Genomic DNA, 133,318 nt, shown 5'->3' with positions numbered 1-133,318 from the left:
CAAAGGAGCCCCCCCCCACTCCAACCACGCCCACGTCAACTACCGAAGCCATCCTCCGCTGGCATCAATGCCCATGCCAGCCGCCTCAGCCTCTCCCCACTAGTCCAGTCTATAACGTCCATAAGCAAGGGGAGAGCAACTGGGATTGTACCACGGCGTGGGCAAAGAGTCCCGCCGCCGCCCACACCCACGCCAGTAGCTGAAGACGCTCTCCATTCTCCGCCAATCCACCCTGTTCCACTCACAACATTCCGGCTACAGGGCAGGAAATCGCAGCACAAGGGTACCCCCGAGGACCCAGGAGGTTTCAATAGCTGGACCTGGGACCGATGATGAAGTAGGGTACCCCCTGCATACCCCGAGGAAGGAAAAAACCATCTCCCCAAAGTTCTCCTCAAACACGGCAGGACACCATCTTGAGCACGTGCAAAACACCAAGAAGATTACACATGGTGAACACATCATGAGGCACTTGGCAACAGGCCATTATTGCAGGTTGCCAAGCACCCAGATTGTAATTAGGTGACCACAGGAGCTTTGCAACAGCCCTAAGTTCAAACACCGGGATAATTTCAAATGGTCGCTGAAGGAATGGTCACTAAGCAAGAGCTACTTATATGAGAAACAAGCATCATGCATGGAGATTCTCAATCATCCAGGACATGGCTGTCCCAAAGGTGCTTTTTTCCAAAAGACAACTGGACTTGCCTGGTTTTTTTCTATGAAAACATTTCGCTTCTCATCCAAAAACCTGAATAACAACTGAAGAAGCTTCTTGGATAAGAAGTGAAACAATTTCAAAGAAAAAAACCAAGAAAGTTTAGTTGCCTTTTGGAACAGCATCTTTGGGATAAGCATCAGAGCAGACGTTTCTTAGGCAACATTTGGCTTTCGTTGGGATATCTGTTTGAAGCCTGATGTTCTCTTAATCAATTCGACAAATTGGTTTTTAAATAATTAATTTATTGAAACTTAATTGATAAGCACACGGATATGGAGTGTGTCAGTAGCATTTTCACTCCTAATGTGGAGAAATGCATCTTTTAAGAGGCCTTATTACACCATATAAAGAAAGACATTTCTTCAGACTTGTATTATTCATATGCCAATTAATATAAACTAGTAGCTTAATTGGTTGAATCAAAAAGTTTATTCTTTTTAAAATGAGGTATATAGGCCTTGATCTAGTGTTATTTCAACTAAACGCTGGGTATTTAATAATTTTTTTCAAGTTAAAATGTTTGGAATTATTGGTGTGTGGTTCTCTGAACAATTTTAGGTTTGTCAGTATTAATTGATTTCCAAACTGTTCTATAATTTCTTCATAGAAAGAATTTTAAATCAGAGGAAATAGTCTTCAGAAATATTAATATATATTAGCATAACTTTTATCTTCTGTTAGTGGAAAATGGGGAAAAAAGACTTGGTATACAAAATGGGGAAAAACATGGAAAAATGATCTGGTATACAATAGTAATTTTTTGCACAACCTAAATCTGTGATTCTTCAAAAACAAACATAAGCACGGTTAGATGTTAATTATATTTTTGCCTTAAGTATAGTAGCTTTGAAAGCATTAATGCAGCCTCTTTTTCACCCTCTGATATCATTCAAAACTTGACTTACACTACGAAAAACAGACTGTATTTGTTATTCAATCTTCAAAACAGTAGAGTCTTTCACCCTCTTGCAGAGACCAAAAAAATCCAAACAACAGAAGTGAATTATCATCTTCGTTTAAAGTTTAGCTTTTCAATTATATTGGAACATTTCTTTCTAATGCGCTATATAATAAAATATGGAGTATGCTCTTGCGAAGGGTTTTCGTAAAGTATATTACTTAACATATGATTACAATTTTTGGTTTAAGAAATAATAGTTTTATTCAACCCCCAGGTCAGAGTACAGGCCTAATGTTTGTCTGTCTGTCTGTCTGTCTCTCTCTCTCTGTCTCTCTCTGTCTCTCTCTCTGTCTCTCTCTCTCTCTCTCAGTCACTTCATTCTCCCCCCCCCCCGTGAGTGCATCCTCCCCAATTTAGTAACTACTCTGTAAGATAAGAGAAGTGTGCAAATAAAACATCGAGCAATAAGCTTTGTAGTGCAAACCATTCAGACTGAATCTGCATTGCTTTAGATCTGTATCCAAGATTCCATTGCATCATAGTGCCTCTTTCTTAATATTTGTTTTTTAACCCATTATGAATGTCTTTTTAAATAAAAGGAGTGGTAGAGAAAGTCTAATCATTATGAGAATTCTTTTTTTTTTAAAGCTGTTCTAACATTATCGTGGTTGCCATCAAGAGGCATTTGTCTTTATCAACTTTCCTTTCCTTCCATTCAGTTGTGTCTGATTCTTGGAGTCTGCCCGGACTGCCGGCCCTGTAGTTTTCTTAGGAAAGTTCTCAGAAGTGGTTGGTCATTGCCTCCTTCCTAGGGCTGAGAGAGAAGGACTGGCCCAAGGTCACTCAGTTGGCTTCCTACTAAAAGCGGGACTAGGATTCACAGTCCCCTCGTTTCTAACCTGATGCCTTCACCACTACACCAAACTGGGTCTCTTCCCAATTATATAAGATCATTAAAGAGATCAGGAAAATTTTGTGATCTAAAATTGTACACCTACATATAAAATGTAGCTGGAGTGGTGAACCATGTTAAGTCAACTATAAGGGCTGATTTAAGGGCATTTAATCCATGAAAACACCCCCCCCCCTTTTTTTTTTTTTTACAATTAACACCAATAATTGTTGGCTGGGGTGGAAAGGCTGATGGGAGCTAAAGCAGAGTAGCCATGAGTTATGACACCGGGTAATACGCCGTAGCTTCCCTCGTTTTTCTTTTCTTTTGTTGAAGTTTTGTAGTGACTTCCACATTCAGGCACAGGCGACGCTTTGGAGCTTCTCAGTAAGGATCATCTTTCTCAGTTCCGAACATCTGTTTTGCAGTGAAACTAATAATGATGTTGGCTTCTGAACACTTAAAACCACAGAAGGTGCCAAGTGAAGAGCTAGCGTAATGTGTGTTCTGTTCCAAAGGGTATTAGTAATCACTTCAAAAGCAAATGTGGGCACCTCACCCTTTGTGGTTCTTCCAGTCCGTTACTATGGGAGACGTTTTGGTTATTCAAGGAAAAGGACGTTGCTTGAGAAGCTGAAGAATGAACACAGCCAATGCATTGTATCCCAACAATATGAAGAGCCCATAGAGCACCCCTTAGCCAGAGAGAATTACGGATCTGGCTATCCATATTGTTCTGAGCTAGGCTTCCCCAGCAGCACAAAGCCGGGTCCCCATCCCGGATCTGGCTATCCATATTGTTCTGAGCTAGGCTTCCCCAGCAGCACAAAGCTGGGTCCCCATCCCGATAAACCCCTTTTATTTAATTTACAGTGAATTCCTCTCCAGCAAAGTCCCGGCCCACAGTCTTTCACAATTACTGACCTTTATCAGACGTGGAGAGTAGCCAGGCCGATATCTTTCAGACGCCGCAATACTTGGCAAGAATGCAGGAATGAACTCATTGTCTCCTACAAACTCCACTCCCTTTTTGCTCCCCCTTTATTCCCTATGGGAGGGGCCATTTACCATCCACCTGTGGCCTTACTCCCAAGTCGATCCTTGTTTCTTAGCTATTCCCTTCATCTGGCAACTCTGCATACTCACACTGGGAACAGGCTCCAGCTGTTCATCTGCCTCACTGATGTCTGACTCCGAAGGCAGCTGATAACTGTCAGACGGCCCTGACCCCATCTCTGCCTCCGCTGCAGAGCCCTCATCAGAGCCTTCCCCAGACTCCAGGACTGACCCATGCTCTTTCCCAACTTCCTCACTGTCTGCATCTGCTGGCAGGCCACAACACATATTGTAAAATTAGGTGCTAAAATTCGAGGCATTAGCAAAGTATATTTGAGAGTGGGAAATGAAGGGAGAACAGTGAAAAGTACAGGTAGCACAGATGAAGCCAGAATTTCCATTGCTAAGTCAAGTTCTTAAGTGTTGCTAAGTGAGTTGGGTCTGGTTTTATGATATATATTTTTTGCCATGGTTGTTAAGCAAACTGTTCCAGGTGTTGAATGAATCATGCCATTGGAGCAGAACTGTTTCCCCCATTATCCTTGCTTGTTAGAAATTGGCTAGGAAGGTTGAAATGGCAGTCGCATGACCGAGGGACATTGCAGTCATCGTACATACATGCAGGTTGCCAAGAGCCAAAGTTTGATCACGTGACCATCGGGATGCTGTGATATTTATAAGTGCGGTGTCATAAATCACTTTTTCTAGTGCCGTTGTAACTTTGAACAGTGGGTGGTTGTAAATCAAGGACTATCTGTAGCCAAGAAGTTTGTTCCCCTTTATCATGGGTGCGATTGGTTTAACAGTGATTACCGCTCTGATGCTAACTCAGTCTTCACCAGAACAATCACATTTATATTACTGGGACCATACTTTCAGAATCCCAGTAATTAAGTTCAAATATTAGAAGAAGGGTAAAAGGTCCCTGCCTTAAAGATTAACTCTTATTTGTTCCAAACCCTAAATTTGCTTGCCAGCAAATTTTCAAAGCTAGCATTTATCACTATTAACTAAAATAATAATTACTAATGCCTCATTTAAATGAGGTTGCCTGTTATTCTATTCTATTCTACATACTGTTATTGTATTTCTACTATTTTCCTCTCTTTTATTATATTTCATAGCAAGGTCACAAAAATAAACTGAATACAAGCATACAGGTAAACAAGTGAAACAAACAATGAAATTCTGGAAACAGTTCATGAACTACCAAACACCCAGAGCTAAAAAGAACATACATGGAGAGTTAGTTTTAGTAGTGGTATCTGGAAAAAAAAATCTGCTGGCAAGTGAATTCAGGATCTGGAATTAATAAGAGAGTTTGTGTGTTTTATAGCAACTGCCTTTCATCTTCCTTTCTAATATTTGTGTTGAGCTTAATGAAATTGCAGAGATACTACTTGAGCATTTCTGATTTCTCATAACTTGGTGGGCATAAGACGTTTAGGCATGTGAGGATTTTAATTCCATGCTTTTGATTTTGAAACTTTGCCTATTTTCTTTTTCCTGAGGTAACCCCCCCCCCCCAAATCTCAGAAATTTATCTTCTAATAGATATAGAAGATGTTTATGGTTCTGTTTTTAGGCCTATATTTTGTTTAAGTTTGTTTGCGGATATAGGCAGGCTTTCTTTGAATAAATCTATGTATTCACAGTAGCAACCTTTTTTTTTTTAAATGCACAAGATATTTCTGAGAGGCAAAAGAAAAAGGGACTGCAAATATTTCTCCGACAACTTGAATTTCAGCTAAAAAATTTAACAGACCTTTGAGCATTTGACATTGTATATCTACTTGGTTTTTCCTTTCTGGTATACTCCATTACATTCCTGTTTGGACAGCCTGAAAAAATTCATTTTGTACTTTTGTATCTGGTTCTATACTTGTGTTTTGCAACGAGCCTAAAATCTGGTATGGTTTATCGTGCCTCAGATGTGTGCACCCAAATCACCAGTGAGGACAGCTTTGTAATTAAAACGTAAGCCTGTAATGTAGAAGCTGTAATTATGTGGTCAGAGGCTTGACTGGGAATAGAACAAGGCAAGAAATTCCGCACATTATAGAAACGGCAACATGAAGAAACAATATCCATGGGATGCCCAGGGAGAATTGCTAATCTAATCTACGCTAACCCCATAGCAAAAACATTACCATCCCTGGTCACCGTGGAGCAAAATCTTGCTGCAAAGGTCCCCGTACTTATCAGAAATGAGAGCAAATTCTGAAATCTAGAGAGGGGTGGCAAAAGAGGAATACAATGATGGAAAAGGCCCCAAATTGCATGCCTTCTTCAAAAGCCTTGGAGGACATTCCTGGAGCCCTCCAGAAGTTGTTACCAAAGTTTCGATGTAATAGAAAAAAAGAAACTGATTTGGTATTTAAGTATATTAAATACAGCTTGGCTTGTAGTCAAGAAGTGTAGTGGTAGAGATAAGCATATTCAGGAGTCGGCTCTTAAATCTTTCCAGGTTGAAGTTTAAGAACATCTTATCCCCATAATCCCTGCTGCAACTGACCTTTATATTACTAGGCGATAATAATAGTCCAAAGTTTTAGGATTTGGGATACAATTGAATCATTGCAGAGTTTACCAAATAACTCAGTTATCTCTTTCTGTAGACTGCAACTTTATGGAGTATAAGAAATAGCAGCTGTATATATCTTTCTCTCCACAGCCTCTTCCCCCATTCATGTTTTACACTCCAAGGAGCAAAGTAACATTAATATTGAGACTTCTATCCCATCTCCTTTTTACATGTTACAGTAGACACGTAACATGTTATATAGTAGAAATGATTTGTTACTCATCTATTCATCTTGTGTGTTTTGGGTGTTCCTTTCTATGCTGGCTATTCAGTTACTGCATCATGTTTATTACTTTAATTTAATTTATCCAGCGAATCTTGGTGGTGTGGGTACATATCCTTGCAGAACTTGAATGCTTTTGCTTCAGGTTGCGAGAGAGTTGGTGTGATATCATAGTGAACTGTATAGTCTGGATTTATTGGAATTGTAATTTTTCAGGAAAAAAAACCAAGTTTGTTGCTATTTCTCTTGACACTTCCTATGAGAGGAACTCAGTGAATAAGCCAGGAGGCCTTCATTTGTGGTTTGTTTAGCGCTAAATTAACATCCTTGTTTCTCTTAAGAGGCTAGACTGGCAAATTAGGTTTTGTTTATGACTTATTGAATCGGTCTTCTTCAGGGAGAAAAAGGACAGGGATTCTGATGCAATGGTGAAGAAGCTGCTGACAAAAGTTTATCTAGTTCTTCCTCCAGTTTGGTGGCTTGGACCTGATGGGCACCTTTTACCAGATCGTAAAATGCTTGCTTATTCCCAGTTACAAATAGTGCCAAATTATGGCTTCCTATCATGTTGAAATGGAGACATTATGTTATATTTGGGCTCTTACTGTTTAGTAACTATAGAAAGAACTAGGGGTGAAATTCAGCAGGTTCTGACAGCAGAACCTGTAGTGGAAATTTTGAGTAGTTTGGAGAACCGGCAAATACCACTTCTGGCTGGCCCCAGAGTTCAGTGGGAATGGAGATTTTGCAATATCCCTCCCCCAGACGTGGGGAGGGAATGGAGATTTTGCAGTATCCTTCCCCTGCCACACCCACCAAGCCAGGCCCACAGAACCAGTAGTAAAAAACAAATTGAATTTCACCACTGGAAAGAGCACTGCTAAGAGGGCTTCTATTTGGATGGGGAGACCACCAGGAAGTCTCTACTAGGAGAAACTACCAGGTTTACAAGGTAGATTAGGAAGTCAAGAAGGCAACCCAGAAGAAAACGTTGCTCTTATTGCCAAAAAGCCTAATGACTATACACAAGAATCAAGCTGTGCCTTCCCCATGACATGTCTGTCTCTTGATTAGGCATGTTTTAGAGATAGTTTTAATAACTCTATAATGATGTTTGTATAAATCGATTTTTAAAAATCATTATAAAAATCGATAGAGTGCATTGCAGCAAAAGGTTTGTAATAGTAAAACCATGGATATAAATAAATCTATAGTAAAGATGTTGTTAAAGCTATTGTTGTAGCAGGGAGGGCAGAACTTCCATCTTTTCAATCTTTTCAGTGGTTTTTTTTTTAATGAACCTATCTTCCTTTTTTAACTTCAGGTAAAGAACAGTCTTCCTTGGAGGCGAACATGTTGCCAGCACCTCTGCCTTCTCTGGCTAGTTTTGCTAAAGAGTCCGGCTCTTCCAGGCATGGTGAGCACCATCATCACCACCACCATGAACACAAGAAGAAGAAGAAGAAGCACAAGCACAAACACAAGCACAAACACAAGCACGACAACAAGGAGAAAGAGAAGGAGCCTTTCACTTTCTCCAATAGCCCAGCCAGTGGACGGTCCATTCACTCGCCGTCTTTGTCAGACTGATGCGAAAGATCCTAGGATGGAGGGAGCCTTGGTGGATCTTCAGGATCAAAACCAAGATGCCACAGGAGATCAGAGCTTAGACGAGATCCCAAGTTGCTCTTCTGTTGGTCAAAGGCACAGTGATCACACTCAGGGGGAAAGGAATGAAGGTTTAGGATCTTATCAAAATGTTCCTCCAGCTGCTTGCCTTATATTCTCGTTAATACCTATGTATGTTGAACTTCAAATGGCTGTCATGATGCGAAATAGGAATTAAACGAAAGCCAGACACCCAACCTTCTCAAAAAGCTCTTAATGCTTGGTACAACATTGTAGGACGTAATTTGAGCTTCCTGAAATGTTTATAGAATCCCACCCCCCTTTATTCCTTTATTCCTTAACTGTTTCAACTGCCCCACCGCTTTTTAAACTCTTTGAATGGTTGCTTACTCAAAATATTTCTGTTTTTAATGTTAAGCCTTTTTTAAAAAATGAATTTAACTTGTTTGAACATGGCAACCTTTGACAAGCAAGTCTGTTGGATTGTTTACTTTGGCAGGAAAAAAATTGCTATCTTTACTGCGCTCCCTAATCAGACTCATAACTGAGCAACGGCGTTTAAACAAAAATGACAAAACTGAGAACAGAAGCTCTACCTTAGAATACCGATTAAGGCAGGAGTCTCCAACCTTGGTAACTTTAAGCCTAGCGGACTTCAACTCCCAGAATTCCCCAGCCAGCTTTGCTTTAAGTCAGGGGTGTCCAAACTTGGGAACTTTAAGACTTGTGGACTTCAACTCCCAGAATTCCCCAGCCAGCATGGCTGGCTGGGGAATTCTGGGAGTTGAAGTCCACAGGTCTTAAAGTTCCCAAGTTTGGACACCCCTGCTTTAAGTCCTCCAGGCTTAAAGTTGCCAGGGGTTGGAGACCCCTGGATTAAGGTATCAACATTTAGAATATGGTTGTGGGAGAAACAACAGTGCAAAAAAGTCTAATTTCCAATCAAATTGATGGGAAGTACTCGAACAAAACACTTTTAAATGTATAGCAAATAAAGCCTGCAGCTGCGATTTAAAGAGTTTTATTCATTGTAATAAAAAACACCCACCAGATACTCTCTTGGAAAACTGATTATTGTGTAAAATAGGACTGCTTTTTAACTTTTTTACTCAATTCTATGTAATATTAGTGCTCTTTCGCTCTGTTCCTAATTTTCTAAAATTTGAGTTGTCTTCACGCTAGTCCAGTGGTGTTTTTTTTTCCCCTTTGGGGATTTTTATAATTTTGTCTTTGGTGTTATTTAACATCTGTTTCAATAGACATTGCTGGTCTATAAAAGATGATTAAGTATGGTAGCCAAAAAGATTGTTTTTTTTTTAAAAAAAAATAAGGCCATTCATTAATAATAATAAAAAAAAGTACAATACACTATTGAATATTCTGAATTCTGGTTTTTGTGCACTTAGTTAAGATGAGGAAAAGAAAAATGGGTGCCACCATGGAACCAGGTTTTTTTTCTGTCCTGTTGTTGCTATATTAGGCATGTCATATTGGCACATCTGGGGAAACCCGACTCTAAACCCCCCTCGGGTTTCCCCCTAGTTAAAAGTAAAATGTTCTTTCTCCTGCCCATGTAGTCTGTCACATGGTCCAATCAGGTCACAGTCCAATGGTTGTGTGGCCTAACATCCCACCTTCTTGCACCGGGTTGGAAAGTTCTTGTTTCTCAGAAGAAAGAATTTTATTATGGCTACAATCCCCCAGTTATCTATTTCCTCCTCCCATTCCCACAGCTTGACTCGTGATAGCCCTGAAAGTGCTAAGGGGGAAAATGACTCCAAGGCTGACACTGGAATGAGTGGACTACTATCCTGTCTGTAAATTTCAAATCTAAAGCATCTAGTTGGTTATCCTAGGCATTGACTAGTGGCCAAAGCACACTTTTGATCGCTTCAGTAGAACTCCTCTTACTGTGTTGCAGAGGTGGGTTCCTACCGGTTCGGACCGGTTTGACTGAACCGGTAGCAGTTTGGCGGCCTGGGTCGCTGGAACCAGCAGCGACCCAGGCCTGCCATGCCCCTGAACTGGTTCTCCTACAGGGCCACCATCTTGATTTTCAGTTCTGTGCATGCGCAGAACAATTGTAATTGCACACATTTATTCTTTTTCTTTTTTTAACATTTTGCACATGCACAGACCTATTTTTGTGCAAATGCGCACACGCACCGAACCGGCAGTAATGCCGGGAGCAACCCGCTCCTGCTGTGTTGTATAAGTAAATTTAAATTTTGGATACTCTTAAAAGATTGTTCCAGACTGGAACCTACTTTGGTCATTCATTAAGGCAAATCTCAACCTTGCCTATTTCAAAGCACTCACGTTAGTGATGAAGAATAATTAGGGTGAGAATAGGGATTCCATTTTCTTCCCCTGGTCTCATTGAGGTTACAGCTGCACATGAGGGAACAACACCTTCAAATCCTTAGAAGCTCACAAGCTTTGGATATGTTCTTTATTTAAGATATAAAAACCTCAAAAGAGGCTCATAAAATAAATACAGACCAGATGCTGGCTCATTAGAAGCTTGGCGATGTGATACTCTCCATGACAGTTAGTTATTTTTGCAATCTTTGATATTAAAATACATATATATCGCTGTTCAGCCATCAACCCATGGCACTTTCCTGAGGAGATTTTTTTTTAAAAAATCGAATTAAAATCAAACAATTGCAGTAACCTAAAAAAAGCTGCGTAAAGAGGAAATACAAATAGCAGGTGACATTGAAATAAGGATAATATTGCTCCAGATGATCTTTGGATTATGTACTTATCTGCTTGTCACTCCAGGTGGCAATATCCAGTCACCTTAATCTGGTCGCAGAGACTAAGCAGGATCAGTCCTAGTTAAGACTTCAGTGGGAAGTCTCAAATCTGTAAACTAGTTTAGGGATTACAAAGATGTGTTCATAAGTCACTAATTAATTTAAAGGAGACAGAGCAAAAAGTACATATATAACTGGATGTATGTCTATATGAATTAATGCAATAATTTATGAAAATAGCAGAACTGAATTCTAACCAATTGTGTGTAAAGGACGTGCTGGAAACTGCTATGGAACAAAAATATAGTTCTGGAAGTAAATATGCATGAAAAACTAATGTTAATTCTGTGACTATACCAGATGACTGAGTGGCTAAGACGCTGAGCTTGTCGATCAGAAAGGTTAGCAGTTCGAATCTCTAGTACCACATAACCGAGTGAGCTTCCATTACTTGTCCCAGCTTCTGTCAACCTAGCAGTTCGAAAGTACGTAAAAATGCAAGTAGAAAAATAGAAACCACCTTTGGTGGGAAGGTAACAGCGTTCTGTGTGCCTTCGGCCTTTAGTCATGCTGGCTACCTGACCACGGAGACGTCTTCGGACAGCGCTGGCTCTTCGGCTTTGAAACAGAGATGATCACTGCCCCCTAGAGTCAGGAACGATTAGCACTTATGTGCAAGGGGAACTTTTACCTACACCAGATGAGCAAGGATGTATTGTATCTCAACAATTTTACCAATTCAAAATCAGCTATATTTCAGAGCTGGTAAGAAACGGTTTTACAAGAAGAAAAGGACAATAGTCACTGCATAATTTCCCCAGCCCAAGTCACCGTCAGGTATCAGGAGAATGTAAGACCTCTGAGGATGATCTGAATTGTTGTATAAGTGATCTTCAACATATCCTGGGTTTAAACCATTTAAGACTTCAAAACTACTAAAATGATGCATCATATAACTTTATAAATGGGGCATGTCTTATATTGGCCACAGTCTTCCCAACTCTGGTGAGATATATTCAGGGGTGGATTCTGGTTGCTGCTACTACTGGTTTGCTCAAGGGCACGCACATGCGTGCTTGATGCGCACTATGCTTGCATGCACAGTACTAAAAAAAATGCTTCTGCACATGTGCAGAAGCAAAAAAAAAGATGGTGCCGATGGTTTGGCCTACAGTTCGGGGACGTGGCAGGCCAAGTTACTACTTACTCGGCCAAACCAGTGAAACTGGTAGGAACCCACCTCTGGATATATTGCTACTCAGAAGGGGGAATAGAGTAGAATAGAATTCTTTATTGGCCAACTGATTGAACAGACAAGGAATTTGTCTTTGGTGCATGTGCTCTCAGTGTACATAAACGAAAAGATACATTGGTCAAGAATCATAAGGTACAACAATTAATGATAGTCATAGGGTACAAATAAGCAATCAGATCATACTAGGAAACAATATAAACCATAATGATACAAGCAACAAAGTTACAGCCATGCAGTCATAAGTGGGAGGAGATGGGTGATAGGAAAGATGAGAAGATGAATAGTAATAGTAATGCAGACTTAGTAAATAGTTTGACAGTGTTGAGGGAATTATTTTAGCAGAGTGAATAAACTGTTCTTGTGTCTAGTTGTTCTGGTGTGCAGTTCTCTATAGCGTTGTTTTGAGGGTAGGATTAGTAGTAATAATGTCCAAATTGGCATCTTTCTGTATAATTTTATGCAAATCTCTGTTTCTTACTCCTCCCTTTTCAGTATTTTTCCCTCTTGTGCAGAAAGTCCTATTTCTAGGCAAACAGATGAATTCACCTTGTTCTGTACAAGTTCTTTTAACATTTGGATCAAAAGCTTACGGGAATGCTTATCAAATCATCAGAAGAGACTGATTAGAAGAGGGCAGCTAATATTCAAAGCGATCTTGAGATGCTGGGAAGCAGGATGAAAGTAATGGAGCAAGAAAAACAGGATACTGTAAAATTCATTATTTAGGCAAAATAAAACAAATGCATAGATGCATGATAGGAGATTCTTGGATTTTTTAAAAAAGGTATGTGGAAAAGATCTTGGAATTCTAGCTATTCTCGTTGACTATGAGTCATCAGCATGGCATGGCTGCTAAGAGCAATAAATAAAATATTTCCAAATGTCAAGGCAGAAACCAATAGTTCTCTGTGTTCTATACTGGTGAGACTCCAGTTTGTGTACTATATAAAATTTTTGGTTCCGCATTTCATCAACAAGGTAGAGACTCGAACAACTGCGAGAAAATCAAAATGACCAAGATGGAAACAAGGTTCTCTTGAGGAGAGACTGGATATGCTTAATAAAGATAGTCCTTGGCTTATGACCACAATTGGGACTAGAACTTCTGACCTTTAAAATCTGGTTGCTACATGATTTTTACCATTTCTGCTGTGATTGTTAAGCTTATTCCATGGTCATTAAGCAAACCTAACATTCCCATTGACTTCGCTTGTCAGAAGCCCTCTGAGAAGGTCACAAATGGTGATTAAATGGCCCTGGCACAGCCATCGTAAATACATATACGCCAACTGCCAAGCAGCCAAATGTTGATCACAGGACCAGGGACTTTGCGATGGTCATATGGGCGAGGACCAGGGGTGGGTTCCTGCCAGTTCTAACCTCTTCTATAGAAGAGGTTCCACAAATCTACAGTGCCGTTTAGAACCGGTTCCAGCTCCCTCCCCCGCCCCTTCAAGATGAAGAGCGAGAGGAGGAATTCTGGGAGTTGAAGTCCACAAGTCTTAAAGCTGTCAAGTGTGAACACCCTGGGGTTTTTTTTCTAAAGTGATAGGGGTGCAAGGGTCTTTTAACTTGACAGCTTTAAGACTTGCGTGCTTCAAATGCCAGAGTTTCTGAGCCAACATTTTGGTTGCTAAGCAAGAGCGTTGTTAAGTGAGTTTCACCACATTTTACAAGTTGGCCACCCCCACCTAGTCACATGGCCGGCAAGCCACTCCCACCCGGTCACATGGCTGGCAAGCCACTCCCACAAAGCAGGCCACACCTACAGAAGAGGTTCTAAAAAAATTTGAAACCCACCACTGGTGAGGACCAGTCATAAACTTCAGTGGAGTAACTTTGAAGAGCCACTAAATGAATGATGGTACGTTGAGGATCACCTATACAGTAATACTTTCCAGATATCTCAAGAGTTGTCATACAGAAGGAAATCAAAACTGGTTCCCTGCTGCTGTTTCAAAGGGTAGATATGGATTAATGGATTTATGCTACAAGAAGGCATTTTTAATTGATTGAAGGAAAAATTCCTGATAAGATTATTGTGACCGTGGAACCAATTACCCAAGCAGGTGGGATCTCCTTTTTATGTCGGCTTCAAAGTAATGATAAATTTATTCAAAGTGTTTTCATTTGGATTCTTGCATCCAATTGGCAGGATAGCTTTAAGGTTGAGTGTCAGGTTCCGAAGGGTTAATGAAAACAGCCAAACACAGAAACGGTTTGTAAATACAGTTTGTATTCTTCCTTCCGCACGAACTGACCCACAAAGCACTAAGGCAGTGTTTCTCAACCTTGGCAACTTTAAATCCCGTGGACTTCAACTCCCAGAATTCCCCAGCCAGCTATGCTGGCTGGGGGATTCTGGGAGTTGAAGTCCACGGGACTTAAAGTCACGAAGGTTGAGAAACACTGCACTAAGGCAATGAATGAATTGCCAGAGCTGCCCCCCCGATGCCCCCCCTTTTATAATTACTTAGTAATTAGGATAACCTGCACCTCGCGCGTGCGCACACCCATCCCCTCGTAACCCAAAACAAACACCGCCCGGCAATTAATCGTGGATTGTTGTCAGTCAGTTATCACTAGCTTTGTAGATTTTCTCAACTGTTTGTGTAGGAGTGGAGCCTGGTGAATCTTGGCAGCTGGCCCGGGTTTCTCCCCTGAATGGCAGCTCCAGGCCTCTGGGCTAGCCGGAGCTGACATGCAGCCCTCTACCACAGAGACAGCATTTGGGGAGCTACAAATTACAGTCAGTTAGGAGTCAAAAGACCCCTTCCCCCCGGTTTTGTGGGATGTCTGTGGTGGAATCTCGCTATCAGGTGGGGCGTCCTGCAATCCTTGCTATGAACCCACGATGCCTCCGACAGGGGATAATGTTTTATGTTTCCATAAAACTAGGTATTGTAACCGTCCCCTGTGCCACCTGGTATCTAGTATACCAGGTGGCATTGGGTGGTTTTCCAACTCCAGCATTCTTGAAATCTAAATGGAGCTCATATCTTTTAAATGGTTATTAGATGTTCCTTTTCATTCCATTTTAGAGACAGAACGCCTCAGAATCACAACTTGTTCCCTAAAAGATGTAAGTGGAAAATCTGGTCCAACATGAGTTAATTTACAATTCTCAATAGTTAATTCGCAATTCTCAAAGTGATTTCTTTGGCCACTGATAGAGGTACCCTAGATGGACCTTGGTCTGATGGCCTTGTGGTAATCTTCATATTTTCTCACCATGAGTGCTTCCACATTATACAACACTTCCTGACAGTCAGATGGGTTAATTATCATGTGAGGTCAGACTTTTTTTTTCCTTTTAGAGATATGCCAGGTCTTCAGTGGAGCAAATAGGTATTTCCCCAAAAAGATCTAAGAGTGGAATATGTCTTTGGGGATGGCTCAGGTCACTGAATATAGCAGAACAAAAGCTTTCCATGTTCATCACATACTTTATTATGGTCAATGAGTCAAATACATAAAAACTTAACTTTTGAAAACAATCTTGACAGTAATTTAAAACAAGAGAGGAAAATCTGAAACAATATTCTAATAGATATTTAGAACGTTGCTTGATCAAATTAGTTTCCAGTTACGCATTGTTGGCTTAGTGTGTTGCATTTGTTACCATTAATTAGACCTGAGAGCCGTAACTGATGTGTGTGTTTCTGTGTGTTTGTATGAGAGTTTGTAATTTCTGTAGATCTATAAGTCAAAGTGAGAATAAACATGGAATATATAAAAAGTTTCAGCTTTACCAAGTACTAAAATCTATCAGTCCATCCATCCATCCATCCATCCATCCATCCATCTACCTATCTATCTATCTACCTATCGTCTAGCTAGCTAGCTAGCTAGCTAGCTAGCTATTTATCGGCTTATACATGTCCAATTAAAAATTATGCAAACTGCCTTCTAGTTATTTTAGCTTCTGATAAAGTAGCATGACAAAGCTTTTATTGTCTTAGGTTCTATTTGTTAAGCATTCCTGCTTTTTTATTTTTTTATTTTAAAAGCACCACACACTTTTGTTGATGTCTAAAGTTTTCCAGTTAACCCTAATGCAGACCTTTGATCTGTTCTTCCTGTTCCAGATTTCTTTCCTGATAAACACTGTGAGAAATAAATGCTGGATAATTGCCATGTATTTTGAACCCAAGTGAATTTGATAAATATACAGCTGATGGTGCAACAGTTGGAAAAGAACCATAAAATGACAATTTCTTCATTCATTTGGGATTCTCCATGTGCTTTGGGTCACAGCCCTCTTTGGAAAAAAAAATACAATTTTTAAAGGAATATGTGAACATCGTGAAGTGGAACTATTGCACATCATTTTTTTAAAAAATTGCATTCTTTTTAGTGTTCATGTAAGTTTTTCCAAAATGCACATGAATAATTTGCTGTTGGCCCAAAGTCATCACTTTCTCTCTAGAACAGGGATGCCCAACCTAGCAATTTTAAGACTTGTAGACCTCAATAATTTGAAGTTTATTTCTTCAGTTATTACTATAATAGTATTATTACTAATAGTAATAACTTCATTGAGGAGTTTTGAATCAGTCAAAATGTCCATTGAAGCTTTATATAAACTGGAGCAATACTTTTATTATTTCCCCTTTTGCTCCTAAAGGCTCCTGTTATCAAAATGGATGCAATAGAAAGATGTCATTTTAAAACTCTAAAATAAAGTAAAACAAAATCACACCAAACAAAAAAAGTGGTTGTTTTAAAGGGAGAAAAAAAGAAACAAGCATGGAATAGAAAGAATTATGACTAACAAGCTCCAACTTAAATTTGCATTGTTATGGTATGGTTCCATATTTCATCTGTGAAATCAGTGTGAATCACAGTTGAAACACTTTCTCATTATGTTGTTAAATCTACTCATAAACATAATCACAGTCATTTGGCAGAAGAATCAAAATGGCACACTCACTCATTAACAATTCTTTCCTCAGAACTTTTGCTAAAGGATTCGGTTAAATGTTCTGCTACAGCTTCATAATTCCTCTCTCCCCCCAAGTCTAAAAAGAAAGCTTAGGTTGGGATGCTCAAGCTACAATCTTAAGGCTACTCAAATTCCTTGGCCCTACTCCATGTTCCTTCAACATTTCATTTTCTATGGTGCTTCATCTCAAATACTCTTCCTGGCAATTGAATGTTGAACCAGAGCAACCTTCTCCACCTTTTAACTTAGGAAAGAAATCAGAAAGAGTGAAGAACGTTTCAAGGAAAAGAAAAGGATGCTACAAGAAGAGGAAAATAGGTGTGTCAGAAAGAGAGACAATTATAACACTCCCTTTGTATCTGTCCTGCCCACAATTGCCACAGGGGCCCACAATTATTGTGGAGAGCCAATTTAGTGGTTAAGGCACCGTGCTAGAAAGCAAGAGAACTGTAAATTCAAGTTTGCCTTAGCCATGAAAGCCAGCTGGGTGATAGCAATAGCACTTAAACTTATATGCTGCTTTACAGCCCTCTCTAAGTGGTTTACGGAGTCAGCCTATTGCCTACAACAATCTGGGTCCTCATTTTACCCTCCTTGGAAGGATGGAAGGCTGAGTCAACCTTGAGCCTGGTGAGATTCGAACTGCCAAATTGTAGGCAGCCGGCAGTCAGCAGAAGTAGCCTGCAGTACTGCACTCTAACTACTGCACCACTGTGATCTTGGGCTAGTCACACTCACTCGGCCCAATCCACCTCACATAGTTGTGATTGTTGTGGGGGGAGAAAGGAAGAGGGATGTGTGCTGGATATGTTTGCCCCTTGAGTTTTTCATAAAAATAATAAAAGCGGGATATAAATAAATGATAAACGTTATTGAGCAAACACGGTAGAGCACAGTGCTAGATCCTGGTATCTATCTCGCTTGCGTACTCATGGATAAATTGCATGAATTGAAATCTCAGGGGTTGCCACAAAGAAGAGGGAGTCAAACTATTCTCCAAGGCACCTGAGGACAGAACAAGAAGCAATGGGTGGAAACTAATCAAGGAGAGAAGCAACTTAGAACTGAGGAGAAACTTCCTGACAGTTAGAACAATTAATCAGTGGAACAGCTTGCCTCCAGAAGTTGTGAATGCCCCAACACTGGAAGTCTTTAAGAAGATGTTGGATAGTCATTTGTCTGAAATGGTATAGGGTTTCCTGCTTAGGCAGGGGGTTGGACTAGAAGACCTCCAAGGTCCCTTCCAACTCTACTATTGTATTGTATTGTATTGTAATTGAAATTTGGGATGGAATTCTGCATTTTTATTTTATTTATTTTGTTGTCCTGCCTTTGTCTTACTATTAATATTGTTTTCTTCTGACCTGGGTCTATTTTAGAATGTTCCTACCTGTCCAAATGATTTCTACAAAAGAAAGGGAAGGGTTGATCATGCATTGAACTAGGTGAGATCAACATTTCTGGGCCTATCCTGTCCACCTCTGAAATCCTAAGACACTCGCTACTTACAGCCACTTGTGACTCACATGGCTTCCAACCCATCATTAGATGATTGTTGCCTTAGATTAATGTGGCTTGAACTGCAGAGCCCTACTGTAATCCTTGCTGAGTCTAAAAGGTTCAATTAGCCAAAAAGTTTACTGCGAGCTGTATTTGAGAGGACTCATCTCCACAATCCAGAGGCAAGCTTTTAAGCCACATCTGTAATTTAACTTTCTGGGAATGGCTTTCCCAAGTTCACTTGCAGGAGGCATGGAGTTTTCCTTTGTTTCTATGTTTTATTTTTCATATTTTTAATCATCAGCTCTGCAGCATTTTGATTTTTTTTTTTTGCCCTCAAGTTTTTCTTGGTCATCAGCCAAAGAAAGTTAAAAGGGAAAACCAAGAGAATAAAGTTGCTTCTAGCTCGTAATTCTTTTTTTATTATTATTAAAACGTTTTTTTAATTAAACACACATTAAAACATTGGACACAGTGTAACCGTCCTGGCAACGTCTTTGCCATACATACTAGAATATAAAGTTAAATATTATAACCACAATGCTTATTTGCAATTGGTTTATTCAATATTTACAAATATAAGGATATCGTATTTCGTTCCATTTTGTTTTGTTCTTGTCTTATACATTTTCACTGTTACGATTTCATACATAATTCTAATCTCCATTCTATAATTCTAATCATTGCTTATTTTGGGTCTTTCCTTTTTTGTTCCAACCATTGATTAAATTTATCCCAGATCTTATAAAATTCTGATTCATCTTTGTTCTTCAATTCCCACGTCAATTTATCCATTTCAGCACAAATCAGAATTTTCCTAATTACTTCCTCTTCTTGTGGAATTTCTGTGTTTTTCCAGTTTGGGGCAAAGACCATTCTAGCTGCCCTAGTAATATGTAATTAGCTCGTAATTCTTAAAGACCATCCAGTCTTATACTAAGGTACATTTACTCCTATTTATTTGAGTTTTGCATAGGACTGAGGTACAGGCCTGTCAAAAATTCTGTTTACTTGAAAGTAAATCTCTTGAATTAATTGAGGCTTATTTCCAGAGAAACACACATGGCTATACTGCAAATTGAGGGAGTTTTTTTTAAAGCCCCCAACACCAAAGATTTATTTAAGAAAATCACATGGTCCTATAAACAAAGTCAGGCAGCAAAGAGAAGAGCTCACATTTTCCACTAGTGCTACTAAGGATGTTTTAGTACTTGGAACTTTCATATCTGATCTCAAATCAACAGGGCATTTTGGAGAAAGAAGAATCAGCCTGATCTCATCATTACATCAGCAAAGACAAAACAGAATGGAGAAAAAAATGCAATTTAAAAAACTTGGGGGAGGGTAGAATTCAAGACAAGAGGCTCTACTTCCAAAAAGTTGCCACAAAGAAGAGAAGATCAACCTATTCCCCAAAACATCTGGAGAAATGAGGAAACCATGGATGAAAGCTGGTTAAAGGGAGAACCAACCTAGAACAAAGGAGGAATTTCCTGACAGAACAATTAATCAGTGGAACAGATCACGTGAAGTGCTAATAGCAGTTTATAATGCCTTGGTAAGACCACACTTGGAATACTGGATCCAGTTTTGGTCACCACGATGTAAGAAGATGTGGAGACTCTAGAAAGAGTGCAGAGAAGAGCAACAAAGATGATTAGGGGACGGGAGACTAAAACATATGAAGAACGATTGCAGGAACTGGATATGTTTAGCTTAAGAGAAAGAAGGACTAGGGGAGACATGATAGCAGTTTTCCAATATCTCAGAGGTTGCCACAAAGAAGAGGGAGTCAAACTATTCTTCAAAGCTCCAGAAAGAGAAAACTGCTTTGGATCACATGAGGCCTTTGTTCTTGAAGCATCCATCCATCCATCCATCCATCCATCCATCCATCCATCCATCCATCCATCCATCCATCTATCTATCTATCTATCTATCTATCTATCTATCTATCTATCTCAGTGGTAGGTTATGACCGGTATACCCCGTTCTGGTACGGTGCTCCGGAGGGTCCCACCTGCCCGCCTACCCGCCATCCTTACCTGTATTCGAGCTCTTCGGGGCTGATGCTCTGCCGGGCAGCTGGAATGTCATGGAGGTGTCATGGAGCATTGCAGGGGGTAAGGATGCATGCGCGTGCTGCGCATGATCATGTGGAGGACACTGAGCCCGGTTGCACCGCACTGGTTGCACTGGGATCCGGAACCCACCACTGATCTAGCTAGCTAGCTTTTAATTTTTATTTCCTTATATCTCACTTTTTTATTTCTAAAAATAACTCAAGATGGCGAAGATATCCAATACACTTTCCTCCAAACAACAACTCTGTGAGGTGGGTTGAGCTGACACACAGAGAGAGAGAGAGAGAGAGAGAGAGAGAGAGAGAGAGAGAGAGAGGGAGGGAGGGAGGGAGGGAGGGAGGGAGGGAGGGAGAGAGAGAGAGAGAGAGAGAGGGAGAGAGAGAGAGAGAGAGAGAATGACTGACCCAAAGTCACCCAGCTGGTTTTTCATGCCTTAAGGCAGGACTGGAACGCATCGTCTCCTGGTGATTGGCCCAAAGTCATCCAGCTGTCTTTCATACCTGAGGTGGGACTTGAATCCATGGACTCCCACTTTGTAGCCTGGTGCCACCTGGATCTTCCGTGCTCTCTCCATTTTCTGAAAAAAACGCATGAAAGCAGGGCCTGCTTCCTTGTGATTTTCAGAGGCTCTAGACCTCTGTAGCCCCTGAAAATCGTGCAAGTACAGGGCATTCTTTGAGAATAATTGTTATTGAGTGTTGGTGAATGCTTGTGTGTCACCCAAAGCATTGTGGTGTGTCCCGTTTGACCCATGTGTCATAGGTTCTCCATTGATCTACTACTGTTGTCTTGCTCTATATACTAATTAGACAGCCTTGGAAGAACCTACACATACGGTTCCAATAATGCTTATAGAGTAATATTAACATGGGAGGGACCCACTCGAATGTGACTCATTCTTTCAATTGCTCGTTTTCTTTGGCTGTGTTCACAGCACAAGGGAGTTGGTAGAAAGAAAAACTTGACTTGAAAGAGACTTTATCTTATTCTATAAGCCCCAAATCTAGAAACTACACATGACAATCATATTTTGCAGCTAAGTTTGGTTGAAGAGTTATGTTCAATATAAAGGATGAGAAGGCTTGGGCATATTCAATTGAAGAATTCTGTTTTGTTCTCTCTCGTTCTCTCTCGTTCTCTCTCTCTCGTTCTCTCTCTCTCTCTCTCTCTCTCTCTCTCTCTCTCTCTCTCTCTCTCTCTCTCTCTCTCTCTCTTAGCTTAGCATGAAAAATGCAACTGTGATTTCATTTCATTGTTCCCTCCTTGCATATAACTGCAAACAGAGCCTTGTTCTTCTACCCATAATCTCACAGGTCCTTGTTGCAGAATTAGCATGAATTCTGGAGAAGCTGTGTTGGTAATTAACCCTGGACATTCTGAAATTATGGTTTGGGCCGAGGAATGCATTTCTCACAAGCATTACAGCTGCCTTCAAGGCAAGTTATAGCTTAAGGGCTCTTCTGTAGATTGGAATTTTCTTACGCAGCCTGGATCTCAGTATGAGTTTTATTGTGCAAAATTTTGCCAGTGCATCCCAGGTCAAGGAAGGAGGAGGCCCACCTAGAGAGAATGGAATAATACTGGCTTCAGATAGTTCCAGGAAAAACAGAGTCAGTCTTATCTAATCTTTTCCCTCGTTTCTCAACTAATCTACGTGAGTCCCCTTGATTCAGAGTTTGCAGTGGTCTCTTAGTCAAGACATTCTCCTTAACTGTCAATGACAAATGAAGGACATTTGCTCAATGTCATGAACTCTTCACCCATGTTCCACTCACCCAACCATTTACAATCAGTTGCAGACTTGAGAAAGCACAATACAGCACTTCAGCACAAATCCCAAATCTCGGACAGAACATAGACTTTTGCTAAAGGATATAGAGATCCTTCCTTGCTTTGGGATGGCAGCATGGAGTTCTAATAATAGCAATAGCACTTAGTCTTAGATACCGCTTCACAATGCTTTTACAGCCTTCTCTAAGCGGTTTACAGAGTCATCCTACTGCCCCCAACAATCTAGCTCCTTATTTTACTGACCTCGGAACGACGAAAGGCTGAGCCAACCTTGAGCCTGATGAGATTTCAGCTGCCAAGTTGCAGGCAGACGGCACTCAGCAGAAGTAGCCTGCAGTACTGCACTCCAACCCCTGCGCCACCAAGACAGTCAACCTACTGCTCTTAAGGTTCAGCTATGCCAATCGATAAAGAAGACTATTTGTACTTTAGCGTTGAAATGACGGGGTGGTCTCTGAACTCGGTTGTTTTCTTGAAGACATTTCATTATCTAAACTACCTGTAGGTACTGCTAATGTTACCTAGTTAAGGATAAAATGTCTCCAAGAAAACAACCAAGCTCAGGGAGCCCCAAGGACACCTCATAGCTTGCCAGTCCATTGAAGCTGGCTCTACACAATATGCCAGGCCAGAAATCCCCAGCCTTCTACAGTCAGTAGATGCTCTCAGACCACACCACATGGCTCCTGTGAAGGGGTTGTGCAGTCCTGTAGATCTGAAGTCAAAAAGTGTTGTACCATCCAACCTGTTGAATTTAATTTTTGGTACCTTTACCCAGTGGTGAAATTCAATTTTTTTTACTACCAGTTCTGTGGGCGTGGCTTGATGGGCGTGGTGTAGCTTGGTGGGCGTGGCTTGGTGGGCGTGGCAGGGGAAGGATACTGCAAAATCTCCATTCCCACCCCACTCCAGGGTAAGGATACTGCAAAATCTCCATTCCCTCTCCACTCTGGGGCCAGCCAGAGGTGGACTTGGCTGGTTCTCTGAACTACTCAAATTTTCTGCTACTGGTTCTCCAGAACCTGTCAGAACCTGCTGGATTTCACCCCTGCTTTTGCCACAGTTTCACGAAAAATTTTGTTTTAGGATTATGATCTTGCTTATGATCTGTGCTAAGCCACAATTGTTTGTTGATGTTCTCTGAATGACTGACTCCCCTGGGAAACCTTAACTCCCAAGAATCTCCCGTACCAGTGTCCGTTTTCGGAATTGTTTGCATTGTTGGACATCAGAAGCTGCAAAAGGACTTTGGAGCAGATGTGGCACGTCTTTTGCATTGTTAACATCTCCTTAAAGAAGATGCCTCTTTCCAACTAACTTTCCACACTAACTGCTCAGTCCAAGGAAATTCCTCTAAAGCACCTTGTTGCCCTATATCACTCCTAAATGTATTTTTTTGGGGGGATCTCGGTACTCAGGAGGTAGAGGTAGCCTCAAATAAAATAAAACCACCTTTTATTTTGATCATGGTCTAGCATTAATGCAACTTTAGGTGCCAGAGGGCCTCACATTGTGTTGCGAGAGCTAATTCCCAAGCATTGATTTATAAGTTACATTCCCATACTACACTAGACTAAAATGTGGTTATTTTATGACTCTCTATTGCACATTCGGTGAGGCATGCAAACCTTCTCTGTAGGACAAGTCTAGCCAACCGATTTAATTCAATAAACCATGAGTTAACATGTTTATGAAAACAGCCACAGGGTAATAACTCTGTGTCCTGCTTGCAGACTAAAGCTCACATATTTCATCGAGAGTGATCTTCTAGCAAGTATACATTGTCTGCAGTTTTAAACAGCAAAGGCCATTCCAAAAAAGTAAGGCTGACATTTGAAGGAGTACATGTATGAATGTGCAATGAATTAGATTAGAGTAGTGTTTCTTAACCTTGGTCACCTCAGGATGTGTGGACTTCAACCCCCAGAATTCCCCAACCAGCAATGCTGGCAGGGGAATTCTGGGAATTGAAGTACACACTTCTGCAGGTGGGCAAGGTTGAGACACACTGGATTAAAGACTCTGAGGCATCTTTGTTGTAATGCTGAAACATGCAGAAATGTAGCATTTGCACTTTTTTTCCGGCTGAGGCTGTTGATAGGTTTAGGCAATGTGGGGAAAAAAAATTGCTTAGAGCAATTCTTCCCAAAGGTCATTTTGTTGGACTCTGGCTGACAGCGCTGAGTTACCTTGGGACAGAAGAGGCTCCCCTAAGCATAGTGGCTGGAGATTAAACTAATTAAGCTTGCCTGGCAGGATTTGGGGGAAATGATCATATATTTCAGGGAAAGGATATATGTAGCATGTGGACTTGATGGTCTGTGGGGGGGAGAACGGCGTGAACCAGTCGTTCCTAGGAAGAGCTCCTTTGTTTAGAAGACAACTTCCAATTGAACCATTGTCTGCTGAGGGCAGCTGGCACCAGGACTTCAGCTGCATTGGATCCCACTCAAAAAAAACACAACCCAGGGGACAAAACAACACAAAGATTGTGTATTCCATGTGAAAAGAGGGAAAAACTTCTGCAGGAGAGCAGAAAGCTAAAAAGGTCTCGGAAGACCTTTCCACAACATGGATAAGAAAAGCCGGCTGGTAAGAAAACACACCTCACTGCCTCCTACCTCTTTAATTTGTTACCTGTGTTGCACTAGAGTTTATTTTTATTACGATTCGTTGCTCTTTTGTATGTCTGTTTACTGTGAACAATGGGGGCAGGAGGGCATTACAGAAACGTACGTTCAATAGTTAGCTTTCTAGTAATGCTTGAATAGGAAATAGGCTTTGTATTGGCTTGGAGATCATTCTTCCCCCAAAGGAGCTTCAGTTCCTTTCAACTAATCATCTACCATCTCTAGCCAGAATATCAGAATCGGGTTGAAGACAACCGTATATAAAGCAGGGAGAACATTTTACTGCTCCATCAATGGCTTAACACTAATCCTTTCTGGTTGTAACACCACTGGAAAACAGCAAGGTTGAATGCAATGCCACCTGAATGCTTCTGACATTGTACCTCCAAAGTTGAGGTTGGATGAATAAAATGCTGTTGAAGAAGCAATCCAAACTCCTGGATTAGGGTTTGGTATTGTTGGAAGAAATGTCCTTCTGGGTTCAGTTCCAAGGGGGGAAAAGACACTGGAAACATGGAGGCTGCTTGGAAAGATGGTTTAATGGTGGACAGCATGACATGGCTTGAGCTCTTGAACAGAAAAGGGGGATCACATGCTTCCAGATGTTGGGTGAAGAAGAAAAAGAGGCAGAGATGCTGAAAGTCCCTGGTTTTATGCCCTCTCTGGCCTTTGATCTTGATCTTGTATTCTGATTTGTTGTCATACTCCCATGGGGCCACGCAGGGGCAACTCTTTAAGCTGTGTTTTGAATCCAACTTTGGTTGAGCATTGCTTCTTCCCAGGTACCCTGTGGTGAAATGGGTAAAGGGCTAATACTATCATGCCTTAATCCCATCAGCCTGAACTGAAGGGGGGACTTTGTTATGTAGAATAGACTGGCTCGGGCATTTTAATGGCCCATTGACAAAGGTGGGGAATATTAAGAGTGAGTCTCCTTCCTGCCTAAAAATATATTTCTCCATTTCTGATCCAGGAAAATATAATATTCTGCCTTTTCAATATTTCCCAAGATATTTCATTTTTCTAGGAGAGGGGGGTTTAACTTCCTACAGTATAAACTCAACCTATGTGTGCTACTTAGACAGCAAGTCCCAAGCAATGGATTAAGAATTCTGAGCCCTATGCCCTAAAAGATCTGTTCGATTTTAATGGTTGTCTAACATTGGCAAGAATATAGGTTCATTCTCAACTTTTTGATAAGATTTGTTTAGCTGCACAGAGGCTTCTTGGGCACACTCAACAAGAGATAAAGGGAAATGTTCTGGAGATGTGGTTGGCCTACCACTTTCTGGACCGGGATTCATCTAGCAGTTAAACTTAAGTTCTAAGAGAAATTGGGAATTTCCAATTATTATGGTGAGGAGGAATTTCTTCCTCCACCATGATAATACCTTCAAAGAACTGCTAAGCTTCTTTATAGATGCTTTCAAATGAGAAATGCTGATCGTACTGATATTATAGTGGTCAGAAACTCAGTAGATCATATTATTTTCTGTGTGAAGGCACTATTGCAAACTAGTTAATTCTATTCCTTCCTTCCCTTTTCTTTTTGCAAAAAAACCTCCCTTCCAAAAAACATGTGACTGTCCGTTCACACTCAGAAGGGGAGAAATAGGGTAATGTCACCTTTCTTTCCTCAAATAACAGCAAATCACCCCAAAAAGATCTGGGGCTCTTTGAAGTGAAACTGGTTGTACTCCAGAAATACTTACATTCAGGACTTGACCATTAACTCAGTCTTTAGCAGAGCCTACCTAATCTATAGGAATGTGGTAGTTCAGTGGCTTGTCGATCAGAAAGGACAGCAGTTCGGTGGTTCAAATCCCTAGTGCCGCGTAACGGAGTGAGCTCCCTTTATTTGTCCCAGCTTCTGCCAACCTAGCAGTTCGAAAGCATGTAAAAAGGCAAGTAGAAAAATAGGGACCAACTTTGGTGGGAAGATAACAGCGTTCCATGTGTCTTCAGCATTTAGTCATGCTGGCCACATGACCACGGAGACATCTTCAGACAGCGCTGGCTCTTCAGCTTTGAAACGGAAATGAGCACCAACCCCTAGAGTTGGGAACAACTAGCACATATGTGCGAGGGGAACCTTTACTTTTACCTAATCTATTTCATGGATTCTGTTAGCAGGTTTTAGCAAATGTTCTTTTCACAATGAATGGATGCTGCCAGAAGCATGTGGAGGGAGGGAGTCAAAACATCAAGATGGAGGCCATAACCACAAAATTGAACTAGCCCTTTCTCTTTACGTACATTACAAGGGAAAGGCTTTGATCACATGACTTTGGCCATCATTTTGACTATTGTAGACACCCCTGGATACTTACTTTCCCTTTGAGCAACATCAGTAGTAGCTAATCTGTTAAAAAGCCCTAAACAGAATCCACCTTCATCTCAGGAGGAAACATAATCCTCAGAAATATTGTCAGAAGTTTCTTTTGTTCACTGTATACATACAACACTCTGAGCTGACCTGCTAAATGACCTTGTTTTGTATTGTCATATCAGTTGCTTTGTATTACTGAATGCCATCCATGATGCAAGCAAGAAGGCATAATGGCTAATTCTTTTTTTATCCAGAGATTTAAGTAGCAGTCTGTGTTGATAATACAGGAAAGATGACGTGCAAAAAGTGCTCATTCTCTTATTGTCTTGGCAGGGACAATGAAATTGAAGACAAGCTTTGGTGATCTTCATCAGGTAGATGAAAGAAAGAATAAAGAGAAAGCTCTTAAATTGAATGAAGTGGGCATGGGTCAGAAGCCTGAGATCAGAGAAGTAGACGAGAAAGATATATAACAACCTTGATAATTAAGTAGATAATCCTGGTGACCTCCATATGCTTTGGACTACAGCTCCAGTCATTCCAGATAGAGTGGTCCTGAAAAGGCATTGTGAGAGTTACTTTGAACATCTGGAAGGATGTTTTTGAATGACAGCTAGAAAACTGGGATTTACAAATGCATAATGACACATGGAAGAGAGTGGAACAACATTGTGTTCATGTATGGTCAATTCCTGCAAATCAAGTCTTGACTTTATAGAGCTTTCTACCAGAACATTGAATAAAATTCTCAAATAGATCTGAAACCAACAAAATGTACTTGCTGCTGTCCCAAAACAAGCACTTTCAAATATTATAGCCCTTCCTCAAAGATATTAGATTGATACTACCAAAGAATCAATCTAATATGAGGGACATGATGGCTCAGTGGCTAAGACGCTGAGCTTGTCGATCAGAAAGGTTAGCAGTTTGGCGGTTCGAATCCCTAGCACCGCGTAACAGAGTGAGCTCCCGTTACTTGTCCCAGCTTCTGCCAACCTAGCAGTTCGAAAGCATGTAAAAATGCAAGTAGGAAAATAGGAACCACCTTTGGTGGGAAGGTAACAGCGTTCTGTGTGCCTTCGGCATTTAGTCATGCCGGCCACATGACCACAGAGACGTCTTTGGACAGCGTTGGCTCTTTGGCTTTGAAACGGAGATGAGCACAGCTCCCTGGAGTCGGTAACAACTAGCACATATGTGCGATTGGAACCTTTACCTTACCTATTGTTATCCAGGAGGAAGCAGCAAAATGGACCTTCTGATTTACACTGTAAACTCATCCAGAAGTCTAATCTGAGAACAATTTGTAAGTTGTAGGGATCAGTTAACAAGTATACACTGCCAAGACTAGAAGACCTGCATAGTCCTTCCAGCCAGTGGTGGGTCTTACCGGGTTGGACCGGTTCAACTGAACCGGTAGTGGTTTGGTGGCCTGGGTCGCTGGAACCGGCAGTGACCCAGGCCTGCCACACCCCAAACCGGTTCCCAGGGGGCGCCCCCACCTTGTCTTTCAGTTCTGCACATGCGCAGAACAATTGTAATTGCATTTATGGGAAAATGCACATGCGCACAGAGCATTTTTGCTCCACGCAAAAAATGTGCGCAAAAAATGTCCGCGCACCAAACCGGCAGTAATGCCAGCAGCAACCCACCCCTGCTTGCAGCCCTATGAATCTATGATTCTAAGCTACCTCCCAACAAATTTTGCCACATGAGCTTCAGCTTATGATGTCAATCTAAAGTCTCACCTTGGACTTGAAGTAGGTCCTATTTTGGATCACTGGCAATTGGACTTTTTAGCCTAGATTTGTTGCAATGTCAGACTCAGACTGACATCTATTTCAGATACAACAAACCATATATTTCCATGAAATAATTACGTGTAGCAAAGAAGAGTTATATGCCAGTGTGCTTGCCTGGTTTGGGTAAACAGATTTTATAGTTTGGGGTGACCTCTAACACTGCCACACCACAGAGGTTTAATGGATGGAAAATGAAGGCAAAATAAAATAGTAACAGGAAGAAAGGCTAGAGTTGGCATTACTGTCCATTTTAATGTTCACACTTCCAGTTTCTTGATTGCTCCTTTTCATTTCAGATGCCAAATTGATGTATTTTCCCTCATTTTTATTCTTTTCTTCCCTACACAGTTAGAATTTTGCATAAGAAGAGAAATTCCACTGTGTGGAATGTGTACCCACTCTCAAATAATGTTTCCTCTATTATTCTTTTGGAGAACAATGGCTTTCCAGAAGGGAGCAATGTAAGCTTTTCAGCGAAATGCTATGATTCATACCCAGGAAACTCCTAGTTACCCTCAAAAGCAGATTATGTTTCACAATAAACACAAGTCAGATCCGCAAAGGGTAATTTTAAAAATTCTACTGTAAACCAACTGTGGCTTTAATTGGAGGATCGTCTTCAAAAATGCATTTTTGGGGAGTTTGAAGTATTTATTGCATTGTGCAGCCGTTACATAATATGTATGTTGGAAATTTGAAGAGCAGGTGCTTTGGATTAGATAAGGAAGAGAATGAAGCAGACCTTGGGCTCATCCATAGCCCTAACTGTAGCAGGATGACAGAGTTGGAAGGGAACTTGGAGGTCTTCTAGTCCAACCCCCTGCTCAAGTAGGAAACCCTTTACCACCTCAGTCAAATGGTGTCCAGTCTCTTCTTAAAAAATATCCAGTGGTGGAGCACCCATAACGTCTGGAGGCAAGTTGTTCCACTGATTAATTATTCTCACTGTCAGGAATTTTTTCCTTAGTTCTAGGTTGCTTCTCTCCTTGATTAATTCCCATCCATTGCTTCTTGTCATGCCTTCAGGTGCTTTGGAGAATAGGTTGACCCCCCCACTTCTTTGTGGCAGCCCATTTAGATGTTGTAACACTACTATCATGTTATCCCTAGTGCTTCTCTTCATTAGACTAGACATATTTACTCTTCATACATTTTAGCCTCCAGTCCCCTAATCATCTTTGTTGCTTTTCCCTGCACTCTTTCTAGAGTCTCAACATCTTTATTTATATTGTGGCAACTAAATGGATGCAATCTTCAATTGTATAGTCTTACCAAGGACATTATGGAGAGGACATCCTATTCTTCAAGGACATGTGCTTGGGATGTTGCTATCTTTCTCCTCTTCGGCTGTATGTGAGGCTGCCTGACTTCGGTCTTAGCTGTTCCAAAGTCTGTGGTGTTCTCCATTTTCTCCCAACACAAGTGTTGTGACTTCTGGCACTTCAGCATTGAATGCAGTGATTACATGGTCCGTATGCTTGGGATCTTCTGAATTTCTGTTGGCTAATTTAGGCTGCATCAGTGACAGCCTCTTCCCTCCAGTCCCTGAGCATTTCCTTCCAAAATTGATTTCTGTTGTTCGATTGCCATGATATCTGGCTTCAAGAGGTAGGCATATGGTTGGTACTTTTGAAAGAGCAAAATCAGGTCTTAAAGGCTCTTATTCACACATTCTCATCACTCTTGCAAAAGAATGAAAGACACAGCAGGTACAATTTGAATGTGAGACGGGCTTTCATAGGCTTTCAAAATTTTGTTGCATTAGCTTATTAGCAATAAAGATCTTTCCAGAAATACAGATAGGTACAGATTATTAGACTTGGAAGGGACCTTACAGGTCATCTAGTTCAGCCCTCCACCCAAGGAGACCCTGCACCATTTCTGACAGATGGCTGTCCAGTCTTCTCTTGAAAGCCTCCAAGGATGAAGCTCCCACAACTTCTGAAGGCAACTTCTGTCCCATGGGTTGATTGCTCTCACTGCCAGAAAATTTCTCCTTATTTCTAGGTTGAACCTCTCCTTGTTCAGTTTTCATCCATTATTCCTTGTCTGTCCTGTGGGTGCTTTGGAAAATAGCTTGACCCCCTTCTCTCTGTGGCAGCCCCTCAAATATTGGAACACTGCTATCAGGTCTCCCCTGGTTCTTCTCTTCACTAGACTAGCCATGCCCAGTTCCTGTAACCGTTCTTCATATGTTTTAGTCTCCAGTCCCCTAATCATCCTGGTTGCTCTTCTCTGCACTTTTTCTGGAGGCTCAACATCTTTTTTATAGTGTGGTGACCAAAACTGGATGCAGTACAAGGTAAAAGTAAAGGTTCCCCTCGCATATATGTGCTAGTTGTTCCCGACTCTAGGGGGCGGTGCTCATCTCCATTACGAAGCTGAAGAACCGGTGCTGTCTGAAGACATCTTCATGGTCATATGGCCGGTGAACGGCGAAGGCACATAGAATGCTATTACCTTCCCACCAAAGTGGTCCCTATTTTTCTACTTGCATTTTTTTAGGTGCTTTCAAACTGCTAGGTTGGCAGAAGCTGGGACAAATAATGGGAGCTCACTCCGTTAAATGGCACTAGGCATTCGAACCACTGAACTGCCAATCTTTCTGATCAACAAGCTCAGGGTCTAGGTGTGGTCTTACTAAGGCTTTATAGAGTGGTATTAGTACATCACTTGATCTTGATTATATCCCTCTGTTAATGCAACTTATGTCCCTCTGTTAATGCAACACACTGCTGGCTCATATTTAGCTGATTGTCCATTAAGACTCCAAGATCCCTCTCACAGTTACTGCTATTGAGCCCAGTTTCACCCAGTCTATATGTGTACTTTTCTTACCTAAGTGTAGGACTTTCTTTTTCCCTACATCTAAAGTTAGTTTCCTAAGTTTGAAGGGCTTGACACCTGTTGAAGAGCAGCCAATGCAGGAGGGGAGCAGCCACTGAGAGAGACTTGGAGAGGCTTTCCAAATTGATGACATCTCTTTGAAGTAAGGTAGTTCATGAAGTAGCTATGTCAGGCATCCAAGGAATGCCATTTATTGCAGTGATAGAGAATAATAGAAACTTGAAAGGTTGCCCAAATGGCTTTCCGCCTTTCTGCAACAAAATCAAATGTGTGTGTATGTGCACGCATTAAGTTTCTTTCTTCCTCTTTTTCATGAGTGTCTTCCTTAATGGGTCATTCATTCCTTCTTTATGCCCCAGATCAGCTAGCTAACAGGCCACCAGCGTCTCAATCCTGATGCGTAGTTTGTTGGATATGTGTTTATGGCTCTCTTAGAACAACACCAGACATGTATTCAGAACTACCCAAGGGTTGGAACACCACTGCACCAGCAGCCTTTCATTTGGGCAACTTGATAAGCAGGGCTGGCATTTTATATGTGATGTACAAGGCTGCAAGCTTTCAGTCCAGTGTTATAGTGCATCAGAAGTAACAACCAGATTATCAAGATAGATTCAGTGAAATCTCCTTTAGTCCATTTGTCAGGGATTGTTTGCTAATCATGTTAATTTTCCTCTCCACTCCTTTCTTCTCCCTCCTCTCCTCTCCCCTCCTCTTCCATCTCTCGTCTCCTTTCTTTTTCTCTCCCATCTTTCCTCTCCTCTCTTCTCCCTCCTCTCCTCTCCTCTCTTCTCCTCTCTTATCCCTCCTCTCCTCTCCTCTCTCATCTCTCCTCTCGTCTCCTCTCCTCTCTCCTCTCTCTTCTCTTCTCCTCTCCTCTCCTCTCCTCTCCTCTCCTCTCCTCTCCCATCTCTCTTCTCCTCTTCTCTCCTCTCCCGTCTCTCTTCTCCCCTCCTCTCCCTCCTTTCCTCTCCTGTCCCAACTTTCCTCTCCTGTCCCAACTTTCCTCTCCTCTCCCTCCTCACCTCACCTCTCCTCTCTTTTCTCTGTGCCTTAGTGTCAATGTTGACTCCTGGCAACTGCTTGGACTAATCCCTGTAGTTTTCTTGGCAAGATTTCAGAAATGGTTTGCCCTTGCCTGATTCCCAAGGCTAAGAGTGAGTGATTGGTTCAAGGTCACCTCGATGGTTTTGAGTCCTAAACAGGGCTAAAATTCAGTCTCCCGGTTTCTAATCCAATGACTTAATCATTACAACATCAAATTGGCACTCTGATCATGTTGATATCTACTTATTACTGGGGTTAAAACATCCATCAATAAAAAAGGGGGAAAAACCCGATAGCATATTGGGGTTTTCTAGCTGTGGATAATGTGAATACAGGTAGCCCTCTTATAGTAGTTCACTTAGTGAACGTTTGAACTTACAAAGGCACTGAAAAGTGACTTATGACCATTTTTCATACAACTGTTGCATCACTCCAATGGTCTGGTGAACAAAATTCATACGCTTGGCCACTGACTCATATTTATGGCAGCTACAGCGTCCCTGGGACATGTAATCACCTTTGGTGACCTTCTGGCAAGCAAAGTCAAAGGGGAGGCCAGATTCATTTAACGGCCATGTTACCAACTTAACAACTGCAGTGTTTCACTTAACAACAGTGGCAAGGAAGGTCATAAAATGGGCATCATTCCCTTAACGGCCGTCTCCTTTAGCAAACAGAAATTTGGGCTCGACTGTCATAATAGGTCAAGGATTACCTAGTTAAACAGCACTTTTAAAAATAGAAATGCTCTATTTCTGGAAGCTCAGCTGATCTCAGTGAGGAGAGAGATAGTTTATACATGGAGTACTTGGAAATGCTTTGTCCACACTATTCTTTTGGGTTTTTTAAGTCACGTTTTTAATGTATATATAACTATTTTGAAGATTGGATTGGATTGGATTTATTGGATTTATATGGCGCCCTTCTCCCAAGGACTCAGGGCGGCATACAGCATTAAAAAACACATAGTACAAAAGTTAAAAGGAAATTAGAAACAGTCCAAAAAACAAACCCAATTTATATAACACTCACATTTTAAAAATTAAATAAAATTAAAAGGCCAGGCCGGCTTGCTGGAAAAGCCAACTTTTTAGGGCACGTCGGAAGGACCGGAGGTCAGGGATTATGCGAAGCTCCGGGGGCAGCTCACTCTCTCCCTGGGGGTCACCAGCCGACACTGTATAGCTGACAGCACCCTGAGGAGGCCAACTCTGTGGGATCGTACTGGACGGTGGGAGGCTACTGGTGGCAGTAGGTGGTCTCGCAGGTACCCTGGGCCTAAGCCATGGAGCGCTTTATAGGTCATAATTAGTACCTTGAATCGCACCCGGAAGACAACCGGTAACCAGTGCAGGCTGCCTAAAAGGGGTGTAACATGGAAGCACCTAGGTACCCCCATGATAACCCGCACGGCCGCATTCTGGACCAGCTGAAGCTTCCGGGTGCTCTTCAAGGGCAGCCCCATGTAGAGAGCGTTGCAGTAGTCCAGGCGAGAAAGGACGAAGGCATGAGTGACTGTGCACAGAGCATCCCGATCCAGGAAGGGGCGCAACTGACGTACCAGGCGAACCTGGTACGACAGTGTATTGTCCAGGCATTTAATTTTACACAATTTTTTTAAAAAAGTAACAGATACACTACATTGCCAAAAGTATTCGCTCACCCCTCAAAATAATCAGAATCAGGTGTTCCAATCACTTCCATGGCCACAGGTGTATAAAATCAAGTACCTAGGCATGCAGACTGTTTTTACAAACATTTGTGAAAGGAGCTCAGTGAAGTCCAGCATGGAACTGTGATAGGATGCCACCTGTGCAACAAATCCAGTCGTGAAATTTCCTTGCTCCTAAATATTCCACAGTCAACTGTCAGCTGTATTATAAGAACGTGGAAGTGTTTGGGAATGACAGCAACTCAGCCACAAAGTGGTAGGCCATGTAAACTCGTCCAACATCAGTGTGTGACCTCACAAATGCGCTTCTGGAAGAATAGTCAAAAATTCCCATAAACACACTCCTAAACCTTGTGGAGAGCCTTTCCAGAAGAGTTGAAGCTGTTATAGCTGCAAAGGGTGGGCCGACGTCATATTGAACCCTATGGATTAGGAATGAGATGTCATTTACAGTAAGTTCATATGCGAATAAAGGCAGGTGAGCAAATACATGTGATAATGATAATACATGTAATAATTATAGCCATATTTATAATTATGTTAGCTTATTTATGATCATATTAATTACACTAGCATACCTATAGTTATGAACAACATTCATATTTTACTTACACATAACAATTATCTTTCTTCATCTAATTTCTATCTCTTATCTCTCTAATCATTGATAAAATCTATTCCACGTTGAGTAGTACTCTTTATCTCCTTTATCTTTTATTTTCAATGTCAATCTATCCATCTCTGCACAATCCAATATTTTCCAAAATACATTTTCATCTGGTGGGGTGTTCTCATTTTTCCAATATTGTGCGAATACAATTCTCACTGCTGTCGATACTTATAGCATTATGTATATAGTCCCTTTATCTGTGCTATTCCTAAATGAACGCCAATGAGTCATGGAGCAACTAACAAGGGAGTTTATGTAAAACATAAAAGATCAGAGAGGTTTATAGAGAATAGTAAGAACTGTGTGGCAGAAGTTCCCACATTGGAAGGAATGTTGTGATGTTTTGGGACCTCCTCGAAATTCCTTTTGTATATTATTTGAAAGCTTCCTGCCAGCAAAAGGATCCACCTTTTTGTACTTACTATGAACTCATCCAAATAGAGTCCTCCCCAAGGTTGTGATTATGAGTTCAAGCCCCAGTACTAATAGTCATGGTATGTGCCAATGACCTTGGGAGACAGGTGGAACATCGACAGACTACACCAGCAATGGGCAATCTTTTCATCACTGTATGCCAGAAGTGTGTGCGCATGCACCCATAATGCAATGCACTTGTGACACCATCACCCCGCATGTGCCCCACTCCCCGTGCATGTGCGTGCAACCCTTGCACATGCACATGTGACCCCTTGCATGCGCCCCTCCCGTGCATGCACTGCAGAGACCTGAAAACCAGCTGGCCAGCAGGAGGCGCATACATATGCGCAGTGGGTTGATGGCTCACATGCCTGCAGAGAGGGCATAGGTGCCATAGGTTCGCCCTCACGGGACTAGATAATTTTCAAATGGCAGCTGAGTTGGCAGAAGGAATGTTTGCCCGAGAATCCATATGATGGGAAGCCATTTTTGGCAAAACCTGGGTTGTAGTTAGAGGGCACATGGGCAAGGTAAAGCAAACATTATGAGACCACAATTTCAGTGGAAATTTAATGTGCTATTAATGAAGATTGAAGAACTGTGCATCTAACTGGTCAGATTCTTTCGACTAATTATTTTGACTAATTAGACTAGCCACTTTCTTGGCTCAAATAAAGTTTTGCTGCCAATTTAGCTGAGTTTGCAAGAAAAAAAATCAATCATTTATCTATGTATTAAATGTCCACACCACCCATCTCACCAAAGTGACTCTGGCCAGTTTAATAAAACAATATAAATGCATGACTAAAAGCATGGTTAAAACCAGAATTAAGAATAAGGTAAAAATTTACAAGTTAAAAGTGAAAACTAAAGTTTTGATAAAAGAATATCCTATTCTTATTGAGATAAGGTAAATGGCTTTTTTAAAAAAACATAGTAAGATTTAATATTTAAATTCTTGTTCAAATTAAGAACTTAATTTGAATTTAAATATTAATACTTTTCCCCCCAAAACATTATTCCTAGTCAGGCGTCAAGAATTCAAATTTTAAATGTATTATTTAGTTACACTGAGATTTCAATAAGCATCTGTTAATTTTTAAAATAAGAAATTCTCTCTTAGTCTTACCAGTACTGAAGCATAGTGTTTACCCAGACCAAATAGAAAGCTATATTCTTTGACCCAGGGAGTTTTGCAACTGAGCAAACCAATTCTTGTCTGATTTGTTTTTCTTTTTCCTGGAGCAAGAACCAAAACTCCAAATAATTTTAACCTGCCAGAATTGCAAAACTAAGCTGAGTTTTGGTTTTGGTGTCACTTGCAGTTGTACAAAGAGCCAACAATTAACCTTAGTGGGTGATGTCACATCTTGCTTCATGGCAGCTTGGGTCAAGTGGTACTAATACCACTCTATAAAGCCCTAGTAAAACCACACCTAAAGTATTGCATCCAGTTTTGATCACCACACTGTAACAAAAAAAGATGTTGAGACTCTAGAAAAAGTGCAGAGAAGAGCAACCAGGATGATTAGGGGACTGGAGGCAAAAACATGTGAAGAAAGGTTGCAGGAACTGGACATGGCTAATCTAGTGAAGAGAAGGACTAGGGGAGACATGATAGCAGTGTTCTAATATTTGAGGGGCTGCCACAGAGTGGAGGGGGTCAAATTATTTCCCAAAGCACCTAAAGGCCAGGCAAGGAATAATGGATGGAAACTAATCAAGGTCAAGGATTCAAGCTAGAAATAAGGAGGAACTTTCTGACAGTGAGAACAATCAACCGATGCCTTCAGAAGTTGTGGTGGTGGGGGCTTCATCACTTGAGACTTTCAAGAAGAAACTGGACTGCCAGCTATAAAAAATGGTATAGGGTCTTCTGCTTGAGCAGGGGTTGGACTAGATGACCTATAGGGGTCCCTTCCAACTCTGTTAATCTGTTAAAGTGAGACCTCTCTCCATTTTCTTTCAGCAGGATATACTGAATGGCGTGAAATTTTTGGAAATTAGTTTGGTTATCATAGATAGATCACCTTTAGGTGAAGTTTTGACATTCAGTGACTCAGAGTTTTATGTTGGTAGGCCTCAACTTACAAACATTTAGTGATCGTTCAAAGTTACAACAGCGGTAAAAAGAGGGACTTATGACCATTTTTCTCAATTACAACCGCTGCAACATCCCCGTAGTAACTTGCTCAAAATTCAGACGCTTGGAACTGGCATATATTTATGACAGTTGCAGTGTCCCGGGGTTGTGTGTTCACCTTTTCTGACCTAACAAGGAAAGTCAAGATTCACTTAACGACCGTGTTGCTAACTTAACAACTGCAGCGATTTACTTAACCGCAGTGGCAAGGAAGGTTATAAAATGGGGTGAAACTCACTCAACAACTGTCTTGCTGAGGAATGGACATTTTGGGCTCAGTTGTGGTCATGAGATGAGGACTATCTACATATGGATGACGGTCAGGAAATATTTACAATAACAATAGCAATAGTAATAGGACTTTGACTTATACATATTGTCCAGTGTTCGGGATCCCCGTGCAACTGTGCAACAGGGCCCGGAGCCCACTACATAAATGTGTACACACGTCCTTATCTCCTGCGATGCTCCACGATGCCTGCATCATGCTCCAGCTGCTCAGCGGAGTGTCATATGGGTGTCATACGCTCTGTGCACATGCACGGAAGCACCAAAGAGCTCAAATACGGGTAAGGATGGCGGTCGGGCAGGTGGGCCCTCCGGAGCACCCTACGGGAGTGGTACCCAGTGCTCCCGGCAGGCACCGGTACGCCTGTACTGGGGCATACTGCCTGCAACCCACCACTGATATTGTCCCATAATGCTTTTCAGCACTCTCTAGGTGGCTTACGTTGTCAGTGTATTATCTCCAACAATCTGAGTCCTCACTTTACTGACTTGGGAAGGATGGAAGACTGAGTCAACCTTGAGCCCATCAGGGTCGAACTCCTGTCTGTAGGCAGAGTTAACCTGCATTCTAACCACTAAACCATCAGGGTTCTTTAGCTCATTGTACCTCAGTGGCTGATGTGGTTGAATTCTAGAATGGGAAAAAAAAAACTTTTGGAATGACTTGGTGATTCTTGAATACTTTTTCCTTTTAAAAATTAACATACCTGATTTTGTAATAAGATGTTGATTCCCCCCCCCCCCCCCCCGCCAGTCCCAGTAATCTTTTTGGGACAAGAGTAACCGAATGAGTAACCAATAGAAAGGGTACTACACATAGGAAAATTCATTATCTCCTTGGCCAACGTCTGCTTTTGAAGATATTACCACCAATCTTTGTATGGATTGCCTAGTGCACTATGGGAAACATATCAACAGGAAGTCTTAAATCCAGGAAACTTCCACTGGCACTGGCACAACATCTGGCCAACAACTTTAACACTGATTTCCAATGGGAAGCCAAATGAGTTGCTGAACACCCAGACATAGAGGGACATAAAAATGACCTCACAAAAAGGTGCCAGGCTTTGAACTACCATGTCAGCCATGGACAATCCTGAATAGGATTTGCACCTCGCACGACGTCTTCCAAGGACTCTCTGTACAAATGGGGCATGGTACCTTCCTCTCAGTATAACTGTGGGGTCCCACATCAAACTGTAGATCATAACATGACCGGCTGTAAGATGAGGGCATATACCAGTCCAGCATCTGCTTTTCCCCCCTATAAACAATCCTGCAATTCAGTAGTTAGAAGGCTTAGACAAGGGATCGGCAACTTGTGGCTCTGGAGCCGCATGTGGCTCTTTCATCCCTCTGCTGCGGCTCCCTGTTGCCAGTTGGCTTCACAGTTGATAGGGCTTTCAGTTAGGACAGGTAGAGGAAAAAGGACGCTGCGCTAGGAGGAGACTCTATGGTAGGGAAACCAGACTTCCTGTCCGCTCCAGAATTGAACAGGGGGCTCCCGGTTAGGATCTTTGTGGCTCTTTAAAGTTGCCAACCCCTGGCCTAGACTTTGGTATTTGAACGCAGATCTTTTTAACACTTACATTTTATTAGGGTCTACCAATCTAGATGGAATGTTAATATATATTCCTAATCCATGTATGATACACCAATATGCTAAAACAATAAATAAATATGAGAAACAGCTTTCCCTATCAGCCTCTATAAAGTATGGCAGGATAATCGGAGTAACATCTACTTGTTATTTGCTCCTTCAGCAACACAGCCGAAATTCCCACATGTTTGAATACGATCCATAAGCATTTATTCATGGGTTTATTTTAATTTTGTGCTTCTCTCTTGTGCCCTGTATCCTTGAGCCAGCCACAGGCAAGCAACCACCGACCTCTGGAACCACCAAAATATACAGGGATAGAATGATGGCACTCTCGGCTGCACATTTGGATACATGAAATTTGCTGTTCCTAAGGCTGGGTTATTATTAGCTACCGTGCTGGTTAGAATATTGTCATCTGATGTGGTTTTGGGGCACCGACTCTAATAGAAATATCTGCTCAGGAAACACGATAGTATAAATAAATCTGCATTTGAGTCAGATGCTGGAGGAATAATTTTCAGTTTCCCCCAAGAAAGCTGAACGTCTTGTTTTTTGAATTGGTGGAATTACGCAATGTTGAACAAGTACAATTTCTTAATTTCAACCATCTCTGATGTCCTTGAGGGTAAACTCCAAGGGGGTGTGCTATGATAAAAACCACATGGCTTTTTCCTCTGAGTAATTTCTATGCAGGCTGTTGCTCTTCTGTAGGATTTGAAATGCAACATAGTAGATGCTCTGATACAAGACTTGGTTTGAACCTGAATAACAAAAACAAAAATTGTGATGTATTGTTATTAGTTGAAACAGCATTTGTCCCCTTTTTTTTCCTCTGAAAGAAACAGAAAGTACTGTTCTTACTACCAAGTTGTATGCTTTACTCTTTTCAGTATTTCCTGTTGAGTTTTATGATTGGATTGCAGATGACACAAAGCTGGCAGGAATAGCCAACACTCCAGAAGATAGGCTTAAGATACAAAAGGATCTTGACAAACTTGAACATTGGGCACTATCTAATAAAATGAAATTCAATGGTGAAAAGAGTAAGGTTCTACATTTAGGCAAGAAAAACGAAATGCACAGGTACAGTATAGGTGGTACCTTGCTCAATAGTAGTAACTGTGAGATGGATCTTGGAGTCCTAGTGGACAACCATTTAAATATGAGCCAGCAGTATGCAGCAGCTGCCAAAAAAGCCAACACAGTTCTAGGCTGCATAAACAGAGGGATAAAATCAAGATCACGTGGAGTGCTAATACTATTTTATAATGGCTGAGTAAGGCCACACTTGGAATATTGTATTCAGTTTTGGTCATCACAATGTAAAAAAAGATGTGGAAACTCTAGAAAAAATGCAGAAGAGAGCAATAGAGATGATTAGGAGACTGAAGAATGGTTGCAGGAACTGGGTATTTCTAGTTTGATGAAAAGGACTAGGGGTGACATGATAGCAGTGTTCCAATATCTCAGGGGTCGCCACAAAGAAGAGGGTGTCAAACTATTCTCCAAAGCACCTGAGGATAAGACAGGAAGCAATGGGTGGAAACTAATCAAGGAGAGAAGCAAACTAGAACTAAGGAGACATTTCCTGACAGTTAGAACAGTTAACCAGTGGAACAACGTGCCTCTAGAAGTTGTGAATGCTCCAACACTGGAAGTTTTTCAGAAGATGTTAGATAACCATTTGTCTGAAGTGGTGCAGGGTTTCCTGCCTAAGCAGGGGGTTGGACTAGAAGACCTCCAAGGTCCCTTCTGTTATTGTATTCTATCTCGGTGCATTTGATTTTGTTTCATGTAGTATTACAGATCTCTTACAGAAGAAATTAAGAATAGGAGAGCTTAATTCCTCTGCCTTCTGCTTGCACAGCTACTCAGCTCACCTGTACTATGCCGGCTGCAGCTGCTGCCAGACACTGTCAGCCCACGTGTGCTCACCACTACTTATGCTGGCCATGCCCATCCTCCTTCATTAGAGCTAATTTTGGGGGTAGGGCTTATAAAAGGTGACCACATAAAAACCAGGCTGGGGCTTATTTGGGGGGGTAGATCATATTTTGGGGGAAAACATGGCATCTTAAAGCAGGAAATAAAGTCCTCTATTCAAGTTTCATTAATTCCAGACTATTATACATTGTATAATGGCATTGTTCACAAGCAGATTAAAAATATGATCTCACAAAAAAGAAGCATGACATTACACATGACCTATACATGACGTGACCAGGCTATGGTTTTCCCAGTTGCAATGTATGGCTTTGAAAGTTGGACAATAAGAAAGGCTGAGCGCCAAAGAATTGAAGCCTTTGAACTATGGTGCTGGAAAAGACTCCCTTGGACTGCAAGGCGATCCAACCGGTCAGTCCTATAGGAGATCAACCCTGACTTCTCTTTAGAAGGCCAGATCCTGAAGAGGAAACTCAAATACTTTGGCCACCTAATGAGAAGGACGGACTCCCCGGAGAAGAGCCTAATGCTGGGAAAGATTGAGGACAAAAGAAGAATGGGACGACAGAGAATAAGGTGGCTGGATGAAGTCACCGAAGCAGTAGGCGTGAGCTTAAATGGACTCCAGGAAGGCCTGGAGAAACATTGTCCATGGGGTCGCAATGGGTCAGACACAACTTCGCAACTAACAACAACAAAAACAACACATGACCTGGATCAACAGATAAAAAAGAAAAATACAGAGAAGCAAAGTTTTGGCTTGTAAAACAAATGCAGCTCTGCAAACATTTGTTATATATATATTTAAAAAATCAATGCTAACAGGCAACATAAAAAAACCCATCAGCCCAAATGTCAGCTTTTTTACTCTGTCATTTTGAACTTGGTCAAAATTATAGATCTCTCTACTATAGAGTGAGGTTCTTGGTAGTTGTGGGACTCTTAAAGAATAAATTCCCAAGCAGTGACCTACTTCTAGCTTGCATCTGAAGTAAGGCATGCTTTGCAAGTAACCTTTCATCAAATGTTGTAGAAATGACAGAGAAAATAAGAGTTTTGCATTACAATACAGCGTTGTAAAATGAACCTGAAATCAGTTAACGAATCTAACCTGAACAGATTCTTTGACTACACAAACAGAAATAATTGTATTTAGAGAGCTTTATTGCAGGGGCCCTTCAAGTTATGAAGTGCAAATAGTAAAAAAAAAGCTACTCTTGAAGAGTATTTAGAAGCTGTATTTGGTTCAGAATGCAGCAGTGTGTACAATTTTGAGGTCGCTTAGAATCAGTGGTGGGATTCAAACTTTTTTACTACAGGTTCTGTGGGCTTAGCTTGGTAGATGTGGCACAGCTTGGTGGGCGTGGCAGGGGAAGGTTACTGCAAAATCCCCATTTCCTCCCAATCAGCTGGGACTTGGGAGGCAGAGAATAGATGGGGGTGAGGCCAGCCAGAGGTGGTATTTGCCGGTTCTTCAAACTATTCAAAATTTCCCCTACCGGTTCTTCAGACCTGCTTAATACCACCTCTGCTTAGAATGGTACATGACCTATCCAGGGGTGGGTTCCTGCCAGTTCTAACCTCTTCTATAGAAGAGGTTCCACAAATTTACAGTGCCATTTAGAACCGGTTCCAGCTCCCTCCCTCCACACAGCATCAAGTTGAGGAGCGAGAGGAGGAATTCTGGCAGTTGAAGTCCACAAGTCTTAAAGCTGTCAAGTTTGAACACCCCTGGGTTTTTTTTTCTAAAGGGTTAGAGGTGCAAGGGTCTTGTAATGTGACAGCTTTAAGACTTGCACACTTCAATGCCAGAGTTTCTGAGCCAACATTTTGGTTGCTAAGCAAGAGCATTGTTAAGTGAGTTTCGCCACATTTTACAAGTTGGCCATGCCCACCCAGTCACATGACTGTCAAGCCACTCTCAGTCACATGGCTGGCAAGCCACTCCCACCTGGTCACATGGCCAGCAAGCCACTCCCACAAAGCAGGCCACACCTACAGAAGAGGTTCTAAAAATTTTTGAAACCCACCACTGGACCCACCCCACTTGTACTGGCAGAAGGGAACTACTGTAAACTCCATCAGCTAAGGAATTGTGGCTTGCAGGTTCCATGAGAAGAGCCTTTTCTGCCATGGCCCCAACCCTTCGGAATATCTTACCAGAGGAGCTGAGATCTTCCCCCTCTCTTTTAGCCTTCAGGAAAAGCCTGGTTATGCTAGTTAGAATGGGAGCCTGAAGGAGAAGCTGTTGGCTGGAGTTGTCTAGCTTCCAAGTTGAAAGGATTAACTGGTGACATCACCGTTGTCCTTTCATGTCCCCAGCAGGAGCTGGAGCAAAGGATGGGAGCTCACCCCACCCTACAGCAGTACTCGGGTCTCAAACATGGGCTTGCTGCTTGTCAAGCCAGCTTCCTAATCATGTGAGCCACTGTGCTCCTATACTTTTATACCAGTGGTTGAGTTCTGGATCCCATTGCAACCGGTACAGTTGTAACAGGGCCCGGCATGCACCACATGAATGCATGCAGCGCATGCACACCCTCATACCTACCTCTTGCAACCCTCCGCAAGCCTCCGTGACACTCCAGCTGCTCAGCAGAGCATTGCGCAGGCACCGTGCACTCTGTGCGCATGTGCGGAAGCGCCGAAGAGCTCAAATACAGATAAGGAGCTCGGGCAGGCAGGTGGGCTCTGGAGCACCCGGTGCTTCGGGCAGGCACTGGTACTCCCGTACCGGGGCATACCGCCTGCAACCCACCACTGTTTTATACTTATTGTTTTTACATCTATATGTTTTATCATCTTGTAAGTCTCTCAGAATCACTTTGAACCACAATGACTTCTCTTCTCTTCTCCTCTTCTCCTCTTCTCCTCTTCTCCTCTTCTCCTCTTCTCCTCTTCTCCTCTTCTCCTCTTCTCCTCTTCTCCTCTTCTCCTCTTCTCCTCTTCTCCTCTTCTTCTCTCCTCTCCCCTCCTCTTCTCTTCCCTCCTCTCCTCTCCTTTCTTTCCTCATAGAAATGATCTTGGCCCCGTTATCTTTGTTCCTTTCCTTCTCCCATTTTGCCTAAACATTTAAAAATATCATCTCACGTCGTTGGACAATGACTAGGGAAGCAGAGGGTAGCACTCTTCTACCTATGCAGTCTAGAGTTGCTGTTTGCCTTTGTTTGCAACCATGTGATCCCTGTTGACTCATAGTCAGCTTAATTACAATTAAGCATCTTAGTTTTGCTTCACGCTTCTTGAGTTTCTGGCTGCAGTAGTTCTCGGGGTTTATTTCTAATGGCAAAGCTGTACAGGGCTTTATTTTCAGAAATCCCCGGGGTTAGAACAGGGATGAAGGAAAGCTTTTTCTCCAGTAATATTGTACTGCAAACTAGGGCATACAAAACCTTTGCTAGACCAATTCTCGAATAACGCTTGTCTGTCTGGAATCCGCACTGTATATCAGATATTAACACAATTGAGCAAGTCCAGAGATATTTCAAGAGCAGAGTCCTCCACTCCTCTGCTCGCAACAGGATACCTTATGCCAGGGGTGTCCAAACTTGGCAACTTTAAGACAACTTTAAGACAGCAGAGCTGGCTGGGGAATTCTGGGAGTTGAAGTCCACAAGTCTTAAAGTTGCCAAGTTTGGACACCCCTGCCTTATGCCATCAGGCTTGGCATTTTGGGCTTGAACAACCTAGAGCTACGCCAACTAAGGTCTGACCTAAGCGTAGTACACAAAATTATCTGCTACTTGTTAATGACTACTTCAGCCACAACTGCAATAATACACGGGCAAACAATAGATACAAACTCAAGGTAAACTTCTCCAAACTCGATTGTAGAAAATATGACTTCAGCAACAGAGTGGTCAATGCCTGGAATGCTTTACCTGACTCTGTTGTAACATCCTCAAACCACCATAACTTTAATCTTAAACTGTCTACTGTTGACCTCACCCCATTCCTAAGAGGTCTGTAAGGGGGCGTGCATAAGCGCACCAGCGTGCTTAACGTCCCTATCCTACCGTCCTCATTTATTTGTACCCATTTCCTATGTTCTTATTCATGTTTATTCTTATCCCTGTTATCGTGTACATGAGTGACAAACGAAATAAATAAAATAAAAATAAATGCTGCATCAGAACCTTAGCAAGCCGGTTTGCCATAAAGCTTTGGCTTGCTTTGAGATGGGATTGGCCCTTGCAGCATAGAGAAACATTCTTGCATGGTGAACTAAAGCAACTAATCAATACAGCACAATAATAAATGACTAAAACAAAACAAAGAGTAAAGTACAGCACCTAAGACCTCAAGCTCGCATATTTATCAGTAAACTGAAAAGAACTAAATGTCTTTTGCAAAGCACTCTAGAGAACATCAAGGATGAGGCCATCAGCAACCCCTGGGAGAACGAATTCCAAAGATGTGCAATCACCCTTGAAAAGGTCGTTCTTAGGAAGTGCCGTACTTCTGACGCTTTGGCTGTCAGAACAAAATATTTTGTGTTCTGCCTGAGTCACTAATCTGGATATGCTTATTATTATCCTATTTGGATAATCCATCTAAATCTTGCCTGCGGGCCTGAGATAATTCTATAGCACCTGAAACAAAACTGGGCCATTTTCTTAGGCATCTCATAAAGGACAACTGTTATGACATAGAAGAGCGATGGTGAATCTATGGCACATGTGCCACAGATGGCACATGGAGCCCTCTCTGTGGGCACGTGAGCTGTTGCTCCAGTTCAGCTCCACCGTGCGTGCAGGCGCACCTCTCACCAGCCAGCTGATTTTTGGGGTCTCTGCCCAATATGTGGGGGGCGAGCGGGGTACATGTGAAAGATGCATGTACATCCACAAGAGTGGGGGGTGGGATCATGTGCACATGTGCAGGGGGAAGTGGAATGCTGAGGAGTGCAGTCTCCCATGCCCCATTTTTGGTCCCAAGTGTCTTCATGAGGGACTGCTGGGCCCAAAATGGGACGCGGTGGGAGCATGTGCATGCACGGGGTGGGATGGGGAGAGTGCAAGGGGGTTGCACACATGGGGCACACAGGGGTGTCACATGTGCATTGCATATTGGGTGCGTGCACGCTTTCGGCCCGCAACAATAATAAGGTTTGCTATCACTGCCATAGAACATCTTTAAAGGGCCAGAAAGCTCTCCATATTTCTGCTGCTACTGGTAGATCAATTTTATCCTCCAGGAGTTCATCCACGCAAGGTACTGAATGGCCATCATAATGAATCGTGCAGAGCTGCTGCGAGCAGGTGGTCAATGGATCACATGCTCTATCTCCCAGGTACCAGGTTGCTCATTCCCAAAATGAACAGTATCATCCAGATGTGGCCGACTGTATTGTCCCAAATTCCTAATCGTCAGCCATGGTGCTGGAGCTGGTCAAAGCAAACGTCAGTCTGAAACACCTAGAGAGCATTAGGTAATCTATCCCTGAACTTATTTTTCACGTGGCATGGATTTTTCGGCTGGGATCATAATTTATGGGGAGATCCTTCCCTGAAGTTACAGAGTTTAGTTTAGTATACTTTATTGTCATTGAGCCTTGCACAACAAAATTAAATACAATCTACAGTGTACAATGACAGTTCAGGTTGTGGTTGTTAAGGAATGATGTGCAATCATTAAGCACAACATCAGGTGGTGGCTGTTCTCCTCATTGACTTGACTTATGGGAAGTTGGCAGTGAAGATCACAAGTGGTGGTGATGTGATTGTGGGAAGCTGTGACCATTGTAACTGTCTGCCGGTTGCCAAGTGCCCCAATCATGATCCTGTGACTGTGGGGACACTGCAACAGCCATAACTTCAAGGACCAGCCATAAGGTATCTTGTTGAGCACTGTTGTAACTTTGAATGGTTGCTGAACAAGAAGTCACTAAATGAGAAGTATCGGTATAGTAAAAAGCCCTTCCCTGTCTTTCATGGTTGACAAAGCATAATGACACCCCTGACGACAAGAATACAACAGCAGAGTTGGAAGGGACCTTGGAAGTCTTCTAGTCCAACCCGCTGCCTAGGCAGGAAACCCTATACCGTTTCAGGCAAATGGCTATCCAACATCTTCTTAAAGACTTCCAGTGTTGGGGCATTTACAACTTCTGGGGGCAAGTTGTTCCACTGATTAATTGTTCTAACTGTCAGGAAATTTCTCCTCAGTTCTAAGTTGCTTCTCTCCTTGAGTAGTTTCCACCCATTGCTTCTTGCTCTACCATCAGGTCCCTTGGATAATAGTTTTTTCTTTGTGGCAACCCCTGAGATATTGGAACACTGCTATCATGTCTCCCCTAGTCCTTCTTTCTCTTAAGCTAGACATACCCAGTTCCTGCAACCGTTCTTCATATGTTTTAGTCTCCAGTCCCTTAATCATCTTTGTTGCTCTTCTCTGCACTCTTTCTAGAGTCTCCACATCTTTTCTACATCATGGCGACCAAAACTGAATGCAGTATTCCAAGAGTGGCCTTACCAAGGCATTATAAAGTGGTATTAACACAATCGGACCAACCACTTGGTAGGCTCCGTAGTACCCTGGGGTCTCTGGCCTGCTAGCAAAACCATGTCTTCAGGTCTAGATCTTGTTGTTCTTGCCCCTTTTGCTTTAGATCTGCATGCCTGATTAGTCTGCATGTGTTATCTAGTCTCCATGCCATTGGAATTAGCCCCAGTGATATAAATCTGATAGGCTTCCAAATGTATCCTTGAATGCTAATCTACTGGAATGCCTACATTCTTCAGCATGAATTTACCTGATTTTCAGCACTTGTTTCAAAGGTCACCGTTAGATGTCCCTGTAGTGGTAGCTCTAGTATAATGTATGAACGTAGCCAGCTGTGCCTTATCCAAATTGGTTAAGCAAATTGTGGCTTTATCTAATGTTGAATGCCATTGCTGAAAAACAGTTTCCGATGTTTGTTGGAAGGTGGGGTTGTTTCCCCCCACAACTCCTTATGTCAAAATGGCTTATTTTCAGCTGAGGCAAGAAAAAAAATTGGCCCACATGTTATCCTAGCCACTGATGCCCACTTCTTTTTAATTAATGCTTATATTGTCTGGTTCATATGAGACCCTCAGGCCTAGCAGCCTCTTTACTGATTTTGAACTCCCACATAAATTTGTTACTGGCTTCAAATCAGAGATGGTATTCAACAGGTTCTGACCTGTTCTGGAGATCCGGTAGCGGAAATTTTGGGTAGTTTGGAGAACCGGTAAATACTACCTCTGGCTGGCCCCGCCCCCATCTATTCTCTGCCTTCCGAGTCCAATGTCAGGGGAAATTTCACCCTGAGCTAATGAGGTGTAGACGGTCGGCTTTCCTAAAAAGTATATCTTCAGAAAAAGTGAAAATAAGACCCGATAACATGTTCTAATTAAAAACAAAACTTTTAATATGAAAATAAAATGAAAACAAATCTATCTAATTGTTACATTTTGGCAAGAGCAATTGTCGTCCACCTTCTTGGCAGACGAACAGAAGATCAAAAGGTACAGAAGTCTCTGGAATGTGTGATGTATTAAGAAACGTGTTAAGAATGACCTGCGCAGTAAATCTTCAGTTCAGCTAGCAAACAATTAACGCAGTGACATCCAAGCTGATTGGGAGGAAATGGGGATTTTGCAGTAACCTTCCCCTGCCATGCCCACCAAGCCATGCCCACCAAACCATGCCATGCCACCCAGTCATGCCCACAGAACAGGTAGTAAAAAAAATTTGAATCCCACCACTGCTTCAAATGCTGTAGCTCTTGCAACTTGCTCAAAGGTAAAGCTGACCATGAGTCCAGCTCCATTCTCGATGACAACATCCTTGATTTCTCTCCGCCAGCCTCATAAAGTGTGTCTCATCCTGAAATAAGGCCTTTGTTTAACGCGAGAGTGCCTGTAATGAGACATCTGAAAGTAAACAGCATTTTCTGCCAAGGTGCAGCGACGTATGATCAGTTTGCCAAACAGGCATTTGACTCGCTTTTGAGTGTTGGAAGAGGCTGGGGAATAGCTAAGGCTTTGAGCGGTAAATCTGGAAGGCCCCGTTTCAAAGCTCTGTGTGGTTGCGAACTCTTCCAACAGACTCAGACTAACAACTTCTCTTTCAGCCTTTCTCTCTCATTCCTGCCGCCCTTTCTGTAGTAGAGAGTTTGCCTACTGCTTGGAATGATGGTGATGAATACTTGAAACATACCTGAAGGACGTTGGAAAATCTTTTCTAAAGCTTAGCCTTACTATTACACAGAAAGTTTCTTTTGGTTTAATACCCTTTAAAGCAGGGGCATTCAACTTTGGCAACTTTAAGACTCGTGGATTTCAACTCCCAGAATTCCAGGGGAGTTAAAGCCCACAAGTCATAAAGTTGTCAAGGTTTGACATCCATGCTTTATGAAGGAAGTAATTTGTTCATTTCCATTTATCAGCCTGGGAATCTCATATGGATTTCTAATCTACTCACTTGCTTACTTATGCATTCATGCAATATGTCTCCCTCCCTCCCTCCCTCCCTCCCTCCCTCCCTCCCTCCCTCCCTCCCTTCCTTCCTTCCTTCCTTCCTTCCTTCCTTCCTTCCTTCCTTCCTTCCTTCCTTCCTTTTTGTCAAATGTATATAGCCACCCAATTTCTGGCCCCATTGATCCTCTCCTATCCCCTTCTCTCCCTCAGGCTGGTCCCATTTATCCTCTCCTCTCCCCTTCTCTCCCTCAGGCTAGCCCCATTGATCCTCTCCTCTCCCCTTCTCTCCCTCAGGCCTGCCACACGGAGGCCTCTCCTATCTTATCCCCTTCTCTCCCTTTCAGGTGGGGAGGGGGAGTAGAATGTCTAAACTCCCAACCCGCCGGCTGGATGAGTCGCACGCTGGCCATGCCCACACCCAAGTGGCAGTTGGAATAGAGTTCTTTTCAGGTGGGGAAGGGGAATAGACCGTCTAACTCCTTAGCATCCAAACGTGTTATTAATAATATAAGAAATACTAATGATCTGATAGTCATTTTTTTAAAAAAAATCATTTCTTAGTAAGCACCTAGAAGTCAAGAGGAACATACACGCCAAATTTCAAGTGTGTAGGCTTTACACTGTTTTACATGCCCTCCCAGCATGGAATAAACATTAAATTATTAGCCAGAGCACAAAACTGATTTTTAATATGGTTCCCTTTTGCTCTGAGGGCTGGTAGTAAGTGTAAACAGCCCAGCAGAAAGAGAGAGAGAGAGAGAGAGGAAATGCTTCACTGCGATTTGTGAAAATATTTTATGCCTTGCCATTGTGTAGTTCCAGAAACGCTCAGTTCTGGGTTCTTCAGGCAATGCAGTGCAGGGCAAGCAAATAGGGCTCTGCTTTAGAATTAAACCGAGCATCTCTCTGGAGAATGTAACATATAATTTTGCTGAAAAACCAAGGCTTCTGCTGAGATGGAATTGCTTTGCCACGTAAACCGCAGGAAAGGACAACATCATGATAGGGTATGTGTGTGTGTGTGTGTGTGTGTGTGTATAAAGATCAGATGCCTAGAAAAACTTTGTCGAAAGGGTGCATCTTCTAATAATGCCAATTGAGATATGTGAGAAGTGTTCCCCGTTCAGGTTGTGCTCAGCTGGGTGGAAAAAACATACTGAGAATTTTTTTTTAAAAAAAGAAAACGGTGAATTCTCTTAATTTCCTATTTTCTTCTTTATATTTTACTAGTTGATAAATAAATACCTGGGCATTGCGCAGGTATTTATTTATAAGGGGGAAAATATCTGGAGTCCGGACCAAATGTAATTTCTAATGTTGGATTTTCTCCCTTACCAGAGGGAGCCCCCTTGTGGAGTACTGTGAAGCTGTTACCATGGCAACTCCACTGCGCTGTACAGTAGAATCCATTTTATGGCAGTACAGTAGAAGCCATTTTAAGGCACAACAAACTCTATCTTAACAGAACACATATCCCCGACGGGGGTTAGGGGTGTCTTACCCCCACAGTATTTCCAGAGTTATGCTGGAACACACACACACACACACACACACACACACACACAGCCATATATATATATGTGTGTGTATGTGTCTGTCTGTCTGTCTGTCTGTCTGTCTGTGTCTGTGTGTGTGTTGTATTTGTGCTGATAAATAAATAAAAGCACAAATACAACACAAATATAACAAAGGCAACATTAAAAATATGGTTTTCTGCCTGGATGGTCTCTTGGAGTGAGCCGAAAGACAGACAAAGGGAAACAGTATGTTCCCTCCCATATTTGGGCATACCAGGGGTTGTGACACAATACATACATACACACACACACACACACACACACACACACAGACATATAAAATTTAAAAATTAAAAATAAATTTAATAAAAATAAATTAAAAAAAGAGAAAACTGAATTCCTATTATGAGGATTGGACTAGATGACCCTTAATGTACAGTATCTTCTAACATTTTGTCATTACATTCACATTGCCTTGTGGTATAACATGGTTGATTACTTTTAGATTAATGTGGGCCAGGTAAGTTGTGAATTTGTAGACCATTTATAAATTATTATTTATTTATTAAATTTGTTTACTGCCTGCCTCAGCCCAAGGCTATGGACGGTGGCTTGACAGATTGGACCAATCCAACTAATAGTGATTATGGAATAATGGCTTTAAAAAGCATGTGTGGGAAGGCAGTTTATCACTTAATAAGGAAAGACAGTCAATTGAGTAAGAGAAACTAGTTGAATGAAGCCACATGATATCATCCTGATTTTGAGTGTCTGCAATAATGATCAACGTACCATTGGAAGTAAGATGTCTTAGGAAGTTTATATCATGAAGCTGGAGACGTTGAAGTGGACTGTAGATACATGAAGTGCTGAAATCTAATAATAATTAATAACATCTAAGATTATTATTGAAGGATCTAAAAATGTATTACCTTTTAAAATAAGATGTTGGCAAATGGTGGCTGTTGGTAAATATTCAGTGTAAAGTGCTTTCATTAGACTTGGGGGGGGGGGGGGGGAAGTGTCCACCACCTTAGTAAATAATTTGCCTGAGCAAATAAATTTTAACCCTCAGTTTGTAATCATAACTCTCTCCACTATGATAATCTACTCTGTAAATAGGACAGTTTATCAAAGGTGGTCCCTGTTTCTCTCTCCCCCCCCCCCCCCAGATTATGAGAGTGATTGATCAAAGGCTGGAGTTTTTGCTTCTACATATCACGAGCCAACAGTCATTGAAAAAGATCCTTTGGCTGTTTTCATGGTCCTTTGAGTGATAACACTTTCTGAGTGGGAATTCAAAGGCAGCTTGTCTTTACAGACCTTTTTGAATGAACAGAGAGCAAGATCTCTAGTCCTGAATTATAAAAGACTTTAAAGGTGACAATCAATACCTTAAATTGGGCTGAGAAGTCAACTTGTAACCAATATAGTGTTGTGGCCCATCAGCAGCAAGCAGAGCTGGCAGCAGATTCGGACCGTGAGGAGGTTGAGGAGGAACATGGGCCAGTCCTGGAGTCTGGGGAAGCCTCTGATGAGGGCTCTGTGTCGGAGGCAGAGAGGGGGCCAAAGCCGTATGCCAGTTATTAGCTGCCTTCGGAGGCAGACATCAGTGAGGCAGATGAACAGCTGGAGCCTGTTCCCAGTATGCGCATGAGCAGAATTGCCAGACGAAGGGAACAGCTAAAGAACAGGGGTTGACTTGGGAGTAAGGCCACAGGTGGACAATGAATGGCCCCTCCCAGAGGAAATAAAAGAGGAGCGAAAGGGGAGTGGAGTTTGCAGGAGACAATTAATTCGCTTCATTGGTTTGTGACTCTCCGAGACTCCTTGCCAAGTTTTGCAGATATCGGGCCTGTCAGCTCTCCAAGCCAGATAAGGTCTGTGGCTGTAAATCCTCCCTTGAAAGACTTTGCTGGATGTGAACGAGCAGAATTCACAGTCAATTAATAAAAGGTTTTTTTGTCGGGACAAGGAGTTTGCTTCATGCTCTCGGGAAGTCTTGGTCAGAATATATAGTTCCCAAACTAGAGATGCTATCCAGGAAAAATGAAACATGCTCTTTCAGCCTTGGCATTCTGGACCAATTATAGTTACCAGGTACAGGGGGGTGTCCTTAACTTAAGAGGTGGCTGTTTATTTTATTTATTTAATTTATACGATGCCCATCTCACCATCCAAAGCGACTGTGAGAAGCTTACAGTGAAAGCCTAAGTATAAAAGCAAATAAAAATTATGTGAGTTAAAGACACAAAAGTGTGTGTAGTCAAGGCTATGTTTTTTCCAGTTGAAATGTATGGCTGTGAAGGTTGGATCATAAGAAAGGCTGAGAGCCAAAGAATTGAGGCCTTTGAACTATGGTGCTGGAGAAAACTCCTGTGAGTCCCTTAGATTGAAAGGCAATCAAACTGGTCAGTCCTGGAGGAGATCAACCCTGACTATTCTTTAGAAGGCCAGATCCTGGAAGGTGAAACTCAAATACTTTGGCCACCTAATGAGAAGGACGGACTCACTGGAGAAGAGCCTAATGCTGGGAACGATTGAGGGCAAAAGAAGAAGGGGACGACAGAGAATGAGGGGGCTGGATGGAGTCACTGAAGCAGTAGGCGTGAGCTTAAATGGACTCCAGGGGATGTAGAGGACAGGAAGGCCTGGAGGGATGTTGTCCATGGGGTCACGATGGTTCGGACACAACTTTGCAACTAACAACAACAAAAAGGGAGCTTAAATGGTGCAGTAGTTAAGTGACTCTTGTTCCATTTACGACTTCTGCCATGGTTTTTTAATGAACTACCATGTTCATTAAATGAAGCATGGAGTCATTAAGCAAATCTGGTTTCCCTTATTGGTTTTTGCTTGTCAGAAGCTGGCTGGGAAGGCTGCAAGTAGAAATCACATGACCCTGGAATATTGCAACTCTCATAAATCTTGGCCTGTTCCCAAGGGCCTAAATTTTGATTAGTGACTCTAGGGACCCTGTGACAATCATAACTCACATTTTTCAGTGTTGCCATATCTTCGAACAGTTGTGAAACAAGTGATTGAAAACCGAGGCCTATCTCTAGGCTTAAGCCCCATAATCAAGACTGCCCTCCAGAGTACCTGGAAGGGGATCAACTATCCAGTTACAATCCTCCATTTTCAGCCCACCGGGCTTTGCAAATCAGACTGGTGCGGGTAGCAATCAAATGTTTTGTTGGTACAGATGTTGCCCCCGATACAGAGTTCAGGAGGAGCCAGCAACTTCTAAAACTGACATCTCTGAAGAGCAAACCGAGCCTGGAGAATGAAACATGCACCTTATCACAAATGCTAAGGATTAGTTTTCACCTTAGATTGTGCGCACTTAGTTGGGTTCAAAGCAGAGCCTCTTGAACTGATGGATGTCTCAGTTAGCCATTATAGACTTAAATCTTATTGATTGCAATGAGGCATGGTTGCATCTGGACCCAATATAGGTAAAGGTTCCCCTCGCACGTACGTGCTAGTCGTTCCCGACTCTAGGGGGCGGTGCTCATCTCCGTTTCAAAGCTGAGGAGCCAGCGCTATTTGAAGATGTCTCCCTGGTCATGTGGCCAGCATGACTAATGCTGAAGGCACATGGAACACCAAAGGTGGTTCCTATTTTTCTACTTGCATTTTTACGTGCTTTCAAACTGCTAGGTTGGCAGAAGCTGGGACAAGTAACGGGAGCTCACTCGGTTACGCGGCCCTAGGGATTCGAACCGGTGAACTGCCGACCTTTCTTAGCGACAAGCTCAGTGTTTTATCCCCTGAGCCACCGCATCCCTTGGACCCAATATAGATCCCTATATTATATATTGTTTTGACCTTCACAGATGAAAGTGAATATGTTTGTCCCAGGATAATGTTGCAGGATCCAATGTGGGTTGGTCACCGGGACCAGAAGTTTTGTCTTCTGAGCTTCTGGACTCATGTGAGAGCTCTTCTTCAGGGAACTTCTCTGTAGAACGTTTGACCTTTTTCTCTCTTGGCCAAATGTAAAGCATTCAGCACTACACATTTCAAACATTGGGCAGTGATGGCGAACCTTTTTCACCTCGGGTGCCAAATGCACGAGCGTGCACACTATTATGCGTGCTCACATGCCCACATCATAACTTAATCCTGCCCATGTTGTGACCCCTGTGCATGTGTGCATGAACACCCCCCTGCTGCCCCATGCATGCTCACATGGCTTTCTCGGAGACTGGGAGGGTGAAAACAGCGTCCTCTGCCTGCCCCGGAGGCCCTCTTTCAGCCTGACTTCCGGTTTTTGCATTGAGCCATTTTTTGCCTTCAGGAGGCTTCCCTGAAACCTCCGGAGGGCAAAAAATGGCCCAACACGCAAACTGGAAGTTCAGGAATTGACTTCCAGGTTGCCCCTAGGGCCTTTTTTCTCTCTCCAGAGGCTTCAGAGAAGCCTCCTGAAGCCTCCAGGAGGGCAAAAAGTGGCTCAACACGCAAACCGGAAGTCTGTTCCCGAATTTCCGGTTTGCACACTGTGTTGTTGTTTGCCCTTTGTTGTTCAGGGAAGCCTCCGGAGGGCAAAAAACAGCCGAAAATGAAGGCCAAAATCAGCTGGCAAGTGTACGCATGCACGCTGGAGCTGACAGGGCAATGCCTCACGTGCCCTTAGAAATGGCTCTGTGTGCCACCTGTGGCACCCATGCCATAGATTCACCATCACGGAGATAGGGAACTCAATCCAGGTCAGCATCACAGACCCTCCATTTTCTCCTGAGATCTCATTAAGCGTTTCACTTCTCAGCACCAACAACACATATTAACCTTCCAGCTGTGTACCTTACAGAGGTTACATTTCAAAGTGGGGACCTGTAAACCAGAGATGGGGAACTACAACTCCCAGCAGCACCCACAGCTGCCCACTCAATGAGGAGAGACATTGGGAGTTGCATTTATGGAAATTCTCAGTCATTCCCCCCCAAAAAGACAACTGGACTTTTCGGGGGGGGGGGATTAACACCTTTGAGACATTAGGAGTTGCAGTTAAAACTGATGAAGCTTCTTGGATGAGAAGCAAAATATCTTCTTCCTCTTCAAATAATAAACCATCCAGTTGCCTTGCAAGGGATGGAGGGGAAGCTCCTTTGTGTCAACTATGACCTGGATGACTGAGAGTCTTCATAAAGACATTGGGCATTGTAGCTTGGGGATCTTTGCAAGGTCCCAGATTCAACCTGTGAGTCCTGTTGTCTAGCCCTTGTGTCAAAAGTGGTGTGTTGCTTCTTTAATCAGAAGGCAGCTGTCTTAAACATTATTGTGATATAATGTAAAAATTATTTTTTTAAAATGTTAAATTAGTTAAATTGAGACCATGGATGTACAATGAATCACACTAAAAATGTGTGTGAAACCTTAAATGGCAAGAAAAAAATAAGAAAAATAGATAGATAACTCAGACCATGGAATAGGAGAGAAGAGAGTAATACAGGGTTTAATTGAAGAACAAGAATATGGGGGGGAGGGGAAAGAATGGAAAACAGCTAGAGGTTTTCACTGGAGTAAAATAGACTAAAGATGAAATAGGGAATGATAATTTGAATTAACTTTGAAGGGGCAATTAATGACATTGTAGATGTATTAAAAAGAAAATGAGGATAAAATGGGAAATACGGAAAGAGAACAATAGAGCTGAAATTGGAACAGAATTATGATGTAAAATGGATTATATGCACGGGAAGATGTTAAAAAAAAAAACACCGGACAACACTTTGTTCATAAATATGTATGTGTAACAAAAAAATTAAAAAACTTGATTAAAAAAAGGTGGCGGCAGCTGTCTTGCAACAGAGAATACAAATGTGTCTTCCCACATCTGGAAGTAGGGCTCCATGGATGAGTAGAGCACTGTTGTTCTGCCTTCAAGGGTTTTGGAGAGCAGGTTCCTCTTTTTTGTGGAGGCCCCTCAGATACTGCAAGACTGCTATCTTCCAATAGCACTGATGTGGTATTACCTAGCTTGGGTCATGAAACGTCTTCAAGAAAAGAAGCAAACTCAGAGAGCACCAAGCCCCCCTCATGTCAACACTGAGCTACAAATATTTTCCTTTAATAGTAAGACTGCTATAATAATAGAGCTGGAAGGGACCCTGGAGGTCGTCTAGTCCAGTCTCCTGCTGAAGCGGTAGACCCTATTTCAGACAACTGACTATCCAGTCTAGGAGTCAGCAACTTGCTGACTCTGGAGCCGCATGTGGCTCTTTCATTCCTCCGCTGCGGCTCCTTGTTGCTCAAAATATGCATCTCAGCCACCAATGTGGCACACAATTTATTGAGCTTTTCGACCCCCGGTTGGTCAACCATGGATAAATCCAAGAAAAATTTCAGGAGAAAATAGAATGTTTAATTCAACTACCTAGGCTAGTTTTGCTCAGGAAATAGTCAGGAACGGGAAGGGTTTTGCGGCTCCCGAAATTTTCTTTGGCGTGGGAAACGGGTCCAAATGGCTCTTTGAGCGTTGAAGGTTGCCGACCAGTCTTTTCTTACGAGGCTTTCCAGTCTTTTCTATCCTATCCTCCGCTCCCCTAGTCCTGGTGGGTCCGCTCCCAGCCGAAGCGCGGCCCTCGCCCCCTCGTTAAACCCACCGCGGCTGCCTCGCTCGCTCTCGCCTTCCCTCGGCGCCCGAGGAAACCATCCTCCCGCCGCCGCCGCCGCTCTGAGGGGCAGCGATGGGAATGCGCGCGCACAGCCCCGGCGCCCTCTCTCTCTCTCTCGCCATCCCGCTTCACGTTGGCACGAAGGATCCGGGCGATCATGGCATCGGGGGCCCCTGCCAGGCGAGCCCCTGGCGGCCCGGCCCGGACGGGAGCCCCGAAACGGGTGCGTGAGAGGTCGGAGGGGGGCGAGTGGGAGGGCGGACGGGCGGGCGGGCGATGCCTTGCAGGCGGCTTCGGGCCCTGGCGCGCTGCGATTTGTGAAGCGGGACGTGATGAAACCTCCCCCTGGACAAATCACGGGGAGGCGGATCGACCTCCCCAGGTGGGATTAGTTGTAGCCGATAGTCTGTGCAAACAAGAGCGCCGCGCTCCGTTTCCTGCCCCACGGAGGCTCCTCGGTCAGGCAGCGGGAGAAGGATGGCCAAGGCAAGCCGGTGGCGGCTCTGTCAGGTACGGGAGGAGCCCCCTTGGGCTTTGGGCGGCCCGGGATGGCGGGCAGGCAGGCGGGGGAGACGCCGGTGCTCCAAGAAGACGGGATCGGGGCTCTTCCCCCAATCCCCAACCGAACCCCCATGCGAGGCAAGAAATGGTGTTCGGATGTTAGAACTCCAGGCTGGTGGCGGATTCATGTGTCCCCCGCTTAGCTTTTTACTCTTTTGGCGAGGAGACTCGACCCGTTTGGAGCCACTGTTTTCCTATGCTGCAAAATCGTAGAAATGTCCTTAATAAAAAGGAAGGAAGGAAGGAAGGAAGGAAGGAAGGAAGGAAGGAAGGAAGGAAGGAAGGAAGGGGAAGGAAGGAAAGAAGGAAAGAAGGAAAGAAAAAAAGAGAAAAAGAAGGAAGGAAGAAAAGAAAGGAAGAGAAGGAAGGAAGGAAAGAGAAAGAAAGAAAGAAAGAAAAAAAGAAGGAAGGAAGAAAGGAGAAGACCTCAAAGCTTGCTTTGTTTTATTAACTTCTCTCTTTTTTCTCTCTCTTTTCTCTCTCTTCCTGGCTTTCTCTCTTTCTTCTTCTTCTTCTTCTTTTCTACAGGTAACCTCCTTGCTTGGTTTGGTTTTGGGCATCAACGTCTGTGCTGGATTTACAGCTCATCGTGTCAGAAGATCTGGTGAATTTGGGGAGGAGGGTCCCGACTCAGGTATAATGTGGGTTAAAGGGTCCGTTTCTGCAGCCACTTGGGAGGGGGAGGCTTGGTTGGGGGGTGGGGAACGGGTGTGTGTCCTAAAATGTACCTTTTTGTCATCTTTTTCTTTCCAACTGCCCCCCCAAATATATCAAAGGTTATGTGAAAAAGCTTGTGTTGGTTGACCTTCAGAACGTGCTTATAGGTAACCTATTTACTTCTCTCTGTGGGAGAAAGATTGAGTCAAACATATTCCGTTTATGGGCTGGGGGCTGAGGAGATGGGTTTTGTGTGTTTGTGATCATATTTAATGGATCATGTTGGGTGGGGAAGGCAGTTCCCCACCCACATCCCTGAAATAATACAAGCAGTCCCTGTTCTGTTGGATTAGTTTGCTTCCAGGTAGAGATGTCTTATTATCTGCTTTGATAGCCCTGTTGGTTCTGCAAAGTAGAAATGAGCAAATACAAAGAGAGAGGAGGGAGAGAGTTAGAAGGACAGCGAAAAAAGCAGGTGTCTCACGTTGGAAGTTGTGGGCAGCAGATGTTCTCCAACGTACACATTTTCTTTAAAGTTGGTTTCCTTTCATTTGGGGGGGGGGGGGGAGAAATGCAGGCTAGCTGAGACTGCTGCACTCCCTCCTATTTCCTTGTCAAAAATGTGCATTCAACATCTCAGCTCTGTTTAAAAAAAAAAAAAACAGAGGAAGGGAAGGGCTACAATATTTTACACAGCTTGTAATTCGACTATGGAGTGCTTTCCATTCTTTCTGATGGACAGCGTGTTCCTTTGAATAGCTTTTATAATCGTGATGGAGTTATTGTTTACGCCTTATAAATAAATACATGCATTTATCATGTATTTATTTACCATTTGTTGCTGGTGTTTGTATACGGGAAGCAAATGCACATCCCTTCACAGAAGCCTGAGTTGCATAAATTTGGCACCAAGCAGTGCAATAACGATGCTACTCTTGAAAATATGTACAGATGTCACTTGGGCACGCCAAAGGCTCGTTTCATCTGTTATCCTCCTTCCAATACAGTAATTGCTGCTCTGATGCCTCTAGAACTTTCCATTTCTTCCCTCTTTATTTGGCCCTAATTTTGAAAGATATTTCTGTGAGCTTGGCTAAAACACTCTTGGCAACTTGCCTCCTTGGTCTAAGAAAGAATCTCGTGGCACATTTCTGTTTCTACCGATCAGCGGTTTTCAGATGTGTTGGTTGTCCTGAGTCATACAGTAGTTTTTCTCTGCTACAAAGGGAAGAGGGGAAGTTGGCTTTAATACAATCTTCTCCAAGTTGGAGCCATCCAGATGTGTTGGCTTCCAGCTCTGGAGTTTTTTTCCTTCTTCTTCTTCTCAAAGACAGCATGGCTAATGTTGCACTGGCTGGTGGTGATTTCCCAAGGCTTCGAAAGAGGCACCAGTTGGGGAAATTGAATTAAAAGCTTGGAAACAAAGCATTCGTCTACAGAATTAGTAACAGGACAGAATAGCAGAGTTGGAAGGAACCTTAGAGGTCTTCTAGTCCAACCCCATTGTTCAAGCAAGACACCTATTTCAGACAGTTAGATATTCCTGAGAATCAGAGCATCAAAATCTTTTTTTTTGGAAATGTAAAAAGCCAAGTCTGGCTCTGTTTGGAACAACTTCTGAAGGAGCTCTTGGTAATGCAGTAAAAACAGCTTGATTGGTGTTGATGCTCCTTAAGGATAAGGGCGCGGAACCTGCAAATATGCTCTGCTTATGCCTAGTATCCTCTTTGTTTACAGTTTACAGTGAACAAGGCCTGTTTCCATCGGAGAAGTGAAACCATAGTCAATTTGCTGGTTCTATTATAATGATCATGATCCTCCTTAACTCTCTCCCTCCCTCTCCCTCCCTCCCTCCCTCTCTCTCCATGTGCTGCCCTTGCCAAAGTTGTTTCTAATGTATCAAAGCAATGGAAACAGGATGTGCAGAACGCGAGATCAGAAAGCTTTGCACGCCTTATCACAAATGGGAGAGCTGGACAATTGTCTGCTCAGAGAAGGGAGAACTGTTACAGTATGCGGGATAAGTTAAGTTTAACTGGTAACAAATGCCAGATCAAAGGAGCCTGTCTTACGCTTTGATAAGCACACATGATTCCTATTATTAGTAATGGCGGTTGCAGATGGAGCAGCAGTCTCTGGGAGAAGTCTGCCTGGATGTTTGAGACGGGCCTTTTGACATTCGCTGTGGAGTTTGGCTTGTGTGTGAAAGTACGGTGCATTGCTTTTGAACACGTTCCGCTCTCTGACCCAGCTGCTTTCTAAGTAACGTGGAAAATGTTTTCTCCATCTGTTGCTGGAGTTTCGCTTGCAATCCTCTTGCAGGTGCTGGTGGCAGTACTTGCAAATTCCAAACATATGTCTGGATTTATTAAAACAGCCCAGCTACCCGTGAAGGAATTATAACTGACTTGAAAGTCTCTTCCACGCTGACTTCTGAATTAAAACTCTTTCGGGAGACGATGCTTTTAGATAAGTGACGGCTGCATTGAATCACTATGTTTAGGATCCAGAGTGGCCCACCTCTTAGCTCTTAGTAAACCATGTGGTTTAAAGTTTGCACAGAATACACTTAAGTTTACTCTTAACTTAAGTTAACCTGGTTTTAATTTGCTTTTATCTAGCATTTATCTGACTGAGCAATAGTACTTAGACTTATATATGGATTTACAGCCCCTCTCTAAGCAGTTTACAGAGTCAGCATCTTGCCCTCCAACAATCTGGGTCCTCAGTTTATCATCCTCAGAAAGATGGAAGGCTGAATCCACCTTGAGCTGATCAGGATCGAACTCTGGCAGTTGGCAGAATTAGCCTGCAATACTACATTCTAACCACTGCACCACCATGACTGACTGCTCCTTGGTACTCTCGCAGCTTGGTATTAACAGAACAGAATAACAGAGTTGTAAGGGACCTTGGAGGTCTTCTAGTCCCACGCCCTGCTCAGGCAAGAAACCCTACATCATTTCAGACAAATGGTTGTCCAATCTCTTCTTCTTGCAGATGTCTCATTACCCAAACTAGGTATCATCAGCACTAGTGAGAGAGAGCACCAAGACCCCTCATTTCAACCCTAGACTATAAATATTCTCCTTTAAAGAGCCACGGTGGCGCAGTGGTTAGAATGCGGTGGTGCGGGACTACTTCTGCTGACTGCCAGCAGTTCAGCAGTTCGATTCCCACCGGCTCAAGGTTGACTCAGCCTTCCATCCTTCCGAGGTGGGTAAAATGAGGAGCCAAATTGTTGGGGGCAATACGCTGACTTTGTAAACCACTTTGAGAGGGCTGTAAAAAGCCCTGTGAAGCGATATATAAGTCTAAGTGCTATTGCTATTGCTATTATTGATTTATCTGACTTTTTTTGACCTAACCATGAAATGAATAGCTTCCATTGTGATTGTTTTGAAGCATAACCTTAAGGCTTACATTAACAGAGTAGCTTCTCTTACACTTGGGAAAGAGACCCTTTAGCTGCTTGGAGATGCTCTGCTTGCTGCAACGTTGTGTTGTCATTCCTGACACTGAAACCTTGCTCTACAGTGTCACTTATTGTGCCCTTGATGCGTTTTTGTACAACACGAGGCAGAAACTGCTGATCTGTACTTCTGAAAAGACACAGCCCAGTTCTGTCCTTGATTTCCCTCTGTCTTCTTACAGGACCTGATTGCTCAGCAGTATTCCTATTATAAAACAATGTGTGAGACATTACATGTGTTGCTTCCTATTCAAGCAAAGCAAATAGGTAAAATACAATCGTCTTAGGTGGGTGATTTGAGAGCAAGTGTCAATTCAAATCAAATCTTTATTACGGTCGTTGAAAAGCATAGAAGAACAAGTCTGTTGTTACACAAGATTAAATTATTCTACCATTTATATATTCCCAAGCAGGATTCTTTCTCAACTATCTTTTTTAAAATTGGGAAAACCATGGATCAAATACAGAACCTTCCCCATGTTTGTGGCCTGTCATTCACTGGGGCCTCTCTTGCCATCCGTAGCACTGTCATTAAAAGGGTTTTTTTTTTAAAAAAATCAAATCACATCTACTGCCACAGATGAAATTGGAAAGGATAACAGAATAAACACAATTGGAGCTTTCTGCTTTTTGACAGAATTTCCATTTAGGTTGTATTCTGAAAGATTGACATGCTACAACGTGACTGTCTGGGCTTATGTTTATGGTTTAAAGAGCTGGAGCAGATAAGAACATTTCCATTATAATTGAGTTAATTAAAAAGAGTATCCCATTTTTAATGAGAGTGCTGTTGCTCCCTGCTCTAGCTGGCCCGAATATGAGAACAAGTGTTCTGAGCTAGGCTTCCCGAGAGCATGAAGCAAACTCCTGGTCCAGACAAAAACCCCTTTTTATTAATTTACTGCACATTCGCATCCAGCAAAGTCTTTCCAGGGAGGATTTACAGTCACAGACCTTATCTGGCTTGGAGAGCTGCCAGACCGATATCTGCAAAACTTGGCAAGGAGTCTTGGAGAGTCACGAACCAATTAAGTTGGTTCAACCAACTAAATTGTCTCCTGCAAACTCCACTCCCCTTGCCCTCCTCTTTTATTTCCTCTTCGTCCGCCTGTGGCCTTACTCCCAAGTCGCCCCCTGTTCTTTAGCTGTTCCCTTCATCTGGCAACTCTGCACATGTGCATAATGGGAATAGGCTCCAGCTGTTCATCTGACTCACTGATGCGTGACTCTGAAGGCAGCTGATAACTGGCATACGACCCTTCCCTCTCCTCTCCTCTCCTCTCCTCTCTCTCCCTCCCCCCTCCCCTCTTGCTCTCTTTCTTTTATCCACAATATTACCTACATGCATTTTAATTTCAAACAATTACATATGTCCAAGCTGCTTGTGCCCCAACAATTGTCTTGATGACCCCAACTATAATTGCAGTCTGGAATAGTTCTGAGCAGAAAAACCTCAGTTATGCAAACTGTGTAAACGAGTTAAGCTAAATAAAACAGGTAAATGAATCTATGACAGAGGCCACGAGAAAAAGCATCGTCATCGTATGAAAAGTTATTCTGCATTTTGATAGATGAGCATAGGAGAAACTAAGGGTCAATGAGAATTAAAGCAGTTCAATGGCTTCTAGTTGTTAGAATTATTTTTAAATGTGTTCTTAGACTTTAAAGAGGTGTTACGCCTAACATATTCTCCCAAGCAATGGATTGCTTTCTTTGACTAAATGAATAGTTCTAGAATTGTTAAACGGCCTTTTGAAAACAGATTAACTCTTTAAAAAAAGTTTATAAACTGTGTCTTTATACTTATTAAACACAGTCCTTCTGTCCTCATGAAACTCTTAGATTAAGCCAGAACACATGGAAAAAATAAAGCAATAAGCCATATCACCGTAATATCTTTGTTACAAGCAACCAAACATACTTTAATGTTCATGCCATCATTCCTGGGAAAGATTTCAAGTTTTACACTTTGGCTTTAGAGGTTTGCTCTGATATCAGAATAACGAGCATTTTATACTAAAGAAATAAAAAGGGCTACCACAACTATTTAATATTAGAAAATAGCCCATGGGGAAGGCCAACAGAGAAGAGAAGAAACAGCACAGCAGCACAGTAGTCTAGGGCTGGAAGGAACCTTGGAGGCCATCTAGTCCAACCCCCTGCTCCAGCAGGAAACCTTATATCGTCTGGATTATTTTGGTGCCTCTAACAGAGAGGAAAATTGCCAGAAAGGAGGACTTTACTAGGCTGCCATGCAGAGGAAGGCAGAGATAGACCTTGATTTAGGACCACAATTGAGCCCAAAATTTTGGTTGCTAAGCGAGAGTGTTGTTAAGTGAGTTTTACCACATTTTATTCAGTCCATGACATCTCCTGGCTCCAGTGGTGGGTTGCAGGTGGTACGCCCCGGTACGGGCGTACCGGAGCCTGCCCAGAACAATGGATTCCATTCTGGTATGGTGCTCCGCTCGCTCTTGCTCCTTACCTGTTCTTTAAAGCCTTTGGCGCTTCTGTGCAGGCACGTACAGTGCCTACGTGATGCTCCACTGAGCAGCTGGAGCATTGCAGAGGCTTGCAGAAGTGTTGCTGGTAGCTATGACGCATGTGCGCGCCGCACATGTCCATGTGGGTGACGCTGGGCCCTTTCCAACCGTACCAGTTGGAACAGGATCCGGAACCCACCACTGCCTGGCTCTAAAAGTCATGTGCAAGCTAGGGAAGAACATATGAAGGCATGTGTAATGTTCTAATGTACAGAAGTTATAGTTAAATGTGTGGCAGAAAGTGGACTCTGGGTGTGTTTTTCCAAATGCAGTAAGCAAGGTTGAATGTGTATAGTTTTAGAAGAGCTGTGTGTGTGTGTCTCTGTGTGTGTGTGTACATACAGTATATTTAGTAGATAATGTATCCTTTTGTGTGCCTATACACACTATATTATGTAATATGTATGTACACATATGGCACATATAAATAGGATTAAACAGTATCATTTGGATGTTCAGTAGTAGTAAACAAATAGGGAAATTGTATCTCGTTGAGGCCTTTGAGGTGAGGAGAGGCCAGGCAAGGCGCCCCTTGACGTGAGTGACGGCAAGTTGGCCATGCCCACCCAGTTACATGTCCAACCAGCCACGCCCACCTGGTCACATGACCAACAAGCCACACCCACCATCACATGAAGAAGAAATCCATTAACATTTTGCAGAACAATTAAGGAGGATGCCCAAGATTCTAAAAAAAGCTTTTAAGTTGTGACACTGTTCAGTCTCTCTTGGAAGGAGAACAGAATCGCTAGATTAGACAAAGACATGGGAGCCTTTTTTCAAAAAGAGTATGTTTTGTCCTTTAAGTGATTGCTTTATGGATAGTGTGCCATTTAATTGCTTTGCTGAATCCTTGGGAACAAAATTGAGAAGGACTCTTAAAAGCTGATCCTTACATGTAAAGCAGTCGGTCTCAACTTTCCTAATGCCGCGACCCTTTAATGCAGTTCCTCATGTTGTGGTGACCTCCAACCATAAAATTATTTTATGTTTTCCGTATTTTTTCGAAAATATGTGTTTTCCGATGGTCTTAGGTGGCCCCTGTGAAAGGGTCGTTCGACCCCCAAAGGGGTCCCGACCCACAGGTTGAGAACTGCTGATGTAAAGAAAGAACATAATTGAGCATCCAGGGCTCAATATTAATTGGGAAAAGATATACCTACCTTAACTATGTCCTTGGGAAAGTGTCTTCAGTCTAATCACAGTAGGATCTACCTATTTTCCAAAGGACCAGAACGCAAGATGAGAAACAATGAACCAAGGAGAAATTGCCTAACAGTGAGAACAATTAACCAGTGGATTGGCTTGCCTTCAGAGGTCGTGGATTCTCCATCCCTGTTCTGACCTAGGCTTCCCCAAGAGCACGAAGCAAACTCCTTGTCCCTACAAAAACCCCTTTTATTAATTGACTGTGAATTCTGCTCATTCACATCCAGCAAAGTCTTTCAAGGGAGGATTTACAGTCACAGACCTTATCTGGCTTGGAGAGCTGACAGGCCGATATCTGCAAAACTTGGCAAGGATTCTCGGAGAATCATGAATCAATTAAGCGAACTAATTGCCTCCTGCAAGCTCCACTCCCCTTTTGCTCCTCTTTTATTTCCTCTGGGAGGGGCAATTCATCGTCCACCTGTGGCCTTACTCCCAAATCAATCCCTGTTCTTTAGCTGTTCTCTTCGTCTGGCAACTCTGTGCATGCGCACACTGGGAACAGGCTCCAGCTCAGTGGTGGGTTTCATTTTTTTTTAGAACCTATTCTGTAGGTGTGGCCTGTTTTGTGGGAGTGGCTTGGTGGTCATGTGACCAGGTGGGTGTGGCTTGGTCATGTGACTCGGTGGGAATAGCTTGGCAGTCATGTGACTAGGTGGGAGTAGCTTGGTAGTCATGTGACTGGGTGGGAGTGGCCAAGTTGATGTCTGGTGAGCCACAATAATCACTGGAGGCTTTTAAGAAGAGACTTGTCTGCAATGGTATAGGTCTCCTGCTTGAGCAGGGGGTTGGATTAGAAGACCTCCAGGGTCCCTTCCAATTCTATTATTCTACTAAAGAACAGAATAGCAACTTGGAATCCTCTTCATGCATCTTGCATGCCTCTTCATGCAAGCACAGATTTGCCCTTTGATTTTACTGAAGACCTACATCCTAGTATCATCTTTAATAACTCTGCTTGATGTGAGTCTTTCCTCTAAGCTCCTACTTTCTGTAACATTCTGTCCTGCCTTTTCTCTTCTTTAGGCCAAATAATGTTCAGTTCAATTCTCTTGACAGTCTACTCATTTTATATCCAAGGTCCACAGTCTTTAATTTGGATAACTTTGGTCAAAATGTGGGTTTTTCATGCAATATGTGGAATGTTATTTTGGCACAGAATATATGCAGCTTTGATTTATTGCAGGTTAATCCAGGATAAGAAAAGTGATTGGAGAGATATATCTACTCTTTATTTGATGATTTTTTTCTTGCATCTATCTCTTAGCTTTCTTTACCGTATACTTTTATTTTTCTTGGATGAAGCAGTTGAGCAGTTAACCTCCTTTGAATAACCTTTGATCAACCAATAATGACTTAACTTATGGTGTGGTATTTCTCTCTCTCTCTCTCTCTCTCTCTCTCTCTCTTTCTCTTTCTCTCTCTTTCTCTCATATTCAGTCTTATCAGATTCCCCTTGGATCACTACTTATGGCTCCTGCAAAAATCGATGCTTTGAACTTGATGAAGCAGATCCTCCACTGTGCCGTTGTGACAACCTGTGCAAGAGCTATAGCAGCTGTTGTCTTGATTTTGATGAACTGTGTTTAAAGACAGGTAGGGTGCAACTTAAGGCTCTGCTCCATAGAAAGAACAATGCCAATGAACAGTTATTGTGACTGTAATTCTCAAGCAGTGTTTTTAACTATCGTGTTTCCACAAAAATACGACATGTCCTGATAATAAGGCCATGCCACACTTTTCTGGTGGGCAAAAATATAAGCCCTCCCCTGCAAATAAGTCCTCTGGACAACCCTCCACCTCCGGCCAGGCAAAGTGCCGCTCTCCAACCTAGCGGTATCCTGAAGGTGCCAAGCCGCGGGAACCGGGGGGGGAGGCAAAGGTGATTGTGTTACTTGGTGCCTTCGGGATACCACTAGGTTGGTGAGCAGCGCTGTACCCAGCTGAAGAGGGGGGTTGCCAGGCGGTTGCTCTCTTGCGAGCGGGCTCCCAAAGAGCCGGGCACAGCCTCATGGGCAAATGGCTGTGTTGCGCTGTTGCAGCAGCGCAACACAACAGCCATGAAGCAACCATGCTCATGAGCAGCCACCCGGCAAACCCCCTTTCCAGCCGGGCACAGTGCCATTCACTGTCCTAGCGGTATCGCCAAGCTGCGTGAGTGCTGTTCGCCGCCGCCCGGCTCCCGCGGCTTGGCGCCTTCGAAATGCCAGTGAATGGTGCTCTGCATGGCTGGAGAGGGGGGTTGCGCGAGCGGCTGTTCCACTCCCGCGCCTCCCAGCCTCATGATGCCTTGGCCCAGCTCTCACTGCCGCCACCGCCATCCCAGCATGGCTTTTTCGGCGGCTTCCAAACCAAGTCTTCCGGCAATGCAGAGTGGCCACTGTGGAAGACTCGGTTTGGAAGCCGCCCAAAAAGCCATGCTGGGAGGGCGGTGCCACTGGTGGCGGCAGCGGAGATGCTCTGGCTCTGTGGAGAGTATAAGACGCACCAAGCAGAATATAAGACGCACCAAGGTTTTGAAGGGGCAAATTTAAAATAAGGTTTTGCACTCTGCAAACCTCCCAAAAACATTTTTCGCAAAAACTGGCCTGTTTTTTTCTTTCAAAAGAAGGGCATGAATAGCACTTAGGAGGCTTGTAAAGTGCTCCTAGGGGGTGCCCCCCCCAAAATGAGCAAAAAACAGCCCCTTTTTTGCGAAAACGGGCCCTTTTTGTCAAAAAAGGGCATGGATAACCTTATGGAGGTTTATAGAGTGCTCCTTGGTGCTGGGGGGCAAAATTGAGCAAAAAGCCCCTCGTTTTTCACTCATTTCTGCCCTCCCCAGCCCCCAGGTGCTCTCTGAAAGCCTCTGTAAGACTCTGCATGGGAATTTTGGTGAAGGGGCGGGGTTTCGGCAGGCAAAAAATGCTGTATTCAGTGTATAAGACGCACCCAGATTTTCCCTTTTTTGAGGGAAAAGGGTGTGTTTTATACTCCAAAAATACGGTACCCTGTGTTTCCCCAAAAATAAGATTGCGTCTTATTTTCTTTTGGGCCCCAAAATATGCACTAGGGCTTATTTTGTGAGGTATCTCCCCACCCCATTGTACGGGAGGCCCACTTCTACTTGCTTGAGGTGGGGCAGGAGGCTGCGCCCCATGCACCCGGCACCGGCTTACCTCAGGGCCCCCTCAGCTAGGCCACTCATGCCTTGACATTTGCCTCATGGCAGCGGCTCCAACAGCCCCATCCAGCAGGACCCCACATGGCCATGAAGCAAGATAGATGGGGGTGTGGAGCTACCCCAAACACCCTGCACTGGCTTACCTCAGCACCCCCATGGCCAGGCCACCCATGCCCTGACACCTGCCTTGCCTCGCGGCTGCAGCACCAACACACCGCTCAGCCTCTTGCTCCATTGCGGCTACGAGCAAGCAGAAAAAGTGTCCTGGTGGCCACAGGGGCTCCTACTGCACATGGTTACTGGTGCTGCCACTATGAGGCAGGTGTCGGGAAGTGGGTGGCCTGGCTGCAGGGGCCCTGAGGTAATCCAGTGCAGGGCACCTGGGGCAGCTCCACTCTCCCCTGCCTTGCCTCGTGGCCCCGGCACCATGAGAAACCAGATGGAATGGGTGCGCAACCAGCTGTGCAGGCTCTTAAGTAGGGCTTATTTGGGGGGATGTAGGGCTTATATTAGTCGCATATGTAAAAAACATGCTAGGTCTTATTTTGGGGGTAGGTCTTATTTTCAGGGAAATGGGAGTAGTTGTGAGAAAAGGATGGTGTATTTCAATGCTATGATCATTAAGCAGATATTCTAAGAAAGTAAACTTGGTAGATCTGCCCTTTTCTTCTGCGCTGCCTTTTCAGAATATTCCCAACAGACTTTAGGGAAACGTCTCGGATGATAGTGAGTGATTATAACGCTATTCTGTTGCCTCAAAATATGCTGCTTTGTTTTTAAAACATTTCTACCCTTGCGATGACGCCAGCCGGTGGTTGGGAATGTACCAAAGAGCGCTGTGGAGAGACCAGGAATGAAGATCATGCCTGCCACTGTTCAGAAGATTGTTTATCAAGAGGAGACTGCTGTAGTAACTATCAAGTGGTTTGCAAAGGTATTTCTTCCCATTTTTTTTCTTCCTATATATCAAGAAGCTTTTTGAGGTGTTGTAGCTACTAGTCCTGCAGGGATGATCATCACCACCGCTGTGCAAAGGGAGACAAATCAGGCCTACCCTGATAAAACATGTAATGTGGTAACCAAAACAATTCTTACTTAGTGCATGGCATGGCAGTGGGAATGCAGTAAAAATATGCCAACTTCTTAAGGAGTCCCTGTGGATTTTACTCCTGCTAGTGGTTGCCATCTATAGGGGGTGTTTCTCGTCTCTGTTTCAAGAAGTGTTGAGCCAGCACTGTCCGTTCCTGCAGTCGTGTGGTAAGCATGACGTCATGGAGTGCTGTTTCCTCCCCATCAAAGTGGTACTTATTCTTCTACTTGCATTTGTATGCTTTCGAACAGCTAGTTTGGCAGGAGCTGGGGCAAGGATGGGAGCTCACCCTGTCACATGATGCACGGGTCTCAAACCTGGGCTGTCGGCTTTCTAGCTGAACAGCCCAGTGCCTTAATCATTGAGACATTGCACTGCCCCAAGGAGTCTGTAGTATCAGATTTTTTTGCCACCAAAATAGCTTTTCTAGTGCTACTTATGGGTTAACTTCCTCAGTCTTGGTTAAGTTGTTTATTTATTTATTTTTTGCCAAGGGTCTTTGCTGGGAAATGGATGGAGTAGAGGAAAGATTCCATAAGTTAGCCCTAACCAAAAGGAAAGTGAGTGGCTCCATGCAGTTTTGATGGCAACATTTTTAGAAATGTCTAGGGCAGAGAGGAAGTGACTGACCCCAAATCACCCAAACGTGTCTAAGCCAGGATTAGAATTTAATTTCCCCTTTTCCTAATCCAGCACCTTAACCAATGGACCAAACTGGTTCTTCATTAAAATAATACATTATTTCAGAGGAACATATGTATTATCTCTTCACTTGTTTCTCCTATTCAAGGGCCGCATGAAAAGGTCTTCAAACATTAGTCTTTAAACATTGCCTGACCATTCTAGTTGCTTGTTCTCCAAGGCAAGCTCTTTCCTTTTGAAATAGTCAATGTTCTACTACTGAATATCTTTTGAACTTTATCTCTTTAAAAAAACTGGGTGGAAATGCATCTATTTTTGTCTCTTATTTGAATCTTATTTGCCTTTTTTTTCCTAACCCCACGATTTCAAATTTCTGTTCTGCTTCCTCTATCATGCAAAAAATGGACTTCTGTTGCTGAAAACAAAACATGGCTGTGGCTCCATAAAAGCTAGTCCATGACAGCTTGTGTCATAACAAATCTGTCAGTCTGAAAGTGCCACAAGGCTTTCTCTGTCCTTGCTTGCAACCAACAAACACAGCTACCCCTTCAAAAGTTGTTTCCACTGGTAATATTAACTTTGGGAGTTTGTTTTGCATTTGTGCTTGCTATTAAGTGGAGAGAGTTGAGGATTTTATTTTCCGTAATTGACGTCATCAAGGGCGAAGTTTGCATCTTGCAACACTGTTCTCTTCAGGCAAGGTATTGGAAGCTGTAGCATTAAAAGGCAAAGATGGGGTGGACATGAGGACAGCTATCCTGCTCCCAGAATTTGCTTCAGAGTGGTATTAATAGTGTGAGTGCATATGATACATATATGCCTGTGAGGGGTGGGTTCTGGCAGGCACTACTGCCGGCTCGCTCATGTGCGCCCTTTGTGCGTGTGCATGTTTGATGCGCAGTGCAATTAAAATTGTTCTGCACATGCACAGAACTGAAAAACAAAATGGCGGCACCATCCGCGCTGCCCAAGGAACTGGTTCAGGGATGTGGCAGGCCTCGGTTGTTGCCGGTTCCAGCGACCCAGGCCGCCAAACCACTACCGGTTTGGCCACACCAGTCCAAACCGGTAGGAACCCACCGCTGATGCCTGCAGAGCTTGTTTCCAAATTACCTAATTTTTAAACCGCTCAGATTACTTGATGTTGAAGCTCCAAGAGCAAAATTAGAGTCAGTGTACATTAGAGAAAAGCTCAGCTCACATATCTCACAAAGTTAAGATTTTTTTACCTCATGATTTGTTGAACAGGGCAGGACCCTAAATTGCAATTCATAGGATCTGAGGTAACTCACAAGCCAACAGAGTGCATTTGTTCAGCAAATGCAACATGTCTTCCTTCTAGACATATCTGCATACTTTCCAAATTGGGGGGGGGGGGGGCTTAAGGGCACCTTTGGATTTATGAAATCATGTTGTGGTCCCTCTCAAAAGACAGTGGTTGTGACAGCTATGGCCAGCCAGAACCCAGCCTTCTACCAGAAAGCAAAATAACTATAAGAACAGGTGAGCCCAGGGGCAGAGTCAAGAGAGTAATCAGTCTGGAATCATTAGGTTCCCACAAATGCTTTATGTTGAATGCCACTTGAATCCCATTAACTCTCATTTAGCACCAACTAGATATTTGAGTGTATAGGCATGAGCAATTAATCATCTTAACTGGAGCTTAATGTGTGGTCTTGATTCTTTTTTGCCTGACATTAACGACCAGTCTGCAACTTCAACCTTTCTGGAATCCAGAAGCATCGCTGGAAATGCCAGCTCGGTTTGAAACTGGCACTTGACTTTTTGGCATGATTATTTCCAATTTTGTTTTAAAAAAATGAAAACAAACTTTAAAAATTAGGTAGGGAGGAAACTTGTAGGCATCAAAAAATTTGCTGGTACATCTGTACATGGTCACCTCCAGATACCACAATGGGACTTCAGCCAATATAGGGAATGCAGAGGAGTCCTGCTGTTGCAATCCAATGTCTATTTACTTGAGAATAAATCTAGGCAATCGCAATGCACAGGGTAGGACTTAACCTAACCTAACTTCACATTAACATGTGTTTTTTTTTTAGGAGACACTCCCTGGGTCATGGATGATTGTGAGGATATTCGGACTCCAGAATGCCCAGCAGGGTAAGTTCTTCTCTTTATTTATTCATTTGAAATTTAAAAAAAACTGATTTGGCTTCCTCCAGTTGTCAAATTAGTTGTGTGTTGTGTGATTTTTTTTAACATTAAAATTGCCTGGACCACAGAAATCATCATGAAGTTAAATACATTTCTCATCACCATCTTCATTTAAGAACCCCATAATCCCTTGCATGGTGGAGTCTGGATGAATGAATGGATCTAGCAGAGTATTTTAATGGCCAGATGCCTTTCCTGTCACCAATGCAGAGTTTTGTTCAGCAGATATACTCTCAGAGTGCCCAGAGAGAGAAATATCTGCCTCTACCTAGGATCGAACTCACAGCCTCCTGATGGGAGGCGAGAGCTACACCTCTCAGCCACCGCACCACTCCTAAGTTAAATAGATGTATATCCTTCCAAAAGTTGATGTCCAACTCAATAAGAAGCAAGGCATGCTGATCAAAAGGCCATAGGGCTTGGGTGTCCAGGATCAAATACAACTAGCTAGTTGACTTACCATTTGTTGACTTACAACTGTTTGTTCAATGACTGTTTGAAATTACAACATCACTGAAAAAAGTGACTTGTGACTGATTTTCACTTTACAATGACTGTAGCATCCCCGTGGTCACATGATCAAAATTCATTCACTTGGCAACTGGCATGTATTTATGACAGTTGTAATGTCCCGAAGTCACGTGATCACCATTTGTAACAAACTGACTTCCGACAAGCAAAGTCAACATGGGAAGGCAGATTCATTTAACAACTGCATGATTCACTTAACAACTGCAGTGATTTGCTTAACAACTGTGGCAAAAATAGGCTTGTTAAGTCACAACACTCAGTAATGAGATGGAATGTAAATATAAAATCACAATGCTCACAATGTTTTCAAATGGAGAATAAGAATCGCTGTTATCAAAAAATAGATGTATTTTGTTTTTCCATCCTTAAGTTGTGCACTCATATATGTGCGTGTGAGAAAATAAGATGGAAGGAAGGAAATGGTTAGCAAGACCAGGTGTGCTGCAAATGAAAAGAATCATTGGACTGCCCATTAAATTACATGAACTATCCAACACAACTACACAATGGAAAATTTCATCTGTGTGCTCCTTAGAAAAACATTCTCTCTATTTGGATCATATTCTTCAGTACAGTTTGAAAGCAGAGCCATTAAAATGCCATCCATTAAGTTTGCTGTGGTTCCACTTTAAATCCTTACTCTGTCCTAATAATCTCACATTATTAAGATTAACAACCATTAAAGCAGAACGAACTGGAAATTATTTAGACAGACGGATCAAGAAATGGAAATAACTATATGGTTCTAATTGCGTCCATGTTTTTGGATGCATTTTTAACAAAATATTTCCAAGTCTTTTTCTAAATGCTGCATCAAGCATTCATCTTTGTGATTTATGGCACTGCAAATGTTAACAGTAGTTTCTAAGATTAAATAACGAAGCGTCAGTATAAATGCAGGTTCAAATGAAAATTTTACCGGAGATGCTTTAAAAAATCTCTTTGAAAAAGTATTGAACTTTGAAAAGACATTTATCAAGTATCTCTCTCTTATTTCAGGAATTTTATGCATTTTTATTTCATCATTATTCCAAAAGAGTCCTTTCTAATCTGCTTCTAATAAGATCTAATTGTTGTGGCCTGCCAGCAGCCAGCGGAGCTGGCAGCAGAGTTGGACAGTGGGGAGGTTGGGGAGGAGCATGGGCCAGTCCTGGAGGCTGGGGAAGGCTTGGACAACGGCTCTGCGTCAGAGGCAGAGATGGGATTGAGGCTGTCTTGCAGTGATCAGGTGCCTACAGATCTAGACAGCAATGAGGCAGAGGAACAGCTGGAGCCTGTTCCCAGGGTGTGCATGCACAGAGCTGCCAGAAGGAAAGAACAGCTCAGAAGTCAGGGTTGACTTGGGAGTAAAGTCACAGGTGGATGGTGAAAGGAAATAAAAGAGGAGTGAAAGCGGAGCGGGCTTTTGCAGGAAACAGTTCGTTTGTTCGTTCGTTAGATTCATTTCAGAAGTGGGAAGATCTGTCCGTGAATCTCAGAGACTCTGTGCTCAGTCTTTCCTTGCACAGCATCTCATTTGGGAAATATTTACATGGCAGCTTTCCAAGATAGATAAGGTCTGTGGTCATACGTTCACCTTTTAAAAGTCTGTTTGCCAGGCCTTTGCTGAATGTGAATGAGAGGAATTCACATTTGCTTAATAAAAGGGGTTTTGTTGGGACCAGGTCCCTGCCTCATGCTTTTTGGGGAAACCTAAGTCAGAACACTAATGTAGTCCAAGATCCTATAATTTTTTGAGTTTATTGTTTGTTTTGCTCATTTTATAGTGCCTGTAACCTCCCCCGCTTTTGGGGCAGTGTACAACATAGACAAATAGAAAACAGACAATTAACAAAGAGGTAAATTCAAACAATATAAAAAAAAAAATAGTCAGAGAAAGAAATAGCTGGAGGTTATGTAGTAAAACACTCCTTAAACGAGATGAGAAAAAAACTGCCCTAAACGATGGAATAAGTGATTTTAGAGTCTCCATAACCAATTCACTTTTTTCTTGCGGATGTGTATAGCATCTGTATCCCAGATGAAAATACCTAGGAACCTTTTAAAAACTTTTGCTAAATTGGATTGCATTTGCTCTGTCTTGCATGCTCTTACTGCAGTCCGTTCTACCGGTTTGCTAAATTATCTTCATTCTTTAGTTTTCGTCATCCTCCGCTGATCATTTTCTCTGTGGATGGCTTCCGTGCGTCGTACATGAAGAAAGGTGAAAAAGTGATGCGCAATATTGAGAAGCTAAGTAAGTGGGCATGCTTGAACAGTATTGTATTGTATTGTATTGTATATCTCAGCATGACGAAGCTCTTGTCTGGCCATGACTCATGCTGGTTTGGGTTGGCCAACTTTGTCTGAACTCATACAATAAAATGCGTTACGGTTCCATTAGTTTTTGGGTGGAAACAGAAGTCATCATCCTTACCCTCACAAAATATAAAGACCTGCAAGTAGAAATGGAAAGGCTATGGCAAAAAAGCAAAGATAGAACCCATTGTGATGGAAGTCTTGGGTGCAATCCCTAAACATCTGCAGCACCATTTGAGCCTAGTCAACTAATTGACAAAGCCAGTGAATTGCAAAAGGCAGCTTTACTTGGGACAGCTCACATTCTGTGACAATATCTTTAACACCATCAAGCCTTGACATAGCTGCCTATCCCAGCTCCTTGGCAAGGACTTGATAGATGAATAAAAATGCCAACTCCAGTCTAAACATCTGGCTGTCTATGTGACCAATTGAATGGAAGAAATGTTCTGTTTTGCATACACCTTAGCTGAGCCTAGGATGACAATTTATAATTTTACTGAGTTTACTGAGAGGCAAATCAATAGATAAAATTCTATATTTTTTCAGAACAAATCCCAAGGAACACAGTACACACACACATGTATGTATGTGTGTATATATATATATGAATATGTGCATATGTGTATATATGTATATATGTCTATGTATATTTAAACAATCCTATAACTCAAGATTTTTGCATGGTCTTGTTTAGTTTTTTGTGAAAAATGTCTTACTTTGGGTTATGTGGTTCAAAGCAAGAGGAATACATCAAATTGAATTTGTCAACAGTTCAGTGTGCTATGTGTTCAATGAAAAAATGCAATGCTTGAATTTTTATACTTAATAGAAGCATTAAAAAAAAACCCTTGCATTGCAATTATACTCCATGGGTTAAAATTTGACCAGATTTGTAGAAATGTGGTCATCTTCAAGAAATCAACTGTTTTTACTCTAGGATACACATCTTCCCTTGTTTGAATGTTGGATTCTATGGTTTTGAAGAAATAATCTATCCTCTTAACCACACTACATGTTGGCAGAGTCAATATATTAGAGAAACTGAGTTGAATAATTTGTGGGAAACCATCCATTCTCTTCTTATACCATGTGAAACAAACCGTTACATTAAATGACAATAAGTTTAGTTTGTTATATTGTTTGTTATGTACTGTTAACCCAGTTTTAAGATTTATATGCTAATATATGCAATATGCTTGTGTGTTTTTGTTTTCAGGATCCTGTGGAACCCATGCCCCCTACATGAGACCTGTCTATCCAACCAAAACCTTCCCAAACTTATACACTCTGGCAACTGTAAGTTTTCTTTTTCTTTCTGCGTAAACATACAAATATATTTAAAAATACTTCTTAAGTATTAGCATGGCTGGGATATTAAGACTCTTGAATATATTGTCCTCTTTCCTCTTTTGAACCAGCTCATTATCTTTGAGATGGCTGTTTATATTCATGGGGCAGAGAAATAACCAAGATTATGTAATCTAGGAAGAGTTGAGAAAAGACAAACTCTAATCATTGAAATATATCTCGACTTGTGGCTTAAAGTTGTTCCATAGAGGTACCCCCCAAGTATAATGCATCCATCCTATTCATGCTGGCTGCTGATTATGGGTATGAAATCCCAAATCTGGAGGGTATTATCTTGGGGAATTTTGTCAGAATGATCTTTAGAAGATAATGTTTGTAGCACAGGATTGAACTATGAGTGTCTCTGGTGGCTTTCTGAGCTTGCTGGCTTCCTTGCAGGCATTTCATGTCTGTTAGCACTGATGATGTTACCTAGTTTGGTAATGAAATGCTTGCAAGAAAACAGCCAAAGTTCAAGGAGCACCAAGGACACTATCGAACACTGGTGGGATACGACTGGTATGCCCCAGTACAGGCGTACTGGTGCCTGCCACTGGTACCATTCTGGTATGGTGCTCCGGAGGGTCCACCCGCCCACCCCCCTGCCTGCTCTCCTTACTTCTGTTTGAGCTGACTGGGGCATTTGCGCTTGGGCACGAAGCGTACGGTGCCTGCGCGACACTCTGATGAGTAGCTGGGGCATCATGGGCAGTGGGTATGGTAGGTATGGTCCACATGGTGTACGCCTGGCCCCATTGCAGCGTACCGTTGCAACGGGCGCTGGAACCCACCACTGCTATAGAATTATCTTTGTCTATAAGTGGAAGCTTCAGTAGCATGTTTAGATACAAAAGGAAGACAGCAATAATGCAAAATAGATATTATGAATTCTGGTTAATAAAATGTGATCTGATCTGATTAACTAATTTACTTTTGCTCAAAGGGACTCTACCCTGAATCTCATGGAATAATTGGAAATTCAATGTACGACCCTGTGTTTGATGCTATTTTTAACCTTCGAGGAAGAGAGAAATTCAATCACCGATGGTGGGGAGGTCAACCGGTCAGTTTTATTTGACTTTGGTCCATTATGGTTAAATCTCATAGCTAGTTGTTTTCACTCCTTTTACATGCAATTAATTTCAGTCAGTTCTTAATTCAGTCAATGCTAATTTTCTCTCTCTCTCTCTTTGTACTTGTCTTAGTACCTCTCAGTATCCTCTCAGATTGAAAATAACTTGAGACTGCTTAAGCTTCTTTTTATATATTTTATGTAGCTTTCTTCTTGGGCTTTATGTTCTATTTCTCATCTGAATTACTAAACCCTTCTAGGAATTTGATCAATGCTACATAATTCTCAAATCCAGATGCTTAAATTGTCAGGGGCGGTCTTAGAAACCAACATTTCAGTTGGTTTTTTGGTTTTTATTGTAGGGAAGTTTGTTTTTATAACACATACATTTTGAGCCATTGTAATCTGATTATATTTTCCTCATTAGATATGGATTACTGCTGCTAAGCAAGGAGTGACAGCTGGAACATTCTTTTGGTCTAAGTAAGTGTTGATTTTTAGATAGTGAAAATTCGTACATAAAAGAGTTCCAGTAACAAAAGCTCCATTCCTAAAAGGCAGGTATTTGGAACCAAATGCTCTTATAGGGCTTAATTCTCAAATAAAGTTGAAATGGATTTCCTTGGCTTTTAAAATCAGACAGCGCATTTTCCACTCTTTTCTTGCTTCTTTAGAAGAGATTAATTTATATTTAGAATGTGCTCCTTTTGTTACTTCTTAATACCTAGTTACCTTACATAGTGTTTTTCTGCAATGCTTAATTGAACATTCTTTCAGGAATCAGTTGATGGAGGGATGAGAAATCAGTGATCTGCAGTGGTGGTTGGAGTGAGATAGCTTGTTTTCCTACATGTTTGTAAAAGTGTAGCTACAATCACGAAAATGTTATGTGTGTCTTCTGGCTGTAAAGGTATTATCCAGCCTTCACTTACAAGTACTTTGCCACAGTACCTAATCTAACTTACTCTGCTTTATCAACCAATGTCATCCGGCATTAGTAGTCAAGAGGCTGATAGGAATACATGAATAAAAGGAAGATATGAATATAGTAGCCCCTGACTTACAACTTATATCCAGAATTATGGTTGTAAATCATGCCGGTCATTAAGTGGGACATCCCATAACTAACCCATTTTGACGATATTTTGCAGTGATCTTTAATCAAATCACCATGATAGTTAACTCAATGCTGCGGTTGCTAAAAGCAAACCATTTTCTGCCATGGACGTTCTTTTTGTCCAAAACTGGAAGTAAAGGCCAGTTTCGGGAAAAACGATAAATGGTGGTCTCATGACTGCAGGATGCTGCAAAGATCCATAAATGCAGGCTGGTTGCCAAGCACTCAAAATGTAATCAGGTAACCCCCAAGGGATGGGGAGGCCATTGGACTTCAAATCCAAGTTGTAAGTCTATTTCATGGGGGTCTGTTATAATTTTGACTCCGGTCATAAATCAAAGAGTACCTGTATGTAAAACAGCATCCTGTTGTTGTGGCATGTTACTTAGCCACCAATATGTCAGGCTGAAGGGAGTATCTAGCCACAATCCCAATTAGACATTGATACTTTTATCCGCTGGGAATGTGTATTATTTCTCCTTTTAAATGAAAGCTATTACGCTGACAGCTGCTAAAAAAATCACAGGGAAGCGAAGTTTAGTTGTTGAGCTGCATTTCATTTGTTGAACTGCACATTCTTAAGGAAATGCTTTCATGTATTCATCATGAATTTCCCACCACTTGGCTTGACTAGATGACCCCAGTTTTAATGTTTCTGGTTTCCCTTGATTAAAATAAAAATTCTATTCATTATTCATCACGACACTTTAATAATCCCATCAAACGTCAGACAGTAGAGAATAAAACTTGCCAACTAGCAGGGACTATGGACATCCCTCCACATTTAATTTTCTGAACAAAAGCAAGAGATCTTTTTAAGATGAGCATTGAGTAACCATGATTCCTGGGTTTTGGTGTTGAGGAAACAATTCAGCTAAGCTGGTTTGTAATGGGCAGACATTTCTGAGGTAAATGTGACTTCAAGAAGAGTCTCATAAATGGAACACCCGATCTTAATGACGAACTCTGTAAAATGATTATAAATTAATAATCTAGCTGAGATTTCATGCTTTTTCTCTCTGTTTTGATTTAGCGTGATCCCTTACGAGCGTAGAATATTAACCATACTGCAATGGCTAACTATGGCAGACAAAAGGTTGGTCTTTTCTCTACCCCCCTTCCCTTATTTTCATAGCAATGAATGCAATGACAGATTATTGATACCCTTGGTAGAAATTGAATTTTGATCAGACATATTTGTTTGCTAATGGTGTACACCAGGGGTGTCCAAACTTGGCAACTTTAAGACTTGTGGACTTCAACTCCCAAAATTCCCCAGCCAGCAGAGCTGGCTGGGGAATTCTGGGAGTTGAAGTCCACAAGTCTTAAAGTTGCCAAGTTTGGACACCCCTGGTGTACACGTTGTATTGGGGAAATTTTAATTACATGGGTTAAAACTGTTGATCCATTGGTTTTCTATTGTTCCCATTTAGAGTAATAATCCAAGAATTGGGCAGATATCAAGATTTGTTTTTAATTGGGCAATTGAGAAATACATGGCATCGTATTTTGCTCTGAGGTAGAGTCCAAAAAAGAACAATTGTAACCTTTTCCCATCTCCTAAAGATAATTATCGAATGTTTTCCCAAGAGCTTGTGCCTCTTTTGGCACACTTTCTAATGTTTTAATGAAGTTACAAAATAGAACACTAAATTGTTTCATCACTGGAAAATATATGAGAGGGCAACTTTCTCATTCTTTGTTTTTTGTTTTTGTTTTTCCATAAACAAGAGTGTATACAAGGTCAGAACCCTGCCTGAACTCGCTCCCCGATAACCCAGCTTTGTCTTATCCCAGCAAAGTGAAAAGGGAAAGGGAAAGTCCAGAATGCTCCTCGGTGTTGAGAAACTCCCATCCAGGCAAGAAGGAGGGGTCAAGTGGGGAGATAGCCTACAGTCATTGCGCAGCCTCAAGAGACCTAGTGCTAATTCCCATTAAATTCCATGGAACTTTATCTGTTTGTTCCCAGGGAAGGGTGAGGAGCCTGGGGAATTTCTTGTATTATATGTAGAATATAATAAAGTAGTCAACCTTCCATGGAAAACCTGCATATTGCGTGGGTCAGAAGGAGGGCTCTGCAACCCGTCATATCTTAGATATTAACAGTTTCAACTCCTTCCCTCGGGATGGCGCTATAAGGCATTATATGCCAAAAGAACTAGACACAGGAACAGTTTTTCCCTTATGCCATCACTCTGCTGAACTCCTTATCCCCACAGTGCTGACTAATGTCTATGTATGCTTACCCATGTAGTGTGGCTCTGGTATTATTATTTATCCTACTTATTATTATCTTCTTTATTCCTCCCTTTCATTGGTATTATTATTATTCGGTTGCTTTGCATGTACACTGAGAGTTTCTGTACCGGAGAAACAAATTCCGTGTGTTTTTAGGTTTAGGTTTAGGTTTAGGTTTTATTAAATTTATAGACCGCCCCCTCTCCCCATAGGGACTCGGGGCGGTGTACAGACCGTTCGTGTATAAAACAACAAAACATAACATAAAACATCAGACAAAACAACGCACACATACCGTCTGTATATACAACCCAAACTAATTAAATAATTAAAAACAATTCTAAAACCAGTTAAAACCCCAAAATTTAAAATTTAGAAAGCCATCCAGGAAGGTCAGTAGTGGGTGTTCCCTGTAAGTACAATTACAATTACAATTAGGCCAGGCTGGCTAGTCGGAACAGGTGGGTCTTGAGTTTCTTGCGGAAGGAGCGGAGATCCAAGGTGGTTCTAAATCACAATTGTTTTAATCACAATTGGCCAAATTCAACTCAATTTTAACCCATCACGTGGTTGCTTGCATCCAGTGGTGGGTTGCAGGCAGTACGCCCGGTACGGGCATACTGGAGCCTGCCCGGAGCACTGGGTACCGTTCCGGTATGTTGCTTCGGAGGGCTCACTCGCCCGCCTGCGCTCCTTACCGTGTTTTAAAGCTTTCGGCACTTCCGTGCACGCTCATGGTGCGTACAACGCCTGTGCGTGACTGCGCTGAGCAGCTGGAGCATCGCGGAGGCTTGCGGAAGTGTCATTTGGCACATGCATGTGGGTGACACCAGGGCTGTTCCAACCGTACCGGTTGTAACGGAATCCGGAACCCACCACTGCTTGCATCTAACACCCGAGGAGAGATTAATGTCAGTATCTTTTCTGTCTCTGTCTCAGCAAGTTGACAGGATACTTCTCCAAGCAAAGCCTTGAGCAAGTACCTAGAGAGCTCCAGTTTTGCATGTACAAACCTCACAGTTTATATTCTAAAAGTTATTAGAATTCTGCCAGGGCAGACTGATAGTCAGGTAGTCAGATAATAGAGTCAGGATTTCCTAAAGCTATTGCTACAGTGAATATTGATCAGTACACCAGGGGTGTCAAACTCAAGGCCCGTGAGCCAGATCTGGCCTCTGGGGTGCTTAGATTGGGCCCATGGGGCTGCCCTGGAAACAGCAAAGGACCAGCCCGCAGTGCAGTGGTGGGTTTCAAATTTTTTTAGAACCTCTTCTGTAGGTGTGGCCTGCTTTGTGGGAGTGGCTTGCTGGCCATGTGACCGGGTGGGAGTGGCTTGCCAGACATGTGACTGAGTGGGAGTGGCTTGGCCTGTCATGTGACTGGGTGGACATGGCCAACTTGTAAAATGTGGTGAAACTCACTTAACAACACTCTTGCTTAGCAACCAAAATGTTGGCTCAGAAACTCTGGCATTTGAAGCACGCAAGTCTTAAAGCTGTCAAGTTACAAGACCCTTGCACCCCTAGCCCTTTAGAAAAAAACCCCAGGGATGTTCAAACTTGACAGCTTTAAGACTTGTGGACTTCAACTCCCAGAATTCCTCCTCCAGTCATGTTGGCTCAGGAACTCTGGCACTGAAGTGTGCAAGTCTTAAAGCTGTCAAGTTACAAGACCCTTTCACCCCTAACACTTTAGGAAAAAAAAACCAGGGATGTTCAAACTTGACAGCTTTAAGACTTTAAGGTTTAGATAGGACTCTTAGAGGCGGGCGGGGCGATTGGTGAGCCAGCCAATCCGTGAGCGGCGGGCGGGGGAAGCGTGATGCAGACGGGCGGGGGGAGGGAGCTGGAACCGGTTCTAAATGTAGATTTGTGCCTATAGAAGAGGTTAGAACTGGCAGGAACCCACCCCTGCCACAGTGCCTCTGCCAGCGAAAACGGAGAAGGTTGCAAGAGGCCATCATTGCCGAAAATTGGGCTCGGGAGCCTGTTTTCACTAGCAAAGCACTAGGGCCACCATAGATGCCCCTGACACAAGAGACACCGAGCTGGCCACACCCACCCTGGCCATGCTCCCCCACCCCCGAGGTCAATCACAATCCTGATGTGGTCCTCAAGGAAATCGAGTTTGACACCCTTGCAGTAGAGACTGGCTGTGTCCTAAACAGCCCCAGATGTCACAAACAATATCAGACACCCTCAGAGTTATGCAAAATGAAGCAAGCTTATCCTCATGGTTTGAACTGTTATTGCTAATTTCCAGTCAACAGGCTTTGTTTACCTTTGTTGCAAGGTTCCAGCAATATTTTACTGGCTGCATTGATGTTTTTTTTTTATATTTCTTCACCATCTCTAAATACAATGAAACTATTCATTTTATTCAGAGAAACGGGGTGAATGAATTTATAATTTTAGTATTGGAAAGTGAGAATTGCAGGTGAAATGAAACTCACTGATGTCTTCCTTTCTTTTCAGGCCTTACGCTTATGCATTCTACTCTGACCAACCAGATATGGCTGGCCACAGATATGGTCCATTTAGTTCTGAGGTTAGTACAGTTCATCTTTGCCCATAAATGGAATGCAACTCTGGTGCTCCAGGTTTTGCCACTTTCACATGAACCTGTATTGCTAGTCCTGAGTGAAATGGTTTAAAGCTAGTTAATTGTTCACCTCTATAAGCCTCCAAAGGAAATAGGCCCTTCTGAAAAATATAGACACTATATTTATAGAGAGGACTCAACTGTTAATAAACATTATCCATCTGCTTAAAGTTTCAGGGACTGGCAAACTATGTCTGTGTATGTGTGGGTGTGTTGACAGGGCTAGGATTTTCATCGAAGACTTGCAGGCTTATTCTTGGATATAATTAAGGTTGACTAGTTTTATTTTTTTAAAAAGCATTGTGGTATGAAAGGATCTGCTGTGGCCTATCAGGAGGTTGTGAGTTTGATCCTAGGTAGAGGCAGATGTAGGGTCTCCTGCTTGGGCTGGGGGTTGGACTAGATGACCTGTAAGTTCCCTTCCAACTCTGTTAATCTGTTAGGAGCATTTTGTTTCATGTTTTGTAATAATTCAGTAATTTCACGCAAATCGTTAATGCCACGTTTGCTTTCTGCACGATGTGCTAGGTCAGGAGGCTTATTTAACTGCGTCTAACCATCCTTAGTAAATGATGTTGGCCACTTGGGTAGAAATAGGGAGAATAGCAGGTAGGCTTCAAAGCAGCGTTTCTCAACTTCAGTGATTTAAGGACAGGCGAACTTCAACTCCCAGAATGCTCCGTGCTGACTGAAGTCCGCCTACCTTAACGTTGCTGAAATTGAGAAACGTTGCTTTGAAGCAGGGGTTTCCAACCTTGGCAACAAGTCTTCAAGTTACCAAGGTTGGAGACCTCTGCTTGAAAGCATAGAAGGTGGAGAGAAGATTGAATGATCATTAAATGGGTTGCCTGGAATCCCCTTCCAGTTAAAACCCATAGATGCAGCCAAACCGCTTGAGCGACTGAGGTCCAATTATACATTATGTTGATTCTGTGCTTTGGCCTTGAAATCCAGGGCAGAGGGACCTAATTCACACTGACCTCTGGCACCGCCATTGGGGCAAGGAATTCTCTGAAACTGTAATACTGCCTTCCTTTTCCCCTCTGTGAATCCAGGGCCAATGTGAAGTTTGAGGAAAAAACTTTTCCAGGTTTCAAGCACAGAGGTGAATTATTCTGTTACCTCAAGTCCTAATAAAGCGCCCTTCCACAGGGAAGATCTACACAGTTAACCTTTGATCATAGACTCTGAGGGGAATATTCTCCCAGCCACATAAGAACTGCTTAAACAAACACCTCCAACAGGGTTGGGAGAACATGGAAAGAACCGATCAGTGTTGGCTTGCGGCTCCAGGCTGAGATTGCTAAGCTGGTGGACCCCTGCCACCATGGAAAACAATTTTATGGGCCTATTAAAGTTAATCAGAGTGTGGCAGGCATTTTATCCACAATTTCACTCCTGGATAAAGAAATGGCTTTTAAGAAGTCTATGTCTGAGGACAAGGAGAGGATTGATTTCTTCAGCAACGAGGCTCAAAAATCTTAATGTAATTATATTGCTTCAATCCAAGTTTCCCGATTTTATTCCAAGACTGTAGAACACTTAACCGTGCAATACCCTTCTTCAGAACTGTGTACTCTGCAGATGTATTGGATATCAGCTTCTACTCTTTCCTAGCCAATACGGTTATTGATAGCCCTTGAGGGATCTGTCTCTTATATCTTTGGCTCTTGGGAATCCCCAGCTGGTTATTGCAACACTTGATTCTGCTGCTCTCCGTATATTTCGGGAGTCCAGGACCAAAATAATAGTGCTAAATTTAGAGCTGGAATTGGCTATAGGCCTTGTTCTCACTGTTGTGTGGAAGAGTCCTCTTACTGTGGAGTTCATCTCCACCCTTTTCAAGCGTGGGGACAGTAAATTCTCTTCCCAAGGTGCAGATTTGTGAAAACAAGCTTTGGCTTCTGCAACTATTTTATTTGGCAGTGAAGTCCAGCTGCAGTCTATCAAACCCTGCTTTGATTAGTCCCAATTAGATTATTCCCTGCAATTGGTATCATACTGACTGAAGGTCAGATGAGAATCGGAAGCAACATGGAACAGTTGCGATTATTTGTTTGGGGTTCAGAGATAAAAGCACATATTTCCCCCTCCTCTCACTGAAATTTCCAGCCTTCAACTCATAAAGCTGCTATTTCCCTTGAGATGAAATGGGGAAGAGACATTTTCATCTCATATATCACCATAGGTTTGGCTTCAAGTTTCTTCATGAACTTTTAGAGAAGTTAGCCTTTCTGTGGAAATTGCACAGATGTTCTGATTTACATCTGGACAGGATTCTTTGAAAGAATATAAGGAAGTGTATATATATCAGGAAACTCTTAGAAGGAAGACCTAGAGCAATGGGATCAAACTCGTTGCCCGCTGGCCAGATGAGTCATGCGCTGGCTTTAGCGAAGGGGAAAGAAGTCACAATACAAGTTTGACACCCCTGACTTAGAGGGGAAAAAAAACCTCAGGTAGTCCAGGAGCAAAATAATATTGCTAAATTTAGACCTGGAATCGGCTATAGACCTCATCCTCACTGTTGCGGAAGTGTTCTCCTCCTGATCATCTCCTTTTCAAGCATCAATAATATTGGCATTTGACAATCAAAAGCAATTCTTTCCTCTTCCCTAACCCTACTCCACCAACTTGTTTTGAGCTGGCAAAACGTTCAACATTTGGGATTAATCTTAGAAGTTAAGGTGCTTAATCAATAGAACTGGGAAACAAATTATAGAAGACTCAACTTCCAATTCCTTAAAATAATTATTTTTGCACCCAATTGGTTAAATAGTAATTGATTATTACCCCTAAAATATCTCCTGATGTGAAAAATCTTTTGTAGTGTGAAAGCAAGCTAAAATAGTATCTATATTTGGTTAAAGCTGTAATTATAAAAAAGTTTACAATTTTCAATGAGTTTTTATATTTTTATTACGTTAGGAGCATTACTACTGTATAACTAACATTGTTGTGAATTTAATAGCGTAGCCATATCATAGTTAGGATAATTTTTTTACTGCATCACTAAAGAGGAATGGAATATGAGTAGGCAGAGGAAAATATACACAAGGCATTAAAGTCCACTACAGGTTAAACTTTAAAGGGATTTGGGGGTTAGGATGAAGAAATACCACCTGCCCAGAATTGTGAGTGAAGAAGGTTGCATGTAATTATTGCTAGGATGATTACTACTCTGTGTGTGTGTGTTTGTGTGTGTGTCCATTGTGAGCATAGTTTCAAGATATGGCTTGTAGCAATGTTGTGTTTGTATTTTGCTATCTATATGTCCTGAATGGTTACCTTTGATAGTATTCATCGCAGGAATCATAAACCATACATTTCAAAATAGATAAATGTAATCTTCACCTAAAAGATTTATCATCTGCAGAATGCATTTACCCTCTGATTCCCTTTTTTAAATGCTGTTGGAAAGCAATAACAAGGGCAACCACAACAAAACAGTCGCCCCCAAGCCCCCTGGAAAGATTAGGCTGCTTAAAAGAATCGTCCTCCACATATTGCCAAGACAGTTGTTGAGCTTTGGAGTTCAGTAATATGTGGAGATCTACAGGTCCCCACTCCTGCTTTAGAAGATAATTTACAAAGTCATTCCAAGAGGACCAATAAAGGAGAATATTTGTAGCTCCGGGTTGAAATGAGGGGTCCTTTGGTGCTCTCTTAGCTTGGTTGTTTTCTTGCAGATGTTTCGCTACCCAAACTAGACTAGCACTGATGATGTTATTCAGTTTGGGTAATGAGACATCTGCATGAAAACAACCAAGCTCAGAGAGCAACAAGGACCTTTCATTCCAAGAGGACTGTGCAGTAGAACTAATATGGCTGCAAGATAAGCTTTGATTTTAATATCCAATGATGCTGACTTCTCGGCTTAGTCTTACCCATGTTGATTGGAGTTAATGAAGTCCAGTGGCCTGGGCCAAGCTCCAGTTTGGCCAACTAAGTCAAAATATTGAATACGAGAGCTTCTTTTTTTGCCTTCTGACCTAGTAATGATTTTGGGTTGTGGCACCCTATTGAGATCAAGCTTTGAAGTTTGATCTCTTCGGTTTATATTTAGTACTAGCCGATAACCTGGCGTTGCCCAGGTATTGATTTATAGGGGGAAAATGTACAGATCAAATGTAATTTCTCATGTTGGATTTTCCCCCTTATCAGAGGGAGCCCCCTTGTGGAGTACTGTGAAGCCGTTACCATGGCAACTGCGCTGTACAGTAGAAGCCATTGTTAGAAAAAATTCCCTATATAAAAAACAAAGGGAAATCACAAGCAACCACAGACAATAAATCTTACTTTAAGACCAGAGGTTTATTGTTTCATGAACAATTTTTGAACATAAATTGCAAACATAGCATTTTTAAAATTAGCATCTTATTGCAATAAGATCCACTGTCATAGCTGAATCCTGCAAGGATTAGCTACGGCCAGTGGCCCTGAACTCTTCCCAAGACATTCTTTTTATACTTTTCTGCACATATTTCACAACTTACTTTCTTGTTCTGCCTTACTGACCGTCATTCTCTGCAAACACCCGTGTACATTTGAAGTTCTCAGACGCTTGTTACTTTCAGTTCCTCATTTCCCACTATCTCATTCTTCCTGCTCTAAATATATCCATATCAAGTACAAACTTTGCAGAACATGCAGCATAAATCAACACATTTGGAAATATTAATCTGGTACATTTTGCAATTATGTTAGTTTAAAATTTTGGTTCAGCAAGGTCACTCCCAGGCCTATTACCTGCAACGTTCCAATGAATATTTTCTCCCCTCACATCATTTTAAGGCACAACTGGCTGTATCTTAACAGAACACCACCACCCCCCCGAAGGGTTTTAGGGGTGTCTTACCCCCACAATATTTTTTTTCCATACAGTAAGTTATCTGTGTACCAAGTTTGGTTATGCTGGAACACACAAACACACACACACACACACACACACACACACGGATAGATAGATAGATAGATAGATTAGATAGATAGATAGATAGATAGATAGATAGATAGATAGATAGATGATAGATAGATAGATAGATAGATAGATAGATTGATGATAGATAGATAGATAGATAGATTGATGATAGATAGATAGATTAGATAGATAGATAGATAGATAGATAGATAGATAGATAGATAGATGATGATAGATGGATGGATGGATAGATAGATAGATAGATAGATAGATAGATAGATAGATAGATAGATGAAAGATAGATTAGATTAGATAGATAGATAAGATAGATAGATAGATTAGATGATAGACAGATAGATCGATAGATTGATGATAGATAGATAGATTAGATTAGATAGATAGATAGATAGATAGATTAGATTTGATAGATAGATGATAGAAAGATTAGATTAGATTAGATTAGATTAGAGAGATAGATAGATAGATAGATAGATAGATAGATAGATAGATAGATAGATAGATAGATGTCATGGGGCGGCGCCTAGGAGCAGAGCCTTCTCTGTGGCGGGCCCAGCCCTGTGGAATGACCTCCCCCCGGATATTAGGACCACTACAGACCTCCGCTCCTTCCGTGTTAAGCTCAAGACCCACCTTTTTCAAATATCTGGCCTGGCCCAACCATAACTTCGTTACGCTCCTGAGGGGTTTTTAATTCAGCAATTTTATTTAGGGGATTTTAAACTGTGTTTTAACTGTGTTTTTAGCTGTGTTTATTGTCTTTCACTTGCAGGTCTACTCTCCTCCATGCACAAATGTAATTGTCCTTGTTTTTTCGTATGTATGTGTGTCCTATGTGTATTTTATCTTTTTGACTGTACGCCGCCCCGAGTCCTTCGGGAGAGGGTTGCGGCTAATCAAATAAAATTTGATTTGATTGATTTGATTGAGATAGATAGATAGATCTCGGTGTACTGCCCTGACTCACAGGGAGAGCACTTTCTACATGATAGGCTGACTCCAGTTGGTAAATTTATTTATTTGAGCACCTTATCCCCCACACCCCTTAATCCAGAGGGATTCTAGTCAGTTTCCCTAGAAATGCTTTACTGCTAAACTGAAAAGTGGAGGTTGATGATGTAAGGAACTTTTAGATCCATGTTTGATCCACCAGCTTGCAACTTCAACCAGTTGATTGATTAGGTAGTAATCTGTATGTGGGTAGTAAAGTCACAATAAGTTTTGTAGAGGCTGGGTCCCAATAATGATAGCTAATGCACAAAGATCTTGGATCAATCTTCCTTTCTCTCTCCCCCCCCCCCTTTTTAAAGTAACTCAACCAGTCATTGGCTACAAGAAGGCCGGCAAATAAATTTCATAATAAATTAATAAAACTATAGTGGGACAAAAAGTTTTAAGATATCCAATCATGCTTCTCTGGTCTCATATCTCCTTTTTGTTTTTGTGTTTTTAGCCTGGTCACTTTGGAAAATCCTCTGTCTGACAAATATTGCATGTTCACCCATTATATCTTGGTGTATAATGTCCTATTTTGAGACATTTTGTTTCAAGTACAAGCATTTGGCTAGTTCTTTCAGTTCTAGGTGTGTCATCATCCTCGTCTTACATTGATCTCATTCTTCCAACGTAAAGCTAAGATTTGGCTGATTAATACAGATTTGGCTTTCTTCCTAGCTTTAATTTCTTACGAAAGATGAAGCTATCCCTTTTGTGAATGTTTGTACCAAATGCTGTTTACCATGATCAGTGACTTGGACAACATCCGTACGCTTAAGGATTGCTCTGCTGCTCTTCTAACATGCTACCCTGGAATGGGGGTTCTTCTTATTAGACCCACTTGATGGCATAAGTTAAAACTTTGGCTGCGCTTCTCTTGGAAAGAGTGAGTAAGCTTTTGAGAATCCTTCCTCCCATCTGCTGCTGCTTTCATCAAGACTGCACGAAGCTTGAACTCTTTTTTCTTCTATTCTTTTTCTTTTTTCCTCTCCTGTTTTTTTAAAACAAAATTGAAGCTGCTTTTTGGAGAGATAGAGAGAAATGGAACTGGATTAGCATTTCCTTTCCAACTGTTTGTCCAAGAGCAAAGAAATGGCATGGCAGATGGCAGCACTGGGTTTTAAAAAATTATTATCTTCCAAGAACGTGGCTCTGCGATTGGAACAGCAAAGATGGAGAATGGCTATGCAGATAGAAAGCAAATGGCCTTGTAAAATCCTTGCCGATTTTCAACTTCCCTTCTCTTCGCTTCTTTTTTCCTCCATTTTTTTTAAAAAAATAAACAAGCTGCAACTATCTTCCTGTATGTGTTATCTTTCTCTGTTCGGGGAAATCTGATCCTAAAAGTTGCCAAGAACTCTTATTGTAGCTGTCAATTGGAGTTGCATGCAAAGTTGCTTCTTTTTAAGATCAGTTCGAATAGCATCCGGCATCTCTGCACTGCTTGGGACTGCAGCTCTGTTGTTTTCAGACGATTTCTCCTCCTCTTAATAAGTGGTTCATTCATATCTTCCCCTCCCCCTCCCCTGTTTCCCAGAAAACAAGACCACCCTGGATAATAAGCCCAATCAAGCTTTTGAGCGCATATGCTAAAATAAGCCCTCCCAGAAAATATTGCAACACAGCAGCAGCCATGAGGTGACCACGCTCGCCGCCTCCTGCACCTCAAAAATAATAAGACTTCCCCGAAAATAAGGCCAAGCGCTTATTTTGGGGGTCAAAAGAAAATAAGACCTTGTCTTATTTTCGGGGAAACGCAGTAGTTTTTAAAGCCTTTTCTCACATGTCAAGCACAATAATTGTGGAAAGCATATAGCTAAATCTAACAATATCCTATATCAGCGATGGCGAATCTTTTTTGGCTCGTGTGCCACAAGTGGGGGGAGTGCAGGGGGGTCGTGTGCGGGCGTGCCGCACCCATAATGCAATGTGCGACCCCCCCAGCGTGCATGCGCGCACAACAGGTGCGACCCCCCATTTTTACACGCTTTTTTCGCCCTCCCCAGGCTCCAGAGGCTTTATAGGAGCCTGGGGAGGGTGAAAACAGCCTCCCCCGCCCCCCCAGAGGCCCTCTGGAGGCTTCAGGGACCGTCCGGAGGCTTCCCTGAAGCCTTCGAAACGCTTAAAATGACCCTCCGAGCAAACTGGAAGTCACTTCCGGTTTGCTCGGAGGGTCGTTTTAAGCGTTCCGAAGGCTTCAGGGACCGTCCGGTGGCTTCCCTGATGCCTTCGGAGCGCTTCAAACAATCCTCCGAGCAAACCGGAAGTCACTTCCGGTTTACTTGGAGGGTCGTTTTAAGCGTTTCGAAGGCTTCAGGGAAGCCTCCGGACGGTCCCTGAAACCTCCGGAGGGCCTCCGGGGGTCGGGGGGCTCTTTTCACCCTCCCCAGGCTCCTATAAAGCCTCTGGAGCCTGGGGAGGGCGAAAAATGGCTTTTAAAAATGGTGAACTCAAGTTGGCCAGTGCGCGCATGTGCGCTGGCCAGCTGACAGGGCAGCGCCTCGCGTGCCCTGACAAATGGCTCTGCGTGCCACCTGTGGCAAGCGTGCCATAGGTTCGCCATCACTGTCCTATATCCTAATCTAAGGCTATCCTATAATACAGGGAGCAAATGCAGGATGTATTTGCTCAGGGTTTCCTCTCCCCTCCCATTAAAGATCAAAATGAATTATAGGTCAATACTTATGCCTTCCGCATTATCCAGTTAATAATGCCATGCTTTCTGGAAGTCTTTTAAAAACTGGGCATGCCTCCAGCTGCATGGAGTTGATAGTGACTGAAGATTCGGCAGTATAAAAACATTATATGAACAATTTTGATTTATTCTCTCCAGCCAGAGAGAATTGTTAGCTTACTGTTATTTAAATAGTGAAGCATTGAATTGTTAGAACAGTTTAAAACATAAGTCTGTTGAGCATCCAGTAATAGCAATGGCTCCTGCTACTGATGCTTTTTTTCTCTTGATAAACATGAAAAGAGTGTCGCCACCCCAAAACAAACCAACCAGACATTCTCTTCAGAATGTTGTTTCCTGCAGACCCCAGGACTACCATGTTTTCCCCAAAATAAGACAGGGTCTTAGTTTCTTTTGACCCCTGAAATAAGTGCTTGGCCTCATTTTCGGAAGGTCTTATTATTTTCGAGGTGCAGGAGGAGGCGAGCGTGGTCACCTCGTGGCTGCTGTGTTGCAATATTTTCAGGGAGGGTTTTTTTGGGGGGGGGGGCTTATTTTAGCGCATGCGCTCAAAAGCCTGATTGGGCTTATTATCCAGGGGGGGTCTTATTTTGGGGGAAACAGGATATTATCACAAATAATTAAATTCTTCTTTTCAACCTTGATCTTGACTTGACTGGTATTAGATGGTTTGAACCAAGAATTTTGGTGTACCGTGTCTTAGAGACGGATAGCTTTTAACGATCTGATGTTGAGACGAGCTTTTTCTGAGTCCAAGCATCTCTCTCCGTCAGTACAGGAGAGTAGTTTTGGGTCTCCTCTTACTCCATCTAAAAGACCTAAAAGAAAAATCAGTCCTAAGAGGATTCTGAAAAGGCGTATTGCTCCTTCCAAGAGAAGACGAAAAGTGCCTAGAGTGGAACACTTGTCTGCGGAATCCCGTCGGAACAAAGTAAGTTTTCAAAACTGGTACATATCAACCACTGAGACTCTTAAACAACTTGATTTTTTGGGATCCTCCCAACTTTGGGATGAACTTCTTCCAAACTGAACTTTCACTGCAGCCATCTTGAAAGGCAACAACCACAGATTTGCCATCAAGCAGTTGGGTTCATTTGTTTATCTTTTCCTCCTTCCCACTCTTCTTTGGCTAGCATTCTCTGTCTCTTGGTGCAAGCTTTAAACCCTTCTTAACAATTGTTTTTAAATATCACAGGACTCAGATGCAAAAATCCATGTAAACTGTTCCACCCACAGGTGGAGAACATTGGATTAGCCTGTAGAATCATGCTTATTGTCACCCTTACAGTTGTTGTTGTTTTCCAGCCAAAATGAATTTCTTGGACCTGATTATTTGGCCCTCTGGAAAGTTCTATTTGTAAAACTTGCAACGGGTTGAAGAAATTTGAGAAGGCTCCAACTCTGGAAGTTTTTAAGAAAAGATTGGACAACCATTTGTCTGAAATGGTATAGGGTTTCCTGCCTGAGCAGGGGGTTGGACTAGAAGACCTCCAAGGTCCCTTCCAACTCTGTTGTTCTGTTAAATTTTGCCAGGTTACTCCTGTTCACAACATGACAAGTTGTGAACATTGGATTCCTTTAGCAGGAGACATCAAATAAAACTTTGTTCATAAGAATTGGTCTGTGATCCTTTCTTATTTCATGACCGATAACTGTATGGTATCAAATTTTTGCAATGCTGGAGGATGCTTGAAGCTTTATGAATATTTTGAGGCAATGAATATCAGTAAGTTCAAAGGAAATTTATCTGAGGCTGCTGTCTATTTGAATGAAAATATGATTGCAAGGAAGTCCTGTATCCATAAAGTGCCTTCACACTATATATAGAATCTGTATAGGACACGGATATGGCTTAAACATAGATCAAGAGCATGAAAGGTTGACCATGTGAACCTGTAGCAATGGATTCCAGTTGATATTTGAGTGTTTTCACCATATGAAATGTCTCTTCAGACTTTTGTGATGAATTTGGACATAGGATGTAAATGGGATATGCTATCTTTTTTATCTTGGCAATACCATTATGTTATCATCAAAGACAAATCTTCCCTTAAAATAAATAAACGAGAGCCACCCAAATCACTCAATTGAGATTCAGGAATGTGCCCTGTGATGAACACTGGAGTTCTCACACTGAAAGGGAAGAGAGAATGGAAAGAAGCTTTTTTTGTGTCATGCTTTATATATAAATCATGTCAAGCTGCATTCATTCTTAGAGGACTCCTCAACTTTGCTTTATAAAAATCATTCACATAATGAGGTCCATGAAACCTGCAGGATGCATGGAATCCCATCTTCTAGCTTGTTAAAATAAATGTACTGTTAGAAATTAAGGTTGGAAAAATATTATCCAAGAACTTTGTGAACTGAAGTGACTGAAGTCACTCTGTTTTGAAATGTTCTTGGTTCTATGCTTGATTCTTTATTTTAGAATATGGCTTCTAGAGATGAGCTTATGCTTTTAGGGATTAAAAAAGGGTTAAAGAACCATAGCTCGTCACAATTTTTAATTTTTTAAGGTGATACAGCTTAAGTGTGATATTCTTTAACACCAACATCAGAAGACTATGGATGCAAATCAGTGGTGGTTTGCAGGTGATACGCCCCGGTATGGGCGTACCGGTGCCTGCAGGGAGCACCAGGTACCGCTCCGATGAATGATTTCTCATACTATGAGTTAGAGTCCACAGGTACATTGTAGGTTTTATGGAAAAATCTTAAACTGTTCTTTATTTCAGATATTATTAGTAGTGATCATGCTGTTTTGAATATAATAAGATGCTACAAATATCTTAATATTTTCATAATTCTCATAATAAGAATATAATGAAAGAGAATAAATACGGGAAAGATTAAAAACTATCAGTCATCTCTAGATCTCTAGATCTTAGGGATGAGTCAGAATATCTCTGAAAACAGCTGCTAAGGAATAATGTGGATGAATTTATTGTTATCAAGTCTTTTCTTTTTTTACAAAAATATCTGATTAGCCATTCAAAAACCATAATTCTGGACTATATTGGTATTTGGTGTTAAAGTAATGCTTCAGAGAGATTGATGTAATGTAATATAATATAATACAGTATAGTACAATTAATATAATATATGTTTATGAAAACGTACCATCAGATGAAAACTTAGGGGGCTGATAGTGTAAAACTTGTAATACAGTTTTAAAAAAGAAGGTTAATTCTCCCACTTTGTGTAAATATGTGTGTATGTATAGATGTTAGGTCCACTAAGAGATATTGACAAGATCCTTGGGCAACTAATGGATGGACTAAAGCAGCTGAACTTACACCGGTGTGCCAACATTATCTTCGTGGGTGATCACGGTAATTTAAAAAGTTTTCCTTGGTTTTGATGTAGGAAAGTCTTCATTTCTACCGGAAGGCAATTTATTAATCTGTTGAGTGTCTATGGAGATTCTCAGCCATCCAAGTCATGGTTGTCCCAAATGGGCTTTTTAAAGAGGCAACTGGAGTTCCTTTTTCCTTGATGAATGAGAACAAAACGTCTTTGAGGAAAAACAAAGGAAGTCCAGTTGCCTCTTTAAAAAGCACCTTTGGGGCTGTTAAGATCAACTGTATTTGAACTGAAATTGCATTTAGATGTAGACATTATGTGCCAGCACACAATATGGGCTCAGCCTAAGATAACGTACCAAGTTTTTAGAACAGATCGATTGTGAATGCATTTGTGAACAGCTTATCCACAACGCAATTTTGTGGTTTTTAAACACTTGAGTTTTAGGTGATTATAAACAGATTTGATGATTTGATATAATTTTACTCTCTAATTCACATTTTTGACTGGCACAATGGCTTACTTGATAAGACTTCTTGGCTGCTGTTCAGAATTTCGGGGGTTAGAATCAGGGGTGGGCTGCTGGGGGGTTCGGAGGGGTTCGGGAGAACCTCTAGCTAAGATTCTGTGCAGTTTGGAGAACCCCGTAAATCCCACAGCTGACTGGCCCCGCCCACCCCACTCCGCCCCTCCCAGGAGTCCCCACACAGCCTGTTTTGGATGCAGGTAATTGCAGGGTGCGTGCACAGGCTCAGGGAGGGTGAAAAACGGGCCTACCAGAAGTTCGGGAAGTTTGTTACCAGCCTCCAGAGGGCCTCTGGAGCCTGGAGAGGCCGTTTGCGCCCTCCTGGAGGCTTGATGAAAGCTTCCGGAGCCTGGAGAGGGCTAAAACACCCCCACCACCATGGTGCAAGAGGCTGACTAGGCCACGCCCACCGTGACCACGCCCACCCAGCAACCGGGCAGAGAACCCCTTGCTAAAGTTTTTGAAGCCCATCCCTGGTTAGAATCCTCTTCTTATTGCTACTTAGACTATATCTGTGAGAATACTCTAATCTTTAAAACTTAATCCAGTGCATTAATGTTTTTTAATTTCTGAAATGGCAGTCATATTCAACATCATTTAAATTTATGGAAGTTATTTCTGGGTTAAACAACAAGCTTAGACTCATACATGCACCCCCTGATTCCATTCTTAAGATTTTTTCTCCACCTCTGATTTCTCACCATTAAAAAAATTGTTATTATAAATTTGTAAAATCTAAAGGATCACAGTCTTCTAACAAGAAAGGAAGTATCTTGGTAGAACTCACAAAATACTTTTGGTTGCATTGGTTGTAGACCAAAACCATGGACAATATATCTTTTAAACCTTTGAATAGCAAATGTCTACACATACTTCTTTTAATAATGCCTTGGTACTGCTTATTCTGTAGGAATGGAAGATGTTATTTGTGAAAGAACTGAATATTTGAGCAACTATCTGTCTAATGTGGATGACATAACATTGATACCTGGAACTCTAGGGCGTATCCGTGCCAAAGCTTATAGTAATGTTAAATGTAAGTTTACCTTTCTATATTCACCCTGTAGCTTGAAATGTGTCCATTTTCTTCTGTGCTGTCTCTGATTTTGACTTCCAACAGGTATGGCAGCAGGGAAAATATTTATAAAGATGTTTCCAACTTCAGAGATACACAATTACTGTTTAGAAAGACAATTTCTCTTTTAGCTGATTGATAAATCGGGTAAATTTACTTACTTGATAAGACTGGTTGTTAAAGAGAGCCAGATATTTGGGGAGGGGGGAAATCTTGAGTTTTAAAAGATTTTACTTCACAATGAATTAAATCCTGAGAACCACGAGCAAAGAGAAATTAGCTAGTACATTTCTTCAAATGCTGGCAAAAAAATTTGTGAGGTTCTATAGTGGGCCAAGCTTGCTAGCAGTGGTTCATCTTGAGATCTGAACTTCATTTTTTTACTCTCATGTTCTTCCTTGAGCCCTACAGTGAGTCTTCTGTGAGGAAAAAAGTATCTATAATCAAACTTGTAGTTTAATTTAATGCAGCTAATTACATATGAACATTCATGTGTTGAAAACTCAGCTATTGGCATATTTTTGACTTTTCTTTCTCTTTCTGTTTGAAATCTCCTCATCCATGTAACAGTTGACCCCAAAGCCATTGTGGCCAATCTCACAGTAAGTATCTCTTTAATGCTCATCTCTTTCTTAAAGCACATTTTTTAAAAAATTGTTCTGAATAGTTGGGTTTATTAATTAGAAGCGGTGCAGTGGCCTAGAGGTGGAGCTCTCACCTCACAATCAGGAGGCTGTGAGTTCGATCCTAGGTAGAGGCAGATATTTCTCTCTCTGGGAACAATGAGAATATTTCTTCTGAATAAAACTCCATACTGGCAACAGGAAGGGCATCTAGCCATTAAACACTCTACTTGCTCCACTCAGTTGCCCAGACTCCGTCCTGCAAGGGATTACGTGGTTGTTAAAGAAAGAAAGAAGTTGGGTTTATTAATTCGGGTGTGGCTTTAACTGAAGATTCAGAGTGTTATCAGAGGAATTCTCATAAGTGTAGATTTCACGGAGAAAGTTGTATAATGGTTGTGGCGGTTCTAACCATGGTTTGCAGAAGTGCAAACTGCAGAATATCCACAAACATTAACAGTTTAGTTCCCAACATTTTCACTGGAGAGAGGGAAACTAATTTAAATGATGGGTAAAAGCTGTTTTGGAGCTGCTTTCAGACAGAAGAGAATCTGATGCTAGGATACAAGATAGATCAATGAACCATTTGGTCTTGATCAGACCTGGGCTTTTTATGGGCCCCAGGGATACAACCAGCCCTTTGTATATCCCTGCCAAGCACACATGGGGTCAATTGGAAATTATAAATCAAATGTAAACAAATGTATGTAATGCATGCAATAGAACTGCATTGCTTTTAATCCCCCCCCCCAATTTACGTACGCATGTGTGCATGCTTGCATGCCTATGCACTTTCAGAACCCTTTTGGTTTGACCCCTCCATAACAATTCCAGTTTCTCATTTTCTTTCGGGGAAAAATAATTGCCCTCTTGGTTGGCTGATTATGGACTGTCAAATCAATGTCAGCTCTTCAGGACCACATAGATAGGTTTTCCCCAGGTGACAGTCTTACAGCTGGTCTTACAATGTCTACAAAATAGGGGCTGTGCTTATCCTCACTAAACAGTGATTTTCCCCCCAGGTAGCAGGTAGGTTGGCCAATGTCTTGCACAGCCCTTCACTGAATGTGCTTTCTTCGTTTCAGTGCAGGAAGCCAGACCAGCATTTCAAACCTTACCTGAAGCAACATCTTCCTAAGCGTTTGCATTATGCAAATAACCGAAGAATCGAAGATATTCATTTGTTGGTGGAAAGAAGATGGCATGTAGCTAAGTAAATACGAGTTTTCTTGTCCTTTTGACTTGCCGTAGATCTCCCATTTAACCAGATATGACATCTGAAAACCAGTGGTGGGATACAAAATGTTTTACTACCGGTTCCGTGGGCGTGGCTTGGTAGGCATAGCAGGGGAAGGATACTGTAAAATATCCATTCCCACCCCACTCCAGGGGAAGGTTACTGCAAAATCCCCATTTCCTCCTGATAAGCTGGGACTTGGGAGGCAGTAGATGGGCCAGTCAGAGGTGGTATTTACCAGTTCTCTGAACTACTCAAAATTTCTGCTTCCGGTTCTCCAGAACTGGTCAGAACCTGCTGAATACCACCTCTGCTGCAAACTCCCTCAACTGATTAGTTCGCTGTGATTTTGGGCCATTGTTAAGAAATCAGTTGTGATATGACACTTCTGCACCCAATCTGTATGGAATTTTTTTAAAATACATTTTGGTAAGTCTTTGGCTCAAAATCATAGTAAGAGCAACATGGGTTCCTTATTTCATAATGTCTTCTGAGTTAAGCAATTAAAACCTTCTAACATAATTTAGGTGACCAGACTTCCTACTATTCAAAGCATCTTTATTTTACAAATGCATTTTTTAAGTAGTAGACAATAGATAATACATAACCTGGAGGCCAGATTTAGCCTGTAAAACAGTATTTTCCAGCCATTAAAAGCTCACTAGATTTAAGTCAAGATGTATTAAAAATTCTTATTTTGTAAGAAAAAAAATAACATTGTTTTTAGAATTTCTGAGAGAGATTTTTTCACTCTAATGCACCTTATATATAGTGCTCCTATGATATGCTTATCCTCTTACACTAATGCTCTGACAGGATAGTGGGGAATGGAAGGATTTATATTCCTTGCAGACAGCTGGTCATTTGCATCCTTTTTAGAAGGTCCTTGAGCCATGGTGGCCCAGTGGTTAGAGTGCAGTACTGCAGGCGACTTCTGCTGATCACCGGCTGCCAGCAATTTGGCAGATCAAATCTCACCAGGCTCAAGGTTGGCTCAGCCTTCCATCCTTCCGAGGTCGGTAAAAATGAGAACCCAGATTGTTGGGGGCAATAGGCTGACTCTGTAAACCGCTTAGAGAGGGCTGTCAAGCACTGTGAAGCAGTATATAAGTCTAAGTGTTATTGCTGTTGCTCTCTGTGTCCTCAGGGTCACTGAGTAGAGCTCCTGATGTGGGAGTACTAAGGGATTTCCAGATGAACCAGGAGCACTACTCAGGTAACCCTGAGGACACAGATAAGCTTCCAAGTGTTTCAATGATCCTCTAAAAGGATACAGGATGACCAGCTGTCTGCAAGGAACATAAATCCTTCCATTCTCCACTATCCTGTCAGAGGTGAAGCAGCTTCTTGGATGAGAAGTGAAACTTCTTCAAAAGAAAAAACAAGAAAGTCCAGTTGTCTCCTGAAAAAAGCACCTTTGCGACAACCATGACTTGGACGACGGAGAATCTCTATAGACTTCTAACAGACACTAATCTTACGATGGAAGTTGATGGTAGCACATATGTGCCATCAAAAGGGGTTGAAATATGTGAGACCTGCATCATGATGCAATGACATTAATCACATAATTAATCACAGGACTTCCCAGCTGCTGAGATGCAACTGCATAGAGGCACACTTTGTACAATGGCATTAGTGTGTGTGTGTGTGTGTGTGTGTTGTTGTTGTTGTTGTTATTTTTGTGTCATTGTGGCTTGCTGAGAATGCTGCTCTCCAATCACCATTTGGGAAAGAAAGAAAACAAAAGTTCCTTTGTTTCTTTAGAGATTTGTGGATCAGCTACATTTTTTTTCCAGTCCACTGAAAGTTGAACCATAACGTTTATAGAAATTAACTGCTGATATATTCAAGAATCTTCTTAATGTCTTAGGAAGCCTGGAGATATGTTTAAGAAAATAATAGGGAAGTGCTATTTTCATGGAGATCATGGCTATGACAACAAGATCAACAGCATGCAGGTAGGGGCAATAAACTAATTGGAGTAGTCAGTAAGTAGTATTGTTGGTATATGTAACTTACAGTCACTTACAAATGTATATTTTAATTAGAAGGCTCATTTCTTCATACTTCTTAGTATTGTTGTAGTGAGAAAATATCTTATCAGTGGTGGGTTCCAACCGCTTCGGCCGAACCAGTAATGGTTTGGCAGCCTGGGTGGCTGGAACTGGCAGCAACCCAGGCCTGCCACACCCCTGAACCGGTTCTCCCGGCACCGCCATAGGCGCCACCATCTTGGTTTTGGCTTCTGCGCACGCACAGAAGCATTTTTATAGTACTGCGCATGCACATGCAGCAAACATCAAGTGTGCACGTGTGCGCGCTGCGCAACTACGAGTATACCAGCAGTAGTGGCTGCCGGAACCCACCCCTGATGGCTTACTCTCTGGAAACAAATACTGTTGGGGTAAGACACCCGTAACGCCCCTTGGGGTGTGTGTTCTGATAAGATACAGCCTGTTGTGCCTTAAAATGACTTCTACCGTACAGCGCAGGCAACAGCTTCATGGTACTCCACAAGGGGGCTCCCTCTGGTAAGGGGGAAAATGCAATATTAGAAATTACATTTGATCCGGACATTTTCAACGAAGCTTTGATTATTTTTGAGGACAAATGTATGGCTTCTGGGGGCTCAGGGAAAACATTTGTAACTAATTTAATTGTTGCCGAAATCAGGGCTTTTCCTGTCTAATACAGGATTATTATAGATAAATTAATACCCGGGCAATGCCAGGTTATCAGATAGTAAAATATAAAAACAGGAAAAATATAAAATATATAACAGGGGAAAAAAACCTGAAAACAAAAGCAAAATACCAAGACCCAAAAGCAAGACCACAAGAAGAAGAAGAGAATTATTTGTAGCTCAGGGGTGAACTGTGCAGTCATTGGTACTCTCTGTGCTTGAATGGTTTCTTGCAGATGTTTCATTACCAAACTTGCCGATGCTTCATTACCAAACCAGTGAACCTAGGACGCTACCTAGTTTGGTAATGAAACAGCAGCAAGATCACAACTTATATTTCAAAAGAACTCTTGGCACAAAATTGGGAACAGTGAGCTGATTCAGCAAATCTTGTAAAAAGAGAGAGAGCCAGAAAGCATGTTTTGAACATAAAAAAGGGGCTAATCCCTGGAGGGTCCTTACTTTTGATTTACTTTTATTTCAGCAACAGAGAAGCTCACATAGGAGATGGCAACATTAATATTGCTGTTTTTCTCTCTCTCTTAGACAGTCTTTCTAGGCTATGGCCCTTCATTTAAATACAAAACAAAAGTACCTCCCTTTGAAAATATTGAACTGTACAACCTTATGTGCGGTAAGTAGTTTGAAAAGAAAATAAATAGTATATTTGATTTCTTTTCTCAACTTTCATTGCCTAATATCTTATGATTCATTTACCTTCCTTCTGTAGCAAGGTATCTTTTTTATTCATGTTTTATTTATTTTACTTATAATACTTTTCATCTCCATCAAACTGTGTGAACTGGGTACAATTATTTGAGAATTCATAGGCCACATATCTGTTGTTATATTCATGACCATAACATTTATATTACAACTATATATTGATCATTGCAATAATACTGTACATAATATCATCATGTAGCAAGGTATTTTAATGGAAGGACCGAACCCTAAAAAAAATTTTCTATGTGATCCTTGTATAGTGACCATAACTATGGTCGGCAACTCTGTTGTAAAGTGAAGCAATCGCTAAGTAAAACTGTGACTGTGCTGATTATCTTATTTCAGCTTTCCTTTGCTTTACAGACCTGCAATTACTGTAAATACAAGGATTGGTTATAAAGTTATGTTTTCATCACTTTGTAACTTCAAACAATTGCTAAATAAGAAAATTGCTAAGCAATAGCACTTAGTCTTAGACTTAGCGTATTTTTCGGAGTATAAGACGCACTGGAGTATAAGACACACCATGATTTTGAAGAGGCAAATTAAAAAAAAAGTTTTTGCACTCTGCAGACCTCCCAAAAATGGCCCATTTTTCACAAAAACGGGCTTGTTTTTTTTCAAAAAAGGGGGGGCAGGAATAGCTTTTAGGAGGCTTGTAGGGTGGTCTGGGGGGGAGGAATGAGCAAAAAAGGCCTATTTTTCTCAAAAAAAGGGCATGCATAGCCTTTAGGAGGCTTGTAGAATGCTCCTGGGGGCTGGGGGGGGGCAAAATTAAACAAAAAACAGCTTGTTTTTCACTCATTTCTCCCCTCCCCAGCCCCCAGGAGCAATCTGAAAGCCTCCTAAAGGCTATGCATGGCCATTTTGGAGAAGGGGACGGGGTTTCAGGAGGAAAAAATGCTGTATTCAGTGTATAAGTTGCACCCAGATTTTCAGCCTCTTTTGAGGGAAAAAGTTGCCTCTTATACTCCAAAAAATATGATATATACTGCTTCAGAGTGCTTTTATAACTCTTCCCAAGCGGTTTACAGAGTCATCATTTTACCCCCAACAATCTGGGTCCTCATTTTACCAACTTTGAAAGGATGGGAAGCCGAGTCAACCTTGAGCCAGTGAGAATCGAACTGCTGGCAGTTGGCAGCCAACAGAATTAGCCTGCAATTCAGGACTACCTGAAGTTGCCCAGGGCCTTTGAGGGGAATTGAAAATAACAAATTAAATGCAGAAAATTAATTTGCAGACATTAATTTCTCCATGGAAGAAATGGGGCTTCTGCTCTCAGTCCAGTAATTTGAAGTGTTAGCAAAACATACCAAATTGGGCATAATGAGCTTTATTTCAACTGTAAATTCAGTTCTTACCAATGGTTTCATAATTGGATGTCGCAGAGTATATTAAAACTCTTGGGAATGGTAGTAATCTAAATCTCTCTTCAAACTTATCATTACCGTGTTTTCCTGAAAATAAGACACAGTCTTATTTTCTTTTGAACACCACCACCCCCAATAAGCACCTTGGCCTTATTTTCGGGGAGGTCTTATTATTTTTGAGGTGCAGGAGGCGGCGAGCATAGTCACCTCATGGCTGCTCCTGTATTGTAATATTTTTGGGGAGGGCTTATTTTTGGGAAAGGGCTTATTTTAGCACATGTGCTCAAAAATTCAACTGGGGAGGTCTTATTTTCAGGGAAACAGGGTAGCCATTAGCCACCTAAAGTCGCCCCAAATAGTACGATGGGCAATTAATTAATAAGAGGGGGGGGGAGGAGAGAGGGGGGGGGAAAGAATGAGAGAGAGAGTGTGTGTGTTTTCTGGTCTAGGAAACTTTTACCATCCTACTGCTTCAAAGAGCTTTGACTACTGTGTACCAGAAAGACAGATTAACAGAGTTAGAAGGGACCTTATAGGTCATCTAGTCCAACCCCCCGCTCAAGCAGGAGATCCTACACCATTTCTGACAAATGGCAGTCCAATCTCTTCTTGAAAGTCTCAAGTGATGAAGCCCCCACAACCTCCGAAGGCAACTTCTGTTCCACTGGTTGATTGTTCTCACTGTCAGAAAGTTCCTCCTTATTTCTAGGTTGAATCTCTCCTCGATCAGTTTCCATCCATTATTTCTTGTCCAGCCTTCAGGTGCTTTGGAAAATAGCTTGATTCCTCTCCTCTCTGTGGCAGCCCCTCAAGTATTGGATGACTGCTATCATGTCTCCCCTGGTCCTTCTCTTCCCTAGACTAGCCATGCCCTGTTCCTGTAACTGTTCTTCATATGTTTTAGTCTCCAGTCCCCTAATCATCCTGGTTGCTCTTCTCTGCACTTTTTCTAGAGTCTCAACAATTTTTTTATAGTGTGGTGACCAAAACTGGATGCAGTACTCTAGGTGTGGTCTTACTAGGGCTTTATAGAGTGGTATTAGTACCTCACTTGATCTTGATTGACCTATTGGATTGACCTATTGAACAAACTCATATATATAAAATTTGATCTCTCTGCAAGGAGTTTAGATATGTTAGGCAACCATCCCCTATCCTCACCTCATATTCTTGTATTGGTGTTTACATATGCATAGAATTTCTCCACTTATAAATACAATATATGTGACAGATGCTATTTTTAATTCTGTTCCAGATCTCCTTGGTTTGAAACCGGCTCCCAATAATGGAACACATGGAAGCTTAAACCACCTCCTCCGGAACAGTACCTACAGACCCATCATGCCGGAGGAAGTAGCAAGGCCCCTCCATCCAGTAGCTACAACACCTTCGTCTGACTACTATCTGGGATGCAGTTGTGACGATAAGGTAAACTCATGATATTCGCTGGAAGCAGGAAGCTCAGAAGGGGATTGTTTCTAAACCAGCTAAGAAACAAAAAAGAATTATATCTATCCAGAGCCGTGTTTCTCACCCTTAGCAACTTTATGATGTGTGGCCTTCAACCACCAGAATTGGAGAAAAATATCCATCTTTCCTTGCTGATAGTAGGAATGAAGCATCATTTGAAAACAGTACCAAATTCAAAGCTGGCCTAAGAAAATGAATGTTTCTTAAGAGCACATTATCGCTGATTATGTGGTCAGAAATGAAGATTGTCTCTGTGGGGTCTTTGGTTTTTTTTCCTGCAGACATTTCATTACCAAACTAGGTAATATCATCAGTGCTAAAAAGGAGTGGGGAGTGCCCTGTCAATGTTGGTGGGAATGTTCTTGGTGATTCTTTGATTAGGTTGTTTACAGATAGCTTGTTTGTCTATGTTAGTAGTTCCTTGATTGGAATATTGTGTACTTCTTGATTGTTGGTTTAGTATTAATCCTGCTGTTAATCTCTGCTTATCTGGGTGTTGATTGCTGGTGGTCTTTTTTTTTTGGTTTTGATTGTCCCTTTTGAAGGACATGTAGATGTTGATCTCTGGGGCGCATGTGCTAAATGAATGAACAGAATCTGACTGTGTAAAGCTACAGTGAAAATAAGTAGATGTTTGTATTCCTGAGGTAAGTGAGGTAACTGGTGGTCAGTATCCATCATATGATGTCAGCATGCAGTGGATTTCCACCTGCCAATTCTGGCATAAGCTATATTATATGATGTACTTATCTGACTGGGGCATGATGGTTCACCGGTTAAAGATGCTGAGCTTGTCGGCTGGAAGGCTGACAGCCTGGGTTTGAGACCCGAGTGCCATGCAACGTGGCGAACTCTCATTTTTTGCCTCAGCTCCTGCCTACCTAGCAGTTCTAAAGCATGCAAATGCGAGTACATAAATAGGTACCACTATCTGTGGAAAGGTAACAACATTCCATGCACCTTTGGCATACAGCAGGGGTGTTAAACTGGTGGCCTGCGGTCCAGGCGCACAGGCGGTGCCCACCCCAGCTCCTCAAAGGAAAGAAACATCACACGACAGCAACGTGAGGGGGCAAGCTTGACACCCTTAGCAGATAGCAGTGCTGGCGACATGCCCTCAAAAAATGTTTTCAGACAATACTGGCTCCCTCGTCCAAGAATGGAGATGAGCACTGTGCCTTAGAGTCAGACTTGACCGGCAGGGAAACTTTTATGTTTACATACCTGAGTATGTGTAACTGGATTTATTTATTTATTTATTTTATTTCTATAGTCGCCCATCTTAACAAGTGACTCTGAATGGAGGATGCTGGCAAACAATTTCCAAACCCATTCAACCCCAATTTCCTTGGAGAGGTTGTGTGAAATAGCATGAACCCTTCTCTAAGTACAGGGACCGAGTTGTCCAGAAAACCCATTTTGATCTGCCTGATTGCAGAAGTTAGGCGTTAGCTGGTCGAGCATCAGTGATGATATTCTACTGGTTTGGACTGGTTCGCCTGAACTGGTAGCGGAAATAACGGGTGGCTCTGCCCGCCTGCCCTGGCTCTATGGCATCCCATTCAGGCCCCTTTTTTAGCCAAAGTGCATGCACGGAAGCCTGAGTGCGTGCGGAGATAGGCGCACACTCATATTTATGAACTAGAAGGTAAGGTACTGTATTTTTATCTAGTATAAGATGCACCGGAGTATAAGACGCACCAAGATTTTTGAAGAGGCAAATTTTTTAAAAAGGTTTTGCACTCTTCGCAAAAACGGGCCCATTTTGTGTCAAAAAAGGGGCATGCATAGCCTTTAGGAGGCTTATAGAGTGCTCCTGGGGGCTGGGGGGGGGCAAAACCAAGTAAAAATGGCCCCTTTTGTGCTCATTTTTGCCCTCTGCAGCCCCCAGGAGCACTCTGGAAGCCTCCTAAAGGCAATGTATGGCCATTTTTGCAAAGGGGGCGGGGTTTCTGGAAGCCAAAAGTGCATCCGAAAAATACGGTAAGTGAACACTGCCCCTGTCGGAGCATGCCTTTCAGTTAAAAAAAAAAGTTACCAGTAACTCTTTTAATAGGACCCAATTGGCTTCATCAGATAATAGAAATAAGATAATGAAATAGAAATGAGATAATCTTTTCTCGTGTGTGTTTTTGTTTTAAATAGAATAGGTTGGATGAACTGAGTCGACGTCCTTATAGCAAAGGAACAGAAGGTAAGGATCCAATAGAAAGTCCAATAAAAGACTGATTATTGGCAATCATATTACTGGTGTGTGGGCTTCTCTCTATAATTATGCATTCTAAATCATAATAAAATCAATCTGATTTTTTTTTATTTGTGCATTTCATTGGTGTGATGAGATTCTTAAGTGCTTTGGTAGCTAACTTTTGATGAGCAGAATTGCAAAAGCAATTTGTTGGTTTCCAACAACATGTGCAAATACATTTAAATCAGTGAATTGCTTCTGCAAGTTAATCCAATAATAAACTAACTCCTCTTTTCAACCAGCTATTCTAACTATACTTACCTATGAGCTTTTTTCCATCCTGTCTTCCCATCTCTTGTTGAATTAGCTCAAAATCCACTTGGTCAAATTCACTGAGAGATCCACTATGCAGTCTTTATATTAAAGCTGGGCCTAAATGAAGATGTTATAATTTAAGATATTATTCAACAGCGAGAACCTACACAGGAGGAGAAGGATTTTATACCAACGACCCTGAGAATGTATTACCTGAGGATGGATGCGTCCCGCCACCAGGTAATCTTACTTGACTTGGCTTCTTTTTACCTCGTACAATATCTTAAATTATCTCTAGCTTCGTTAATCTAAAGACTGCCTAGTTGATCTTTCTTTTATTTTCCATTTACCAAGGATCCTGTATCCCATTCTGAAGAAAAGCAGGTTTGGATTGTCCGAGTTCAAAAATGTGTAAATAGTGAATTCTTCCTCCCATCAAATTTTGGTGGAATGTGTTTAGCAGCTGTGGGTGTGATAAGACCCATTTCTATCAGTCCCTGAAAACCAAGACATGTAGAGTTAGCATATTTTTCAGAGTATAAGATGCACTGGAGTATAAGACACACCAAGATTTTGAAAAGGCAAATTAAGAAAAAGGTTTTTGCACTCTGCAGACCTCCCAAAGATGGCCTGTTTTTCATGAAAATGGGCCCATTTTTTGTAAAAAAAAGGGGGGGCATAAATAGCCTTTAGGAGGCTTGTAAAGTGCTCCTGGGGGCTGCTCCCCCCCATGAGCAAAAAGGGCCCATTTTTCACAAAAACAGACCTGTTTTTGTAAAACAAAAGGGCATGCATAGCCTTTAGGAGGCTTGTAGAGTGCTCCTGGGGGCTGGGGTGGGGGAAATGAGCAAAAATGACATGGTTTTTGCTCATTTTTGCCCTCCCCAGCCCCCAGGAGCACTCTGGAAGGCTCCTAAAGCCTGTGCACAGCCATTTTTGCAAAGGGGGCGGGATTTCGGGAGGCCAAAAATGCTGTATTCAGTGTATAAAACGCACCCAGATTTTCACCCTCTTTTTTTTAGGGAAAAGGGTGCGTCTTATACTCTGAAAAATACGGTACTTCTGAGTAGTTTATTGTTGTTCACCTACAGACAGAATCTTGACAGACTAAAGCACCTATCTGCATTACTATAGATAGATTCTGTGAACTGCTAGGGAGGGACCATTTTAGCTCTCTTCCTGCCTATCAGACATTCCAAGGTCCATGACTTTGATCTTTGGGTGGCAACCTCTCCCTCCTCAGACTCCAAACTATGTTCCATCACAATTTCACATGTTTGCAGACTATAAATTGCTTCATATGGAGCTCAGACATCAATTACTTTCTTCTCCCCCTTTTTTGCATTTTTACATCGACCGATTCTATTTTATTTATATACCACTGCAATCCACCTGTATTTATGGCAGTTAACATTAGTTAAAAGTCAAAAAGAGCAAGTCTATGCTTGATGGTATTCTTTGACAAAAGAATTCTTGGAAACTTCAATGTTTGCATGATAGTTTTTAAACGCTCAGTTCATAAAACTTGCCTCTACATAAATGTTAGATATACTTTTTTTTCTTAAGGTCAGCATCCCTGCTTCTGTCATTTCCTTTATAATGTTATGTAGATTTGTACACAAGTTATTTTTTATATTCTGTTATGAAAATCACTAGTGGTTGACTCTAATTCTTTCTCAGGTTTTACAAACTAATGGTTACTGATCTGAAGTGCAGAAGCCTAGACAACCACAAGGTGGAACCAAAGAGACTCTTTGCATCTCTTTGTCACTATCTAGTGGTTATGGTTGCCTTCAATACTCCTACTCTAGTAATGAACCCATACTTGTTGTTGAATAACATTAAAAAATCTCAAACTTTTTATTTTAAATCTACATTTTAAAGGTAATTTAGTGAAAGCATGTCATCAGACAGATGGAGACTAAAGATTTCCCCATTTATTCTCTCTTTCTGTATCAGCTCTCTATATCACTGCATTAAATCTTCTTTGTGGCATAGTGTGGCTGGGTGCAGGGGAAGAACACACGGACCGGTTTTTATTGTAGAATTTTGTAAAATGGCTTTGATAACATTGTGTGTTGAAGCTTCATTGTTCCTCTCCTGCTATCTTTAATTTACAGAGAAGCATCTCCTTTATGGCCGCCCAGCGGTTCTTTTTCGTACAAAGTACAGCCTCTTGCATCATCATGACTTTGAAAGTGGCTACAGCGAAACATTCCAGATGCCTCTCTGGACATCTTACACTATTTCAAAACAGGTCAGTAAGCTTGCCTGTTCTCTGTTTCAGTAACAGGGGTGGGAAGAGGAGGTGTTGGTAGCATCCTCGGTGTCAGGTGTCCAAATAGCATCTGAAAGTAAATCAGAATCCAAGACAAAAGTTTCCTCAAAGTTCCATTTTATTAGAGATGTCATATTGGCACATCTGGGAAAACCCGAATCTGAAAGCTTCCAGGTTTTCCCACCCAGTTGAAAGTTCAAGATCCTGCCCCAATACTCACAAGTCCATCACGGGGTCCAATCTTCCACTGCCACTAAAACAGAGTCCACTTATCCAGTTCCGGCCAGGTGCAGAGACAAAGGATGACCTTGAGTTTCTAAGAGGAATGCTATTATGGCTACATATCACCTAACTCCTTATAATCCCCGCCCCCATTTTCCCACAGTAGAAAATGAATAATAGAAAGTATGGCAGGTCAGAAGTCCAAAAGAAGAGACAGCTTGCAGGCCTGACACTTGGCTTATTCAACCTCTGTTCAGCACAGTCATCTTTCAATGTGTGTAGTTTGCAGCTATGTACATTTGAGGAATGAGGAAGAGGGTTGAGTGAACCAGTAACTGTTAAGATGATAGACTAGGACTGGGAAGACCCTGGTCCAAGTCCATCCTGAGTCACAAAAGCTCTCACGAAGTCGCTTGGAACCAATCAGTCTGCTTCACAAGGGGATTGTTTTTAAGAAAAATTGAAGGAGGGCATGCTAGTTATTTTCCCTTTAACTCCTGGAAAGTAAAGGTAAAACATATATATTTGCACTTGTTCAATTCAATGTGACCAGAACAAAAGTTTAAACATTAAAATAAAACAAAACAGAATAAGACATAGTAGTGCATTGCAAATAATGGTGAAATTCACTGAGGAGTGGCCAAAGTCTGCCTGCTTTACAGACAGTATAACAGAATTTAGCTACGTTCAGAGAATTATGATCTTGCTGATCTGATAGTAACATGAGTACATAGAAGAGATCAGAATTTCCTTGGTATTTTGTCAAGTAAGGATTTATGAATTTATAAGTCCTTATAGAGCAGGGGTGTCAAACTCAAGGCCTGCGGGCCAGATCTGGCCTGGGGGGTGCTTAGATCTGGTCTGCAGGACCACCCTGGAAACAGCGAAGAGCCGGTCTGCGGTGCCTCTGCCAGCGAAAACCGAGCTCTATTTTCACTGGCAGCGGGTTGCAGGAGGACATTGTAGACAAAAATGGAGCTTGGGAGCCATTTTCACTGGCTGAGCACAGGTGCCCCCCGACACGAGTGAGGTCGACCTGGTCACACCTGGTCACACCTACACACACACACACCCCACTGAGGTCAAACAAAACCCTGATGCGACTCTCAATGAAATCGAGTTTGACACCCTCGTTATAGACGGTGCAGTATAAAGGGATATGAGTTGTGGTTTCAATGGCCCCTTTGCCACAGGTAGTCTGGTTTACTTACCCTTACGTCTGTCACAACATCTTGCTGTCAATCATGTGATTACCATTTGTGAGCTTCGCAACTGGCTTCCAACAAGCAGTAAAATTGCAGGAGCAGTCATGTGATGTCTCACTTAACAACTTCAGGGAGTCATTTAATGACATAAGCAGAAGAGATGTTGTAAGTCTGGTGTGGTGACATGACTTTTTTTACCCTAGTGACCATGGTGCTTAGTGATGGATTTTCCAGTCCCAATGGTGGTGGTTAGTATAGTATATCAGGGGTGTCAAACTCAAAGCCCATGGGCCAAATCTGGCCCACTGGGTGCTTAGATCTGGCCCAGAGGGCCAGCCAGGAAACAGCTAAGGACCAGCCCGCAGTGCCTCTGCTAGCGAAAACAGAGCTCTGCTTTGGCTGGCAGGGGGCTGCAGGAGGCCATCCAGGCAGAAAAGGGGGCACAGGGGACACATATGTCCCCCATGCTCCATTTTCACTGGCAGAGGGCTATCAAAACAAACTCAAAACAAAACAAAAGGAGAAATGTTTCCCCTTGTGCATTTGAGCATGCAAGAAGGGACAAGAAAGGAGAAAGGGAAAGAGGAAAGACAAAGAAGGGAAGGTGGGAAGAGAGCAAGGAAGGAAAAATCAAGAAAGAGGGGAAGGAAGAAGAAAGGAGAAGGAGGAGGGAAGAACCTATTCCAAGTATAGGAGGAGGGAAGAACCTATTCCAAGGAGGAGGGAAGAACCTATTCCAAGTAGCTGGCCTGGCTCAACTTTGATCTAACCATATCGCTCCTGACGGGTTTTTAATTGGGTATTTTAATTATATTTAATTATTTAGGGGTTTTTTAATCACTGTATTCTAATTGTTTTTTATTCATCAGCCGACCTCCTCCTTGTGTATGTCTCGGTATATGTCTCTGTTATATGTTTGTTTTGTCCACATATTTATTTCATATGTTTCATTGTACGCCGCCCCGAGTCCTTCGGGAGAGGGTGCGGCTAAGAAATAAATATTTATTATTTATTATTATTTATTTATAAAAAAGAAAAGGAAGGAAGGAAGATTAGAATGAGAGGGAGGGAGGGTCTCAGGGAAGTCCTGCTTTAGCACTTGGCCACCACAGGAGCCCCCAACATGAGTCCCAAATCATGCCCACCCCTGGCCACGCCCTCTCAGCCCTCCGAGGTCAAACACAACCCTGATGCAGCCCTCAATGAAATCAAGACACCTCTGCAGTATATAATGCAAGTATACATTATGAACACCCAAAAAAATGCATTGTTTCATATGTCACCTGTCTACCTTTTTCTTTTGATGCAGGCAGAGACATCGGGTGTCCCCGACCAGGTGACCAGTTGTGTAAGACCTGATTTGCGTATTTCTCCAAGCAACAGTCAGAGTTGTACTGCATACAGAGTGGATAGACAAATGTCTTACGGATTCCTGTTTCCTCCCCGTAAGCTGATGTGGGACACCTATCACTTTGTATATTTCTGGGGGTTGGCATAAAAATCAAGAGAAAGACCAAATCGGGAGCCAAGCCACAAGCTTTGAGGACAAACCTCTGCCTAAATCTACAACCCAAGCTACGAATATTCTCTACGGTTTCTAAAAATCAAGCTGCCAATGCAAAATAGACATTGAACACAAAAAAAAATGTCTTCCTTTTGGTTGCACTGTTTTTGAGATTTAAGGGAGGAATTCTGCTAATTCATGTTTCCTTGGGGCAAGGAGGCAGGAAGTGGCTTCAGCCTGAATGATTTCTTCACATGCTGGAAACCTCTTATCAAAGATAATAAGAGATCTGGAGGCTAAACCATTATGATGAACGATTGAAGGAATTAAGTATATATAGTCTAGCAAAGAGTAGGACCAGAGGTGATATGACAGCAGTCTTCTAACACTTGAGGGGCTGTCACAGGGGAAGAGGGAGGTCAGCTTATTTGTTCTGACCTAGGCTTCCTGAGACAGTAAAAATCACATGCTTACTCCCAAGAACCCTCTTTATTTAAACAGCTATGAATTATGTTTATTCACAGCCCATAATGATTCACAAAAAAGTCTGTGACGAGTCCGACAGAAGTCTGCCACAGTCTTTCAAAGTAAGGCTGATAAGCATCCACCTTTATCGCCCTTGAAACGCTGCCAGAGACTTAATAGGCAATTAGTTTTGCAAGGCCAAACGGAGCACAGAGTCAAACGGAGCTTCAGAGTTTAAACCGACCAGAATGAACAAAATTGCTTCCTGCAAAGGCTCACGTCTGTTTGCTCCTCTTTTATGTCTTATGGGAGGGGCCAATCATCTCCAAGTCTTACTCCCGAGTCGCCCTTTTTGCCTTCATTATTCTTGCCTTCTGGAAGCTTTGCGCATGCAGAGTGGGAGCATGCTCAGACTGTTCTTCTGCCTTGCTGATGTCAGACTCTGGAGACAGCACATAACTCTCAGATAGCCCCGACCCCCTCTATGCCTCCGACGCTGAGCCCTCGTTCGAGCCTTCCCCAGTCTCCAGGACTGGCCCATATTCCTCACCAACCTCCTCACTGTCTGACTCTGCTGCCAGATCCACAGGCTGCGAGCGGACCGCAACACTATTCTCCAAAGCACCAGAGGGCAGGACAGGAAGTAATGGGTGGAAGGTCATTAAAGAGAGATCCAACCTAGAACTAGGGAGGGATGTCTTGATAGTGGGAATAATTAAACCAGAAGTTGTGGGTACTCCATTACTGGAGGTTTTCAGGAAGAGACTGCTCGTCCATTTGTCCAGTATGGTATAAGGCAGGGGTGTCCAAACTTAGGAACTTTAAGACTTGTGGACTTCAACTCCTAGAATTCCCCAGCCAGCCATGCTGGCTGGAGAATTCTGGGAGTTGAAGTCCACAAGTCTTAAAGTTCCCAAGTTTGGACACCCCTGGTATAAGGTCTCCTGCTTGAGCAGGGCATTGAACTACAAGACCTCCAAGCCCTCTTCCAACCCAATTATTCTATGTTCTTCTAAGAAGATGATCTCCACCAATTCTTGGTTACTATCTAGAACTAGTTTTTACATGAACCCTGAAGTTTACCAGTATAATTAATTCTGGCATGCCATAAAAACATCATCATCATCTTCTTTTTAATTTTCAGAACTCAGTTCCTCGGTAGAAACAAAGTACGATGCTTTCCTGATAACCAATGTCATTCCTATGTATCCTGCTTTCAAAAGTAAGTACATGCTTTTTGAGGTAGAAGGGTAAACAAATGTTGGTGAATAAATAAAAATGGTTTTAAATTTTGCTTTGGAGAAGCCAAGTACTTGCTTTACACCTTGATGAGAGTTGAATTAGATTATTTTCAGACAACAATGGCATCACAGAACTGGGTAGCCAGCCAAACAGCTATTTTAAATGGCTGGATGGGGAAGTTTTCTTTTAGCTTGGTCAGAAACTTAGAAGCTTTGGTTTCAAGCTCTTTAAAGTGACAATAAAGTTTTCTCTTCTCTTCTCTTCTCTTTTTTCTCTTCCCTTCTCTCCTCTTCTCTCCTCTCCTCTCCTCTATTCCTATTCCTATTCTATTCTATTCTCATTGTGAAGTTCCTTAAAATATGAGGAGAATGAAAGCCATCATCTACCTAACTTAAACGACTGAAAGTGCAATCACAAAGAGATGCCAGTGGCATCATTGTTAGTCTAGGTAATGCCATAAGGAAAACAATACTGGTCCAGCTCATCTTCTTTTGTAGGAGTAGAACAATGTGATATTTGTCCAGTCTGCACAGCAGTGCCAGCCACTGAAAGGCTCTTAGTTCTTTTGTTTGTGCTCCTCTGTTTCTTGGGAGTAAATCCCTGTCTTTAATATTAGGCCTAATTTAGAAAACATAGCTAATATTCTGTGGTACTGATAGTCAGTTAAAATATTCATTTTTTTCCCATCTTAGAATCCTACTAACATTCAGTTTAGGTAGCCGTGCTCTCTTCCCCTCTTCCCTTCTTTTTCTTTTTCTTTCCTCTTTCCCACTCTCCTTTCCTGCCCTTTTTGGATGCTCAAATGCAAAAGGGGGAACATTTCTCCTTTTGTTTTGCTTTTAGTTTGTTTTGCTAGCCCTCTGCCAGCGAAAACAGAGACCGTTTTCAGCCTAGACTGTCTTCTGTAGCCCTCTGCCAGCACAAACTGAGCCCCTCCCAAGCTCCATTTTCGCTGGCAGATGCACAGTGGACTGGTCCGCTGTTTCCACGGCTGGCCCGCGAGCCAGAATTAAGCACCCCGTAGGCCAGATCCAGTCCACGGGCTTTGAGTTTGACATCCCTGGCTTAGAAGATGGGTGCCCAAAGGGTTAAATAAATGGCCCAATCCGGTTAGGACCTTTGTGGCTCTTTGAGTGTTTAAAGTTGCTGACCCCTGTTATATTCCAAAAGTGCTTTTCAAAAGGCAGCTGGACTTCCTTGGGGTTTTTTTCCCCTTGAAAATGTTCATCTAAGTACACTTGGGGCAACGATGACCTTGAGAATCTCCGTAGACATTCAGTCCTTCATTCTATCTTTAACAGAAGCAGGAGTCCTCGTTTTAATTCTAGCTACTTGGTGGACTTTAGCTTCTGTCCTTCCTGTAAGTGCTGACATGAATGGCATGCTCTGGATCCCATTGATTAAACAACATCATCTGATAGGACTCGGAAAGTGGAGATTCCTCTGTCCGTGTCTGTCCTCTGGAAAAGCATCCCACCCCGCTGCAGAGATCCCTCTGATCCCTTCCCTGGGATGGTCTTGAAGGCATGGTGGTCTTGCTAGGTGGGTGGCAGGCCGTTTATGGACTATGTATATTAGGATGAATGTTTTATTGGCCTTCCAGATGTTCTTTTGTTGTTTTTCTTCCACGTTTTTATTGGTGTAAGCTGCCTGGCATTGTTATGGAATTATGGTGTGTGGGTGAGTTATAAATCTGATTGTTAGGGTTCCAAGTAACACCCCCACAAAAAAGACTCCAAGGTTTGAAGTTCCTCAATGTTCCATTTTATTAGAGGTGCTATATTGGCACATCTGGGAAAACCCGAATCTGAAAGCTTCCAGGTTTCCCCCACCCAAATGAAAGTCCAGGTCCCTGCCCAGTGCCCACATGTCCATCGCATGGTCCAATCAGGCACCATCCCAACTGGAGATGCCTCCCAGTCCTACCACTCCAGGTGCAAGGTGTCAGCATTTGTTGCATAAATTCAAATCCAGAAGCACACACAGATAACTGATGCAGCAGGATTCATTAACTTCTTTATATACATAAGAATAGATGAATAAATGTACAATACCAACAGGTGATTCTTCCAAGTAAACACAAGGCAGGAGAGTCACAGGCAAACACAAGCAGTTAACTTCATTTCAGCAGACAAGCCCAGACAGACTGCTAGTTTACTTCTCAGAGCAGCAGACTGCTTAAGTTTCTGTTTCAATTCTCTGCACATACTCAGATCTGCTTAAGCTCCCATTGGCTGACTTAGTTGCTATGCCTATTCATTGGCTGACCTTGTTCCCATGTCTCTCCCAGTCATGAATATTTTAACACAGGGCAAGATGTCCTTGACTCTCTGAGAAAGGAATCTTATTTTGGCTATATATCTCCCATACTCCATATAATCCCACCCCCTCCCAATTTCCCACAGCATTAAATGTGTGGCAGGCCTGCAGGCTGAATGCAAAAGATGGCTCCCAGGCCTGATACTAATGAAATAAAACTGTGGGCTTATTACTAGTATTTCTATGTCGTCCTTCAGAACATCTCCGACTTTGCGCAAAAAATAGTGTTTTCTGCTGTGATGTAATGCTTTTTATGGGGGTTTTAGGATAATCTTGCCTTTTTTTTTTTTTTTTTGTACATCTACAGAGGTCTGGAATTATTTCCAGAGGACTTTGGTGAAGAGATACGCCATAGAACGGAACGGAGTCAATGTGATTAGCGGACCAATCTTTGACTATGACTTTGATGGTTTGCATGACACCCCGGACAAAATCAAACTGTAAGGATCCACTACTATTAAACAAGCATACATAAAATAAAAAAGGAATGATCCCTATAAGAGACAGGAAAATGAATATATAAACAGCAGCAAGGACAAGAAGCGATGGATGGAAACTAATCAAGGAGAGAAGCAAGCGAGCACTGAGGAGAATTTGAAATGTCTTTGAATATTAGTAGCTTGGGTTGGTAGTTATACTGTTGGTTTGCGCTCCGAGCTTGGCGATTTGGTTGCAAATCTAAAGCGCACTGAAGATGTCTCCTCGAACGGGGACAAAACGTTTGCAGCCCAATCGCCAAGCTCAGAGCTTAAACCGACAACGTAAGAAGAATTTTCCTGTCAGTTAGAACAATTAATCAGGGGAACGGCTCGCCTTCCAAAATTGTGGCTGAGCCAACATTGGAAGTTGTTAAAAAAGAGATTGGGCAGCCATTTGTCTGAAGTGATATAGGGCTTCCTGCCTAAGCAGGAGGTTGGACTAGAAGACCTCCAAGGTCCCTTCCAACTCTGTTACTCTGTTAGAAAGAGAGAAATAAAGCAAAAAACTTGTAATTAAAACGATACCCCAAGTTCACCTGATTGTTATTCATTTATTTATTAAGAAAGTTTGTATGGCCATCCAACTTACACTTGGGTGATTTTGGGTGGCTTACAATTTTTTTTAAAAAAAAATCCACCATGTAGAAATCATTAAAAACTCCCACCTCACTTCCCATGGCGGCAACAACGCAATCAAAGCAGACATTTTGTAAATTTAGAGAGGAAAACAACGTTTTCAAAGTTCACCCAGCCTGCTCAGGAATTATTTTTTCAAAAGAGAGAAATAATGGGACTTTCTGATTAACAGTACATATACTTTTCTCAAAATTGGCTAAACCAGGCATGTCTGAAATCCAGTCTTTTGTATCTGGAATTATTGGCATTGGAAATAGGTTTTAACACAACCCAGACCCCCTCATCTATCTGGCCCAACCTTGTCAGTACTAACTGGCAACTTCTCCCCATGAGTTGTTAATCCATGCTACAGGAGGTTTGGCTAGGAAACTGCAATTTTTTTTGTATCTGTTCCTAAACCCTGTGATTTATCCAGAAACTTTATTTGGCTAAATACTCTCAAATTCTCATACCAAGCCTTTTGGTGGGGAGGATAAATGAATCCAAAATCACTCTGCTTGATTTACCTGCAGCTATAGAAAGGATAGGGTGGCTCAGTGACGCTGAGCTTGTCAATCAGAAGGTTGGCAGTTCGGCGGTTCAAATCCCTAGCACCGCGTAACAGAGTGAGCTCCCTCTGCCAACCTAGCATTTCGAAAGCATGTAAAAAGGCAAGTAGAAAAATAGGAACTACCTTTGGTGGGAAGGTAATAGCGCTCTGTGCACTTTTGGCATTTAGTCATGCCGGCCATATGACCACCGAGAGGTCTTTGGACAGCGCTGGCTCTTCGGCTTTGAAACAGAGATGAGCACTGCCCCCTAGAGTTGGGAATGACTAGCACATATGTGCGAGGGGAATCTTTACCTTTTATAGAAAGGATATTTAAGTATTTTCTTACAATAGTTGGCTGTTAATATTTTACTTTTTTCTCTTTGTAAAAATAAAACAAAAAACACCTTTATAGAGATTGAAGAGTAATGCATGCCATGATGGGGCTATTTTGTCCCTCTCGTTATGATCTGCTAGGTAAGGATTTCTTTTGTCCAAAAGACAGTTGAAATAATGGATTTCAGGTGTGTCCAAACTCGACTATTTTAAAACTTGTGAACTTCAACTCCCAGAATTCCCCAGGCAGCAATGCATTGCTACCTGGGGAATTCTGAGAGTCGAAATCCACAAGTCTCAAAGTTGCCAAGTTTGGACCACCCTCATTGATTTAAAACTAATACATCAACGGTAGATCATTTTCTCAGAACCTATGCTTCTCCCTTATCATTTGTAAAAAGATGAAAAATCTTTTATCTTCTAGGTATGTGGAAGGAAGTTCGATCCCAGTTCCAACTCACTACTACAGCATCATCACAAGTTGTTTAGACTTCACTCAGCCTGCCGACAAGTGTGACGGGCCTCTTTCAGTTTTGGCATATATTTTCCCGCACAGGCCTGACAATGATGAAAGCTGCAATGTAAGTTCCAACTTATTCCTGTTGAATGGTGCTGGGCATGAAAGTGCCGACATCTGACCCAAGGTCTTCATGTTGAGCAGTTGCAGAATTAAAACCAGTCCCAAACGTGGTGGAAAAGACCAAAGAGGCAGGATGTTAAAACGGTGGCTACATAAGAGAACCTGTTCAAAAGGATTGGTTGATGTTCTCCTGACTTTTTCTGAAAGCCCACTCATGGCCAAATCTGGCCTTAGGTTTTGCCTCAGTAAACACTCTCCAAGTACAGGAGGCTCAGAAGAACCTCATCTAACAAAATGAAATTCAGTGGTGGGAAAAACAAGGCTATACAGTGAAGCAAGGAAAACTTAATGCATAGGTACAGAATAGGCCAATGATGGCGAACCTTTTCGGCACCGAGTTTCCAAACTGGAACACGCATGTGCATATGCGTGCGCCAGAGTACCAGAAACACGAAGCCCAGTTGGCCGGCATGTGCATGCCTGTTTTTTGGCTGTTTTTTGAACTGTTTTTAGACCACTTTCAGGTCATTTGAGGGCCAAAAATGGCCTGAAAATGACCCCAAAACGGCTGAAAGCACAAAAAAACAGCCCCAGAACAGCCTGTTTTTGGACCATTTTTCCAACCATTTTTCAGCACTCTGGTACCCACAAAGACCAGCTGACCGGTGTGCATGTGCTTGCTGGAAACTAGAAGAGCAGCTGCCAACCGCACACATGCCCATAGAGGGCACTGCATGCCACCTCTGGCACACATGCCATAGGTTTGCCATCATGGTATCTTTCTCAATAGTAGTAACTGTGAGAGGGATCTTGGGTTGTCTAGTGGACAACCATTTAAATCTGAGCCAGCCGTGTTCAGCAGCTGCCAAAAAAGCCATCACAATTCTAGGCTGCATAAACAGAGGGATAGAATCAAGATCACGCGAAGTGTTAATACCACTTTATAATGCCTTGGTAAGGCCACACTTGGAATACTGCATTCAGTTTTGGTCACCACGATGTAGAAAAGATGTGGAGACTCTAGAAAGAGTGCAGAGAAGAGCAACAAAGATGATTAGGGGACTGAAGGCTAAAACATACGAAGAACAATTGCAGAATTGGGTATTGCCTTGCATAATAATGGAATGGTCTCAATTGTGGTTGTAAATCAAGAAATACCTGTAATTAGTAAAGCATTATTATTGATTATTGAAAAGTATAAAATATAATGTAGATTTGTTTTTCTTTTTTCTTTATTAGTTTGTATTTTAAGACCGTTTGGGGGTTATCTCTCTAATTTTTTAAAACTTAATTAGCACCATTGGGGGGGGGGGGTTCACCTTCCCCAGGCTCCAGAGGCTTTCCTCAAGCCTCTGGGAGGGTGAAAACTGCCTCCCCCAAACTCTGGGGGCCCCCTGGAGGCCGGAAACTACCCTATTTCCAGTCTACAACTTTAGGGAGACCTGGTGTTCCCTCCCTGAGCCTCCATGCAAGCTCTGCCCTTACTTCGCATCCAAAACAGACCACGTGGAGACTCCTGGGAGGGAAGGGGCTGGGTGGGTGGGGCCAGCCAGGAGTGGGATTTTAGCAACGGGTCCTCTGCCCGGTTGTTGAGTGGGCGTGGGCATGTTGGGCATGGCCTAGTTGGCCTCCTGCACCACGGGGGGGGGGGCATTTTCACCTCCCGTAGGCTCCGCAGGCTTTCCTTGATGCAAAAACTGCATCCCTCGGGCTCTGGAGGCGTTTCCGGCCTTCCAGAACTTCTAAGAGGCCCATCTTTCCCCAACCCGGAGCCTCCGCATGGGCCCTGCACTTATCTCGCATCCAAAACTGACCACATGGAGACTCCTGGGAGGGGAGGGGAGGGATGAGTGGGGTGGGGCAGGGCCTGCCAGGGATGGGATTTGGACGTTCTCTGAACCAGCCATAACGTTAGGTATGGGTTCTCCTGAACCCTGGCAAACCCATAGCAGCCCACCCCTGGTTTAAACATACTATTGTTGTTTAGTGTGTCTGTTAAGAATATTATATGAACATGAAACTCAGCCAACTGAACATTCAAAAATGCATTACAAATACCAGTGTCTGGTGCTAATGGTTGATACGTTTTGCTGCCAGCGTCCTAGGTATCAACCAAGTACCTTCTTAAAATATAAGATGTTCCGAGTAGCGCAGTTTTTTTGTAGTTCCACTGGTCTTATTGCAGGAAGCTGCAATTTGTTGATGTATCTTGTAAAATTTTTGGACATGTTGCCAGGTGCCCCGATGACAATGGGTATCACTGTTACATGCTTCATCCATAGCCGTTAAGCTGTTAAGAATATTATTATTATTATTATTATTATTATTATTATTATTATTATTATTATTATTATTATTATTATTATTATTATTATTATTATTATTATTATTATTATTATACGATTGTATCACAGCGGCCAGTTGATTCGCCGGATTTGGCATTGATTACTAGTCGGGCCCCACCCAGGGGCCTAGGACGTCGTAACGTATTTTCGCAATATACGTGCAGATCCAAGCAGTGCAGCTTTTTGCATTTGACTGATGGTGATTTTGTCAAGTTTTAACTGTTTTAGATGTAATTCCAGTGCTTTTGGAATAGCACCCAGTGTGCCGATTACCACTGGAATTACCACTGCTGGTTTGTGCCATAATCGTTGGATTTCAATTTTTAAGTCCTGGTATTTCGCGACTTTTTCATGTTCCTTCTCCTCAACTCTGCTATCACCTGGTATTGCGATGTCTATGATTGTAACCTTCTTTTTCTCAACCAGTGTGATGTCTGGTGTGTTATGCGCTAGTACTTTGTCTGTTTGTATACGAAAATCCCACAGGATCTTGACCATCTGATTTTCGGTGACTTTTTCAGGCTTATGTTCCCACCAGTTTGTTGTTGTTTTAATATTATAATTTTTGCACAAATTCCAGTGGATCATTTGTGCTACTGAATTGTGCCGCAATTTATAATCAGTCTGCGCGATTTTTTTACAGCAGCTGAGATTATTATTATTATTATTATTATTATTATTATTATTATTATTATTATTATTATTATTATTATTATTATTATTATTATTATTATTATTATTTATTTATTATTTATTATTTATTATTTATTATTTATTATTATTATACGATTGTATCACAGCGGCCAGTTGTTTCACCAGATTTGGCATTGATTACTAGTCGGGCCCCACCCAGGGGCCTAGGACGTCGTAACGTATTTTCGTAATATACGTGCAGATCCAAGCAGTGCAGCTTTTTGCATTTGACTGATGGTGATTTTGTCAAGTTTTAACTGTTTTAAGTGTAATTCCAGTGCTTTTGGAATAGCACCCAGTGTGCCGATTACCACCGGAATTACCACTGCTGGTTTGTGCCATAATCGTTGAATTTCAATTTTTAAGTCCTGGTATTTCACGATTTTTTCATGTTCCTTCTCGTCGACCCTGCTATCACCTGGTATTGCGAGGTCTATGATTGTAACCTTATTTTTCTCAGCCAGTGTGATGTCTGGTGTGTTATGCGCCAGTATTTTGTCCGTTTGTATGCGAAAATCCCACAAGATCTTGACTATCTGACCCTCGACGACTTTTTCAGGCTTATGTTCCCACCAGTTTGTTGCTGTTTTAATATTATAATTTTTGCCCAAATTCCAGTGGATTATTTGTGCTACTGAATTGTGTTGCAATTTATAGTCAGTCTGCGTGATTTTTTTTACAGCAGCTGAGTATGTGGTCAACAGTTTCACCAACTTCTTTGCAGAGTCTGCATTTGGCATCATCAGAGGATTTTTCGATTTTGGCCTTAATGGCATTTGTTCGGATAGCTTGTTCTTGTGCAGCTAGGATTAGTGACCTTGTTTCTTTCTTTAATGTACCTGTTGTTAACCATAACCAAGTTTTTTCACTGTCTACTTTATCTTTTATTTTTTCCAGAAATTGACTATGCTTCTGCCAACTCTCCATTCTTGATTTTATCACATCTTTTCTGTATTCTTGTTTCATCTGTTGGGCCTTCGGTAGATTTTTGTTCTTTTCTTTGATTAATAGATGTTCCTGACTTTCTTTTAAATAATCAGCCAGTGCATGTTTTTCTTCTTCAACTATTTGCTTCACTTGTAATAATCCTCTGCCACCTGATTTTCAGGGCAGGTATAGTCTATCAGTGTCACCGCGTGGATGTAAACTGTAGTGCATTGTCATTACTTTCCTGGTTTTTCGGTCCAAAATGTCCAAATCAGCTTGTGTCCAGTTAACTATACCAGCTGTGTATCTTATAACTGGTATTGCCCAGGTATTTATGGCCTTGATTGTATTTCCACCATTTAATTTAGATTTCAAAATTTTCCTAACTTTGTTGGTGTACTCTCTCCTAACAATAGTTTTTACTTCTCCATGTTTGATGTTATCCAACTGCAGAATACCTAAGTATTTGTAGGCTTCATTTTTGTTGCATTTAATTAGTTGCCCATTGGGCATTTCAATTCCCTCACACGCAGTGATTTTGCCCCTTTTTATGGATACAGTGGCGCATTTTTCCATGCCAAACTGCATTGAAATATCGGTGCTGAATACTCGGACTGTGTTTGTCAGTGATTGGATTTCTATTTCTGACTTACCATAGACTTTCTAATCATCTATACACAATAGATGCGAATTTTTTTCAGCTTCTTTGGCTGTTTGGTAGCCTAATTTCATTTTTTATAAGATTACTGATAGTGGGATCATCGTGATGATGAAGAGAAGAGGTGAAAGTGAATCACCCTGGAAAATTCCTCGCTTGATATTGACCATTCCATAGTTCTCATTCGCTACTGCCAACTCAGTTCTCCATTGTTTCATCGCCTTTTCAGTGAAGGATGTAATATTTTTGCTAACAGCAGTTGTTTCTAAGCATTTTATGATCCAACTATGTGGCAACGAGTCGAATGCCTTTTTATAATCAATCCAGACCATATTCAAGTTAGTTTTTCTTTTCTTACAATTTTCTAATATCATTTTATCAATATTGTTGTTGTTGTTGTTGTTGTTGTTTTGTTGTTGTTCCTGTTCCTGTTCCTGTTGTTATTATATTATTATTATTATTATTATTATTATTATTATTATTATTATTATTATTATTATTATTATTATTATTATTATTATTGCATCAACAGAATTGTATCACAGCGGCCAGTTGTTTTGCCGGATTTGGCATTAATTACTAGTCGGGCCCCACCCAGGGGCCTAGGACGTCGTAACATATTTTCGTAATATGTGTGCGGATCCAAGCAGTGCGGCCTTTTGCATTTGACTGATGGTGATATTGTCAAGTTTTAACTGTTTTAACTGTAATTCCATTGCTTTTGGAATAGCACCCAGTGTGCCGATTACCACTGGAATTACCACTGCTGGTTTGTGCCATAATCGTTGAATTTTGATTTTTAAGTCCTGGTATTTCGCGATTTTTTCATATGCCTTCGCGGCGACCCTGCTATCACCTGGTATTGCGATGTCTATGATTGTAACATTATTATTATTATTATTATTATTATTATTATTATTATTATTATTATTATTATTATTATTTATTTTAAAATTTTCTTATTTTCTCCCTTCCAGAATTCCTCTGAAGATGAATCCCGGTGGGTCGAAGAGCTCTTGAAAATGCACACAGCGAGAGTACGGGATATCGAACAGCTTACCGGCTTAGACTTGTATCGGAAGACCAGTCGAAGCTACTCAGAAATCCTTTCTTTAAAAACGTACCTGCATACATTTGAAAGTGAAATTTAACTTTCTCTTAAAATTCAGCCCACCCATCCTCTCATGAAGTGCTGTATATTTTTATATTATATTTATTAATTTGAAACAGGACATTAAAATTATTAGTGTATTTTTAATCCTGCAACAAATCTTTAAAAAGTATTAAATCGGTGTCTGTTGTGTTTTGAATCTTTAATGTAAAACATATGTTGTTGTTTTTTTAAAGAGCTCCTGATGTGCAGCAGCTTAAAAGACTCTCTTGGTCCAAAGCTTCTTAAAATGGTACAGAAGAATCACTTACTTAGGTTGAGGAAATGTAACTTTTATTGCATTCCCTTGTGCCATGCTTTCCCCCCCCCCCAGTCCTGTATTGTGTATTATACATGTAAAATGACAATGATTGTTAACTATGTGATAGACATATTTAAGCTTCATAGAGAATAGAAACTTAAATATAATAAAACCACACATTTAGGGTTTTTTTTATTTGGTGTTCCTTTCGCAATGGCAAACTATTTCCCCTCTTGTTTTCAGGTTGATCCTCCGTAGCACAAGCTTGGTATCATTTACTGAATGACCCTCAAATTATACTGATTTTTAAACCTAGGAGGCTGAAAATAGTCACCAACTTACAACCGTAATTGAGCCTGGAATTACAGTTGTAAGTCATGTTGGTTGTTAAGCGAGTCACCACAGGATCATGATCAATTTTATGACCTTTTTTTTGGGTGGTTAATTAATAATTAAAAGAATCCATTATACCTAACAGGTGCATTTTTTTTTTTTTGCTGGAACTGGGAAGTAAATGCTGGTTTCTAGCAAGAAACGGCAAAAATTGCACTCATGTGACCACAAGGCCATGCAAATGCAGACTGATTGTCAAGGCAAGAGGACAAAAAATGTAATCACATGTTGGGAGGTGGCCATCGTCATTTCAAAACCATGTTCTAAGTAGCTCTGGAGAGGTCCATTTCGACTTCAAAAGATTGCAAGTTGAGTACTACTTGTATCTATATGAAGAAGTGCTCTTTTTTGACAGCTTCTGACCTCCAACTCACCCAGTGGTGGGTTCATACCGGTTCAGCTTGGTTCGGCCAAACCGGTAGTGGTTTGGCGGCCTGGGTCGCTGGAACCGGCAGTGACCGAGGCTTGCCATGCCGCCGAACTGGTTCTCCTGACGGCGCCATCTTGTTTTTGGCTTCTGCATATGCACAGAACATTTTTTATTGTACTGCACATGTGCGCATCAAGTGTGCATGCATGAAGCACCAGTGAGTGAACCAGCAAGAGTGGCTGCCAGAACCCACCCCTGACCCCACCCCCATTCTTGTCAGGAGCATCATTTCTTTAAGGTGATTCTGGACCGAAAGATCATGTCACTATTGCCTGGGGAATGCCTGTGAGGGCTCCTTAACTTCTGATTTCACTATGTGGAATGGGTGGAGCCTAAGGATAAAAAAGGCGGAGCTACTAGGCCTCAACCCTTTGGAATGTGGCTGTCACTCAGAAAAGCAATTTTCTTTTTCCTAACCAGGCAGTTTGACCTAGTGGGATTTGGCATGTTTTGCATCATTCTGCCAATTGTGGTCCTTGGCATCACCAACCTCCCCCCCAAAAAAACTTTTAAATAAACCCCATGTTCCCAGATGTTTGCTCGCCTCTGTTTTGTTGCACTGTCTGAACGAAGCCTTGGATGGGCATGGTGAATTAGAGCAATTCAAGACTGCTCCCTCACGTGCAGTGCTCGTGGTTTTCATTAAAAAGTCTTAACATTTTCAAAGAACTTTGGTGACCTGAAGTTGTATGAACGTTTATTTCCTAAAACAAGAATTTCAAGGAAGATCCTAGCAAAATGTTGCATTTGAGTTCCAAGAGGGAAGCAATAGCACTTAGACTTATATACCACTTCACAGTGTTTTACAGCCCCTCTCTAAGCAGTCTACAGAGTCAACTTTACTTTACTTTACTTTATTTGGACTTTTATACCGCTCCCTCTCCCCGAAGGGACTCGGGGCGGTGTACAGTCAGATAAAACACACAGATAAATAGAAAGTACAAACATAATTACATAATCAGTACCTAAAAGAGGAGGCTATATTGCCCCCTCATTTTACTGACCTCGGAAGGATGGAAGGCTGAGTCAGCCTTGAGCCTGGTGAGATTTGAACTGCCAAATTGCAGGCAGCTGGCAGTCAGCAGAAATAGCCTGCAGTACTGAACTCTAACCACAGCACCACCTGAAAATCCTGAAAATGTTCCTGCTGAAGACTCAGACTGATTTTTTTTTAAAAAAAATATTTGAATAGGATACTTTTAAGCAAAAGATCTGTGGTGAGCCTTTGCCTTAGGTTGCTCCTCAAACTTCTCTTTGGTGTGTGAGAAATGTGTGACCCTCTGCTGTCCATCTTAGTTCCAGATGATGATTAATGGAAAATTCACTCCGTCTTTCTTAGTCTTTATTCCCCAACAGACATGCAAATCTTTGACCCCACTTGGTCCATGTTTTTGGATACCATTAAATGTCCTTCACTTTGCTTTGGCTGAAATCTATTTTTATGCAAAATTAAGTTGTTTTTTGGTGGATCCTTTCCTAAACTGATTGGTATCTTGACTGCCAAATTGTGAAAATGATTAATTTTGTACGATGTCTGTGTTCCAATTGCTGCTCGTAGGTGACTTCAAATAGCATATTTAACACAGGACAGTACGTGGCTAATAAATTGCCTTCACACAACATGCAGGGCCCTTTTTGTGATGTAGCTTGTGTGAATTCAATCCATTTACTTGTCTAGTTAGGTGGGTGGGGGTGTCAGTGTATTATCCAGAGCCAGAAAATGGGTTAATTTGCTAAGAAAATTAAGAGCACTGTGTAAATATATTCTCTTGAGCTAGTGCTGGACTTAGTTAGAAAAACCATATTAATACAATATTTAACACGTTAAAAAAGGATTCAACGTCCAGCACAAATACAAACGCTTTCTAATCTAGCTGTGTGTCTATTAATGCAGAATTTTCCATAAATGTGTCAGCAGCTTAAGCTATTCCATGCCAGTTCTAAAAATCCTGTGAGGTTTTTTTTTTAAGAGAAACGTTTTAATTAGCTTTTGCATTTGTCAGGCTAAGTAGTGTTGACTAATGAATAAATAATAAAATTGTTTATTTTTGCTTTAAGAACTAAAGAGGCATCATGACTGTTTTTCCAGTTTTTTTCCACAACAGCCAGTTAAGTTGGGTTATCAGAGAGTAAAACTAATCTAAAGTCACCTAGTATATATCTATGGCTGAGAGTGGATTTGAACCAAGATTTTTCTGGCCTTTTCTATTTACCCAGTCCTGCTACATTTACACTGGCCTTTTCCACTTACCCAAATATTCCATGGTCATTCTTGATGGGGTGGGAGTCATAATATAAAATGAAATAAAACTCCACTTCCTTCTAGCACTGATGATATTACCTAGTTGGGTAATGAAACATCTCCAAGCAAACAACCAAGCACAGAGAGCGTTAGATCCTACAGTTCAATCCCGAGCTACAAACAGCGGTGGGTTCCGCCACTTGATGTGTGTTTGAAATGCGCACATGCACAGTTTAATATAAATTGTGCATGCGCAGAAGCAAAAAAACAAGATGGCGGCACCTATGGCGCTGCCTGGAGAACCGGTTCGAGAGCGTGGCAAGTCTGGGTTGCTGCTGGTTCCAGCAACCCAGGCCACCAAACCACTACCAGTTCGGCCGAACCAGTCCGAACCAGTAGGAACCCACCACTGGCTACAAATATTCTCTTCTATTCTCACTATGCTATCCATCCTCCTCACCCACACAAGTGCCAGTTATAGTTTGCCCCATCTTCAAGGGCAGTCCCCCATCTTTAATGCACTTCAGTAGTCTAGTGTGCAGGTCCTAAAGGCGTGAATAAAATATATTTATTTATTCAACAACTTATCCTACATCCACTGCAGCGGTGGGTTTCACACATTGTTACCGCCGGTTCGCCCCGCGCATGCCCACTTGCTCGGCCTTCCGCCCATACACTTTGCTCACACACGTACCTTCCCTGCATGTTCCTGGCTTCCAAAACGTGCCTTTATAGGACAGCATATAGCCAGGGCAGCTGGCCAGTGGGCCCACCCACCCGCGATGTCCAATAACCCAGGTTGCTAAACCACTACCAGTTCGGGGGAACGGGTCCGAATCGGCTGAATACCACCCCTGGTACACTGAAATCACTTCTCTTTGCCAGGCCTCTTTCCTCAAGTCTAAATCTAAACCCTAGCATATGAAAGTCAGAGTTGTAGAATTACAACGTTATTTCTTCAGAAAAGTTATAATAGTCTCAGCAATGGCTTTTTGAGAACATATGGCTCTTGCTTCTACAGGCAGCATGGCCTGTCCCTAATGAGGGACGCCTGCAGTTATATTATCAGCTTCTTCTATTATTTTATAGGCTGCTAGTGCGAATGTTCTCAATCCCCGAGACATTCCAGTGGACTCTCTAAAGTTTATTAAAGGAGGTGACTTGGCTGGCCACTGTTCCAGAGAGGGTAATTCTCACAAACGGGACTGGAAGTGCTCGCGGGAGCCAGCAGCAGCTCTGCTCCGCTTTGAAGACTAGCACAGATTCCCCGTTTTCAAAGCCCATCTGTCTCTTCACGGTCTTGGCAAGGCCTCCAGTCGCTTGCTCACCCACTACCCTGTCTAAGCCTTGCTCTAAAAATAATGCTGATGGATTTTCCAGAAACAGCCTTGCCTAGGTCTGAAAACAGCTTTTGATCTTCAGAAGTTAAATCTCCGGCTTTCCCTTGGCAGAACAGACATCAATTATGGGCCTTTTGTACACGGGCCATCTGGAAAAATAATGGTACGTGGCTACAGTTTGGCTCGGCTGACTGGACGATGGATTTCTTCTTCTTCTTCTTGTTCTTACAATACAATACAATAGTAGAGTTGGAAGGGACCTTGGAGGTCTTCTAGTCCAACCCCCTGCCTAGGCAGGAAACCCTATACCGTTTCAGACAAATAGCTATCCAACATCTTCTTAAAGACTTCCAGTGTTGGGGCATTCACAACTTCTGGAGGCAAGCTGTTCCACTGATTAATTGTTCTCACTGTCAGGAAATTTCTCCTCAGTTCTAAGTTGCTTCTCTCCTTGATTAGTTTCCACCCATTGCTTCTTGTTCTACCCTCAGGTGCTTTGGAGAATAGTTTGACTCCCTCTTCTTTGTGGCAACCTCTGAGATATTGGAATAATGCTATCATGTCTCCCCTAGTCCTTCTTTCTCTTAAGCTAAACATACCCAGTTCCTGCAACCGTTCTTCATATGTTTTAGTCTCCAGTCCCCTAATCATCTTTGTTGCTCTTCTCTGCACTCTTTCTAGAGTCTCCACATCTTTTTTACATCGTGGCGACCAGAACTGAATGCAGTATTCCAAGTGTGGCCTTACCAAGGCATTATAAAGTGGTATTAACACTTCACGTGATCTTGATTCTATCCCTCTGTTGATGCAGCCTAGAACTGTGTTGGCTTTTTTGGCAGCTGCTGCACACTGCTGGCTCATATTTAAATGGTTGTCCACTAGGACTCCAAGATCCCTTTCACAGTTACTACTACTGAGTAAGGTATCACCTATACTGTACCTGTGCATTCCGTTTTTGTTGCCTAAATGTAGAACCTTACTCTTTTCACCATTGAATTTCATTTTATTAGATAGTGCCCAATGTTCAAGTTTGTCAAGATCCTTCTGTATCTTAAGCCTATCTTCTGGAGTGTTGGCTATTCCTGCCAGCTTGGTATCATCTGCAAATTTGATGAGTTCCCCATTTATTCCCTCATCCAAATCATTGATGAAGATGTTGAAGAGTACTGGGCCTAAAACAGAGCCTTGGGGTACTCCACTGCATACTTCCCTCCATGTAGATGCAGTTCCATTGAGAACTACACGTTGAGTGCGGTTGGTCAGCCAGTTACCAATCCATCTGGTGGTGATGCTGTCTAACCCACATTCTTCTACTTTATCTAGTAGTAGGTTATGGTCTACCTTATCAAAAGCCTTACTGAAGTCCAAGTAAACTATATCAACGGCATTCCTCTGGTCCACTAATTTTGTCACATTATCAAAGAATGCAATAAGATTAGTCTGGCATGATCTGTTTTTGACAAATCCATGTTGGCTTTTGGCTATTACTTTGTTTGCTTCTAGGTGTTCGCAAATTCGTTGCTTGATTATTTTTTCCAGAATCTTTCCTGGTATTGAGGTTAGGCTGATAGGTCTGTAGTTTCCTGGATCTAATTTTTTCCCTTTTTTGAAGATGGGAACCACATCAGCTCTTTTCCAGTCCTCTGGTAGTTCCCCGGTGTTCCAGGATCTCTGAAAGATATAATTCAGTGGTTCTGAGATCTCGTCTGCTAGTTCCTTCAGAACTCTGGGGTGTAATCCATCCGGTCCTGGTGATTTGAACTCATCTAGGGTAGACAGGTGCTCACTTACCATTTTCTTCCCTATTTCAATTTGTGTTCCTAATTTTGTGGTGCTGCTTTTGATAGGTTGGACTGTTTTATCCCTTTGTGTAAAGACAGATGCAAAACA

The 133,318-nt window shown here is 42.0% G+C and overlaps 2 protein-coding genes across 6 annotated transcripts in view; both read left to right on the top strand.

Moving 5' to 3' along the window:
- Positions 1-9,375, top strand: part of TAF2 (TATA-box binding protein associated factor 2) — a gene marked incomplete at its 5' end in the record, with an annotated part of 87,036 nt that extends 77,661 nt beyond the window's left edge. The window contains 2 exons of the mRNA XM_081953231.1: positions 7,702-8,697; positions 8,842-9,375. Coding sequence (XP_081809357.1) covers positions 7,702-7,967 — 266 coding nt within the window. The 3' untranslated portion in view covers positions 7,968-8,697; positions 8,842-9,375. The remainder of the gene's footprint in view (positions 1-7,701; positions 8,698-8,841) is intronic.
- A 49,031-nt stretch (positions 9,376-58,406) lies between these two features.
- ENPP2 (ectonucleotide pyrophosphatase/phosphodiesterase 2) lies at positions 58,407-127,211 on the top strand. Of its 5 annotated transcripts, none has more exons than XM_081950853.1 (27): positions 58,407-58,539; positions 59,406-59,511; positions 68,199-68,354; positions 70,730-70,855; positions 73,717-73,777; positions 76,501-76,598; positions 77,880-77,959; positions 78,954-79,073; positions 79,510-79,565; positions 81,233-81,295; positions 84,912-84,984; positions 94,447-94,599; positions 96,895-97,003; positions 98,411-98,536; positions 99,146-99,177; positions 100,284-100,411; positions 102,309-102,396; positions 103,668-103,755; positions 106,476-106,648; positions 108,836-108,884; positions 109,350-109,433; positions 111,314-111,450; positions 114,208-114,343; positions 116,012-116,089; positions 118,736-118,868; positions 120,833-120,989; positions 126,589-127,211. In XM_081950853.1, exons 1-27 carry the CDS (start codon positions 58,474-58,476, stop codon positions 126,760-126,762), a joined length of 2,850 nt encoding a protein of 949 aa, XP_081806979.1. In that variant the 5' UTR covers positions 58,407-58,473; the 3' UTR covers positions 126,763-127,211. The 5 variants fall into 5 exon arrangements, with proteins under 5 accessions (XP_081806979.1, XP_081806980.1, XP_081806981.1 ...); XM_081950855.1 differs by lacking the exon at positions 94,447-94,599 and adding an exon at positions 81,931-81,942 and having other exon boundaries at positions 58,408-58,539; XM_081950854.1 differs by lacking the exon at positions 109,350-109,433.
- Positions 127,212-133,318: the final 6,107 nt, after the last annotated feature.

Source organism: Natrix helvetica (assembly GCF_964273705.1).
Source record: "Natrix helvetica genome assembly, chromosome: 4".
NCBI lineage: Eukaryota > Metazoa > Chordata > Lepidosauria > Squamata > Natricidae > Natrix > Natrix helvetica.
This window is presented reverse-complemented; position numbering and strand designations above follow the sequence as displayed.

Excerpts from the sequence above, each read along its gene's own strand:
- ENPP2 (XM_081950853.1), top strand. The coding sequence starts at position 58,474 with ATGGCATCGGGGGCCCCTGCCAGGCGAGCCCCTGGCGGCCCGGCCCGG. Across the intron at positions 79,566-81,232 it reads GGAACATTCTTTTGGTCTAA|CGTGATCCCTTACGAGCGTA; the intron begins GTAAGTGTTGAT and ends GTTTTGATTTAG. Across the intron at positions 84,985-94,446 it reads ATGGTCCATTTAGTTCTGAG|GAGAGTAGTTTTGGGTCTCC; the intron begins GTTAGTACAGTT and ends CCGTCAGTACAG.